Source organism: Elaeis guineensis, chromosome 2 (assembly GCF_000442705.2).
Source record: "Elaeis guineensis isolate ETL-2024a chromosome 2, EG11, whole genome shotgun sequence".
In the NCBI taxonomy this organism is placed as follows: domain Eukaryota; kingdom Viridiplantae; phylum Streptophyta; class Magnoliopsida; order Arecales; family Arecaceae; genus Elaeis; species Elaeis guineensis.
Window position 1 is genome coordinate 78,011,286 of NC_025994.2, and position 144,179 is coordinate 78,155,464.

The 144,179-nt window shown below is 37.6% G+C and overlaps 6 protein-coding genes, 2 long non-coding RNA genes and 1 other non-coding gene across 14 annotated transcripts; 5 read left to right on the forward strand and 4 right to left on the reverse strand.

Moving 5' to 3' along the window:
* The first annotated feature begins 6,336 nt into the window (after window positions 1-6,336).
* LOC105058009 (uncharacterized) lies at window positions 6,337-12,499 on the forward strand. The gene is made up of 3 exons (XM_073251887.1): window positions 6,337-6,560; window positions 6,758-6,853; window positions 8,928-12,499. The coding sequence occupies exon 3, from the start codon at window positions 9,015-9,017 to the stop codon at window positions 11,274-11,276; it is 2,262 nt and encodes a 753-aa protein (XP_073107988.1). The 5' UTR covers window positions 6,337-6,560; window positions 6,758-6,853; window positions 8,928-9,014; the 3' UTR covers window positions 11,277-12,499.
* On the reverse strand, window positions 10,616-36,550 carry LOC105058001 (uncharacterized). The gene is made up of 3 exons (XR_834063.3): window positions 36,258-36,550; window positions 18,643-18,764; window positions 10,616-10,752 (listed from the first exon to the last, which is right to left on the reverse strand). It is a non-coding gene; the product is annotated as an uncharacterized lncRNA (long non-coding RNA).
* A 1,368-nt stretch (window positions 36,551-37,918) lies between these two features.
* LOC105058023 (EID1-like F-box protein 2) lies at window positions 37,919-41,597 on the forward strand. The gene is given in 3 exon segments (XM_010940790.4): window positions 37,919-38,311; window positions 40,732-41,132; window positions 41,135-41,597. Coding segments are annotated over 2 exon segments (744 nt in total). The 5' UTR covers window positions 37,919-38,311; window positions 40,732-40,783; the 3' UTR covers window positions 41,530-41,597.
* A 694-nt stretch (window positions 41,598-42,291) lies between these two features.
* Window positions 42,292-49,220, forward strand: LOC140855646 (uncharacterized). Its single transcript, XR_012138599.1, has 2 exons — window positions 42,292-42,514; window positions 48,850-49,220. It is a non-coding gene; the product is annotated as an uncharacterized lncRNA (long non-coding RNA).
* On the reverse strand, window positions 42,766-48,912 carry LOC105058019 (uncharacterized). Of its 2 annotated transcripts, none has more exons than XM_073251890.1 (7): window positions 48,777-48,912; window positions 48,298-48,342; window positions 47,482-47,767; window positions 47,208-47,279; window positions 46,951-47,131; window positions 46,766-46,847; window positions 42,766-43,143 (listed from the first exon to the last, which is right to left on the reverse strand). In XM_073251890.1, the coding sequence occupies exons 3-7, from the start codon at window positions 47,720-47,722 to the stop codon at window positions 42,952-42,954; spliced, it is 768 nt and encodes a 255-aa protein (XP_073107991.1). In that variant the 5' UTR covers window positions 47,723-47,767; window positions 48,298-48,342; window positions 48,777-48,912; the 3' UTR covers window positions 42,766-42,951. The 2 variants fall into 2 exon arrangements, with proteins under 2 accessions (XP_073107991.1, XP_073107989.1); XM_073251888.1 differs by having other exon boundaries at window positions 47,190-47,279.
* A 2,740-nt stretch (window positions 49,221-51,960) lies between the features above and the next one.
* LOC105058034 (probable galacturonosyltransferase 13) lies at window positions 51,961-65,267 on the reverse strand. 3 transcript variants are annotated; one of them, XM_010940804.4, is made up of 6 exons: window positions 64,406-65,267; window positions 62,329-62,387; window positions 62,075-62,230; window positions 58,804-59,391; window positions 57,925-58,227; window positions 51,961-52,756 (listed from the first exon to the last, which is right to left on the reverse strand). In XM_010940804.4, exons 1-6 carry the CDS (start codon window positions 64,614-64,616, stop codon window positions 52,427-52,429), a joined length of 1,647 nt encoding a protein of 548 aa, XP_010939106.1. In that variant the 5' UTR covers window positions 64,617-65,267; the 3' UTR covers window positions 51,961-52,426. The 3 variants fall into 3 exon arrangements, with proteins under 3 accessions (XP_010939106.1, XP_029124316.1, XP_073107992.1); XM_029268483.2 differs by having other exon boundaries at window positions 62,329-62,464; window positions 64,406-64,590; XM_073251891.1 differs by lacking the exon at window positions 62,329-62,387 and having other exon boundaries at window positions 64,406-64,540.
* Window positions 65,268-73,840: 8,573 nt separating this feature from the next.
* On the forward strand, window positions 73,841-75,896 carry LOC105058045 (pentatricopeptide repeat-containing protein At5g66520). The gene has a single exon (XM_010940825.4). The coding sequence runs from the start codon at window positions 74,072-74,074 to the stop codon at window positions 75,632-75,634; it is 1,563 nt and encodes a 520-aa protein (XP_010939127.2). The 5' UTR covers window positions 73,841-74,071; the 3' UTR covers window positions 75,635-75,896.
* A 19,414-nt stretch (window positions 75,897-95,310) lies between these two features.
* LOC140855991 (small nucleolar RNA R71) lies at window positions 95,311-95,416 on the forward strand. Its single transcript, XR_012139430.1, has one exon. It is a non-coding gene; the product is annotated as a small nucleolar RNA R71 (small nucleolar RNA).
* A 29,475-nt stretch (window positions 95,417-124,891) lies between these two features.
* On the reverse strand, window positions 124,892-129,678 carry LOC105058060 (eukaryotic translation initiation factor 6-2). Of its 3 annotated transcripts, none has more exons than XM_010940857.4 (9): window positions 129,450-129,678; window positions 129,044-129,083; window positions 128,730-128,826; window positions 128,552-128,637; window positions 128,422-128,466; window positions 126,177-126,307; window positions 125,641-125,751; window positions 125,284-125,545; window positions 124,892-124,906 (listed from the first exon to the last, which is right to left on the reverse strand). In XM_010940857.4, exons 2-8 carry the CDS (start codon window positions 129,051-129,053, stop codon window positions 125,288-125,290), a joined length of 738 nt encoding a protein of 245 aa, XP_010939159.1. In that variant the 5' UTR covers window positions 129,054-129,083; window positions 129,450-129,678; the 3' UTR covers window positions 124,892-124,906; window positions 125,284-125,287. The 3 variants fall into 3 exon arrangements, with proteins under 3 accessions (XP_010939159.1, XP_010939151.1, XP_010939143.1); XM_010940849.3 differs by lacking the exon at window positions 124,892-124,906 and adding an exon at window positions 125,086-125,178; XM_010940841.4 differs by lacking the exon at window positions 124,892-124,906 and having other exon boundaries at window positions 125,193-125,545.
* Between the last annotated feature and the right edge of the window lie 14,501 nt (window positions 129,679-144,179).

Below are 144,179 nucleotides of genomic sequence, written 5' to 3' on the forward strand. Positions count from 1 at the left end.
AACACACCCTCATCTTTTCCTTGAAGCCACACATTAGCCCACATGACCTGCATATAAAGCAAGACATTGGATGATGTATATTAAATTAACAACAAAACCATCACAAGGGATTAATGTTTATGAAATAATTAAGTAGCCGACAATATCTTGATATCAAGTGGTACATTGGATCTTTGCCATCATCCTTAATTCTACTGCCACTGCCAATTAAAAATTAGCACCTCCTAAGTCCTAACTTAACCGTAAATTAAATTAAGATTATAAATTAATAAAAGGAAGTCCCCAGAAGAATCTGGGACTTTCCATGAGGAAAAGAAATATTAACCTGCCATTTGACCGGTCCTACTTTATCTGGCTTGCCAGCTCAGGACACAAACGACCATCTGGCACGTGTAAACCGTGGGGCAGGTGTGAGTGGGTCGAATTCTCGAGTATGATGAGTTGTGGACCGCGTGGACCAACTAATTAATGTGGCTACCTGAGATCACGCAAATCGCGCTCTGTTTTTTCTCTTGGTTTGTTTTCCCGGACCGATATATTCCCAACGATATTTTGGACGAGTTGGGATTCCCGGTAATTTCCGTTTTGAGTAAGCCGTTTCAGCGAGCAAATAAATAATATAAAAATTTTGAAATATCCAACGAGATTATACCATAGAGGATATCAACCGTTTGGACTATGGCTTGGTTTATTTATTTGAGCAATTCATTCTTCCACACATATTTTTTAACTTTGTGTTGACAAGTCTTAAGGTAATTTTGAAACAATTCACTTCCTTTACATTTGTTGGGGAATACCCACCGACCGACCGATCACTGGCCGGAGGGACCGACCGACCAACTTACGACCGGAGGGACCGACCGACCGATTGACAGTCGGACCGACCGACTGACGCAATCACCTGCCAATCATCGGCTCACGACCGACTGAGGATATATCGGGCGCACCTTTCCCGACCGACCGAACCCGAAGGTCTGATGGCCGACTCACGTAAAACTCGCCGACCAATGGAGGAGCCCAATGCCACTCAGCTGGCCACCGACCTAGGGTCGGTCGACTCCTCTGATCGCCGTACAGCCGCCAGACCTTGTCAGTTCTGACAGCAACATGCGGCATGGCCATCTAGGGGCATTGTCCCGCCGAGGGCATTGTCAGCCCTGGTGATTTGACAGCCCCACGGCGACATGACACTTTCACGGCGACTCTGACAATCTACAGTGAGTTGACAATTCCTCACTTGTCTGCGCCATTAATGACGGCGCCATACCGTGCTCCACTATATAAATCGGGGAAGGCAACAGTGCAAGGGATCCGCTCCCCCCACTTCTCGACTCCAAAACCACAGGCTCGCTCCTCTCTTCCTCTCTCCCTCGATTGAGCTCTCTGTCTTTATATCACTGTTGCCCAGTCACCTCTCTGACTTGACCGTCGGAGGGTCCCCGCCGGAGCCGCCTCCGGTCAGTGTGGACTTCTCATTTTTGCAGGTGCACGTTCCCCGACGATCGGACGACGAGGCGATTGGCCGCAACAGATTGGCGCGCCAGGAAGGGGGGCACGATGACAAAGACAAGAGCCCAACGATCGAGGATCACCGGATCGGCAAGGCACTCTTCCCGTCGGGAAGAGGCCTCCCCGCCACCGCCGGCGGCGGAGCCCAGCTCCCCACACCCCGCGGTGACCACGGAGGCACAGATCGCGACCATCGTACGGCAGATGACCGTACTGACGGACGCAGTCAAGAGCCTCCAGCAACAACCGGCGGCCCGTCCGATGCCCTCCAGGAGCAGCCGCCGATGACCGCGCCGATCCCCGTCGCCTCCGCGCGAGCGCCCTCAACAGCGCTCCCACGGAGAAGAGGAGAGGCGGCCCTGGCGTGATGACCGACGGTCCCGGCAGCCCTCTCCTTCCCCGCTGGAACGGGCAAGGAAGGAGAAACGACCGCACACGCCGTCGGCCTCCCTCTCAGAATCTTTCGGAGACTCCACTCCCGGGGTCTCCCAGCATCGACGAGCGGACGACTACGAGCGCCGGTTCGAGGAAATCGACCGCCGGCTCGCGCAGTTGCAGATGGACGGCCAGAAGTCTTCGAACGACATCGACTTCCAGACCGCCCAACCTCTCTCCCGACTAGTCCTCGACGAACCGATTCCCAGTCGATTCAAGATGCCACACGTGAAGCCATACGACGGCTCCACCGACCCAGTCGACCACCTCGAGAGCTATAAAGCTCTCATGACGATCCAAGGGGCAACCGACGCTCTTTTTTGCATCGGCTTCCCCGCCACACTCCGCAAGGCTGCCAGGGCCTGGTACTCCGATCTTCGATCGGGAAGTATCCACTCCTTCGGGCAGCTCGAGCACTCATTCGTGGCCTACTTCAGCACCAACCGAAAGCCGCCGCAAACGTCGGACAGCCTTTTCTCCCTCAAACAGGGGGAAAATGAGACGCTCCGACACTTCGTGGCACGATTCAACACGGCCACGCTTGAGGTCCGGGACCTCAACGAAGACATGGCTATCTCAGCCATGAAGCGGGGGCTGAGGGCGTCCCGATTCACCTACTCTCTGGACAAGACCCTCCCCCGGACATACGCCGAGCTACTGGAGCGCGCATACAAGTATTTGCGCGCGGATGAAGGAGTATCCGACCGACACTTGGCCGAACCTAGAGGCCCGAAGGAGAAGCGGAGGAAAGGTCGGGAACCCATCGAACCCAGCAGGCCCCCGACCGATAGTCGGGTCTCGCCGCCCCGACGAATCCAAAAGTCACCCCGGCAACAGACCCCGAGGCCGGCACGCCCCAGGTATGACTCCTACACTCCTCTTTCCGCTCCTCGTGCACAGATTCTAATGGAGATCGAGGGGGAAGAATACCTGCGACGGCCTCCGCCTCTGAAGGCAAAAGGCCTCGACCGTCGGAAGTACTGCCGATTTCATCGAGGCCACGGCCACAACACCGAGCAGTGCATCCAGACGGACGGAAGTTGACACTCCTTCGACGGTCGACGATACATCGGACCCTTACAAGGACCGATGCACCCAGATGGACGGGAGTTGACACTCCTTCGACGGTCGACGATACATCGGACCCTTACAAGGACCGATGCACCCATGTGGACGGGAGTTACACTCCTTCGACCTTTGACGACACATCGGACTCTTGCGAGGACCGATGCATCTACATTGACGGGAGTTGACACTCCTTCTACGGTCGAAATTTCGGGCCGAACCATCGGCTAACAGGCCAATCGGGCCCCGACCAAAGAGAGGCGAAATGCCTACGCGACCGACGTCGCGACTCCCGACCAGGCTACGGCCGGTCGAAGGATATTCGGCTTACCACCGTCTATCGCACAACGCGACCTTAGTCGCATCCACGACTTACCGACCGTGCCACGGCCGGCCGGACGATATTCGGCTTACAACCGTATATCAAAAGGCGCAGCATGAATAACCGACGCAAGGGCGTCGGGATCCGACTTGTCGTCGTTTCCCCGACTGAATGCGCCGGACGACATTCGACTGAACGCGTCAGCGGAGACCCGACTACCGAACCTTTGCCACCATTCGGCCGGCTCCCGACTCGACAGACGCGCCCGACTGACGACCTTGACTGTCAAAGGCCGATCCAAAGTCGGGACCTACTCTACCTTCGTGGCGGCTTCCGGGTGGCCTGAGGATTCGGCGCGCCCCATCCCAGGACGGCCGCACCGCCCATATTAAATGCGGGGGCGCCGGCCAACCACTTTCGACACGCGGCGAACGGGGTTGCGGTTCCACATTAATGCGCCCGCACTGATTCGCGTTCCTGATGGGACGCCTGACAGCACCCCGCGCTCCCAGAATCGGTGTCGGATATCCGGTCATCTGACACCGCATCGTCCGGCACCCGACCTCCTGACACCGACGTGACGTCTGACGACGACAAGACGCGACGTCTGACACCTGACGCCGACGTGACATCTGACACCGACTATACGTCTGACGCCAGCAAATCGCTTGGCATTTATGAGACGTCTGACATCGGATCAACCCGCGGTACGGTCGGAATCTGGCATGCGACGAATCCACTCCTGTTCGCCCAGGGTTGCTGCCCAAATAAAAGCATCGGCCAGCTCACCGTCCGACTCAGCAGTGGAGGGGGACAACTGTTGGGGAATACCCACCGACCGACCGACCACTGGCCGGAGGGACCGACCGACCGACTTACGACCGGAGGGACCGACCGACCGATTGACAGTCGGACCGACCGACTGACGCCATCACCTGCCAATCATCGACTCACGACCGACTGAAGATATGTCGGGCGCACCTTTTCCGACCGACCGAATCCGGAGGTCTGATGGCCGACTCACGTAAAACTCGCCGACCAATGGAGGAGCCCGACGCCACTCAGCTGGCCACCGACCTAGGGTCGGTCGACTCCTCTGATCGCCGTACAGCCGCCAGACCTTGTCAGTTCTGACAGCAACATGCGGCACGGCCATCTAGGGGCATTGTCCCGCCGAGGGCATTGTCAGCCCTGGTGATTTGACAGCCCCACGGCGACGTGACACTTTCACGGCGACTCTGACAATCTACAGTGAGTTGACAATTCCTCACTTGTCTGCGCCATTAATGACGGCGCCATACCGTGCTCCACTATATAAATCGGGGAAGGCAACAGTGCAAGGGATCCGCTCCCCCCACTTCTCGACTCCAAAACCACAGGCTCGCTCCTCTCTTCCTCTCTCCCTCGATTGAGCTCTCTGTCTTTATATCACTGTTGCCCAGTCACCTCTCTGACTTGACCGTCGGAGGGTCCCCGCCGGAGCCGCCTCCGGTCAGTGTGGACTTCTCGTTTTTGCAGGTGCACGTTCTCCGACGATCGGACGACGAGGCGATTGGCCGCAACAACATTATTAATTGATTATTATAAACTTACATCCATCTTTTTGCTCTTTAATTCTATTGTCATGGAAAAACTAGAATCTATATTGAAAATAGAATCAATTTAGATTATAGAGTTAATTTCTCTACGTAACTCTAATGTTCATTAGTGTTGAATTGACATGGCATCTAATAAGTGTTAATTGGTTGAAAAGTTTTTGTCCAAAAATACTTGCATGTCTAACATGCCTTACCCAATGTTTTGATATTTTCTTTTCCATTCCTCTATTATCTTAATGTAATCAAATTTTGAATATTAACTAGCCCTAATTAGTTTCTAAAGATTAGTTGTTAACTCTCTAGACAAAAATAAATGAACAAAACAGCTTTAATTTTTTGAACCGTTGAATATACATTTAAGATCTATGCACATGTTATGGAGTCAATTGTATACGATAAATAAATTTTATAAATATATTATTAATGGCATCAAAATATACCTACATAATACACTTAAATACCTCTAAAAGATAACAATAACTTTGTTATTATATTTTTAAAATAATAATAACTTATAAATTATTGTGAAAATAGAAATTTGATTTCAAATTGCTTGCGTTAATACTAGTTGACTGATCTACTCAATTGATTGGCATCCAATTTTTATCTCGATACTTTTATATTCTTTAAAATTTAAAAAAAATAGAAAAATCATTAAAAAAAATGAACATACTATGCTATGAATTTCAAATTAACCAAACTTTTCTTCTCTTTTATCTTACATTGAAAAATATATCTGTCATAGAATTATAGCAAAATAAAAAATTTCTAATTTACCTTTTTCTGACTATATTTTTTTATTAAAAACTCTTTTTTGTCGGAACTAAAATTTTATAATGAAAGAGACTTGTGAATTGAAAAACGTAAACTAATATATATTACTTTAAAATAAAATATTTTTATGTAAAAATGCACATTTTTCCACGTGTGTCATATATATATATATATATATATATATATATATATATATATATATATATATATATATATATATATATATATATATATATATATAAATGGATGACAGATTCACAGTCCTTAGAAAAAAAAAAAAAAGATGGCCCTCAGTGATGGGCCCACCGTTATGCACGCAAGGCTGGGGTTGTCACTGTTGCAACCATCACGCGAAAGAAGGACTCACCTTCCTTCGCACGAATCCACGTTAGATCGCCAACGCACGGATCTCTGAGCTCTCGAAAGAGCATGTGTCTTCAGCCTACACATATCTCAAAGCGATCATTGCGTAATCCTACGGTGTGCGAAGGAAGGAGAGGCGCGAAAGGCACGCGAATTGGTTTGATGTCTCAGGTAAATCTTTCCAGATTCTGGGAGACGAACGAGAAGTTCCACCGATATATCCGTTTCCTTCCCTTCCAATAATAGATGATCCCATTTCTATCTCCCGTCTCCGAGGGCGGTGTGCCTCCCTTTCTTCTCGCCTCCTTCCTCTCTCTCTCTCGCCATTCTCGCTATCGCTTTCGCTGTTCGATCACCTGCGGCAACAAACGCGGGGCACTCCCATAACACCCTCTTCGTCGCTCGTGCGATCTCTAGAAGGAGCGCTTGTTGTTCCCTCTCGATGGAGGAAGACTCCTTTCCTCGCCTACTAGCGAGTGGTATTTCCCCCAAAGGTACGATCTTGATGCGTACTTGGTACATTATTTTTAACGGCCTTCCCTCAGAAAGTCCATCTTTTTTTCCTTCCTTTATTTTCTTCTCCGGCGTTCTCTCTCTCTCTCTGTTTTTCCTTTTTTTTTTTTTTTTTTTTTCCGGGCGGGATTCTTCATCTGTTCTCAATTGTTTTCTGTTATCTTTCATGGTTTTATAGATGAAGGGACGGGTTTCGATCCATGACGGTCGAGAAAATGGACGAAAGTTTTGAACTTGACGGGCATATCTTGGGCTTAAACCGAACCAAATAGAGGTAACGTTTTGATTCTTGTATTTGAATGCTGATCATGTGATTCTTTTTGATCGTGGCGAGCAGAATTATAGAAAGTTCGGATCTTGATGGCTGTTCTTTTGAATAAAAATAGATGTAATTATTGTACCATAGAGAGGTGTTAATGATGTGTGATTGGTTGTGAAATTTATTGTTCCTTAAATTCAGCAGTTTGTTTGGATCAAGGAATTGATTAAATGTTTTGTTTAAAAGGATAAATTTATTTTCTGAGCATATTGAATTATCCTTCAATGGGTTCATTATAAGGAAGTCGTTGAAGGGAAATTGCCGTGGTTTATTTTTTCTATCTACATCATGTTATTCTCTCTCTCTCTCTCTCTCTCTCTCTCTCTCTCTCTCTCTGTTTTTTTTCCAATACAAAAGTCCCTTCACCCACAAGTTTCTAATGGAAGTACTTGCAGAATTATGTGAAGTAGCTCGCTAGCTATTTCCATTCAATTATTCTGTGTTTTTTTTTTTTAATCCATAATGCGGACAATACGGTAGTTTAAAAAGAAGAAGTGTATGAAGTGTTGCATTCTCATGTTAATATAGAGTAAACTAAATTTCATGATACTCTAGAATAAAAGGGCTAAATTTATGTCGAAGGAACATTTTCAGATTTTGCAATTGTTTTTAGATGCAGAAGATTGCAGAAAAAAAAAGTTCAATGCTAACTTTGATGTATTCTTCTTCTTCCAAGTAGCTTTTGTCTTTTTTTTCCTTCTAACTTCAGAGAAACTAAAGGAAGCAGAACCAGAAAAATGTAAAGACATGTATTAAGGTTTTAGATCCTTTTGCAGTAGTAGTACATATTTGAAAAACCTGAAGAACATTTTGGTGACTCTTTTTCCTGAAAAAGAGCTTGCACGGGTGGGGAGCCTGGCCAAGAATGGAGTGAGGGTGGGATTGGAATGTCAAGAACAAAGGCTTTACCAACTCAACCAAATGGCACCCTCCTCAGATGGTTTCTTCCATCATGAGGGTGTATGGTATTGCAGAAGCATTTCGTAGACATTTTTAATAGTTGGTATTATCCTCAATTTTTTTCTCACATGTCTAACGTGTTACTGGTCTTATTAGTTTTAGGGTTCCTCAGCACTGAATAAGGTCATCTTTCTGTTTCCTGATTTTACTGCAGAAACTGATTCTTTACCATGCAATAATTTGATTTTTTTTTTTTTAATAACTCGAGGACAATTGGCTTATGGACAGGTGCTCTATAAAAATTCTTATGCTTTTGGATTAAAATATTCTTTTAAACACATTTCAGATTCTGACAATTTATGTAATGGAGTCTAAATAGATCATTGGCATTTCCTGTTCTTGTTTCTGTTATATATGTTCTCTTAATTGTTCTTTCTATATGGTATAGTAGATTTGTAGGTCTTTCTGGGATTGTAAATAAGTTCTGAAATTTTGTGCTGATTTGTCTGGGGAAGAAATGCAGTCCAGGAGCTGGAGCATCCACTGTAGTCTCCAACTTATTCATAAGAACTCTTCAACTTTTCTTCACAGAGTTTGATTTCTCCATTAGAACTAGCTTTTATAAAATAAACTAAGTGGAATAAGAAACAAACAGGAGCCTTAATGTAATGAGATACAAACAGCAGCCTGATACATTATTAGTACCGTTGTCCCTTCTGCTTGCTCAAGAAGTTTTCTTTCTAAATTATTGATATCATATGCTAGTATGTTACACTGACTCCCATTAATTTAGATGATAATAGAGAGGGTATTCATTATTTCCATGCCAATTTTCATAAAAGCAGGTTCTATTGAATTTTCAATTATGACCTGGTGATCTGTGCTGCAAATGAAATTTTGGATTGTTGGGAGTCTATACCTGTTAGAAATCAATTGTGTCAGTTAGTATGCTTCAAGTTTAGCTTTTCCCAGAAATATTGATGAGTCAGTCCTAACTTGCAAAGAGATCTTTGAGCTTTAGTGAATGCTCTAAAAGTCATGTATTTGCATAAAGCAACATAAAGAACTTAGTGACTATGCTTGTTTCCCTATTTCTCTAACTTTCATGATTCTTTCTATTTGGTTGCAGTACTGGGAACTTGCTCTGTGCTTACCTAGGTGTCCTGCAGAAGTGAAGATATTAGTACTTGTTCATACTAGTCATCTTTTATATTCTATGAGTGGAGAAGTGATGGAGAGAGGTAACATTTCAGTAACCCCTGAGGTGATTAAGCCTAGGAGTGGAGTAAGGAGAAATTCAACAAGAAAAGCAAGCACTGCTGCTTCACCATCTCTTTCAAACAGTGTTGAAAAACCTGTTCCTAATTACCTCAGAGCTTCGACCAGCTCCTGTCATGATTTCTGTAAATATGGAATTAAGCATGGTTTTGAAGCAAAGAAAGGGCTTCCAATACGTACCAAACTTCTTGGCAATAACAGGAAACCAGATGATGAACAAAATCAAGCAAAGGTTTTGACACCACAAGAGAGAAGGAAGAGACTGGAGCTCAAAGCCAAGCAAGGTCAAACAATATATGGAAGTACAGACAAAATTGTCATGCAGAAGGATCTGCCACCTGAGAAGGTAATTCAAATTTCAGATACATCCACGAATCAAGCAGAAGTATCCGGTGAAGAATCCTTAGGCATAAAGATGAAGTGCTCATCGCCCAACCTGACAACAGTTGCATCTCTTGGGCATAAACCCACAAATCTAGCTGAAGAATCATCCGAGGATGGATCTATAACCATCAAACTGGTGACACTATCAGACATCCAGAAAAGCAACACAGCTGATGAACATGATTTTCCAGTCGAAGGATTATGTGAAGAATCTGCAAGGTTTATGCCCAATGCATCAGACAACCAGAAAGATATTGTGTCTGTTAAGAATATACCCGTCGCTTGGGTAGAAGAACCGTATGTGGAGGATGTTAGCACGAAGCGTGTGGTTTCATCACCAACTAAGACAGACATTGCATTCACTGAGCATGTGGCTAGCACTTTAGTAGAAGAATCATCAGAAGAGCCTGAAAGCATACAATCACCAGTCCAGGAAAACATTGTGTGTGCAGATCATGCACTAACCAATCAAGCAGAAGGATTATCCATCTGGAAAAGCATTTCATCTGCTCAGAATACATCAGCTGATCAAGCCGCAAGATTATCTGAAGAACAAAGCCAGCTGAAGATTTTGAATGTGGATCATAATAAAAAGAGAGAGATGAACAAGCTGAAGACTGCCCAAAAGAAGGCTGAGGTCTCTGTTAAAGCTAAGGTCATAAAGCAGAAACAAACTGATGCATCTGTCAAGCAGACTGCATCACCTGTCATGGAAAATGTTAAGGTAACAAGTACTGTGCAGAAGAGGCCATCGTTTGTTAAGAAAACCATTTCACCTTTGGCACACAGAATTATCAAGAAAAGTGCTCCATCAACTCCGCAGAGAGGTTCTGTATCTGCTGAATCTGCAACGTCGTCTTTGAAGCAAAAGGAAACTACTTCTCCATCAATTTCTCCAAGAGGCCTAATTGGCCGAAGGAACCTGGAGAAGAAGGGTATTAAGAGTCCAGGCCCGTCAAAAATTGGAGAGGAGAAAGTTCTAAAACCACTGAAAACTTCTGCCTTGACCACGTCTCCTGTTAATCGGGTTTCAATCATGAAGCTGAGGAAATACGGGAACATGAAGCCTTCTTCCCTGGTGAAGACTGAAGCAAAAGCTGGTGAGGTAGACAACAGTGCTGAGAAAATCAAGGAGAAAACTGTGTGCACTGTTGAGCTGAAGTCAGGGAAGTTGGATCAGAAGACCATAAACCGAAAACCCAGCAAACTTGGATCATATCCATCATTGCGGTCCTCATTATCAGCCTCATCATTAAGGTCTTCACCATCCGCATCTTCACATGACTCTGAGTCTACAGTAAGTGAAGTGAGTGTATCTACTTCGGTCAAAGAGGAAACTGAGAGGAGGAAAGCTGATGTTTCAAAGAGTAAAAATAAGAGGACGCCAAGTACAACTGGAAGTGTTCGCTCTGAAGTTAAATCTACTAGACCATACAAGTTAAAATTTCAGAGCGGCAAGATAGTTAATCTCCAGTCTGAGGATAATGCTCCTAGAAAACTCAGATTCAGACCAGCAAAAGTGGTGAGTGAGAATCCAAATGGTAAAGAATTAGAGAGGAGAAACTATAGGAAGCAGAAAGCAACTTGTGCAGCAACCTCAAAAAGTCCCACTTCAGATGCTCGGACTGTTGTATTGAGACATCAAGATGTGCAGGGCAAGAAAGATACACAAGGTTTGCTCAATCATGTGATTGAAGAAACTGCAAGTAAGCTTGTGGAGACTAGGAAGAGCAAGGTGAAGGCCTTGGTGGGTGCTTTTGAAACCGTGATCTCTCTCCAAGAAAACAAACTAGCTCCTGCTGTTGCAGTTCCATGATTATTTTGTGATGGTGGTTTTATGTGATACTTGTAGATTAGTGAGCTTGGATTTTACTGGTACGTGTGAATTTGGACGTGGACAGGCTTGTTTATGATTATAAATGGGTAAACCGGAGAAAGGTAGCTTTGGGTTGAAAAAGGTTCACAGGGTTTTGCATGTGTTGTTTGATGTTGCTCTTCTTGTCTGAGATTATCATTCTTTTTCTTCCCCCCATAAATATTAAATTGATTTTCTCATGTACACTGCAAACAAGTTAAGAAGCTTGCAGATATGAGGTTGAGATTATCTGAATAAAATGCTTTCCCCCATTTTGCTGTATTCTTTCTATTTCAGTAAGTTGTTTGGCACTTCAATGACCTTGACCTTTAATTGGAGGATGCAACTTCGGATCCATACTGAATTGGATATGTGCAAGGGCTTCTATATCTCCAAGACTTAAAGTTTTACAAGCTTTTATCTTCAGTTCCTTAAATCAGTAAACATGAGATATTTGAAGTATTGTTGATTTTTGCAAGTAATGTTGTCACACTTCAAATTGAAAATATGACATGGTCATGTTATTGAGGAATGTCATCCATGATAACATGAAGTCAATTGTGAGGATGAGCCTTATACTGAGGTAGCCCGGCCCATTGACAAGATTAAATTAACCTAGCCTGGCAACATGAGATTTTCGATAGGAGTCTCTTTCCTCGATGACTCAGATAGAAGCCGGACATCTAAAAGAGCATTGAAAGCTAAGAAACCCTAGCCACCACATCTATTTAAGAGCCTCCTTCTCCCTGCGAACCTCCATCATCAAAAACTATCTTCCTTTCTCCCTCTTTCTTTCCCTTCTCTCTTTCTTGTGTTGGTTACCTTTCACTATGGCCCCCGCAAAACGAAGCCAGAGACCGTCAGAGCTAAAGGTAAACCTCGGCCTTCCCTTTCTTTGCTTCCTCTTCTCTATACGGCCATAAACCACCCCTTGCTAGCCCAAACTTCGCCAGAAATCAATCAAGATCTGCATCTTCTGATTTTTCAGCCCTTCTCATCCTTTTTTTCTAGCCATCGTGCTGTCACCTCTTGATGCCGAACCCTTGTATGGACTCCTCAGTCTCCCTGTGAACCTCCATCATAGAAAAAGGCCCCAATTCCTCTATTTCTCGATTCTTTTTCTCATGATTTTCTCATCTATCGATCATTACCACCAACCGATCATCGCTACCACACCTCCTACCATGCCTCACCGCCTACAACCGAACATTCAATTGTGCCACCGCACCCCATCGGATCACTAATCACACCCCCACTCTTCCCCTGCTTTGCCAAGAGGAAATAAAGGGAAGCAAAAAAGAGAAGATGATAGAGAAAGAAGAAGAAATGTCTCTCTTGTTTCTCTCTCTACTATCTCTTTCTCTCCATTACATTAAATCATGGATCTAGTAAAAGGTCTCGGCCTCCTTTATAGACCTCCAGCTGACCCATGGAAAATGGGATCCTAAATCAACTTAGTGGTCATGTCGCATATCAGCTTCCAGTAATCCCTTCTTGTTCTAAGAGAGGCAAAGCATCCCTTTTCCTCTCTCTTCAAGATCCATGGACCCCAATATAGAGTCTGGTCTTTATTTTCCATGGATCCAAGTTGACCTCATAAAGAGGCCCTGAACTATCTTGATGCTCAAGCAACCTATTGAACTGACCACCCCAATCCTCATTGAAAACCCTAAAATCCACTATTGATGATTCTTGTTAAATGATCTTAGCCTTGATCGAGTTCGTGTTTCATGATTCATTGATCGAGTCGCTTAGATCTGACCCACCCAAAGCCACCGAATGCCATCACTCAGCCCACTATCTCCTTTTCTTATTATTTAATTTTATTAAATTCATCAAATAGAAATTAATTATGCTTTTAATATTTTAAGTAGGTTTAGCATGTTAGCCTAGTTAAGTTTGAAGGTCTAATGTGGACTTACACTCCAAATTAATTTTTAGATTATCATATTTTTCATATATATGATTTGCCAATAATGATATCATATTTTTCATAAAATAAAGAATTAGCATATGTAGCATAAAAATTATTCTTTATTGTAAAAAATTTTCATGAATGGTTTAATGAAAATAACATATTTATGAGGCATGAATCTTATTATACTTTTTAGTATTTTTCATCTACTTATATATATGTTTTAAAAAAAGATATTAATATTTTAAAGGTTCTTAAATAGCTATGTATAACTTCTCAGATTTGGAAAAGATCGACATCTAAGGCTAACATTCACATAAAACATGATCCTATCAGCAGATATAAAGTTGGCATATGAAATATAAAACTCTGTCGATTACAAAATATGACCTTATCACAAGTATAAAGTGACGATAATACGAATATCTATGAGTAATATTTTAAATTATAATATGAATATATGGTAAAGAATAACTTACAATTTTATTCACAATTATGCTTATAAAATTTTCATAATTTATGCATACATGAGTGGCTCTATGACTTATCTTTTTATATTGTACTATAAAATTCTTAGTTTTATAATATTTATTATTTTCTTAAATGATGCATTCTTCATGAAAAAAACTGATACTTGATCCAGTATGATAGTGTAAGTTTTACTTACTGAACTAAGTAGCTTAGCTCTCTTTATTTCTTTTTTTTTTCAATTTCTAGTTGAATAAAGTCACTAGAAATGAAGGATGGTCCAAGTTTGGAGTTGTGCTAGCAAGCTTGACAATTTTGTAGTAAAATTTTAGTTTATTAGTTGTTTATGACCTTGTAGTTGGTAATTTTATGAATTTTGAAGATTATAGGGTTTTGGTATATATTTATATTTGGTTTTGGATGCCTAAACTAGTATTTATTTAATATTTAATAAATGCTGGAATTGGATCCTTTTATTCTATTTTATTTGTGATGGATTTAACTAATTATGATTATTGGCTTCACGCTATCATGGGTTACATTCCTCAATTGCATGATCTTGTTATCCCAGATTTGGAATTTGACACCAACAATCATAATCTCAAATAAAATAAAAAATCTAAATCTATCATCTATTAAATAATTAACAAATATTGGTTCAAAGCATCTAAATTCAAATATAAATACCAAGATTTATAATCCTAAAGATTTATAAAATCACCAACTATAAAGTCATAAGCAACTTATAAACTAAAATTTTATTACAAAATTTTCAAGCTCACTAGTGTGAACTCCAAACGTGGATCATACTTCATTCCTAGTTAACTTATTCATCAAAAAAAGAAAAAAATAAAGAGATGTGAGCTACATAGCTCAATAAGTAAAACTTACACTATCTTATATGATCAAACATAAGCCTTTCTTATGAAGAATATATTATTTAAGAAAATAATAAATATTATAAAATTAAGCATTTTGTAATACAATATTAAAAAAAAAAGTCATAAAGCATACATACAAAAATCATAAATATTTCACAAACATGATTACTAATAAAATAATAGATCATGTGATTTATAAGATATTTATATCATAACTCAAAATATTACTCATAGATATTCATGCTACAGTCATTCTATACCCATTACAAGGTCATATTTTATAATCAACAAAATTTTATTTTTCATATGCCAATTTTATATCTGTTGGCAAGGCCGTGTTTCCTATGGATGATAGCTCTGAATGTCAATCTTCTCTAAATCCAAGGAATTATTCATAGTTATCTGATAGATTTTAAAACATTTATATCTTTTCTTAAAAGATATATATAAGTGGATGAAAAAATATTAAAAGGCATGATAAGATTTGTACTTAAAAATATACTATTTTTATTAAAATATTTATGAAACTAATTTTCATAATAAAGCATGATTTTTATATCATATATGCTAATCCTTTACTTTAAGAAAAATATAATATCATCATTAGCAAATTATATGTATGGAAACTATGATAGTTTAAAAATTAATCTAGAGTGTAAGTTCTACTTACCTCGTCGACCTTACACCTTCAAACTTCACTAAGGAACATGCTAAACTTATTTAAAATATTAAAAGCATGATTAATTTCTATTCAATGAATTCGATAAAATTAAATAATGAAAAAGAAATCTGGCAGGTGGTGATGGCTGGTGGCTTCAGGTGGGTCAGGTCTAAATGACTCGATTAATGAATCATGAGGTACGAACCGGATCAAGGCTAAGATTGTTTAACAAATATCATTGATAATGGATTTTAGGGTTATTCAACAAGTGCTGAGGTGATCAACCCAACAAGCTATCTGAGCACCAAGATATAGTTCAGGGCTTCTTTGCTTGATCAAATGGGGCCAATAGAAAATAGAGATGAAATTCTTTATCTCTCTTAAAATAGGAAGGGGTTGTTGGAAGCTGATATGCGGCACAACCATTAGACTAATTCAGAAAGACTAGGACCTTTTACAAGGTTCATGATTCAGATAGAGAGAAAGAGAGAGTTGAGAGAGAAATAAAAGAGACATCTCTTCTTCTATCTATCTCTAGTTTTTTCTTCTTTCTTTTTGCAAAGCAAGAGAAGACGGACATGGTCAATGGTCCGGTGGGCCGCATGGTGCATTCGGAGGTCCGAAAGTGGGCGGCAAGGCATAGATGGAGGTTGGGAGTAGTCCAAAAGTAGTCCGATTGGGAGTTATGGATAGAGGTTGAGCAGTGGTGGACGGCCAATGGCAGTGACCAATCGACTAGAAAATCATGGAGAAAAGGCTTGGAAAATAGAAGTGGGGCCTTTTTATGCTTTTGGCCATTGGCTGATTGCCGACCGCCATGGCTCTACCATGGAGGCTCATAGGGAGGCTAAAGAGTCGATCCAAGGGTCTAACATCAAGAGGTGGTAGCACTGGTGGCCAAAAAAGGAAGAGAAGGACTAGAAAAATAGAGGAGGTGGATCTTAGTCGATTTCTAGCAAAGTACAAGCCGAGAAGGGATGGTTTAGGGCCTTAGAGAAAAGAGGAAGAAAAATAAAGGAAAGCTGGGCCTTACCTTAGGCGCTAGCTTCATCTCTGATCTCATTTTCTAGTGGCCAAAATGGAAGGAAATCGATGCGAGAAAGAGTGAAGGGCAAAATAAAGGGAGAAAGGAAGGTGGTACTTAGCAGTGGAGATTTACAGAGGAAAGGAGGCTCTTAAATAGAGGTGGGGCTAAATTTTTCTAACCTCCGATGTCTTTTTAGATATCTGACTTCCATCCGGAGTCCTCAAGGAAAGGGACTCACATGGAGAGTCTCCTATTTTCAAGCTGGGTTAATTCTGCTAATGGACCAGGCCAGCTCAGCATGAGGCTAGATCTCACAAATATATTTTCTCTCATTTCATCCAAGCGAACCAAAGCCGCTAGGCCCATTATGGCAACTAGCTTTTTTTTTTTATGCAAAAGAACTACTATCTATAAATATCTTGTACAAAAACTTCTGTGGCCTAATTAAAGCAAGGGAGATTCTTTGTGCACCATGGGCGGTGTAGAAAATCCAACGTGGAGTGCACTGTCTTATCCGATTGGTCTACATAGTCACCACTTTTCAATGCGTATTTAATATATGTAGATCGACTTTTTCGTTTAAAAATTTTGTATAATGAAAATATATCTATTTTTGATAAAATTATGACATCTTATATCCATATTATGATATCCTGCATCCAAAAAGTCATAATTTTTACCCACAAGATGTCATAGTATAATGCAGGATGCCATAATATACACAAAATGTCATAATTTTTTCAAAGAATAGGAATATTTTCATCATTCAAAATTTTCAAACAAAAAAGTCGATCTACAAACATTAAATGCGTATTAGAAAGTGGTTGGACAAAAATGTCTCTTCTATGCTATGATATCCTGGACCATATTATGACATTCTGAGCTATAATACACCATAGGATGTCATAATTTTTTTCAAAAGATCAAGATATTTGCGTCATACAAAATTTTTTAACGAAAAAGCCGACCTGCAGACATTAAATATGCATCGAAAAATAGTGACTATATGGACTAATCAGACAAGGAGGTGCACTTCACGTCGGATTTTCTACATCGCCAGCAGTGCACAAAGAATTTCTCTGACGATGAAAGAAAAGTGATCACGCCACAGTAGCTACCAAAACAAAAACTATGGAAGATATGATAATACAAACAAAAAAAAATTTGCAAGCAGATCATTGTAAGTTTAAAGTCAGGAGATAGATGTACACCCTTGAGAAAGGAATATAAATATACCCGTAACTTTGGATATAATAGCTCATGCTTCTCAATTAAAAGTTGAATGGTAATCTTGAACTTGAGAATACAGTGTACCGTAGAACTGCCACGAGCTCCATGATATAGAAGATGAGCATTACATAGAGTACTAATGTGTATATAGGCAGCCAAAGGAACTCCCAAGAAAAGATGCGATAACACTATAGTCTGGCACCGAAACATTGAAACAACATATAAAACACAGTGATCATAGAACCATTACATTCGCAAGGTTGAAAATAGATCCTGAAGATTATACAAGATAACCTAGACAATAATTGTAGAGATAAACACTATGGAGTAGAATCTATTCTCATCAAATAGCTTTTAACCACAATCCCTAGCCATTCAATCTGGGAGTATAAAATCATGTCCCAACATTTTAACTCCTTCCCACTCATATCATACGCACTACCACACAGCAATAATTGGTGGTGAATTTAAAGTAATAACTTCAGGTTCCTCTGAAATTAATAACAGGTTGAATATTGAAGTAAAGGAATAGATCGAACTTTACCGAAGAAAATCACCATAGCATAATGATAGACTTAACCAACACAATCGAAGACCTATAACAGCAAGATTGGGATTTCTGAAAAATTTTGAATTCATTGTTACCGGCATTCCACCCACATGTACTCTTAGTTTCCACAGGCTGACCCATCTCCCATGTCATAATGAAAATGAAGATAATACATTTAATAATCATTTGGCAACATCCAGGAAAACCTTCAAAATGATCTATGATAAGGAACCCCATAAGCATCCACATCTAATAAAAAGCATAACCGAGTAGGCAATTCATCATCTTTGTTAAATTGGAAAGAGTGATTCAAAGCACAACTAGCAAGCCAATTAGCAATCTGATTAGCCTCTCTATATACATTTGTAATGGTCCATAAGTTAAAATGTTGTTTCCAATAGAGAATATCACGAAGTAAAGGTAATAAGTCAGGCTCAAAAGGATGGGTCCGAGAGATCCATTGAATTACGACTTGCGAATCCCCTTCAATTAATCTAGAGATTATGAAGATTAAGTTTGATAATAGCCACTTGAATACCCATCCAAGCCCCTATTAATTCTACAATGGGCACAGGGCAGTGCGCTAAAGTCTTACCTGCAGTCTGAATAACTTTACCATTGTGATCCCTAAGAATAAAAACTGCCGTTGCACCCTTGGAGTTACCGCTCCATTAAAATTCAGTTTGCAAACTCCAAGGGGTGAGGGCTGCCAACCAACTGTAATAGAGAAAAAACTCCTGAGAGGAGAAGGATAAAGACAACCTCAGTATCTTGAATAAGTTACATCTAAATTCTGATAGTTAGATAGGAAACCCCAAGCCATAACAAAAGACTGCCTATTTAAATCCAAAGGAGAGAAACCAGCATGTTGAAACACTCTTACATTTCTATTTGACCAAATATTAGAAGCCAAACAGGTAGTCAGTGATTTATACCATTCCTCAATACTAGCAATGGATAATATTTGTATAAAATCCTGCAAAGAGTGAGGGTAGTTAATCTGGTGACACATATCAGCCAAAATTCTCCAGCAAGATGCTGCAAAAGGGCAAGAGAATATTGCATGATTACAATCTTCTTGTTCATTCATACAAAGATCACAAAAAATCATATCCAAGGAAAGGATTACCTGATGACAAAGAAAGAATTTAATGGGAAGCTTTTGAAAAATAAGTTTCCAGAAGAAAAATTTAACTCTCAAAGGAACTTTTAGTTTTCATAGCCAATTATAAAGCATACTGCCTGGCTCCAAAAGCAGCGAAGTGACTAAAAGCAAAGCATCCTTAACTGATAGATGAGAAGATCAAGTAAAGAACCAAGTCAGCTGATCAGACCATCTGCCAACGCTTTTGATTATAGTTATCATCTCAGCAGAAAATAGAGACTGCAAACAAGCACTATTCTAGCTACCATTTGGCAAAATTAATTGATTAAGTTTAATTTGGATCCAATCCACAAACATGAAAATAAAAGTTGGCCACATGCTTAATGAAAGATTTGTGTGTTAGAATTTGACGCCCCGATATTCGATCTACATTGAGCCCACAGTGAGGTCCACAACGACAAACGGAGTCCAACGAGCCTAAGATCACTTCAAACGGAGTCTGGATGAACGAGATACGCTCGATTGAAGTTGGTACGAAGTTCGGAGCGACGGAGGCCAGCAATGGGCCTGCGGAGGCAGCGGTGGCACGGCCACGTGCGGCAGTGCGCGACCAAGCCATGAGCGCATGGCCCAGTGCGCGAACATGTGGGCATGCGTGTGTGCGAAGCGCGACCCAGGCCCAGGCGCACGTGCGCGGTGCGCGACCCAGGCCCAGGCGCGCAGGCACAGGCGCAGCCCAAGCCCACGCGGGCATAGCTCGCACGTTTCTCTTCACATGGTCCACACGTAGCGCGTGGCCCGCGAGGGCGTTTCCTCTTGGTTTCTCGCGGTCCACCGTGGATCGGATGGAGTTTCCTACTTGTTTCTCGCAGTCTACGGATTATTTTATGGATCACGTCGCGATCAGACAGCCTAGGGTGCTGCCGGTCAAGATCCGAGAGTTAGGGAAGTGTTTTGGGTGCTGAAAGGAGTCTGTATCCTATTCTTTCACGGATTTAAGGCTTTAAAAGCCCTATTCTGTGAACAGAGAGGCGTGGTGGTGCGTGCGGCTTTGTTTGGCAGAGAACCCAGAGAATAGAAGCGAGATGCTGATAGGAGCAGGAGCAGGAGCTTCAGGCAGACTGTTGGACAGCAGACAGCGACCGCTTCAGAGGTTCAAGGAGGTCTTCCTAGAGAGAGAGCTTTTGTCAAGGAGAATTTCCTATGAGGGAGAGATTGGGTGTACAGAGGTTGAGGATGTGATCTCTTTTTATAATTTTTTTCTTTTTTCTTATAGTGAAGCTTGCATGCCCCATGGAGGTGAGCCCTTTTTTGGCTGATCCAAATATTTGATTGTTTCTGTTTTATTTTTTTTTCTTTCTGCTATGATGTGCAGTATCGAAAAAGTTCTGAGAGATGGTGTCCTGACTAGACATCCATCAACAAGTAGTATCAGAGCGAGGTGGTACCAAGACGCAGATTGCAGCAGTGGTGAGCAAGATTGAAGATGGAGAAGACAAGATCAATCAGGATGGAGATCAACAAGTTTGATGGAAAGAGCAATTTTTTCTTGTGGCAGGCAAGGGTGAAGGACGTGCTCATCCACCAAAAGTTGATCGATTCTTTTTTATGCGAGAAGAAATCGACCACCATAGAGGTGCAAGATTGGAGACAGCTCTAGATATAGGTGGTAAGTACCATCCGCATGTACCTAATGGATGAGGTGATGATCCAGATCAATCAAGATGGAGATCAACAAGTTTGATGGAAAGAGCAATTTCTCCTTGTGGCAGGCAAGGGTAAAGGACGTGCTCATCCACCAAAAGTTGATCGATTCTTTTTTATGCGAGGAGAAGCCGACCACCATAAAAATATAAAATTGGAGGCCACTCCAGATATAGGCGGTGAGTACCATCCGCATGTACCTAACGGATGAGGTAGTGATCCATGTGCTTAGCGAGACTTCTCCGACGATGCTGTGGTCGAAGCTCGAGGAGTTGTACATGACGAAATCTCTCACCAACACTCTTTTCTTCTGGAGGCAGTTCTACCAACTACGGATGACTGAGGGACAGAACATGCAGGAGCATCTCAGTCACTTTCAGAAGATCCTCACTGACCTCTTCAGCATTAACAAGAAAGTTGAGAAGAAGACCAAGACGCTGGTCTTGCTAGCATCACTTCCCCCATCATATGAGTCTTTGGTGACTGCTCTTCTAGTGGAGAAGAGCACCATCAAGATGGACAAGGTCACCACGACGATTCTTCAGAACGAGGTTCTCAGGAGGGAGAACCTAGCTTCGAGCTCAGGAGGTGGCAGCTCAGCTTTGGTGATTTCTGAAGGAGCAGGAGGCGGTAGACGGAGCGACAGGAGATTGCGATGAGGGTGGTCCAAGTCCAGGACGAGGGACTTGAGCAAGACCAGATGTTATCGGTGTGACGAATTGGAGCATCTAACCAGAGATTACTCTCAACTCAGAGATCGGACGAGGACTACTACAGCGACGGTCAGTAGTGATTCAAAGGATGATGCCTTAGAGATATCTGACGAGGTATCTACTTCTTCCCAGCAGTAGATTTTAGATTATGCATGCATCTATCATGTATATTGCTGAGAGGAGCAATTTGACTCTTAGAGAACAGTGAGGGCACTGTTTATTTGCCAGATGGATCGAGCTATGCGATCAGAGGCATCAGGATGATCAGTTGGAGGATACATGATGGTACAGTGAGGAGATTGAGGAAGATCCGATACATATCCGATTTCAGACAGAATCTTATCTCACTGAGCAAACTAGATTCGAGAGGCTACAGGACAGTAGCTGATGGAGGAATCCTGAAGGTATTGCATGACGATAGGATTGTTCTGGAGGGGAAGAAGAAGATGAGAGGACATTACTATTTGATGGAGAGTCCAGTGCGATGTGGAGCTTCAGAAATCAGAAAGAGCCAAGAGTGAGGTAGAGCTCCAGGTGGAGGTGGATCAGGCATGAGATGCGAGACTCGGGAGGATGATAGACGATATCGCAAGGTAAGATTCCTATTACCATAGGATGATATCCCGAGTAGGTCTCAGGTCAGGAAAAGCACAGCATACGACGGAGATGGGATCAAACGGTCTGGCTCGACTTTCATGTCTGTCCATCCATGATCAGCAGACGATTGCCTCAGGACATGGGGGCGAGGAGATCCAGAAGCTCTTAGAATTAAAAGGAGGTCGAATGTCGAGTCGAGATGGAGATTGTTAGGATTTAATATTTCGAGATTCGATCCATATTAAGCCCATAGCGAGGTCTGCGATGATGAACGAAGTCCAACGAGCCTAAGATCGCCTCAAACGGAGTCCGGATGAACGAGATACACTCGATTGAAGTTGGCACAAAATTTGAAGCAGCGGAGGCCGGTGGCGGGTCGGCAGAGGCAGCGATGGCACAGCCACACGAGGCAGTATGCGATCAGGCTGCGAGCGCATGGCCCAGCGGACGAACACGTGGGCGCGCGCGTGCGGAGCGTGACCCAGGCCCAGGTGCACGCACGCGGTGTGCGGCCCAGGCCCAGGCCCAGGCCCAGGCACGCGGGTGCGGGCGTGGGGGTGGCCCAGGCCCACGCAGGCATGCGCGAGTGCGGCCCGTGCGTTTCTCTTCACGCGGTCCATGCGTAGCGTGTGGACCGATGCTCCACGAGGATCTGCATGGATCGTGAGGGCATTTCCCCTCAGTTTCTCGCGGTCCACTATGGATCGGATGGCGTTTCCTACTCATTTTTCACGTTCTACGGGTTATTTCGTGGACCACGTCGCGATCAGACGGCCTGGGGCACTGCCGGTCAAGATTCGAGGGTTCATGAAAGTGTTTTTGGTGCTGAAAGGAGTCTATATCCAATTCTTTCACGGATTTAAGGTTTTAAATATTGGATGTATGCCCTAGAAGCCAATCTTGACTAACGCATATTATATTACTAGAATATGATTTTGTACTTAAAAGGTATTTATATTACTATTCATGTTTTATGTGCCCATGAATCATCCAAGGGATTAACAAGACGATGACACATATTCTCAAAGAGTTGAGAATTTGAGACGTGTGTCGTTAATGGTTAATTTCTGAATTGCTCCTGATCATAGGATCATCATGGAGATGGTGATTGATCATGATAGACCAGTGCACGGATCGCTTCTTTTGAAAATAGATGAGTCTCGAATCTGCGGTGTAGTGACACTGGAGCGAGAGTGCAGGCAGGTGATTGTTAGAGAACAACTAGCATTGAGCGTGACCAACAAAAGAAGTCACATGGATGTCTGCTCACTCGTTAGTAACTTTCTTGATGCTGCAGTTGTATGACTGGTCTTTTGACCTGCGGTGCTACAGCTACTCGCAGTGAGGTTACTGAAGTTTGACTACACATAAACATTGACTCAATAAGTCCTTGTAGTAGATGTTGGCGATAGTTGATCCACTGTAGGAGTAGGGTGTGCACCTAGATGGGATCTATCGACCCTAAAGAAGGGAGTAGTCCTATGAGATTTAAGAAGCTAAGTTTTTAAGTCTATGACCACAGTGTGATTAATGAAAAAGAGTTTCTATAAAAATCATGCATTGACTCGAGCTGATTGATTCTATCATATGATCGATGATGAGGTTTGACGATTCATTTATGACCTGCCATCTGGTCGGAACTCACGATAGAGGAACTGTATCATATGTTAGCTGCACCTAAAGGCTCATCACCTTTTATTCTGCTGGATTGCCACTACATACTGCTAGATGTCACTGATAGATTGTGAGACCCACGAGCATCATCTTGATGATCGATAATCTTTGATGGGCAGAGTTGAAATGGTTCTGACCCATTAAAAGAAATTTTGATGACATTGTGATAGGAATCACAATATATCTCACTACCAGATAGAATAGAACCTATGGGGTCATACATAAAGAGACTTTTGACTGATCAGATGGTTGAATTACGATTATGAATCGTGATAGAATTTGATTATCAATTTGATTGATAATTAATCCAATGCAAAAATTATAATTAAGTAACTCGCAAAATAGTTAGTGAGTTATAGGAAGATTAATTAGCAATTAGATTGCTAATTGGCTCGATTTGATTGAGCAATGGGGTTTGCATCAAGTCTAATTAAATTAGATTTAATTTGACTTGACATGAATTTGATTTGATCAAGCCTAATTGGATTATGAGATAACCAAATTACATGAAAAAATAATTTCTTGTTGAATTATGATTTGAGTTTGACTTAATTCTTAATTAGACTAGGATCTAACTAAGAGTGTTTGAGTTCCTATTTGGACTAAGAATTCTCCTCTTCATGGGTGTACTAAATCCTAATTAGATTAGAATTAAATTGAGTTTGACTCAAGTACCAAGAGAGAATTCAAAAGAACTAAGACTCTTTCTCTAAATAGGTGACATCTAATCTAAATAGTTTGGACTCCTAATCAGATTTGAATTCCAATCTATTTGGGTTTAATCAATTTCTAATATGATTAAAATTTTTTAGAGTTTAAATTGATTTAAATCAGTCACTTAAAGAAGAGTCCTAAATGGATTAAACTCTCCTCTCCATGCACCACATAACAACCCCACGCCAACCAGATTTGGACGCCACAAATATCCCACGCCCTCTCCCCTTTTTAGCGTGTAAGGACTCTTAAAATCTTTCTTTCCGTGAGATAGGTGGACGCAGAAAAATCTGAGTTGTGGGACTCGCACGTAAACTCTATCTCTTCCCTATTTAAACCATGCATCTTATGGGATGTTAAAGGGGCTGATATGGATCAGATTTTGACGCCAAAATTAAAAAGAGGCATGCATGAAAATTCAAGGGAGAGAGAGGGACGACATGATGCTTCTTCACGTGAGGTAAGTTGGTGTATATCCTTTCTTTCTTACCAACAACCAAAGGTTGGTTGTTAGAATCATCTCTCTCCCATATTTTATCCTAGTTTGGACATGATTTTTCTCTCCTCTTTGTCCAAAAGTTGGACAAAAATTCTTATATCTCTAGCATAGAGATTTGGTGCATGAGTTTTAGGAAGAAAAGATTCTTCTCATGATCTCTAACGTAGAGATCATCATCCTTCTATTTTCTTCTTCTTCTCTAAAAGTATCTTGAGACAAAAGAAGATTTTTCAACTGTCAAGATATGATCTCTGCAAGAAAGCTAGCACCCCGATGAGATCAAAAAGCTTCTAATCAGATCGAAGTCTCGTGTGGATATCCGTAGAGGTCGAACGCTTGTACGGCTTCAAGGGACCTTCGGAAGACATCCACGATCATCAGTTAGCGGTGAAGATCAACTCACGTCAAGGTATGAAATTTATTTATTTTTTTCTATTTGATTTCTGTATCTGAATCCTATCTCACATATGCAGATCCTGTTTATGGTTTTAAGATTTGATCTTATGCATGCTTAGATTCAATTGGATTTAATCTGAAAGTTTTAAATTCCACTGCATACTCGTTTTGAAAAATTTTTGCATGTATGAAACCATGAAACTCCAACAGTGGTATCAGAGCCACGTCATATGCATAAGATTAGGATTTAGATTTGAAATCTGTAAAGAAAAATTTTAGATCTAAAAATTTTTGATGTCGTTCTGACATAAAGTTGTTCTGGCATAACTTGTTATGCTGAATGGTTGTCCTAGAACGTTATTAAAATTTTTGATTAAAATAAAATTTTAGATCTGATTTTTTTCATTATATATGTGATATATGTTTTATTATTTAGATTTGAAAAGAGTTTCAAGATCTATTTGATTCATATATATGATATATGAAAGTATGTTTAAAGCTGAAATTAGTTTCTATGACCTAAACTTTAATCATGTATATGATATATGATTGTATGTATGATCTGAAAATTATTTCAAGAGCATAACTTACTTTTCATGCAAAAAATTTAGATCTGAAAATTTAGATTTAAGATCTGAAATTAATGTTTGTGCATGAGAGATTGGTCATGGGTAGATCAAATTAGGTCATGTAATTGAAATATTATATCTAGGGTTTCTGATTTAATCATATTAGATCTAAATCGATTTAGCAGTTGATCAAACCGAATCAAGTGTTGATTAGGATGAGGCCAATAAAGCTTAAGATCATATAATTATTGTTGATCGAATCGATTGACACCCATATGTAGAATCAATTAACCTAAGGACCTAATTCGGCTTTATGGCTCGAATCTGATTCACCTAAGCTAACCTATTCAGATTAATTAACCAATTGGTGTCTAAGATAAGTGATTGAAAGGTGGTTATTTAATTAGTTTCGTTTGCTGTTCTGACCAATTTATTGATGTCTAAGAAAAGCAACAGGGGATCCTCACCAATCTCTACTTATCTGGCCAATTTAAAAGATTGAGTCTAAAATATGGTTGCTTGGTGGTTTGGTTTAGTCCATGCCAATTAGATCAGTTATGTGATGATTGATTAGATGAGACCTAAACTTAAATCTCTCCATAAATACTAAGTCCAATGGTCTTCTACCATTGTAGGTGTGCGGGCGTGCTATCGACGTTGATTGTTCTCGATTGGTCACAGTGGTTCAGTTACATCGAGAACACACAACCACTTTATTAGCAAAGAGTTGCTCCAGGGTAAAGATAGGGTTGGACCCAATAACTATTAGCTGAGAGACCCAATGACAGCTTTGCACCTGCTTGTGAATGATGGGTCTGACTTAACTAAGGAGTGTGAGCAATAACTGTTAGGTGATCCTACATGACTTAGAGATCAAGTACCTGCAACATGCTTAGAGAAGTATCTGGATAAAGAGTTATCCATGCATCGATGTTCGTGTTATCAATAACTGTTAGGTTAGGTGCACGGTATCGGTGGGACCGCGCACCCACTAGAAATCCAGTTGTCGTGTTAGGATTTTCATTTCTCCACCCGAAGAGCGTGGGAGATCTGATAAAATAGTAGATCTTTTTGCATCCAAAAGTTCTTAGAGTAAATTATAAAATAAGTACAACATCCAATTAGAATCTTTGCTCTCTGATGTTAATTGTGTCAGCTTCCAAGCCTCTAGCTTAAATTCTAGATATCAATCAATTAATCGAAATCAATTACATAGACTGGCTCACAAACATAAGAATTATTCATAATTATAGAAAAATTAAGCGATATTCTCTATCAAGTTATTCTAATGTTAACAACCTGTCCAACACAAAGTCAATAAGCTATACTTGATGAGTGAATGGACAATGATAATAAAGATAGGTGCTATATATTGAAGTACATGCTAGATGAACTCCAACGTATGCATGAGCACATGTTCACTGCCAACGATATATTGATTCATCTACAAGTGTTGTGAGGTGATCAGAGTCGTACAGCACATGAGATGTGTGATGTGCAGTCGGTCTGTGATCATTATTTGATGATGATCAAGGACATTAAGGAGCTTAAAAGGCTTGACATGACTATGCATAAGAAATTGCTTATGGATTTGATCCTACGATCCCTGTTTAATTTATATAGATAGTTTATGGTAAACTACTATATGAATGACTTTATTGGCATTTTATCTGAATTGATCAAAGTGTTGGTAACAAAAGAACCTTAAAAAGTTCAGAGGTATATACCTGAAGAGCCTAAAGAAATAAGGACACGTCTTGAGTAGGCATGTTAAAATTGTTCAATACTATCCTTACGAAATAAGGACACGCCTTGAGTCTATGGGAAGGTAGAGGGTTGAGGAAGTAACCCCTGAAATTGACAATAGGGCAAGAGTTTCTACTGTAGCCATAAGCATCTATTCTTTGTGATTATCATTTAGATTTAGTTCTTAGAGACAGTCTCTATCATTTACATGGTGATGCATCTGTAAACTTAATTGAGCAAGCAGTGAATGCCATTGGATCTGAAAGATCCAGAGTTGAGATAAATCTTAAGTATATGTGGAGCCTTAGGCTCAGTCATATAGGAGAAGAAATAATTAACAGATTGAAGAAATATGGGCTTTTGGGCTCATTGACTGTTGAGTCATATCTAGTTTGTGCATCATCTCTTTGAGAAAAAATGACCAAGCTACTCTTGTGGGACAAGAGAAAAAGAACCACTGAGATACTTATCCTAGTACATATTTGACGTGTGTTGCCCATTTGATGTGCTAACAAAGGAAGTTGTCTCTACTTCATTACCTTTACCAATGATCAGTCATGGTATGGGTAAGTATATGAGATACAAATCTAAAATTTTTGAAAGGTTCAAAGAATTCAGATGTAAGTAGAGAAGCAAATCGAAAAATTTTTAAAGATACTTCGATCGGATCGAGGTGCAATATCAAAGAAAAAAATTTTTTAATTATCTCATAAAATAGCATAAGTTTCATATTGGACCCCTCTTAGTACATCTGATCAGCTCAACGAGATAATTAAGAAGAGTCATGGGACTGTATAAGATATGGTCTGATTCATGATGGACTTCACTGATTTATTTTTGTTTCTTTAGGGACATGCTTTATTTCTATGAAATTGGATTCTCTCTAAATCTGTTCCTACGACATCATATGAGATATGGCATGGTGAGAACTGAATCTTGATTATTTCAAAATCCAAGCATATCCAGCCTGTGTCAAGGATAGTATGTGGATGTGTTAGAAGATAGGTATATAAAGTTTATCTTAAAAGAGTTTGGGATACTAATTTTCTTCTGAAAGGATTACAATGTGATTGTGACCCGACATGCTATCTTCTTGAAAAATTATTTAACCAAGATGAAGCAGTGAGAGGAAAGTTAAGCTCGAAGAGAGTGTCTCTGAAGAATGGTGAGCCATAGAATCTAAAGAACATATTCATTATGAGTCAGTATACATAAATTTCTCCACCTCGAACATATAGTAGGATCTTCCATCCTCTCGAAAGGTACTTGGATATGCTTAACAGAGGATATAGAGAAAATCATTTCTCATGAGAGATAAAAAATATAGAGATGATCCCAAAACCTACAACGAGGCGATGTTAGACATCGACTCTAAGAAAAGAATGTGAAATAGCTTTTCTGACTGGATATCTTTTAAAGATTTCTGTATGGAATAGCTTATAGATTTTACTTCTCGTGATATGAGATCACAAAGTCTGTAATAATCTTGGAGTTGGAACTTTTATTTCGATGATATGATCAAATTGTTTGATCAGAAATGAAGAATTACGTATTTTCAAAAGGATCAGTGAGAGTGCCCAATACTGACATCGATTAAAATATGGTTGTATATAGAATTCTCCATAAAAGACATAAAGCAAGCATTCTATATTCTGAGAATATAAAGATCTATAGAAATAGATGCAGTTGGATGCTTGTGTTTTCACAGATAAAGTACAGAGAGTAGACGCTGAAAGGATTTAGCATAAAAATCTCAGAGAGGAGTCTGCTACCCTCTTGGACATAAATGTATGCCATGTAATGTACTTGAACTGATATAGTTAATACTGTAAATGTTACGAGTAGATATCAGTTGTATCCAAGCTGAGAGCGCTAGATTGCTGTGAAAACATCTTTAAGCTCTTGAGAAGAACTAAGGATTTGTTCTTAATTTTGGAGAAGGATCAAAGCTAGGAGTGAGAGGATACACCAATTCAGATTTTATGTCTGTTGTTGATAGTAGAATGTCTACATCATAGGTGTAATCATGTCGATATCTTGGAAGGATTCCAAGCAATCAATCAATGGAAGCTGAGTATATTGTAGATGTGTAGGATGCATTCTGATTCTAATATTAGTTACAGAACTGGATATCATGCCATCAGATACCACGACATTATACTGCAAAGACAATGGCACCATAGTCCTTGCTAAGAAGCTTAAGTCTCACTAGATATCCAAGCACATAGAGCAACAGAACACACGACTACCTCAAGTAGAAATACATAGAGGTACAGAGAGCAAACTCCACATGAGATATAGTTAACCCACTGGTAAGTCACTTAGCTCGCCAAAGATTAAAGCCTGTCTTGAGAAGATGAGGTTTGGTATATGGCAGATTGACTTTAGTGCAAATGGAAGATTGTTGGATGTATGCCGTAGAAGCCAATCTTGACTGACGCATATTATATTACTAAGACATGATTTTATACTTAAAGGGCATTTATATTACCATTCATATTTTATATGTCCATGAATCATCCAAGAGATTAACAAGATGATGTCACATATTTTCAAAGAGTTAAGAATTTGAGACATGTGTCATTGATGGTTAATTTCTGAATTACTCCTGGTCCTAAGATCATCATGGAGATGGTGATTGATCCAGAAAGATCAGTGTACGGATCGCTTTCTTCAGACAGATGAGTCTCGAATGTACGGTATAGTGACACTGAAGGGAGAGTGCAGGTGGTTTTTAGAGAACAACTAGCACTGAGCGTGACCAACACGAGAAGTCACATAGATGTCTGCTCACTCGTTAGTAACTTTCTCGATGCTGCAGTTGTATGATTGATCCTTCGACCTGCGGTGCTACAGCTACTTACAGAGAAGCTGCTGGACTTTGACTACACATAAACATTGACTCAATGAGTCCTTGTAGTGGATGTTGGCGATAATTGGTCCACTGTAGGAGTAGGATGTGCACCTAGATGCTATCTATCGATTCTAGCAGAAAGGAGTAGTCCTATGGGATTTAAGAAGTTGAGTCTTTAAATCTATAGCCATAGCAGTGTGATTAATGGAAAGAAATTTTCATAAGAATCACGCATAGACTCGAGCTAATTGAATCTATCATATGACCGATGATGAGGTTTGACGATTCATTCATGACTTACCATCTGGTCGGGACTCACGATAGAGGGACTGTATCATACGTTAACTGCACCTAGAGGCTCATCACTTTTTATTCTGCTGGGTTGCCACTATATACTGCAAGGTATCACTGGTGGATTATGAGACCTACGAGCATCATCTTGATGATCGATGATCCTGAATGGGTAGAGTTGGAATGATTCTGACCCATTAAAAAAAATTTGATGATATTATGATAGGAATCATAATATATCTTACTACCAGATAGAATAGAACCTATGGGATCACACACAAAGAGACTTTTGATTGATCAGATGGTTGAATTACAATTATGAATCGTGATAGGATTTAATCATCAAATTGATTGATGATTAATCTAATACAAAAGTTGCAATTAAGTAACTCGCTAAAGAGTTAGTGAGTTATAGGAGGATTAATTAGCAATTAGATTGCTAATTGGCTCGATTTGATTGAGTAATGGGGCTTGCATCAAGTCTAATTAAATTAGATTTAATTTGATTTGACATGGGTTTGATTTGATCAAGCCTAATTGGGTTATGAGATAACCAAATTGTATGAGAGAATGATTTCTTGTTGAATTAAGATTTGGGTTTGACTTAATTCCTAATTAGACTAGGATCTAACCAAGAGTGTTTGAGTTTTTATTTGGACTAGAAATTCTCCTCTTTATGGGTGCACTAAATCCTAATTAGATTAGAATTAAATTGAGTTCGACTCAAGTATCAAGAGAGAGTCCAAAAGGACTAGGACTCCTTCTCTAATTAGGTGACATCTAATCTAAATAATTTGAGCTCCTAATCAGATTTGGATTTTAATCTATTTGGGTCTAATCAATTTCTAATATGATTAGAATTGGTTAGAGTTTAAATTGGTTTAAATCAGCCACCTAAAGAAGAATTCTAAATGGATTAAACTCTCTTCTTTATGCACCACATAACAACCCCACGCCAACCAGACTTGGATGCCACAAATATCCCATGCCCTCTCCCCATTTTAGCATGTAAGAAGGACTCTTAAAATTCTTCTTTTCGTGAGATAGGTGGGCGCAAAAAAATCAAAGTTGTGGGCGGCATCAAAATCCTAGAGTCCAAAGGAGTTTGGACTCTCACCTAAACTCTATCTCTTCCCTATTTAAACCATACATCTTATGGGGCATTAGAGGGGCTGATATGGATCAAGTTTTGATGCTAAAATTAAGAGGAAGCGCACGTGAAAATTCAAGGGAGAGAGAGGGACGGCGTGATGCTTTTGGCATGAGGTAAGTTGGTGTATATCCTTTCTTTCTTACCAACAACCAAAAGTTGGTTGTTAGGACCATCTCTCTCCCATATTTTGTCCTAGTTTGGATATGGTTTTTCTCTCCTCTTTGTCCAAAAGTTGGACAAAAATTTTTACATCTCTAGCGTAGAGATTTGGTGCATAGATTTTAGGAAGAAAAGAGAAGAAATGGTTCTTCTCATGATCGCTAGCAGATCATCATCCTCCTATTTTTTTCTTCTCTAAGAGTATTTTGAGAGAAAAGAAGATTTTTCAACCATCAAGATGTGATCTCTACAAGGGAGCTAGCATCCCGGTGAGATCAAAAAGCTTCTGATCAGATCGAAGTCTTGTGTTGATACCTGTAGAGGTCGGACGTTTGTGTGGCTTCAAGGGACCTTCGAAAGACATTCACGATCATTAGTTTGGGGTGAAGATCAACTCGCACCTAGGTATGAAGTTTATTTATTTTTTTTATTTGATTTCTGTATCTGAATCCTATCTTACATATGCAGATCCTGTTTATGGTTTTAAGATTTGATCTTATGCATGCTTAGATTAAATTAGATTTAATCTGAAAATTTTAAATTCTGCTGTATATTCATTTTGAAAAATTTTTACATGCATGAAACCATGAAACTCCAATATTAAAAGCCCTATTCTGCGAACAGAGAGGCATGGTGCTGCGTGCGGCTTTGTTCGGCAGAGAACCCAGAGAACAGAAGCGAGGCACCGATAGGAGCAGGAGCAGGGGCTTCAGGCAGACTGTTGGACAACGAATAGTGGTCGCTTCAGGGGTTCATGGGGGTCTTCCTAGAGAAAGAGCTTTTGTGAGGGAGAGTATTCTGTGAGGGAGAGATTGGGTGTATGAGGATTGAGGGTGTAATCTCCTCTTGTAATTTTTTTCTCATAGTGAAGCTTGCATGCCCCATGGAGGCGAGCCCTTTTTTGGTTGATCCACATATTTGATTGTTTCTATTTTATTTCTTCTTTCTTTCTGCTGCGATGTGCGGTATCGAAAAAGTCTTGAGAGGTGGTGTCCTGGCTAGACATCCATCAACATTGTGATCCATGGATTCCCCAACACATCAATAGACAATCCATTACCAATAGACCATAAAAATTGATAAATAATCAATGAGCCCATTTTTGCTGCCAATCGTCAAATAGAAGAACACCCTCTGGAACAATTGTAGGAGACCTATAAATGAGAGAAATGATACTTTGCTGATACCAACTTGGCCCACAAGAAATCAGAATAAATAACCACTTGGGCAGCAAGTTGTCCTTGCAAAGCTTGCCTCCTCTCAAACAAAGTTTGGAAGCCAAGCCCTCTAACACTTTTAGGACAACAAACTTGACTCCATGAAAATAAATGAAGCCCTCTTCTATTCACATCATGTCCCCACAGAAAGGCACGGAGGATTTTTTAAGCTTGTGAATAATGATTAAAGGCACAATACACATGAAAGAGCATATATAGGGATCGATGCAAGCACCGATTGGATTAGGGTTGCTCTGCCTATCAAGGACAGAGCCTTCCATTTCCAACTTGCAATCCGTGTTTGCACACGATCCAACAAGTAAATAAAAGCTGCAATGTTCAGTCTCATACGTGCCAATGGTACTCCCAACTAAGTACATTTGCCCACCTTCTCTTGAATATTAAAAAGGTACTTTATTTGACTTTTGATGGTAGCCGGAGTAAGTGGACTAAATATAATTTAAGATTTTTCACAATTGACCTGCTAATCAGAAAGAGAGCAATAGGTATCAATAAGAGTTTTGAGCCAAATAGCATCCCGCAATAGTAGCTCGAGCCACCAATAAGCAACCATCAACAAATAAAATATGAGACATATAACAATGAGATTGCCAAGGCAGATAAACATGAAGCATTTTTGAATGGACTGCTTGATGCAATAATATAGATAAGATTTCAAAATATAAGATACATAAATATGGAGACAATGGACAACCCTGTCAAATTCCAGGAGCAATTTGGAATCAAGAAGTTGGCCAACCATTGATCATTGTGGAAAAGTAACGCGTGACATGATCTATTTTATAAAAATAGGAGAGAACTAAAAAGTCTCTAATACTTTTAATAGAAAGTGCCATTTAATTCTATCATAGGTTTTATCCATATCTAACTTTTGGATTATTAGGGCTTTTGAAGGAGAGGCCTTAAAAAGAGAATGCATAATTTTTTGAGCTATAAGAATGTTTTCTACAATATTACACCTTTTAAGAAAAGCCCCTTGCTCTAAAGACACTAATCTCGGCAATATTGATTATAATCTGTTGGCTAGAATCTTTGCAATCAATTTATAGATAGTATCACACAAACTAATTGGCCGATAATCTTTCACCTTCTAAGGGTTAGAAAGTTTTGGAATCAAAACAATATACATCTTTTTTCAATCCTTGGGCATAAAGGAATACTGAAAAAAAAATATTGGACAGCTTGAATGATATCCCTACATACAATAGGCCAAAATTTTTTAAAAAACAAAGCTTGAAACCCATCAGGATCCAGGGCTTTATCAGAATTAATTGAACTGAGAGCCTTTTTGATCTCCTAATCAATGACCAACTGAATTATATCCAAATTCTGCACATAAGAAACCCTAGAATTTGCTTGAGGAAAATAGCCTTGTTCGGACAAAGATCGGTAAGTCCACTGTTGTTGAAAATGAGCAAGGATTAACTGCCGGATGTCCTCCTACTTTTCTATTAATTCATTCTGATCATTACGCAAATGTAGAATTTGATTTTGACGTCTTCTTAATATAGCAGATTTGTGAAAGAATGCAGTATTAGCATCACTCACTTTTAACCAAGTCACCCTTGATTTTTGACGCCAAAATATTTCTTGCTTGTGAAGATTATGATTATAAGCTCTAAGGAGAGCAAGAAAATGTAAATAATCAGCATGTAGTAGAAATATCTGACTAGATTCAAGGATTTGTAGATCATAAATTTGCTGATATAGCATCTCTCTTGGCAAAAAATATTTCCTACATTTGTCCTATTCCACCTTCCAAGGGCCTTCCTGGTCTGTGCGAAAAGTACTGTTAATCTGGAACAAGGATCCTGTGAATAAGAAAGAACCCAAGCTTTATGCACAACCTCATGAACACCGGAGCATGACAGCCAAAACTTCTCAAATTTGAAGGAAACAGGACCTACAGGGCATATTTTCTAAATTCATAAAGTAAAGAACAATGATCAGAAGCAAATCGAGTCAAGTATTTTACAGTAGACTCTAAATATCGAATTAACTAGTCTAAAGATACAAAAGCCCGATCTAATCATTTCCAAACCCTAGTAGCTCCTTGTTGATTATTACATCAAGTAAAAGAATGCCCTAGATAACCCAAATCAATCAATACTAAATTTTGAATAAATTCTCTAAATTTCTTGACATTCTAATCAAGAGTAAATCCTCTACCCCTCCCCCACCCCCCGTGCTGATAATATGCAATTAAAATCCTCAATTAAGACCAGATGGAGGCCCAAATTTAGAGTAGACATGACCTGTTCCCAAACTATACACCTTGCTATACCAGTTGTACTTGCATAATGAACTATTAAGATCCAAGGAGCAAAATCATGAGGAGATAAAAGACCAGAAGCAATCTGATAATTTGAATGAACAAAATCTACGGTCCCTAAATTAATACGCTAAGCAATGATTATGCCCCCAAACAAACCCACTACCGAAATCATATAAATCATTCAAGACTTTTCCATAACCTTAGAAACCCAAGGCGAAGAAACTTTCGATAGCTGAGTTTCCAGAAAGCAACAAACATCCGGTCTATAAGTACGAACTAATATCTTTGCATAGTTAATAAAAGAGGATTTTGAAGCCTCTCTACAATTCCATGATAAAACTGTCACTGAGAATTAGAAGTAGTGGAAGAGATGGAGGCGAACTCCTTTACCTCTAAGGTCCCACTAATGGCTTCCCCTTGTCTAGCCCCTTACTTAACTTCTCAAAGCTAACACACTCCAATGAGGTCTTTATAGATCGCTTAATTTTAGATAAACACAAAAAATATTTAGAGTTCATCTTACCCTTTGATTGATTGTCAGTAGATTCCTTTATAGGCTGTTGTATTTGATGTTCTTGAGAAACAAAGAGATCCGCCTTCTCATGCTGCATCAGCTCCTTTGTGTTTACAGCTCCCACCTCCGGCTTCTTTAAGTCGGATCCCCTGGCTGATCTTCTACCACCCACCAGCACCTTTTGTTGCGGCAACTCGAACCCAGCTTCTCTTTGATCGGGGACCTTTTACATTTCTCCTTATACTCTAGCCCTCCCGAAGTTGGTTTTGCTGTAAATGTAAATGTGACGTCCATAGGCTGCTTTTCCCCAACTCATATGTACCGTAGTGAAATGCGTACAACATTTGGTTTTGGATAAAATTGATGGCTGAAATAATAAAAGGGTAACAGTTGGTAAATAAGCCATTAGTGGTTTCATAGTTACCTGGTGTTTTAATAGTCTAACCACCAATGTCTTTGATGACCAAACATATGATAACCCCCTTTTTGTGACCTGTTTGGGGATTTAAGTGACCTGTAGGTTGGTTGGTCTCCTTCTTATTTCATTTATCAATGAATTATTCCCACCGTTTTGCTCAAAAACACTTAGAAAAACAATGATTACTGTGGCATAAATAAGATGCTTGATTGCCATTAGATTTTAAAAGAGATACTAAGACCGGGGTCCAGGGAAGATCCACCAACTCTTGTCTGCTTATTTATTATCTAGAACGAGAGAGACGCTCCATTTTATCTCATCCTTTTATTTGTCCAATGCCTAACACCTTCTTAAAGTGAGATTTTTGTATCTAGGATGAATGATGAGTATCTTCAATACTGCTGATAGAATAATGACTTCATGTTTGCTTGATATTTCAGCGTAATCGTTTCAGTCCTTCAAACTGTCACAACTGGCATATGATTAAAATTATAGTTGAAGATAACACAATTTCAAGAAGGCTTATTACTTGCATGGTTCTGAAATTCCTGGCAAGAAACATGATTAGGAGTGAAAATAGGCTAGATATGTATTGATGTACTATCTAATCTCAATACTTACGCTATGAACATGCCTTCTCTCTCTTCCCATTGAAGTGTTGTTTGTATATTAAATTAAGAAAAAAACATTCATAGAAGGTAATAAAAAGCATAGTCCCGTGTGCTATCCTTCAGTCATGCTTAGCCATCCAATAACAAATAGAATGTATCTGGTTAGCATTTGAAATTGAAATCGGAATCAAAATTAGAAAATAATAGATGAAAATAGTAATATGAATGATTATATCATCCAATGTGTCTGATTCGTGACTGAATTGAAATCATAATTGGAATGAATTTTAAATACTAGAAGAGAATAGAGATTAAATTTTAAAAAATTAAGATTTTTTTTTATTGGAATAAAAATGAAAATAAAAGTTTCTCCCCATCAAATACTTAAAATAGGAGTTATTTATTTCTATTTGTGCCAATCTTCTCCTAACCAAACTTGTGGAGTTTTATATTCTATCAAAAAACAAAAAGACATTTGGAGTTTTATATGGTTGGCTTTTTTTTTTTTTTTAATTGTTTCATTCATCAATAGAGATATTAGAGGATCACCAATATTTTTCTGTTGCCACATAACAAGGAACATAACCCCCAGGTACAAGAAAGAAAAAAAGGAAGACGGCCATTCATCAGATGGTCAGCGTCGTCTGATCACAGAAGCTGAAGGCCATGATTCAGCCAACAAGCCCAGATCCGTGTTCTGCCGGCACAACGGGAGGCATCAGATAGCCACAATCTAATTCTCTCCCCTGGTGGCGTCTGGAAATCTTGTCTTTCAGCGAAACAACCAATCAGAGACCATTGGCAGCTGACGCCTGGCAGGGTGGATTCGCCCTCCGTGCACGAAGATACCCCCGAGTTTGGGCAAATGTCGCTCGCATTCTGTCGGGGATGGAGGTCAATTGTGTCACTCTGAAGGTTTCTCTAGGCTACCCCTCGGTACTTTGCTAGGCTTACGCACGCTCACAGAGAGAGAGAAAGAGGGAGAGAGAGGGGAGAAGGAGGGGAAGGAAAAGGAAAGCTATCTTCTAGCTGAGGTGAGGACTTTTATGGGTTTTAGAAACAATTTTGTTCGTATTCTTCTTGGTTTAAGTTCTTAAAAATGTCGTTTTTCCCATAAATTTTTGATTTGTAGTGTTTTTTTTTTTTTCATGTGATTATCTTGTTTTATTCGATAGGCTTTGGATTTGGGTAATGGAAATTAGTTTCAGGGATGGAAGAGGGAAAAATTTGATGCACATCTTGCATGCACTGTGGATGTTGTTAGAAATTGCTAAATGTGGAAAAGTCTTGAGGATGTTAGGAATGTCGGAATTTCGACTTCTAGGTGCAAATCGAAAAGACTTTTTTCTCAGATTCTTTTTTTTCTTGTTGTTTGAGGTCACAAACAGATCTTTGGAAAGGAAAAGCTTATAAATCTTTAACTGATGTGTTTATGGAGCTTATTCATGGAACAGATTTGATATTATTGGACTGGATGTGTAGTGTGGACTTTGTTCCTGTTCATGTTGCTGCTTGACTATTTGGGAAAAGAAAATATTATGATACAAATTACAAAAGAATCTGAAGTGGAGGGGTTTAGGAAACATGTTGTTGATAAAGATAAAAGATCCACGACGTGCCGCACCATGCCTTAATAGAAAAAAAAAAAAGTAAAAGACCATATTTTCAGATGTAAATATTAACAAAAAAAAAAATATGATTTTAAATAAAGTATAACGGATTTGCTTCGGGGTACTGTATTGCTTAAGTGGGAGACTTAAGGCAGTTTTAATTTGAGAAAAATATGGAAACCTCATATTTCAAAAGGAGTAGAACGTGGTTTATAGCTTGACTAATTGGCACATGAGTAGATGATGGTGGTGTTGTAAATGGGAGGAGAATGCAATCCAAGGTTTGGATGGAAATGTAGTTGTCACAGCCATCTATGAAATGGAAGAACAATCTAATTTGGTTAGTTGGTGCTTCATTGCAGTTGCAAAACAGGTTGCAGCCATCTATGTTATCTCTTTAGTCCTTGGAAAATGATGGTAGTTATTCTAACATATGACCTTATGATCTGTGGACAAAGAGGTGTACTTGATGGTTGATGGATGGTGGGTCAAAGCTTTTTTTTTTTTTTTTTTTTTTTTTTTGTGAATTTCTGTACATTCTTTCAAAGCTTTGCTTTATTCAGACAATCCTGCCAAGTTATATTTCACATGTTTCAAATCATAGTTTCGGAATTTAGAATGTTATTGCCATGAACAGGAAATTTGTAGCAAGAATAATGGAAAAATGAACATGGTGGACTGAAGTACAAATATGTTGAAGCTTCTTTGCATAGTATTTACTGGTCTTTTGCAGCTGAATTTTCATTTATATACCAGCACTTAAGAGTCTATTCCTCTCTTGTCAGCATATTAGAAATCCCTACTGCTAGTTTGGCTAACTTCCACCATTAAATGGGACGCTAATGTTTAGTTATGTCCATTCTGCAGATATTGTTGGTTTAATTTGACTATCCTGGGTTCCTTGCATTTTTCCTGCAGTATAGGCATATTGGATTAACTACAACTTCAAATACTTATTCAGTTTGGCAGCACTGTAAACAGTGATTGAACTTCTGCAACAAATAATCTGCAACATAATGAAGAGTATTTAAGATCCCTTGTAATGAAATCTTCAAAAATATTTCTAGGGGTTTGCTGTTTATTGTCAATGATATGTGATTATGTTAAAGTCATGTTATTTGATTTGTTTTTATTAAAAAAATAGAAGCTGCTTTGTCAAGCAAAAGTTTATATTCTGTCCTTTTGGATGGAATTATCTTTGAGAGTAGCTTCTCTGCTCTCATCCAAGCGTGTGAACTTTTTGCTATTGACATTTCTATTTTAACCTATTCCTACTAAATCTGCCTAACTTTTGTTTGTCATCCGTAATAATCCACCTTCCAAGTGGATACTATGGTTTCCCTTACACTGGGCATATAGAAAGAAAGTATTCAACTACTAAAATTTCTGTTCATGGATTTGAAATATTTGATTTTTTTCTTGTAGAACCTCACTGCAACCGAACTCTTTCACTGCCTGAATTTATCTTGATTGAGATGACATGTTGTAAAAGAACTAGATGCTTTCTGGATGTAGTCAATATATTTAACTTGCACAAATTTTTCTATATAAGTTCCAGTTAGACCCAAAAATCAAAATAAGCATACTTAACAAAAGTATTTTTGGTTTAAGCAGTAGGAGCTTGTAGTTGTAACAATTACTTTTGGATTTAGCTAACCATGTTTTGGCACTTCTCATTTTCCCGTTTTTTCCTTGTTGAATGTCTTTAGTCCTCATAATGCATTAGCTTTTTATATGACTGAACTTATTTATATTCATAAAGATATAAGATTTTTAATTGCTATCAACACCATTAATGGAATAAGTCAATGGTTAATGATGACTTTTTGGGGAAATTTAAACAGAATCAAGCAATGAAAACGTGATTACAGCTGCTTGTTATAACAGTTTGTAACAATGCTGGTAGCGAAGCAGTATCGCTGTACACACTCAGCAACATGTGTATGCACAAAAGGTCATTTAAGTGAGGATGCAATATTCTTAGTATTCCGACACCTTAATTGGAACCCTAGGTTGATTGCAAAAATGTCTTGTGTCTGCAAATGGTTTGATGAAATTGCAAAGAGAGTGTTGTGGAAAGAGTTCTGCCGAACCCGAGCCCCTAAGATGATGCTAGACTTGCAGTCTAGTGGCAGTCATAATGTTGATGGGAACTGGAAAGCACTTGGGAAGCTTCTCATTTATTGTTCAGGGTGCAGCAAAGGTGGTCTGTCTAACAGCATTGATATCCCGGGTCATTTTGTCTACCGACACGATTCTCCAGGACATCAGGGAAAAGTTTTCTTCTTCCACAATGCAGGTCAGATGTGCTGTATGTATCAGACCCTTGTGAGCATCTTGATCAAGGAGAGGAGGGTGATGTTGGGTTTTTTCGTGGTGTCTTCAAATCATTTTCCATTTCAAGAGTTAGGAAGATGCTAATTGACAAGGATGCCAAGCTCCATGCCACTGAGGTTTGTCCATATTGTAAGGCAAAGTTGTGGAGCATGCTACAGGCAAAGATGATACCCCAAAGTGCATGTCACAGGTTGGGTGCTTATGATGATGGCATAGAGTATTATGTGTGTCTTAATGGGCATATGCTTGGGATCTGCACTCTCTTACCCCTATCTGATTCTGAGGAGGCATCTGAACTGGAGTGATTTCTTGTGTTTCATTTAGGTAATGCCTCTTAATTATGTTTTCTTCTACCACTATGTATTTAGTATGCTGAGACATGAATATGATGAAACCCATTATCTTGACCTTAATAATAAATAAATGGTATCATAAGGAACTTCATTCATTTTAAAATACAAAATAAATGATATTTGCCTTAGAAAAATCACCAAATTAAATTGTCGTTTTCATCAAAACTTGTTGTCTTTGGATCAAATGCCTATGCTGGTTATTTGGAAGCGGGGAAAAAAATCCAAGGGCAAGTTTGGTTTTGTCAAGCTTCTAAGTATGCACGTGCAGCATTTATTGTCTCTAGCTACCTCACTGCACCATGTTAACATTTACATGTGGTAACTGTTACATTGTTATTGAAATTATGGTTGCTTCGTTGACTATTGGAATGAAATCAAGGTTTAGATGTTATTGCAATCAACTGAAGGCTATTTTGTCCCTCTTGATGTTATTTTCTCATCAGAATGCATCTTTCTTAAGGCTTTAATATGATAAATCACTTTAAATGTTATTGAACGAGTTTTAGACTAATTCCACATTTCCAATTACGTAACAATTTATAACTTGCCATTCTTAATTTTGAAATTCTCAACACAACCAAGTCCCATGTCATTTAAGGATTGTCAGTTGATTTTCAGGTTGCGATGATCTAGGACTCTCATATAACCTTCTCTACATGTTTTAATACTACCAGGATGGAAGGACCCATCATTTTCTTTTCTGAACAGGTGATCAAGCATTTAGAGTCTGAATTTTTTGGCATTTTGCATTCATTAAGGATCTTATTGGACACTTTTTGACGAAAAATGATTAGAGTAAGTGTTATTGGCTTTGACCATCACTTGCTCATGTACTGGCTACATGTAAGGTTATATGGGAGTTCATCTTGGGTCTATAAGCATACAGAAAACTATTCTTTGGTCTCTCAATGTGTTTGCTACCTCAAATCAGATTGCGGTAGGTGCTGCTTCCAGCTCATTTTATTGCAACTTATTTTTTTCTGCTTTCTTGTGCATGTACCCTGTATATTTATATGAAGTTTCATATCCTTCAACATCTATAATGCATAAGAGTTGGAACTCAATGTTATTCTCATTTTCAAGAGAAATTGCCTGTTCAATTGGAGGCATTTGCAGAATCTGTCTTTCATTGAACTACTCAACTTTTTTTCCCTCCTTGGTCATGCTCAGAAATATTTAAAGGTGCACTTCTGATAAAAATCTTTCATAAATATAAATATATCTCTTGTAATATACAGCATTTATCACTAGCTTTATTGTTATCTCCCTTCTTATGCTCAGAATGATTGATGATTTGCAAGAAAAATTCCCTGCGACTGGCTAAGATGAAGTGACATCATCGAGGACACTGGGGTCTACCATCATCTTAGTGATTCAGAAGCAGAGACATGCATGAGAGATGCGCCCTGTTGTTCTCATCTGTTTTGCCATCTCCCTTATCTTGTGTCCTTCATTCCTTTCTCTCTCGTCTACAAGTGCTTTTTCTTCGGCAGAAATTTTATCAATTCTTGATATCTCATTATGATATTCTTGCAAGGCTTTTGCTCGTTTCTGTTCTGTTTCTCTCTGCAATCTCAACAAACAAACTATCACTGAATTGAAAATACAAATCTTCCCAGTTATCATGAACCTGCTATATTTTCAATATTTTGGAGTCAAAACATAAACCTGCAATCTCATTGGCCTCATCTTTGTGCACGAAGGACCAAATTCTTTTGATTATTATGGGGAGCTTGTCTGAAGTAATTTATGCATCCTTCTAATCCTTTTGAGGTTGTAGAGGAAAGAGGTAATGACTGATCACAAGAACTTTGAAAACATTGAGAAAAGGATGTACTGGAGGCTGTTAGGAGCTTATTCAAGGTAATAATAAATTCTTTTGGGAGAAGAATCTGTTAGTTTCTTTTCAAACACTGGACCAAGTCACAACATACAATATGATTCATAATATTATCGGAAGAAACTTCTAGCATATGCTGTTGAAAAATTGTTCAATGTATGTTGGCAGATGGCTGGCAGTTATTGGAATTTGAACTTAAAACTTTCTTCTGATTTAGAGGAGTTTAGGGTTACAAAGTCATAATTGAGTGTTTACTTTTTGTCAGCAATTAGAAGGCTGGTCTCTCATGAAGAAAAGCTTTGCAAAAAATCTGATATACAAGTAAAGCATCATTTCAGGCACTTGTTATGAATAGAAATACTATTATTGTGATGTTTGTGTTCAGAATGTGGAAGAATATTTGGTGTTGAGAATTTACTCGGCTTACAATTCAAACACATTTAATGTCAACATGATAGGAGGCATGTTGAACTACTGAAGTATATAATAGGACTAAAAAAAGGTGAGAAATAAGCATACAGATTAGCTAGGACAAGGGAGACACAAATTAGAGAAATATTAAGCTGAATGCATTAAGAATGAAGACAGTATGATTTGGGTAAAAGTGGTGGGGTCCATAGAATATTTTAGTTCCAAGAACTACTGAAGTATGAGTGGCCTTGGAAAGGATGTGAATGTTGAGGCAATAAAGTTACATGTTTATGAGAAGCATTACGTTAACTTGGTTTTATGATCTTCATTGGAAAAGTATTGTGGTGATATTATTCATGTGTGAGAACATATTGTACATAATTTGATCAGTGGTTGTTGATAAAAACTAAATTGCCATTCTATAGATTTAGTGCATTGAGTGATGGAACAACGCTCAAGAGATTGCATGAATTTTTGACAACTAGTTTGTGTTTATGCTTGGAAGTTATCGGATCTGGACCAGAGATTGACATGGCTAATGGAGTTGGCTTACTGGTTCAACCATGGGTCAACAGGATATACCATTAAAATATTAAAAATAAAATTTGTAGAAAACCAGAGAGTATGTTATAAAAATATAAAAACTCTGCACTATATGTAATGCAAACATGTGTCTAACCTGGATCATATAAGTACACTTTCCTTCCTTATTCACTATTGAATTAATTACTAGGAAAGAGAAGGAAGAGCGGTGCATAAACTAGAAGTCTATTATCTCTAAATAGTCTTGATTGATGGATCACAGCCATCTGTCAAATGTTCTCTATTCTTAAATAAATCACACACCTAGATAGAGAGTCTGAGGCAGTGAGGATAGAAGGAAGACAATAAGTGGCAAGGGGGTGAGGAGCTTTCCCAGATGAGGAGATGAATTCGATTTTGGTGTTTGCATATGGAACATTAGAATGAAACTTCCCAAACATGACCCCATCAATGACCTCACCCAGAGTGGCAATGCCTCCTTGCATTGTTTTTGCCACACCACTTGCCCCCTGTGCTCCACATTATTGGTCTTGGGACTTTCCCTTCCTTATCCTCCTTGGCTCTGGTGAGCACGTCTTTGTCAAGCTCTACACCATCTCAACTAATCAGCTCACCCATGTCAATTACCTTAAGGCACTCCTACTAGCCACAGTGGTTCTTGAGTCCTGACCATCATTTGCATTGGAGGTTATGAGCACCCCTCTTCTGCTCTTAAGATTGAGGCTCTTTGAGGAGATGATGATCCAGAGTTTTCTTTTTCTCCTTAATATCTAAATCCATCAAATTATGAAAATGCACTGAAAGATTTGAAAGAAATAAAAAAAGAATGCATATTGGTTCATGTGTATCAGTTTGTTATAACTCCTTTGTTGAAGCTGCAAAAGTCACAGTTCAATGAAATTCACACTTTTAGGGGTTCCAATCCAAATGAATAGAGCACCGTTTCACCAGCTTACTGGTTGAATTGGATGGTATATTCTAGATCTGTTAATGGTGCTTGCAAGTTTGATATCTGACTGAAATATTTAGATAGAATAGAAGAAATCTTCATGATGATTTGTTAATTTGGACATAGGAATTAATAAGGTATCATGAGTGCTGATTAAAAAGATGTTGGCATTTATGGTCAATTTACTATAGGATATTTATGAGAAAGGAAAAGGACAAAAAGTTCTTCCTTGGGAAGCAAAAGTCATTCCAGTTATTTAGTTTGCTCTAAAATTCTAGAGGAATTGAACTCTACAGTTTTTGGCCCTTTTTGGTGGAAAATGAAACTGCAGGTTCTCTGAATTGATAAACATTTTCCATATTGTCATATTTTCTTGTGAACCAAAGAACTAAAAGAACTGGTTTTCCGGTTTCTTTTCACGTCTTTGGCCTTTTACTCAGAGAAAGATAAAATGCAAGCTTTCATCTCTTTCCATTTCCATATCGTCATGTTTTGCTTGTGACTGACTGACTAAAGGAACTACCTTTTAGGTTCTTGTCTCACGTTTCAAAAAAACCTAAGGAAGAAAGATGTGCCTAAAGGTTGGATGAATATTTTGAACGATATGTATATTGGAGTAGCAATCACTAGTTGTCATGGTAAGACAACTGAACTTCAAATGAATTGGGTTCGAAAGAGGAGCTAGTACTAAACAAGATAACTCTTTACACTTGTTACAGATGAACTTACTAATGATATTCAAAAGGAGGAAACATGGGAGCTTTGCAAATGATATAATACTAATTTATGGGAGGAGGATAAGGTTGAGTGCTGAAGTGGAATTACAAGGAGCTTTGGAGGATAACAGACTAAAACTAGTAGAACCAAAACATAATATATGCAATGAAATTGTAAATGATGGATAAATATTATAAAATTTGAAAATTGTTGTTATCTTGGATTTAGAATAAATAGTTAATTATATCTTAAAAATTAGAGTTGGATGGATTAAGTATGCAGTGCTTTTGGGATGCAATGTGATTGATGCATTCCTCCTAGGCTTAAAAGGTGGTTTTATAAGGCAAAAATAATACCAATAGTGCCGTACAGTCTGAAGAATGATTATTAAGGAGGTACCAAAGACACAGGACAAGCATCTCTCAAAGCAAAGTGTTGGAGACCACAGTAAGATGGTACAGCCATGAGCAATAGAGATTTTAGAAGGCCTTGATAAAGGTAAGGGCCACGTTTGTCTCAAAAGGCCAAGAAGGAGGAGGGAGGACCTTTGGTACATGAATGAAAGTTGCAGGCAATGCAACTCTTGATAGGAAGAATGACCAAACAATTGATTCATAAAACTTACCTTGAATACATGGTCTGAGGCTTGATGGTTATGATTATCGATATACCTACAACAACAACTACCGCAACAAAACAAAACAAACAGAAAAAGAAGAAGAGTAGACCTCTTTTTGTTCCAACCGGCGCTTTGCTTTTGTCTTCTTCTCAGTCTCCCAACCAAAAATTTGGGCTTTCATCTTCTCATACCTGAAAGCAGTCATCATAATCACAAATCCGGACACTTAGGTATGGTGCCATAGCACTATTCAAGATAATGATAAATCTGCAGAACCTGCCAAACTGTTATTACCGTGTTTTCATCTTGGCCATCTCTGCCTTCTCCCAAGCATCTGCCTCTGTGTCCAATTTGTTGGACCTAGCTGAGTTCCCCTCCTTTTTCTTAATACTAGATGATGAAGTTGTAGGTTTTATGGTGGATTGAGCTTTTGGCCCTAGTCTCGCTTCATTTCCACTTCCAAATTTCTTGCTACCTGTGTCAGTTAGATACTTATCAGTGAAGGTTTTGGCATTTTTAATGTTGGATGGTACCTGTTGTCTTTTCTGTACTTTTGCGATTAAGAGTTGAATCATTCTGCATCCTTTGGTCTGAAATTGATGATTTCCTCGTAATGTTGTCACCTGAAGCACAAAGGAAACCAATGCTTGAGATGTGGAGAGAGTGGTTTTATATCAGATTGATTTTTCCCATTGATAGCGGACAGGTAAATGCAGGTTTCTTGTATATGTGTCATATTACTGCTTAAATTTTAGACTATAAATAATATCCAACTTAGCCTACTTCCAAGTTGCCAAACATTTATAAAAGATCTTCGAGATTTACCTGCTGATTTGCTGTCATCTTTTGCCTCCTTATTACTGAACCATCTAAGAGGCCCTCTGGAATATACTCGTGTGCTTGTGTTTCCTTCTCTTTTGCTTTTGGATATATCAGAAGTTTTCATTCCTTCAAGTGGACTTTTCTTGTTCATGAAACTTTCTTCATTCATTGAGGCAATGGCATATGCAGCTGCTGCAATCGCCATCTCAAATTCTCCATTGCTGGAAAGCTCTACCTGACTCATTATCTGGTTAACCAACTTTAGGATCAGTTATGTGCTTCCTTCTCTCTGCAGAAAATAATATGTTACTTTTTTTTTTGTGTGTTTGTGCAGTCCAAGACTGCAGTTTATTTTGAAAACCATAACATGCTGCAAATAATTTGCTTATATTGGAAAAAAGCATGAGTGATTTTTTTTCTTTCATATGAGCAGCAGACCTAAAGTGCCTAACTCATGTTTCAAGCAAGGGAGTAAGGAGCAAGCTTTTCTAACATAATGGTGTAGATAATCAAAAAGATTCATTGAAACGGTGAATAAATTTATTAGGATCAATGAAGGCTTGATACGGCCTAACAAATTTTGGGTGGGTATGGAAAGTTGAATGATTACAGAGGTGCAGATTCTAATTATGATTTTTATATTATATTATAGATGTTGACAGCTGTCCAGTTAAACAAAAAGTAAAGACTAATTAAGATGACATGGGAGGCAGAAGAAGCAGGTTTTTCATGTCTCGTGCTTTGCAAAATGAACCCCAAAACATTCTTGAACTACTCCCCTATTTAATGGAGATAATAAAAAATAACTCAGGCGAGTACCTATCTTAAAGGACACTGCTTATTGTGGTGGTATTCTTCCCTCTCCTACAAAAGAGACCAGAGCATTAGAAGGTAAAATAGAAAATGGTAAATAATTATCAATGATGTTAAAGTCACTACATAATTGTTCTCATGCTTGTTCACTACAGCAAGTGCATGAAGCACTCTTTGAAGTAATGACATATTTTTGCCTGTAAAAGAATCATCCCTGATACATATGATCTATTCATTTCCTACGTGTTTCTAGTGAATGGAGTATCTTTTATCACCAGCCACTTCTCGTGTATGCATTTTATTGGATGTTTTAGCTGTCCAAGATAAACATGAAAAAGAAAAGCTTAACAATTTCTAAGGATGTACACATATATGATAATGATCAAAAGTTGACATTTCCACTACCTAAAACACATGACCTATTTCTTTTTCTTTAAAAAAAAAAAATTATAGACTAGTTCCTGATGCATCCATAAATGAAGTACCTCAGATCTCTCAGCAAATTTTCTATTCTGATGATGCACCTCGGTTGATCTTCGGAGTTCTCTGGTGTTTCAGAGAGATGGATTCGAGCAGGAAGAGATACACTCCAGTGTTCAAGCTTGGAGACTTACGCTTGCTTGTGGTGGTTTATTTGGTGGCAGCTCTTCAAGACTTATAAAGAGGTGAGGGGCAAGCAGTTTGGGATGTGCTTTCCCATTCTAGTCCTGTTTGCACACAGGTAAGGATCTCCCTTTATTCACCTTTGTGTCCCAGCTCTAGGTTTGTTTCTGTATGCTGTTGGCTTTTGAGCTTGGCTAAAAGATTGTAATTGTGGAAATGAATGTGCTATTTCTTTTCTTTAGGCCTTCTCATGCTACTTTAAGAAGGTCATACTAGGAGGTTTGCCTGCTTAAAAGAAATGTGCCCCTTTTACTTTGCAGCTCTTAGTGCTGTGCATATATTCTCCTTGCTGAGCAAATACTTCCTCTGGGATTTGCCAGATAGAACAGATTCTGATCAGTTTGTTCCGACTTTCCGTCGTTGCTGTAAATCTGGTTAGAAACTTTAGAATATATTCCTCGGAAAAACTGCCAAAAAATAACAAGATCAAATCTTTCATTGGAGAAAATCTGCGGGCTCAAATGGACGGATGGCAGCCCTTTACAGCATTCAGATGATAAAATAGCGGGGGTGGGGGGGGGATGATAAGATGTGACAGGTTGGAATCATCTTTATAGTTCTTTCATTAATTGGTTGCCCTGCTTTTGTTCTGCACCAATAGGGCAGGAAATGAGACAGTTGTTCTAGAGCTCTCACGTTGGAAGGTGAAAGAAGCTTGATTATTGATTTATTTATCCTTTGGTTTGGTGCAACTGCGCTGCCAGCTGGTCTCATGTTTCCATGATCAGCTACGTTTAAAACTGGCTTCCAGCCTCAACTGTGCTTTTAACTGGATCATCATCTTGTCTGGTGCCGAGTGGTGCATTCACTGGTAAAATAAAAGTGAATTTGCCCCTGGCTCCAGTTTTAGAAGGCTTTTCAAATACTGTAACCTAAACTATGGCCAAGTGAACCATTTAAGCAGCTGAGGACAAAAGGTAGGGGCGTAACCAAGTTGAGCTTGTCAAGCTTGGGTCTGATCAAGCTTGATTTGAAATTAATTATGAGCTTCAAATCTGGAATCAAGCTTAGTTTGTTTACCATTATTTCAAGCTTAAGTAGAGAGGCTAGAGCTTTATTTCGAGTTGAGTCAAAGACAAGCCTAATTGATCGGCTTGATAAACCTAATTGGTCGGCTTTATTTATCACTCCTGTTTTAATATTCAACATAGAAGTTACCGCAACCAGATAATTATCAGAACCATCCAACTGGACCTTCAATCAGCAGTTTGTATATGGGGGAAACAAGCAACTAAACGGATTAGAATCTTTATTCTTAATTGGCATGCATTCAAACTTAAGGTTGCATTTTGTGCATCGTTGGATAATTTTAAAAGATAATTTGGATTGTCTGTAGGATAGATTGTCATCATTAATTATCAGTAATGTTGACTACTGTATTTGATACACGTAGGTAATGTTGCAGTAAAATTAATGAAAATCTTGATTGCATATTTGGTATGACAATCAGATTATTGATCATATAGTATCAAAATTTTAAAATATTTTTAAATTAAATTTATTAAAAATCACATTTCGTGTATAAAATTTTAATTTTTTAAAATAAAAAATAAAAAATATTATATATTATAATATTTTCATCATCATCTCTCTCATTGTTCTTTTTTCAGCCTCTTAGAATTTTTTTTTTTCCAATTTTAAACAATTGCTTGAGCTCCTCCTTCCAGTCCTCCCACGGTTCCACCCTTTCACCCAAAAAAAAAAAATCCCTCCCACCCGCATCCGAAAAATTCAAACAACAAAATCCCCTTTCGACTTCTCCTTCCCTTCTTTCACCTCCGCCGCACCCACAAAACCCCCACCTCCTCCCCCTCCTGACGCCGACTGCGTCTCCCTCAACCTCCCCTCCTCCCACCCTCATCTACCTCCCCCAACGTCCCCATCCTCCCGCCCGCATCGCCCCTCAACGTCGATAGACAGTGTCTGTCCTGACCTCGCCCTCCTCACGATACTCATCCATCTAGCTCGTAAGCTTGGCGGCCACATTTTTCCTCTTCTCTTGCCTCCATCTCTGCATCCCCTCAGATCTGATCACTTCAACTTGTCCTCATCAGAGTTTCATCCGCCACCCGCAAGAGCAGGGCATCTTCGGCTCACATCCCACCGCCATCTATCATCTAGCTCTGCCGTTCGTCATACGAGCACCCCTGGCACAGGGTGGTTCGTCAAGACGAGCACCATCGATCGGTGTTCACAAAGACAACCCATTCCTCACGAGAAGAAAAGGGTGAAAAAAATGATTTACATGATAATTTTTTGAGGATATTTTTGTCTAAAAAAATTATTATAACATTATCAAATATATGGTAATCTGAATAGCCACTTCTCTTCAAGGCAATCTAGATTGCTTCTTGAGAGACAATCTAGATTGCCATTTAAAAAATATACCAAATGCAATAATGTAGTTGCCCATGTTAAATTGCGGCAATCTAGATAGATTGCAACTACCAAACGCAACCTAAGATCAAGAAGCATTTACATTGCAACTATAATTAGAAGTGGCAAGGCCTGAAACTGAAATTTTGCAGCTTCTCACTTAAATGTACTAGTTGAGAGTTGGGAGAACAGGTTGCACAAAAGACAGCAATGCCATTAAAAGCCAGTATGTGGCAGCATCAACTTGCTAAAACGCAATAATGCATCTAACCCACCTGTTCAAACTAATCTTTTTGATGCTTTTTAAAACACGGCAGGGAATTCAGCTGAGCAAATCAAATTAATACAGGCTGAATGGTAAACAGTTTTTCAGAACCTACAAATTTGCAAAGGTTGATCATGGGATACCAGAACAACCCAGTGAATCCGACTCGATGCAGCCATGTTTGAGTTGTACCCAGTTACCTTAACTTTCCCTAATCGAGGTCATTCCTCTACTAGCTGTCGACAGCCATCTTCCTCCATGAGGTGGAATTTTTATATAAGATTACACAGGTCTGGTAAGAGGCTCGCTTACAGACTTGGAAACCTATGAAACAAATGATAGCCCAGGGCCAGAGGGAAGCAAGCTAAGCAAAAGACTTATCTACACATTTCTTATGAGTTATGAATAGTAAGAAATATCCTACAATCCCCAAATTGTGTGGGGTTTCTATCACAATCATCTCTATTTCCTCTACAAAAGATAAATACAGGACCAAAAAAGATGGTGATGTAATCCAATCCATGCTTCTGTAATGAGATCATGTAGACTGCTGCTCCACCCATCAATTCAAAAAGCACCATTTGTGCCCAAATTGTGGGGTTATATGCTCCTAGCAGGTACTTACAGTATGAGGAACGCTGATCATTTTGTTACAAAATGAAAACTTCCTGTGCCACCACTGATGCAGCCATTATTTTATTAAAGGGAAACAGCTGGAAGGTACAACTCCTGATCTTGACAGCATCGTTCATGGGACAAATTCCTTGACATGCTTAAATGAAGGGCAAGACTTAGAGATGCAAAAAGTTGATCGTGGCTACATCTCTCATACTACCCTCCTCTCTGCTTTATGCTCTCTGGCCTTCTGGTCTTTGACTGGGGCTCCAAGATATGACAGTTCCTTATGAAGTGATCGGAGTAGTTTACATGCTTTGTCCAGAATGGTTGGAGGTGCTTATAGCCAATCTCCAGCCATGGCTTACATTGTCCATTGTAATGGATCACAGCAGCTTTGCTGACACTGTCAATGTCAGGCTTTTCCTGATAACCCAAGCCTAGCATGTGCCAAGATGGGTCAATAGGATGGACGTTGCCTCTGAATGCTATCAGTGCAGGTGGCAACGTGCCAAGCTTCCATAATGCCAGATTTGATTTCAAATTCTGCATCCAAGAAGGGGTAGGGAAAATCAATGATGAAATAATAAATAGACTATGGTGGGATGAACCAAGGTTGATCTTGAAAGTAAAAAGGCAGCAATGGATTCTGCTTTGGTACAAAAAGGGGTCAACAAGTGTCAGCAGGAACAAGATTCCAAAGCATGTGCAACACAGTTGTTAAAACATTATGGTTAGTAAGATTCCCTTTCAACATTCTAGAACATTTATGGCGTGCATCAGCAGCTAAAAGCACACGTTCTAGCAAGATATATTCAAAAGATGACCAGAAAAGTTAACAAGGAATTCTACAGCATATTTAAAATGAAGGAAAGCATAACTAATGCACTGTTTTTGGGGAGGATAACACCCTTTGGTGAAAGATGGTGTAAGAAAAGGAAATATTATCAGCAGTATTTGTAAATGAGAACTATAATACAGGTACAGAATAACAGGAAAACCATATTTGGGGCTACAAGGGGACACCTGTTATTCTTAATTCTCGGTTCACATAAGAAAACATTATTGGAAATTTGGAATCTCAATCAACATAAACTTGATCTCTTATCAAAATTCTAGTATTATATGTAGCATTGTCTATGCATGTCCAAAATGAACTATATGATACAGTGGCTCATGAAGAAAGTAGACCACCAAATTAATGAAACCAGCGAAGACAAAAGCAAGAAATAAAATGTCAATCAAAATTACATACATGAATATTGTAAAATACATGACAACAGTGAAAGATATCAAAATTAATGTTTCTGTAGCATATATCATTTCTTGTTTCAGTTTCAGATGTTATTTATAAGTTCAATCAAAAAATGAATGCATAATGTAAATGGTTGTTAAAGGATGAGCTCAAAAAAAAAAAAGTGAAGGAAATTTACAAAATAGTTTATTATGATATTTGAAAAGAAAAGGACCAATTTCATTGAAGTACACTAAAGGAAAATTATAAGCAGAGCAATAATCATGAAGTATGTAAATGGACTACCAAACAACTCAGATAATTATACTTAAGGCAGCTCAAAATGCATATAAAAGATAAAGGGCTAGATAAGATGATATACCAACTGAACTTTGAAGAATTATGGAAGAAAACAGGTTAATTAGAGTAAGTTGTCAATTCAGTAAGGATAAAATATGGAAAACATTAATTCAGTAAGTTGTTAAGTCATATGGTACTAGCAAAAAATTAATTAGAAAGCTATCAGCCAAGATTGATGGATCAAAGATAAAGGGTCTCCCAATGGTAGCTTTGGCTTTATTCTAAAACAATCAACCATTGAGACTTGCTTCTTGGTCTCATTTGTTTCTTGCTTACCCCAAACTAGATTTAACCATGAAGTTGCAACTTTCAACCAAAACTCTTTACCTTCTTTTAAGTGATTGGGACCAAGGTGGAGATGTGGACTTCCAAATCCCTCCAAATTACCATCTTGTTTTTTCAAGCTTTAAAGACTGGGAGAAGATGAAAATACGGAGCCTATGGTGGTGCACTACTTGTGGATACTGACACAAGAATCAGATTCAGTTATGTCCTAAAAATCTGACTTGACAAGAGGAAAACAAAGGGAGATATGGGAACCATAGCCAAAAACAAATTTAGCTATATATATATATGCTTAAAGAAACCACTAAAAGATCATCCAAACTCCCCAATTAGCTTAAGGACGCAAGACAAATGACATTTTGCATGGTTACTTTAATACCTACATCCTTGACTAATTACTAACAATAGATAAAAACCTGTTTCTTTCATCATTATGGCATATCAAACTCATTGTTGAAAATATCTAACTCTCTACCGAAATTTTGACGTGATAACCAAAGAATTTGGTAGGTATGCAAGTGTCTAACACGTAGTTGTTTTGGATATGTAGTATCTAACACAAATTCTTGAAGCTGGATGCAATAGTGCATAAAATAGGAAGCCCCAATTATCCAGAATTGACAGAACTTACCGCACCTGACCTGATCATGAAACTTAACTGCATTGGAGCTCGCTTGCCCTAACATAACTTGGTCAAGTCATACCCAACTTCACCCAACCCAATCAAAGTAGGACCAAACCAAGCGAACCAAAGCACTTACCATGGTCAACAATATTTCACCTTCATTACCTTCAAGCAAACATTCATTGGAACTACAACTAGATTACATGAACATGTATTCGAAGAAACACTAGTACGAAACTCATCAAACGTAAGTTCTATTGCTTTGGGAGTTCTATCCAAACATAGTCCCTTGGATAATCAATGTGTTTAAGAGAGGATACTTTTCTAAAGTCTATACTTAAAGGTGTGTAAAGGAAAGCATGCCATAGGAGACCCCAAAAGAAATACTACCTTAAGCATAAGGAAGTCGATCGTAAGGTCTCATTAACAGCTTTAAACCTTTCTAGGGAGAAAGCATGGGAATATGTGGCCAAGAGAAAGTTCCAAGCATGGTGACCAAGGGACTGCTCTTATGCTCTATAGAGAAATGGACAACACACTAATAGAATTTGGCTTCATTGGATGAAATAGAAGGTTGCTGGAGGGTTTTATCTAAACACCGCATGCATTTGAGAATTAAGACAATCCATGTCTATAGCAAGAACTATGATTTTTATGGATTAACTTAAGTGGGAAATATAGGTAAAATATGTTTTATGTGCATTAAAGTAGTCAATTAGGATTTATAATTAAAAACTAAAGGAAGTCCACCAACTGAGACAAAAATAAATAAATGATATGGATTGCAAACTAAGATGGCACAGACATCAAAGTTCACACTTCACAATCTCAGCACCAAACCCCATGGGGGAACCATGTTGTATATCACCCCTACACCCAATAAGGGGTCGGTTCAACATCCTGAGTACCAGTACCAAGTATCGGCTGGTACAATGTGCCCAATATAAGATGGTAACTATCGGTATTGCATCCATTCCCACTTAGAGCACTAGTTTTGTACGAAAGTTCGTGAATGATTGACTAGTACCCAAGGCACGAACTGACACACATGTACCCCATGTATATCACACCAATCTATGATTGCTGCAAAGAATTGTTGCTCTAAGTGGGGAATGGACTGGTGCAGGGTAGCACTCTTCAACAACATTACATATTGACAAAGATAACGTTGCAGGAATTTAAAAATTAAAGAAGTTTTAGTTGAAAGAACAAGCATTTGTTGTAATTGATCAAAAATTACCCCAATACATTGAGATTGCTATTTCTACCTTAGTTGTATTATATAGAATAATAAACAGAAAGATCAACATGCAACAAGCAAAATTAAGGCAACAAGGATGAGGTGAATTTTTGGGATGTTATAAAATCTTGTCCTTAAGACATAACGAGAAGGTTTTATGACAATAAGGTTCATAATGTTTGGATTAGAATATTGAGTAATAGATGGGGCAAAGGCATAAGCATCATGCAGATGAGAATAAGAGGTGGTTAGATATAACATCAAGAAGTCTAGAAATGAATCAAATGATTGCATTAAAAGAAATGCATGTTTGTAGCAACTAATGATTAAGTTATGGAGAATTAAATGCGATGGTATAATTCAACAAATATTTGTAAGAGGGGACTCAGGTTAGTGTTAAAAAGTCATCGACTAGAAGGCGAAGGCTGCACTTACCTGGATGAGGTTGTGAGAATGGGTGAGGAAAATTATGAGCTTACAAGGACTCTTTACAGCTATAGTTTTGATAGGGATTTGCATGGAATAGTTCAGTCAAAAAGAAAAATATCCTGCTACATGTATTTGGATGAATGTTGATGCAAGTTATATGTTTGTGTAATACATGTATCCACCTGACTGCAACTGCGATTTATATCCTGCACCTCAAGTTCAGTAGACTATGCGCTACAATCTTGATATGCATGTTATGCAAATCAACAATAAAACTAAAATGCTTCTTATACAAAGCAATGCTCATTTATTTCACACTTGAGCCCTGATCATAGTCCAAACTCCAAAGTGAAACCCTTGTTATTTCACACTTGAGCCCTGATTATAATCCAACGTGAAACCCTTGCCTTCTAACTATCACTGATATTACCCCAAATGTTACCTAAACATGCGTAAAAGCCCCAAGGCAGGAGACTTTTGTCAAACAAGCAAAGAGAAACAGAGGACTCAGTTCTATTTTCCTACGAATACCCTTCCACTACTGAAATTAAATACTTGTACAGCCTTAGCCATCATTCAACCAACCTAGAACCCAGGATATTACTGATCAAATATGAAGCTTCAGATTATCTTCAGGGGTTTTCTCCAAAGAAATGTAAGCAAAAGTTTGAAGCCATAAAGGAATTTTATCCAAGTGACTTAAATCCTGGTGTGCCCAATGTGGCTGGGCAGGAAAGTCATTTATAAGGTAACAATTCCTCCAATAACGCCATTGTTTGAAAAAGGCAGCAAAAGAACATGGGCTAGAGAATGGGTGAATCCAAGACCAACTGACATTAATATCACCATGGTAGTGTCAATTTGTGCTGTGAAATAGTAAAGAAGATCTTTTTGTAGGTAAGGATAAGTTGAAGCATCATTTCAGAGAGCGAATGAAATGAAAGGATAAGTATAGACTATAGAGCCACTTACTAGTATTTAAAAAGCTAACTTTGTATTAAAAGGGTCGATGGAAGTATATGGTCATGGACTTGTGAAAGTTTGGGAGGAAAAAGATAATCACAAAATATTCTGCATGTTTTGAACCAAAGTTTGTATTCTGGGTGAGAAAGAACACAAAATAAATGCAGCAAGTAAATTACCATTAATACAAAACATGTTTAAGCTTGTCCAGCTATCTCTTTTTCAAACAACAAGTCTTTAAAGTCTCCACTTAATTCCATCAGATTTTGTTTAAAATTGTGGCATAGATTGTAAAAGAGAATATTTAACCAAAACAAGCATCTGATGCACCAACTGGAGTTAGCCAAAGTTTCTATGCATGCGCTACTGAAGATGAAAATGATTGCAGATATCAGTTAAATTTACATTGGTTTAGTCTACTGGAACGTGAGAGTACATAACGTCATTATGAAAAGCCAACTTCAGAAGGAAAAGAAAAAGGCAAGACGAAGAAAAAGAAGATGCAACATCTTCCCCACTGAAAATTGGGAATGCAGATAGAAAAAATGAATGAGATGGCAAATGAATTAAGAAACTACCTCTTTCATCCAGTAATGGTATGTATCTCTTATGCTTGTCTTCCTCCATGCACTTAAGTCAAATATATTCATCCCATATGCCCACGCACACTCATCAGGGTCCAAATTATTGGCAATGAGAGGATGGGAGAAATTAAAGTATGTCCTGAAACGCGTAGACATCACCCAATCATCTTTGTCTTTGCAAGTTTCTACAGCCCCATTTACCTTTCCAGAAAGATCAATCTCCCACAATGGTGATAAGTCGCGCTGAATAACGACATCATCATCAAGAAACAGCACCTTGTTGAGGTTTGGGAAAAGCTGTTAACACATTACAAAATGCATGTTATCACCATCTGTCAGCAAAAAGACAAAGTTTAAGAAACAAGAGTCTTCTGGGCCAGATATAGCATTTGTGATTTAGAGTAAAAAACTCAGATGTCATAAAATATTTGGTATTCTTCAACTTTAAATCCATAAGGCTCATTAATCTGGTCAGATTGCATGGTAAGTAAGAAAAATAATTTCTCTAAATTTTGTTTCCTGAGAAACATTTTGTCGTGTTAACCCAAATTTAGAGAATGCCTAAGTAAATGAAAGATTCGACTACATATTCTAGATCTGTTTAGCATTTCCCATAATAATTCTTCCTCTTTCTTCTCTCAACTGGTTATCCCACTTATTCTTTACATATTCCTATTCTTCTCTTCTAGTTACCATTCAGATTAAAAATGTCCCTGGTCTAAGCATCTTTATTGCAGTTGCTTATAGTTCAATTGCTATTCCTTTATATTAAATGCATACTTCAACATCTTTTGAACTCAAATTTCAAATTGCTATCCAAAGTTGAACATGGTTAACACGGTAGAAGAGGTATCACAGCAAAAAGACATTTACCTCAGGCAGGTATATGCAGAGATGACTGAGCAGGGAAATATAATTTGGACTCCTGGCTTGCAGTTTTGAAATGAGAACCCTTGGGTTTTCATTTACATTGCTACCCATTATGTGATTTCCATGATAGTGATTCCTGACACCATAGTGATTTTCTATAGTTCCAAAAACAGGGACATTTTCTCTTGTCAACCAATCAAATTGATGAACACCTTTCACCTCAACAGTGGCAGGGGATGTTGAGTGCAAAGCAAACCATGAATGCATACCTGGGTAAGTCTTCTTGTCAGTGATAACATGGAAGACTACCTTTTCAGGTTTTAATGAAGATCTCACAGCTGAGGTGACCACAACAGAGGCTGCAAGGATGTTATCAGTGGCTATAATGAAATGGTAGTAAGAGTCATCTGATAGAAAAGGTAGCAACTCAGGTGGTGGCAATTGTTTCCGGGCATGAGCATTTGACAAATACTCATCAGTCAAACGCAAGGAGAGACAATGAAGGCCCTTGGGAATAGTAGTTGCTGCCACATGTTTGTGCAACTGTTCTGCCTGCCTTGATGTTTTTACCTCACTATCCATATTTTCCATCTGCACGAGACAAACAGTCAGCCAGAAAAAGAAAGTTCTTTGAAGATTCACTAAAGTAAACTGAGCACAAAAGGATACACCAAACACAAAATAATTGAATGCAACAGTTTTATTAACTAATTTCGGATAAAAATGGATTATCATGGAGAGAATGTGATGCAGCTCTCAGAACTAGGGCTGCAAATAAAATAGCTATATGCTGAAATAAAATTCAGATCTGGACAGATTTGAAAATTCTTTTCTTATGACCCTAAAACATGTTTCCTAATCATAGACGATCTCTCAACTTGATTGTAATAAACCTGGGATTCTAACTTACATCATTTGACTCAAAAAGGGATTCCTTTTTTTTAAAAAAAAAAAATCACTTTCCTTTAAAAAAAAAAAAAAAAACCTAAAGACTTGATGAATATAGTAAATTCATATAGAATATCGCATAAAAGGCCATCAAAATCTTATCAAGTCACAAGTCCAATGAAGTTAAATTTTCTCTAATCCAACCTAAACCCAGACTAGGACCTGCAGATGATAATCCTCTTACATAGGACTTCAAAACCTGCTAGAAAACTAGATCTAAGAACCAGTATGAAAATTGCTACGAAACAAGTAACATGCCATCAAATCCCTATAAAAAATTAAATAAAAGAAACCTAAGACTCAATATAAATAGAAATCAACTGAAAATAAATATAAAAAGACTAAATAACTAAAGCAAACCTAATTTTGACCCAAACTAAATTAAAAGTTGATTCATCACAGACACTGATCAGATTACAGTGGTTATATGCTAACTGTGGTCATCTACTAACTACTATTCCCTGTTTTCAAGAAAAAAAGAGAACTTGTGTAAAGAGTAAATGTCGCCAAAAATAGTAGCTCATTGGATCTCTTCCCTGTTTAGCATCCAAAAGGAATTTATAAACATATTTTTAGAAGTGCGACACTGCATGTAGCTCAGAAATTATAAATTTATTAATCACACAGGTCAATACATGCCAACTTGAATTTTGCAGCATGACCAACTATTATATTTGAACATCTGACATAGATCTTCGCAGGAGCCCATGATCTCCCATCCAATATTCCAAACAAATTCCACTAAGCCTCTGTATCACATTCACATTTCTCCTGCATGTAATGTAGAGAGCATGAAACACACAGGCAGCAGTTTTAGATAAAAACAGGACAGCGAATCCTTGAATCCTACAGATAAATGTGAGTCTTTATCAGATAGGTTATTTAATTTAGCATTTTTTTCTATTAATATTTTCTTTAGCATTTAAGTATTACAATCCTATGTTGGAAGGTCGTGTGCTTAGGTACATAGATGAAAAATGGATGGCCCAGTGCACAAGGCCCCCACCATTGCAGGACCTAGGGATGATCAAATGTACACATGCTTATCCTTGCATGTGAAGAGACTGTTTCCATGTTTCAACCCTATGGCCTTATGCGCATAGATCGTAGGTGAACAAAGGCTGTTCATGTATCCTAGTGTTCTGATCAGCAGAACATAACATGCAATTGTATGAGATTTAATTATCCAGTTGACAATTGTTAGGTCCAAGAATCTACATGCAAACACATATACATATACACCAATACGCATATAAGGAAACGTTTACTTTCTTTGAAGGTGGCTTTTATGGTTATGGTTGTTCTTATAGCATAAAGTTTACAGAATGACTAGAAGCATACAGGAGGCATGCAATGTATTGTTGCATGGTCATCGACCAAGGCACTATAGCCCAGAGTGGTAGTTTTATATACAGGTTGGTAGTTTTATATATTAGCATAAGGTGATATATAAATGAAGATTTAAAATAACAGCCGTCATAAAAATACAGTGGCTATTATAATGGTTTCGGGCACCCACTGTTACATTATACATATAGAATAACAGGGGAAAAGATAAGAGCCATTTTAACACATTATTTAGCATTATCATGGTCCATTATAATGCAGTTAAAGGCTGTAATTTTCCCTCGAACCTTTCACTAATAAAATACTATTTCCTTCCAAAATTCAATTTTTTGCATCAAATTTCCCTCCAAAAGAGATTGTACAGTCTGGAAAAAAAAAAAGAAATTAATCCAGTGACCAGTTAATAGAAAAATAATGTCACTATTTTCCCATTATTTCCTATTATTTACATTATACAAATGTTATCACGGCCAAAAAGTGATTGATTTAATACTAAAAATTAGAAATGCCACTTTTGAGGCAAATAAGGGCCATTATAACTGTCATAACAGCCAACAACAGTTTCATGAGGGTCCACTAATAACAGAATATCACCATCATTGAAACCTTGATATAATCATTTCATTACCCATCTATATCCTCTCTAAAAAAACCTCTGGGAAATCTGAGAAAACTAAAGTAAGATCAGGCCTCCTTCCATCCTTTAAAAAATAAAAACAAAAGAAGATGCTATTTTTTTCTGAAAAATGCAATAGTTTCTGCTGAAGCTGCTCCACAAAGTGTAAACAAAGTAACAATATTTCCACCAAATACTTGCAACTTGCAGCACTTCATGCAACATGAAGAATCTAAGAAATGCAAGTAAGATAATACAGTGTTGAGCCAAAAGCGAATTAACCTATGTAGAGTGTTTGCTCATAGAAGTCATAGGGGAAAAAACACCAGTGAAAAACAAAAATGAATACAATAAATTGCATACCGTTGCTTTCAACCTTATAGCAAATGATTTGGCATTATACTGATTATTCTTCATTTCAGAAAGAAACTCCCTGAATGATTCTGGCAACTTCAAGCCAATTGGAACCTCCTCAGAATATACTTGATCAAGAATCTTGTATAAATCTCTCACAAGCCTCTGCACAAGTACAATCAGGTGATCCAAAATAAGGTACAACTTTTAATAGTACACCCATCTATTTACCATAGACCTGAACACTGAAAACAGATAATTACCACTGAATCGTCACCACCCCTAACAAGAAATTTTGGACCCAATCGTCTTCCCAAACAATCTGGAGGGGAAAAATCGAGCATATTTATAAGAAATGGATATGACTCACCCAGCTAGTATATTGCACAAAAGCAAACCCTGCAGTTTGACAAAAAAGCAACCAGATCCATTCATATAAACAGCATAAACACTCATCAAGATGATCGTGCATTGACACCTGAACCATCCCACTGAAGCAAATCAGCAAAGAGGCCCTTAATGCCAGCTGAAAGAGTCTCTACTGCTTAATTGAATTGACATATGCATGTACATATACATACAAAGACATATATACATACTCATTAACAAATGTGATCAGATTTTGCAGATGGAAGAACCAATAATTTTTCCACATAAAACTTGATGAGACTACTCTGTATGCAAAAGATCAGTTCAGCATTTTCTGAAATATGGTAAATATGACTGGTATATAATGTGAATATCCAAGAATTAGAAAGTGAGGCTCAAACAACTAGCTAAAGATTGGGTGCCAACCAAAAAATGTTTAATGCCTTAAAATGCAGAAAAAATTGACTTAAAAAAAATATTAGAAGTACTAAACGAAATGGAAAAGCACAAAGTGAAACATGACACCATGGTGAGGGTGGCAAAATGACAATGAAGGAAACCATGCACGTAAGTTGGACTAGTAACCAAGCTAGCATAGTCTCTTGCATATATTGCTTATAATTTGGCAGCAAAAGAGATGGTCCAGACCCAACATAGCAATTCAACCAAGCGGTAGAACTCCACAAAATTATTTAGAATAAATCCATCTCATCCAATTGCAAAAAAGCTACAGTAACAAACTAAGGAAGATAAGGCGATGATCGGTAGTGTCAATGAAAGTCTTCGGAGCACAAACTGCAACTCAACAACTAACAAACAAACAGGTCAACAATAACCAAACAAAGAATCCCTAAGAAAACAAAAATGAAAATTGAATTGTACATTCAGAATTTGTATCTAGTTCCAAGGAAAAGCTATCCATATCAGAATCAATATAAAGAAAAAGGGGGAAAACATAAATAAAGATGAAAAATATGGAGGAAAAAAAAAGAATGATACTAAAATATTAACACAGAATTCTTGTTGCGCCATCATGGTATGGAGGTTCACAAATCAATGCTCCAGATTCAAATGAAAAAATGAGATAAAAGGGATATGTGTGTGTGTGTGTGTGTGTGTGTCCAAATAGGAAAGGAAATTAAAGATCCCAAGGAAATAGGAGAAGTGTAGGAATACATATCCGGACCAGACAGCTAGACATCAAATCAAAATCCATACCAATTAGGCATCTACCAGAAACAGGAAAAGTATCCAATCAACCCTAAAAGTTCAGGGTTAACTAATACTAATGATATAGTTCCAAAGGAGGACGGGAAAAAGGTTGAAGGTAAGAGAAAGAAACAAAGTACCAGCTCAATTACTGCAGCTGGGAAGGGATGTGGGATACACAACAAACATCATCAAACACCACAATCCAAAATCCCACTGCGCTAAAAAAGTTTATTCATCCCAATCCAGAAGCATCTAGACACAACAAATAGTACCACAAAGTAAATAAAGATGGAGAATTTGAGATATTGACACTACTTAAGACACTAAGAATGGAAGAACAAAAATAAATCATGGGCCAAACTAAACTAGACAATTCAAATTCTGAATTCATTCAACAGAACTTAGAAAAAAACAAAAGAAAAGAAAAGAAACAAACACACCCCATAAATCTAAACCCAACCAAGATTAAATTGCGAAAACAGATCAACCCAACGCTAGATACAAGAAGCAAGCGCAACTAACACCAGAAAATTATCAAAACCTAGATCAAGAGGCAAAAATTTGACAAAGGAAAAAAAAAATGATACGTTGATATCAAACGTAGCAATTCAGATTTAAAAACCAATCAAATTCAGCCATTCAAAATTGAGAGTGATGATCCTTGACACTCCAAAACCTAAACAATTCAATGCCAAATCTATACAAATCATTCCGAGACTTCGGTCGAGCAATTAAAGAAGAACTCGATGGGAGGCTTACTGAAGGTGGAGCATTTGTTGACGCCTTCGAGGGTGATGACGGCGGTGAGGATGAAGACGAAAGGCAGGAGGAAGGCAAGGATGAGGATGGTGTGCGAGAGGGTCCGGTAGGAGATCCGGCGAGCTGCGGCCTTGACCTTCATCAAGTCGAGAAGCCCATTTCTGCTCGATAACGTGATGCTTCTCATGCTCGGCGAGAACCGAATCCGCATCGTAGCAGGCGACGCCGCCACGCTCTCCGCCGCCTCTCTTCGCCGGCCCGTCGTCGTCGTCGCCGGCGTTTCTAGGCGCGGCCCATGCAAGAAAATCAACGAGGCCTGTAGCCGTGGGACCGAGGGGAGGAGGGGAAGATCGAGCGGCGGAGGGAGCCAAGATGGGATTTTTCCGGCTTCTCCGGATCCGGCATTGGATTCTTTGATGGGAAATATAGGAATAATTGGGAAGGAACGGATCGAGGGGGATACCAATTGGTCTCTCTCTTTGTTTTCGTTTCTACTTATGAATTGTTTCTGAGGATTTTTCCGTCACTTTCTTCGCGTCCGGAGATCTTCTTGAGTTTAAGAAAGAGTTAAGGGAGATTCGGCGACATATAACTGTAAGATTCTTACTGCTTTGGGATTTTAGTTTTGTTTTTCTTGTAGAAGTCAAAAGATTCAAAAACACGTATCAAGAAGCAGCGCAGAGGGGTAGAGAGAGAAAGAGAGGGGAAGGAGAACAGGGGAGGGGGAAGCGGGGAGAGAAGGAGCCTGAAATTAGGGGAGGTGATGTGGAGTAATTAGAGGGAATGGAAGGATTGACCTGAGGATCATAGGGCCTCTGGGACGAGAAACGCAGTGAAGGAACGACGGAGGGATAAATTTATAGCGGTCCAAGGTATTTGGGAGAGGGAGGGAAGAGTTTGAAGCAATTATATATTTTAGCTTCAAGTTCCAATGGGAGCGTGGTTTGCGGTGTTCCTGTTTTTTTTACTGCATGCAGTTTCGGCTCCGTACAAAACTCGTTATGTTTAGATACAAATATGCAAATAACACCTCATTTTTCTAATTTATACCCCAATAACTTTTGATTAAAAATATTATAATTAATATCTCTTGACTCGTAATACATGATCTACGAAAGCTTTTCCATCAACTCTACTGGTTAGTTTATTGAGGTAATTTTATTTTAATTTCTGAAATTATCCAAAAATAATATTTTAATATATTTTAATATTTTTTTAATCATTCGCTGGATTGAGGGACTAAGGATAAAATGGTGCTCAGTCCACTTTTTAATCCCATTTTTTACCTATGTTATCCTTTCATGCTCAGCAAATCTTTCGATCAACGCCTTTCTGTGAGATTCCGACGAAGTCCAAAGAAAATTCGACGACCGAAGGAGGGGTCATAAAACTAAGATTTTTCATTATTTGCTGTACTTCTTTAGACCGTCTTTTTTCAGAGTGAACCCTAATTTCTCCCATAGCTCCGATTTTTTTTTACCCCAGCGATCTTTTGGAAGATTTACTCCTGCAAAGAATGGCATTGTCAGAGGATTTGGATTACAAGCCCACAATAATTTATGATTGCAGTTTGAAAACTATTAGGATCATGTCATGGAGCGAGAAGAATCCTGGGCGAAGATTCCATCAGTACGTCAATCGCATGGTTAGATGCTAAAGTCTCTGTCATTTTTAATTATTTTAAAATTTTTATTGATTTAATTTTTTCATGATTTGAATGTTCAGTTAGCTGATGGCGGTTGCAATTTCTGGAGATAGCATGATCCTCCTATCAGAGATGATCGTATGAAGGATTTGATTCTGGAGCTCCATCAGATGAACATTGATCTTAGTTCAAGGTTACAGACGATAAGAAGGGCTTCACCTAGGATGACACATAGGGTTTCAACAATTCAGTCCAATCAGAGTTGCATTGATAATGAGTTTGAATTTCATAAAGAAGCTTGGAGGCATGTAGAATAGAATTGGCAAGTTGCCAGATGCAGAAGAAGAAGTATCAGTGGTGTTTATACTTGCTTGTAGTTATTATTCTGTTATGGATGGTCCTAGATGTTGAAGACAAAGCATAGAGCAGTCTCTCTCTGCCGTAGTAAAACTGATGTTAGGGTGTAACACTGATTCTGTTCAGTTATGTAGTACTGTGTTGGGTTGTAATAGTATTTTTGTCAATGTTAATATATATTTCAAACATTACAACAATATAGACTATTTTGGTTCATTGAGATATGTATTTTGATAATTATTTATTACAAACATTGAACTTGTAATATACTGATAACATGATAAAACATTAATCTACACATTGAACCTGTAAGATTCTGAACAATAAACTGTTCTGAAAATATATCATTCACAGTATTAAAATATCATGTTTGAAACAAAAAATCCTGTACAACAAACAATGCTGAAATAAAATTTCCTATCAAAATAGTCTATTTGATATCTGAAACAATAAAAGATTTTCAGATTGGATATATCGGCATGAAATAAAATATCCTGTTTGAATACCAAAACAAACAGTAATCCTAGTAGGTTGGATTTTGAACAGTGCTAAGATTTTGAGTAGTGCTTTCCAAAATAAAATAACTTGTTTATTTAAATACCAAAGCAACAAAACATTCACGCAACTCTAGTCTTTTTGCCACTACTTGAATTTTGAACAATTTTTTCCTGTGTTGATATCCCTATGGATGCACGTGAATCTATCATTTTTTTTTCTCTTAGATTTACTAATAAATCTTTGTTCAGACCTTTCTGACTGTCTGGATTAATAAATAAGAGTATCAGTCTTTGTCACCTGTTTATTCATCCAAAACATATACAGTTACACTTACATTTAGTATTCTCAGACTGGTTGACTCGTTTTTGGTAAAGTCCCATCCTTGTGAATGCAAATGCAGATGGGCCTTGTCCACTATTAACCTATCATGAGAAACACTCAAAAAGTAAGAATACTAACATATATAAATTACATATACATAATGTCAATTAAATGATTTACTACTTGGCTCCATTGCATTGGATTTTTAAGACATCCTTCTTGTTACAAAGTAAGTCATCCTCCTTCCTTTTCTGGATAGCTTTGTCTTTTTATAACCCTTAAAGACTTATCTCTTCCTACTCTTTTTAGATCTCCCAGGCATTGTTTGCTTTAGTGGTGGCTCAATGGGTTCAAAAGCATCCCTTTCCGAATACTCTCTTCCAGGAATTGGGTTAATAATATTGTCACAAGTTTTGATGTAAGTTTCTTTTGAATACCAATAAGACAGAAAGTGTTGAGGGTCATCATCTGCATGGAGTATGGGTTAATAACAAGCAGAGAAAAGTTTTGATATAAGTTTCTTTCAAATACCAATTAGATAAAGTGTTGAGGGTCATCACCTGCATCGAGTATGGCAGCCATTGCATGATCACATGGAATACTATTAAGATCCCATCTCCTACATGTATATGATTTCTCTGATACATTGACAACATGAGCCACATATCCATCCTTAACCTCATAAAGATGGTACCATTCCAGTCCACATCCCATGCAGTGCATCTTTGCTTGATTTGCTCAAGCTTCTTTAATACTCTTGCAGTATAATTATATGACTACTTCAGTCCCTCATCCCTTTAATGATGCATTCTCATCATGACATAGTTCCTTATAGCCTCAAGTATTGTAATGATAGGTTTACCCCTAGGCTCCACTAATACAGAATTGAATACCTCACACATGTTATTATCTATCATCTCACATTTAGGGTCAGTTTTAAAGAATGCTTGGCACCAGTGAATTGGATCATATAGCTGCATCAATTTTTATTGTCCTTCTTCACTCATTACCTTTAGAAGTTCCATGTTCTTCTCATATTCTGGACCATTAGGAGATTTTGCACATGTCCAAAATTGCATCTTCAAATCAAAGCTCCTAAGTCCATTCTCTATCTTGCATAAATGTGTCTTGAACACATTCTATATTGGACCTATGGAAGTACTTCCCCTGCTTCGCTAATGAGGCCCTGTAATAAAATACTACAACATAAATTAGTCATACAAAAAAGCATAGTAGACATTAAGGTCTCATAGTGAAATTAATCAATCATACCTTTTGCATGTCATTTATAATAGTTCAACCTGCACCATCATTAAGCCCAAAGTCATCTCTTAGAAATTAGAAGAACCATAACCAATTGTCAGTGTTTTCAACCCTTATAATAGCCCAAGCAATGGGAACATTTGATTGTTTCCATCCCTACCAACTACAGTTAACAACTCACTCTTACACATCTCTTTCAAAAAAGCTCCATCAATACTAATAAGTGGTCTACAATCTTTCAAGAAGCCAGCCTTACATCCCTTTTGAATTTTGGTTTGTCAGCTTCAGTCACTCTTAGAGTGTCTAGTACAGCAGTGCTTCCCTAATTTCTTCTAAGAAATTCCTCAGCATAAAATCTTAACAACACAAACTCTTCTATACCTTTTATAAAGTTCCTTTTGTATTATTAGTTTTTCCTCCTATAGGGTCAAATTGACTTTTGCATTCAATTGCACCCTAATAAGTTTTGAAAGTAGCCTTGACTTAATTATGGGCATCTCTAATATGAGCATTCTACACCTATCTGCTATGACTTTTGATGTCACCCATCTATTCTTATTAGTAATCCCATATGTATGCTCATTATGGTATGTCTTCCCATGAAGGTATTGTTGTTTCTCTCATATGATGCATATATCAACTATGTACACTTCTCATTCTTACAAACAACCCTCACTCTCAGTGGTTCATTCTTCTTGTTCCGCAGAGCATACCTCCTAGTAATGGAATAATAATGAAGTGCCTCTCTGAAATCATGCACATTTCTAAATGTTTGCCAAAGAAAAAAGTTAGTTCATCTAGTATCAATTGAATATTGTGCAGACCTCCTCCTTTTTCATGGTCTCCATCAGAGTCTGTGTCATCATAACTTTTAGGATCTTAAGATGCAATGTAATCACTATGACATTTTGATGCTCTTCAGTAAGCTTGTCTCTAATATCTCTTATCTCTAGGTTTGAGAAATTACCCAGCTCTTGCATCAACTGTTCAAGTGTTTGGGCATTTGAACCTCTCCTACTATGGCTATATGTGCATGGTCTCCCACCAGTTATACACTTATCTCTTACTTCATCAATGTTTTCTTCTTGACAAGCTTATCCACCTTTTTTTTGGACTCCCTCACACCCAACATCAGTCTTGTGTCAATATCACAACTACCATCATCACTCTGATTATCCTCAACATGGTAATCACTGTCAATAGATGAATCATCCTCAGATGCACCTTCCTTCAATTTTCTCTACCTTTCCATATGTACTTTGAGCTTCTTCCCAGTGAAAACAAGCTCTTCATTGTCATCATCTGTATGACCCTCTATAGGCTTCAAATCATTTTCACTATCTTCCTCTTCATTTTCATCTTCTGTATGATCCTCCACACCATGTTCTACATATACATCCACACTCTCTGATCTCTCTAAAATTGTGGAATGCTCATTTATAGTTATATCATTGTATACCATTCGTAATACATTTTTCAATGCCCGTCCAGGTATGAGATAGAACACCTTATTAACTATGGCCTTTGTAACTTCATTTAGCATATCTAACAGTTCAAAATATGATAGTTGCTCCGGATCAACATCCCATATTGAGCTTCAGCCACCCACATACTTTAGAAAACTTGAGTCTTCATGGATAAAATTTCTCTCATAGAAAAACCGTAGTGTTGGTGACAACCCTTCTCTGAAGCCAAGTGCAATAGAGCTCAACTAATTAAAAAAAAAATTTCTTAGCCACCCACGTTCCCAATCTTACTATAATCATATACTAATCATAATTAATTAAAAAATATTTTCAAACAATACTTTAATAAGCTCATACTAAATATATTTATACTGACCTATTACCCGAGGACCACATTTTATAGTGTTCATCGAATTGATCATCGGAATATTTTATTCAATCGCTGAAATATTCTGAAACGACAGTGAAATTTTTACTCGTTGGCCGATTTTGAAAAGAACAACGACAATAAAACAAAAATGCTTACCTTTGAGACCTCCTCTTTGATTGTCGAGGTCGAAAAATCTTTTCTGATCGCTGGATTCTCCTTGGGATGGTGGTCGAGGGTTTTGCCAGCGGAGGATATGAAAGGATAAAAAATTATGGTTAAAGGGCTTGTATAGTATGATTTACCCTCAATCTTACCAGTCCAACGATCGGTTAAAAAGTATTTAAAAAATATTAAAATATTATTTTTTAATAATTTTAGGGATTAAAATAAAGTCACGTCAGTAAACTAATAGGCAAAGTTGATGGAAGGTCTTCGTAGGCCACATATTACGAGTCAAGAGACCTCAACTATAAGATTTTTAGTTGAGGGGCATCGAAGCATAATTGAAAAAGTTGAGGGGTTATATGCATACTTTTCCTTATATTTATAGGTGATCAGTAGAAAATAGAATTATATATATATAATTTTAGTTTTTTTTTTTTGATGAGACGGCTAAGTTATACCAGCATCTTTCTTTAAATTTAGAAGATATTTGGTTGGCAGAGTTAGAGTTTGGAATGAGAATGGATGACTTTCGTTCTAACGGTTTGGTTGGGAGGAGTCCCATTCTAATTCCAATTTCGGAGTAAAAAATAGTATGATTTATCTAAAATTCAATCTCTATTCTTCCTTAATGATTTAAATTTCATTCTGATTTTAATTTTTATTATGAAATAAATACTTCGAAAGAATTTATCATTCCGATTTTGATTTCAACCTATATCAATTTTTATTCCGATTGCGAACCATATACCCCCTTACGGTCCAATGCATCATACTACGGCACATTCCGGGACCAGCGTGGTAGTGTTCCAAAAAAACAAATCCTGTATGGTTGGCTATATACGTAACAATCCAATCTACAGTATTGCTAGCCTCCCTGTAAACATGAACTACTGTAAAGGACTGTAAGACGGATATTAATCTCCTTAGATCTGTCAAAATTGGATACTGATCAATCTGAGTAGCAGTATCCTCCCACAACGAGCTGATCATCATCTTCGAGGACTCCTCCAACACTCTATCAGCAATACAATTCTAGTTTGAAAAGGTGTCTAAACAGTGCATTGTCTCTAACTTTGAGCTGCGATATTTAAGAGGGCAAAACATGAGTCATTGCAGTGAGAGTTGCCGTGACCGAGCATCTAAGGTTGTTGATAGGAATTGTTTGTGGCTCTAGACTTTTCTATCATCCTAGGATGATCTTGAGATTGTATGACCCATTAGGCCCCTTTGTGCTTGTAAGGTAATAGCAATTTTATGTTGATTGTTTATAAGGAAAACCAAGCAAATCTCTTGCTCTATCTCATCATAACCAACTCGAACACATTTGACAATTCAAGCAAGGAACTTGCAACTTTAAATAATCGTGGTAGATCATTCAAGAAATATTGATGAGAATTTGAAGGCAATGATTAGACTAAAATAGATACCGTAAATGATCATAATTCCGACATGCTTACATGATAATGGTTAATCGAGGACTCCAGGACTAACAAAGAACATCTTCCAAGATGATCGATCAATAACTTTTTCTCTCCTCTCTAGGGGACTAAACACCACTGCAATTGTGTACATGATGGATGGTATGGAAGAATTCATGGGTTCTTTTATTTATCCTTTGCTACCTACCTACTCCATATGTAGAGAAGCTTGGCTGATATGTGCATGTGCATGGCTGGTTTAGATCCACTTTTATAGGTCCTTACTTTATGGCCTGGGCTTGTGATTGACGTGGCCTGCTAATTGAGTGCCACTCATGTCACTCACAGCAAAATCATGTTTGTCCCTCTTCAGGCAGAGAAACCATCATAGCTTTGACCAACCGCTTGTCATCTACAAGGCGCCTTTAAAATGCCAAACAAATCTTAGGTGTCTAGATCTCCGTGGAAGCTTGTGCAGTACATTGCATTTGGCATTCAATTGATGATTTAAAACAATATATAATTTCATCATCGGCTTGTTTGATCTCATTATATGAAGGGTATTAAAGATCATGGAGAATAAACTAGAAAGAGGGTTACAAATCAATCTATTATCCCCATATATGCTTTTAATAGGTCAATCGAGATCCAAATTACCAAAAAGGTAGGCATTCTAGGATGCCACTAAAGAGGTGTTTCGTTGGGATATATCAGGTTAAGGATAATCTAATAATTATAAAAATTATTTATTTAAAAAATAATTACGAAAAAAATAATTTTTAGGACATTGGGATGGCGAAAAATTACTCCAGAAAATAATACTGAAAAATAATTACTACATTTGATTAGAGGTAAATCTATATAGAAATATGGTTAAATTTACAATATATCATTTAACATAAAATAATTTTTTAATTTTAAGATAGTATTACCATCTTCAATAAGTTTTTATATAATAATTATAATTACATAGTCCTTTACAAAATATCATCTTCAACTTATTTTTTTTTCAAAAACTCTTTATTGAATAAATTTAGAAATACATTAGAACAAATCTAATGATTAATATGCAGTTTTATTAGAAGTATTTTATCAAGTATAAATTATCACCACTCAAAAATTTACCACATACCAACTTCCATGGTATGTGTTTTTCATCTTCTCTCTCTGAAAAATAAATATAAAGCCCACTAATTTTTTTACCTTATCTCTTTTTCACTTTTCATATAAACATGGTAATTGACATGGAATTATTTTTTTATACGGATTATCCCTATCCAAATAGATCCTAAGAATTTGCTTTTAGAGAGGTTCAATTGGTAGATATTGTTCCTTGCTTTAGTCCCCTTGACTCTCTGCTTTAGTGTCACAAAGTAATGGCTTAGCTTGTTTGGAGGCCTCACTCTCATCTAAATAATAGGGTTGGATATAAGGTAATGGATAGGGTTAGAGCCCCTCCTCATCTCAAAAATAATAATGGCAATAACATATTAAAATAAACAACTAAATACATAAAAATTATAAAAATCTTTTTGAGATTAAAGGTAAATTATACTTATACTAAATAATTTAAAAAACCAACACTTATCCCTCTAAGATTTATTTTTATGAAACATTTTAATCCATAAATTAACAGAACATTAGTTGAACCATTTAATCTTAAATAGGATCCAAATATCATGTTAGAGAAAATTTTGGAAATAACTAAAATAGTCTTAAGTGACATAATAACCACCTAAGGACATAAGAAAATTTCACTAACACCATAAATGTAACTGGGTGAAAATATAGATTTAACAAATTATTAGATGTAAGGATAATAAATATAAATTTATTTAATTCAATAAATAAAAAATAATAATATCAATCATTTTTCAGGCATAAGGATCTAGTGGTTTCAGAATATTCACCATGAATCATACAAAAACAGTGGAAAAACAACCAAAATGCATTAAGAACATCACTTAGATCCCAAGGAAAGGAATTTGGATCTTAGATTTACCCTAGGATGCCCACCTAGGCTCTAAGCAATGGACATTAACCAGATGCAATAATAAAGTAATACAAGCAAAATTTCTCAATGCCCACCTGAAGACACTGTTTTATGTCAATTGAAGGAACATGGAAGCAGTGGCAAGCCACAAATGAGTGAGCTACCACCTCATGTCAAGCAGTAGAAGATGCCTTCTACTCCTAGAGCAATGCAAGACCATGAAACAACTGAAGCAAACCCATGCGCAAATCATCGCAGGTGGTCTTGGCCAAGATAGCTTTGCACTCAGCCGGCTTATGGCCTTCTGCTCCCACCCAATCAGTGGAAACCTGGCCTATGCTCAACATCTCTTCCAACACATCCAAAACCCAACTCTCTGCATCCGAAACACCATGATCAAAGCCTTCTTACTCAAAGAAAATTGCACCAAACCCTTGGATATTTATCACAGTTTATTGCATGATGGCCTTTGTCCGGACGATTATACTCTTCCTTATGTGCTTAAAGCCTGCGCCAATCTTCTGGACATTAGAACTGGATCGGTGGTCCACACTCATGTCGTAAAGCTGGGATTTTTAGCCGATATATATGTTAGCAATACACTGATATCAATGTACATGGCCTGCGGCAACTCAAGAGCGGCGAGGGAAGTGTTCGATGGAAGTCCCCAACGAAATGCCGCAACATGGACTGTAATGATTTCAGGGTATTCCAAGCTGGGGGAAGTTGCGGCAGCTCGTGAGATCTTTGATGATGCACCCGGGAAGGATAGGGGGATATGGGGCTCCATGATTTCTGGTTATGTTCAGAATAACTGCTTTAAGGAGGGGCTGGTGATGTTTCGGCTAATGCAAGCTGAAGGACTAAAGCCAGATGAAGTTGTGATAGTGAGTGCTCTCTGTGCTTGTGCGCAGCTTGGTGCAATGGATCTAGGATCATGGATTCATCGTTATTTGAATTTGGTTGGTTTGCAATTGAGTGTTCGGTTGGGGACTGCTCTTATCGACATGTACATGAAATGCGGGAACTTGGTGTTGGCTAAGAAGCTCTTTGATGGGATGCAGAAAAGAGACACTATATGCTGGAATGTGATGATTTTAGGCTTGGCAATGCATGGGGATGGAGAGGGAGCGATGGAGTTTTTCCATAGGATGCAGAAGGAAGGGTTGAGACCTGATGACGCCACCTTTATTGCGGTATTGGCTGCTTGTAGTCATGCAGGCTTGGTGGAAGAAGGTTTAAAACTGTTTAATAGCATGAAGACTTGGTACCACATTGAGCCTAGAAGTGACCATTATGGGTGTGTGGTAGACTTTCTTGGTCGAGCTGGGCGCTTTGAAGAGGCTAAGGAAATTATTGAAAGGATACCCAGTTCAAGCAGTCCGACAGAGAGAGCGGTTCATTGGAGGGCACTGTTGAGTGCTTGCTGGAACCATGGGGAAACCAAATTGGCTGAAATGGCAGCTGAACATCTTTTACAGTTGGAAGTCCACAGTGGAGTCTATGTTCTGCTCTCAAATATTTACGAGAATTATGGAAAACATGATTATGCCAGAAGATTAAGAAAAACTATGAAGCATGGAGGAGTGCATAAATTGCCAGGCTGCAGCTCTATAGAACTCGGTGGATGTGTTCATGAGTTTGTTGCAGGTAAGCAGATACACCCACAAATGGAAGAAGTACACAGGGTATTGGGGAGACTGAATGACCAGCTGACATGTCCAGAATGCTGAAAGCTGAATGGCAATGTTCACGAAACCTATTGACTAAACGAGTATTCTGTAATCATACAGAGACTAGGTGAATTTGCAGGTTCAGTTAAATTTAGATGCTAGACTGCATGAAGTATGACATCTTCTCTGTTAATACAATACATTTGATCACAAAAAATGACTTTCTAGTTTCTGTAAAGTTCAAATCTTTGAAATGGTAGCTTTGAATAACCTTTCCAGGATAGGCTACTGGATATTAACCTATACAACTTTATTCCTTGGACATCTTGTTGCAATTTTGTCATTTTTTCTATTATCTTTTAGGGTCTTATAAATGACTTTTCTGCTTTGAAGGCATCTTGCTGTAATACAATATTAAGTGGAAGTTTATAAATTGTAGCCGAATGAAAATCTTTCTGTGACATAAAATTATCAGGTTCTTTTGCTTTTTTTTTTTCTTTGGATAGAAAATTTGATGATGACAAAGATCCTTTGTCGATTCTATTTGTTTCAGTCCATCACACCATCCGTCCAGTGACAATGGTTTGAATGCTCTAAATTTTCATGGAAAAGATTCGTTGAGCATGTTTTGCTATTTTCCTGTGGTTGTAGGAAGATACTCTGCATTCTTGATATATTCAAAGACAAGCAAATTTCAGGTACATTTGTGGCGAGCAGCATTCTCTTTAAGCTGACTCTTTTCCCATGTGACCTATGATTCCCTTGAAGTTTGAAGTGAGTCGTTTCTGCAAAGGTGTTTGAAGCTTTATTTAAAGATATTTATATTTAAGGTATTAAAGAGCACATTTTGAAATCATGCATGGAAATTTAGGATGTTAGCTCTGATGATGTATACGAAGTACTGCACTTTCTGTATATTGTTCTCTATAATTTATTATAACCCTCTTGTCAAATGCCTTAGCAGCCTACAGCTTCATTTTGTAGAGACTATAGTTGAAAAGCTATGTCGACATTCGAAAAGAATCAGCAATTTATATCCAAAGCCTCCATTCCAGTCTCATGAGTCTTACACTGTTCCCATGTGGAAACACAGCATATCTGACAACTTCTTTCCTTGTCTCGTCGCACAAGGAAAATGCATACCATGTCGGCAATGTGAGTTGCCTACAATTATCAATCATATTGTCTGATTTAAACCGGGCTGATGTTTCAAGATTTGCGGAGTTCATCAATAATCTTTTGCCGACAAGCAGCTCTGGAAGATCTTTTCTCAAGAAAAGAAAAGAGAGAAAAAAAAAAGATGCTTTGGAAGATTGCGACTTGGATGGACCTCTTTTGATGGGCGGCCGATGTCTACCAGAGATGATGGTGATCCTCAGAAATTTTGGTCCCAGCTGATGACTTAAAGCACATGCATAAAGCAAGCCATCCACGAATATCATATCAATTAGTCTCCAATCATGGTGACAAACTTGATAACCAAATCTTTTTGCTTTTGTGAAAGGGGATATTGGTTGCATACCTCTGAGAACCACATAAGCTATATGTGAACAAGAAGTTGGTTTTTGATTATTATTTTTTTTTTAAATTGCTGTGCAGGATTTATGGATGCACATGCTCTTTTTGAACTTTGTCTGCTGACCATACAATGTTAAAACATGATATAGCCAAAAAGGAGAGCTGGGCACATGCCTTGCACCCCTTAAAATGAGCAGCTCCATTTGCTGCCTGTTGCGAATATTTATTTTATTTATTTAATCATCTTCCTGGGTGTTTAATTTGTCTCCTACCAAGGCTTTCTGTTTTCATGCTGAAGTGCTTCTACCCAAGCAGGGCCCCTGTATCTTTTGTTAAGCCAGATCTGTTGTTTACATTGTTGGCCAATTATATGGGGAAGATGGATCTGTTGGTGGATATAAGATCTCACATTATTACAGAACCATGTCCAACTAGTAAAACTAATATGGTATTTCATTGAAGATATAGCTTACGTGGAGAAAAAGGGTGAGCAAAAAATTATGTATGGTAGCATAATGGATCATAATCTTTTTCTAAAAAAAAAAAAAAAGGGTTATACTCTCACCTACTAGCATAATAGCATTTGCCTTTTTGCCAGAATTTCATAACATGCGCTTTATTTTGGATCATTTATTTAAATACAAGCCCTTTGAAGCTTCCCTCGTTAATTCCACTTAAGCATTCATCTTGGTTCTCGTCTCATCAATGAAGATCATATCAATTAAACACTTAGCACAGCAACTTTTTTTTCTTCTTTTCTTTCTTTATTTTTAGAGAGAGAGAGAGAACCAAGACACTTTGTTAGTAAGCTTACCAATGATTACAGATTTAGCTTAGAGATGACCTTGGTGAAAGCAGAACCTTGATGGAAAGAGGAATGGGGCAAATTGTGTATGGCACTAATACCAAGGGACAAGGTCCACTCATGTTCTTGCCATCTGAATCATAGAATGTGGCTCAGTACCACAACATCCAACTGATTCCAAAGATGCACCTCAATACCACTGGATGGATTTGTGGAGGGACCCTTTCTTGCCTGCTTCATGGCCCTGCACCTCATATAGAGACTAGAGGATCAGGTATTCACGCTTCTTGGAGATGGTGTCAAAACTTCAGGCATGTTTGCTTCATAACCTGAATCGAAATTGGAATCAGAATAGATTGCAATATGAATCGGAATTAGCCATATCCTCCAACATATTTGGTTCATGGTCTAAATTAGAATCGAAATCAGAATAAAATTTGAACACTGGAGAGAACACTAGAGATTGGGTTTTGAGAATTAGGGCATTCTCATCCCTTGTTGGAATTATAATGGAATGGGACTTTCCCAAACTAAACGGTTGGAATATGAGTCACTCGTTCTCATTCTCATTCCACGGTCCAACCCTGCCCCCTCCCTCCCCTCCCAATTAAACTAGCCCTTCTTTTCTTAATGAGAACAAAATGCTTAGTTGCAATTATCGCCTTATTGTAAAACCTTCCAGGTTTTAGCGGTTGATATTATTACTACTGCCTTCAGCTAGCCTATGCGGGGATGGTGATGGAAAGAGGATCAAGGATAGGAGGAAAGTGGAGGCAAAGCTCTGTCATACATAGAGGGAAGTAGAGGTCATACACATAGGGTAAGTAAATACTAACAGCTGAAAAGACTTTTGCTTTAACTAGCTAGTCATAATATTGCATAGTTTAAGCCTTCGCAATCCATGAGTGGAAGCCCAGCAGATGCCAATAAATAGCCTCTTTGATCAAGAAGACTATTGCTTCATGCTGTCCCTGGGTCGTGACTAGCGCTCACATAGGCCAGCCATTCCTTTCACAATCTAGAAAGAGACTGGAGACACTTTTAGTGCCTTGATTAGCTTTCGGAATAATAATATCCTTTCCTTGACAGAGAGTAATCGAGCCATGTCAAATATGGCAGCTATTGGAAGTATGAAAAGCATGACAACAAACTGTGGAGTGACACCAGGGCAGACAAGGCTAGTTTGTCCAACTAAAAGTGAAAAGGAAATCAATATTTCCTCATATATTCATCACAATGTCAAATTTTATCTCTGATAAGTAAAATGCTAAATTCCCTGACTTAATTAAAATGTATGGCATTTCTTTCCATATGGAAACTCAAATAGCCACTCAGATACATATGAAATCAAGTAGAAACCACTAAGCATTATATATATATATATATATATATATATATATATATATATATAAGCAAAGAATAAATGTTTCTTATGTGTTTGGAAAGAATAGCTATGTTGCACATGCAGACTTGTTCCTCAAGCTGTTCAATTATCTCAAAAAATTTCAAGCTTCTCGAGTACAAAAATCGTAAACATGGCTGATACGTAAAAATGATTCCCAAGTAATCAAACATATTGCTAACTTGAATGGCAACAGCAGATCAACGATGTCATGTTCCTTTTTGGCTTGCTCTAGACTTGAATTGGGTTTCTCCAGGGTTAAGTACATAAATTGGTATATAATTAGCATATAATGATCATATATATGAACTGTGCTTCTAAGAAAAGCAAATACATCAAAATGACTGAATGAAATGCTCAAGCATTTCAGACTAGTTCATTACTGAACAAACAAGAGTAAATTACATTGCCTCTGCATCTATTAGATTAATGTCATCATACTAGATTGATCAGCCAATGCTACATTCATACAAGCATACAAACCAAAACATCTCGGTGTCAAGGAAAAATTATTTGCAGGTAGTTGTGTGTATTATAAATTTTTTGCATGTCTTGAACTTCAAATTTCATGGTGACTACAAAATTGTTTGGATGTCACTAATAGAAAATGTTAATAGAAGTTTCTTGCATACCTATCAATGGAACTTTAGATTTTGTAAATCTCTACATTTCAAGGTTCATTAAAACATATTGAGAGGGCTTCCACTACTCATTTTTGAAACTTGTCACAGCTATGATTGGGGGCATCAGTATTATCTTACAACCTTTACTTCATATCTTTGTTGCAGGAGAAGGGTTGCTTCTATTCCACTTGACCTACATGCTTATTTTTATGGCATTACTTCTCTGTGCTTCAAATTTTTCCTCTCTATTTCAAAATATTTCTATCATTTCTTCAATTATTACTATGTCTTGTGCCAACTCTGTTTTAATTTAACATTCAAACTTGTCTACTTGAAAATGATGCTAACATTTATTGAAGTCAAGGATCCATATGGTTTTTTTCTCCCAGATGATGTTTCTACTGGTGGGCCTAACATTTCATTTGACTCTCCTCACTTGTCAAGGATATTCATTGCTACTTCATCTACCTCCCAAATGATATCTTCCAACTATTGGATGATGATGGGATTTGGCCCTTAGTTCATGCATTCTATAACCCTCAATATGTGGGCCATCTTTTTTTGTCCTTTCGCTGGATGCTAATTGGTGGGCATACGCTACATTGCTGACACATCTGCCATGGTTTTCCTACTTGATGTCTCTGAGCTGTGGGTATTATGAGGTCTCAACTGATATCTCATCGATCCAACTCACTGATGGGAATGGTTGGCACAAGTTATATAAGGGGCACATCTGGCATGGATTAACTTATTTGCTTACTCGATACTGCTGGTCCTATCGATTCCCAAATGATGCCATAATGAATAATATTAGTGATAAAAATTTGTGTATACCTAATACATCTAGCACATTACTGGCTATAATTCATCTTAACAGGCCATACTTCTTCTACTGAAACTCATGATCTATCAGCTGCTTTATAAAGGGAGCCAATGCTTGTTTTACAATGTACCTGTGCCAATGATTATATCTTATTTAAATCTATTCTTACACTCATGCTTTATCTACTACTTTATCAAGTTTAATACTATTTTCAGGCTACATAGTTTTATATGTTTTCATCATCATGGGACTTCATTGGGGGAAGTAATTATCTATTATCTACTTTCCACTCCCATCTGGTTCCATCATTTCTGCTTGGTTGCCTACTTGGTTTTCTCAAGTTTCAAAAATATACAGCAGGATTTCAAAAATATAGAGCAGGGTTTCCTGCAATTTGCTACTTTGCTCAGGATCTCCACAAAATCTTGCGGCTGCTGCCATTCTCATTACATACAATTTCATTTGGGTTTTCACTTTCTATGCTCTTTATCATGATTGTGGCTGCTTCTCTGTCGGATGGTTAACAAATTTCAATAGCTGCATTGGAACTCTTTTGGTCTACAGTCTTTTGCTCTCTTTGGTTGTTTATTTTTCTTTTTATATTTTGTGTTACCTTATGGTTGTTTACATTTTCTTGGCCTATATCTTTTGGTTGTATTTCACACTTGTACTTGATTTCATCTTAGCTTAATATATTTTGACCTTTTATCAAAAAAAAAAAAAAAAAGGTCCATAACTGACTATTTGCTGATTTACAACATAATCTGAAATAGAGACTGACAATCCACTGTTAAGAAAGTGACCTTTGTTCTAACAAAAAGAAAGTCAAAGAATTTATACTCCACTCCTCCAACTCATGCTAAACATCAGTATTTGATAGCTAACCAAATTCCTTTGCTTCCATCCAAAAAAAAAAAAGAAAATAAATTCCTTTGCACAAATCTAGTCCCTGCCCCAAGGTTATTGCATTGAAATATAGTGTCAAAGAACCAAAAATAGCACATCATCACCATGAACAAGAATCCAAAATCAATAAGGAACTTCCCTACTATTTTCAGGAATGAGTCAAAATTTGAAAAACTCCATTTTCATTACAAAGAATCACAAGTTTTCTGTTATCATTGAGAAAAATCAAAAATTTAAGGCACACATGGGATTCTATCAACTTTAGTTGATCCATTTAAGTGTTTGAGAGTACTAATCATGATCTAAACTTTCTACTTCTTGGTCTATAAATTGCCCTGTGAAGAGAGATTCAGTGATAGTTTTGTCTCCTAAAAAGGAGATTAAGGGGGTGCTTAATTGGAGAGAATGGGGTCTGACATCGAAATCGAAATGGGTGACTCCCATTCAACCGTTTGGTTGGGAGGAGTCCCATTCTGATTCCGAATTCAGGGTGGAATATGAATGACTCAATCTATATAGAACTTAGAGGGTGTTTGGTTCACAACCAGAATCAAAATGGGAATGTGAATCAGAATGGCTTGGAATCAGACTCGGAATGGTCAAATCTTCCAAAGCATTTAGTTCGTGATCGGAATAGGAATCGAAATTGAAATGAAAAATTGAATCCATAGAGGAGAGTAAGAATTGAGTTCTATATAGATTGAGCCATTCCCATTCCAACCTGGAATCGGAATCGGAATGGGACTCCTTCCAACCAAACGGTTGGAATGAGAGTCACCGTTCCGATTCCGATTCTAGGCCCTCACTCCTCCTAACCAAACACCACCTTAATCTCTACTCTTCTCTATGGATTCAAATTTTCATTTCAATTTCGATTTCGATTTCGATTCTGGTCATGAATCAAGCACTTCAGAGGATTTGGCCATTCCGATTTCGATTCCAAGCCATTTCGATTTCTATTCCGATTTTAATTCCGGTCACAAACCAAAAACCCACTAAGTATTTTTTTAGGAGAGCTGTCTATCCTAGAATAAGTTGGTTCTCTAATGTTTATTAAAAATAGAATTGGATTATCACTTGCTTCGAGTAGATGTGAGGTTTTACCGCTTGGTTATAGGCTTGGAGTTGGGAAGAGTGGCAGTAGCCATGGATTTGAGGAGAAGCCAAAGGTGACAAGTTCAATAGTCTCTTGCTCGAGCCCAAGGGGATTGGAGCAAGCAGAAAATTGTAAACAATTCCTTGATGAAAATTTTAATTAATTAAGGGATATAAGGTCCATGTAGTTAAAGGCTCCACGTTACTTGTAGTTTTCTTCGGAAGAGCTTTAGACTCAAAGTAAAAGGCAAACTACTTAAATTTCCTTAAAAAAACTTTAATTACTTAGGAGTCACTAAGATACTAAATCGCAATGGAGACTGCAATGATCCACATTCTCTATGCAGATTTATAATATTGAATATTTTTCTAGATTTCAATGTTGCTATATTATTATTTACTGGTTTATAAGGTGCAAGTTCGACCATTAGCATCTGCCTATGTTATGGAAATCATAGAGAAAAATACTTTTAGTTCCACTAATTATAATTATTCATTGATTCTAAGCATATATGGCCATCGGTACCTAACACTTTATATAATATTAAGGTGATCATGCCTAGTCCTCTAACGTGTAGTGTTTTTGTTTTATTTAGCTATGTCTAAGATGCAAGTCCATATTATTTTTTTTAATTTTTTTTTATTTTTTAAGTAAAATTGTTTCTAGGTGCCTACCTGACTGCATATTTACTTATCAAACTAATGGTGCAAACATGTGAAATCATCAGGATCTATTGAGTTTGTCAAATAATAAACTATAGGATTAGGGGCCCTATCAAGTCGGGTTGGATCTAGGTTTCATGTACACGATGAAGTTTTGGGTGTAATTTCCATTCGAAACCAAATTTATTGAATGATGGGTCAGGTTGGTTCAGGTAATGAATATGGGATTAAAGTCAGGTGAAGTTCGGATTCAAGTAGCAATCAAGTATCAAATATTATATCTAGAAGGGTTAATCAAGCTAAACAATTCATGCTTTAAGAAGTTTATAAATATCCAGTAAAAATAATTCATGAATGACAAGCAGTTCATGGATAACTATATAGCAACAATGAACTAATAATTGAATCTTACCAAAAAAAAAACTAATAATTGAGAAGATATATCTTGTTTAAATTAAAGGATAAATACTCAAACACGTTACTACATGTCATTACTTTTTTCTTTTTAACTTAAGGATATATAAATAAAACCAATATTGCATACGGATGTATGTATTTACAAACTTATATGAGTATATGGAATATATATACATATATATACACATACATACAGGCATATATTATATGTATGTATACAATAAACCGAGTAATTTATATGGGTTCAGGTCCGGTATAAAAACCTCAAACTAGACCCAACTCGAAAGTTTTGACAGATTTGATTTTGATTCCATAACTGACCTATTCATTATGTAGTTCTGATTGGGTCTCGATCAAGTCTAGGTGGAATATCAGATTTATAGGTTAAAGATGTTAGATGTACGTCCTAAAAGTCAGATTCACTGACACATGTATATTTTTTGGGACAAAATTTTGTAATTAAATTTTTAAAATTAATAAAATTAGATTATTTTTTCATTCATGTTATGTGTATTTCTGTGTCTATGAATCATCCAAGGAGTTGATTTGATGATGACACATATTCTTAAAAGTTGAGAATTTGAGACACATATCATTTGGGATCAATTCTTAAATACTTTCGATCGATGGATCATCATGATAATGATGAATGATCCAGATAGATTGGTGCATAGATCATTTTTCTTCTCGGATAGATGAGTCTTAAGTCTACAGTGTGAAGATATTAGAGTGAGAATGTAAGTGCTTGATAGAGATCAAAGGTACTAAGCATGATCAATACAAGAAGTCACTTGAATGGTGTTAGATATATGTCTTAGAAGTCAATATGGCTGACACATGGTAATGAATCTAGGATACAATTTTGTACTTAATATATTGATATGATCAATAAAAGGACAAGTTTATTTTTTATTCAAGTGTGATGTATCCTTGAATCGTCCATGAAATTAATTTTCGATACATATTCTCAAGATATTGAGAATTAGAGACATGTATTTGATTCCTAAATGCTCCCAATCATAGGATCATCATGAGGACGTGATCGATCCAGATAGACTGGCACACAGATCACTTCTTTCAGGATAGATGGATCTCTAGTCTACAGTGTAGAGATACTAGACGATGAGTGCGGATAGTTGTTAGAAAAAAACTAGTACTGAGCGTGACCATATGAGCGATCACTTAGATTTCTACTCAATCGTCAGTGATTATCCCGATGCTGTAGTGGTGTGACTGATCTTTCAATCTGAGATGGCACTGCTACTCGCAATAAGGCTGCTGGAGTTTGATTGACACATAAACATGGATCTCAATGAGCCCTTATAGTGGATATTATAATAATTTGTCCACTGTAGGAGTAAAATGTGCATCAAGATAAGATCTATCGATTTTGGTAGAAAGAAGTAGTCCTATAAAATTAGAGAGGCTAAATCTGAGAATCTGTGACCACAGTAGTGTGATTGATGGAAAAGAGTTTCTATAGAAGTCACAACTGGACTTGAGCTAATCGAATCTATCATATAACTGATGTTGAGATTTGACGATTTATCTATGACTTGCCATCTAGTCGGGACTCACGATAGAAAAACTGAATCACACGTTAACTACACCTAGAGATTCATTTCAGTTCTATTGGGTTGCCACTACATACTGCTAGGTGTCACTAGTGGATTGTGAGAGCTCACTAGGGTTGTTCTGGATCGACAATTCTTAATGAGTTAGAGTGAAATTGTTTCGACCCATTGAAAAGAGTTTCAATGATACTTTGATAGAGATTATTGTATATCTCACTACCAGATAGAATTGAATCTATGGGGTCACACAATAAAGGGATTAGATCTGAAATTAGTAATTGAACTTATGAAGTGTCAATTGGATTTAGAGAAATTCGATTGGATTCAAGGAAACCTTGCTAACACATGGTTGAACCCAATTCCTCTTTCTGTTTGAATTTTTTATTTGATAAGATAATTCAAACTTAATTACCTGCTAATAATCTAAATGAATAAGATTCATTGGACTCCAATTATTGAGTGTCAAAGATTTTGGATCATATGAATTAAGGGTGCAAGTCCTTTATTGATTTTTTTGATAGTTATTATGGGGTGCCACCTTGATTGGATCAAGTTGGGCATATCCTATGATTAGAGAGCCTTTTGATTTTATATAGGACATCTTTTGGGTGCAAAAAAAAGATGTAAAAAATTAGTTGCAAGGGCTCCAAGAGTTTGTGCCTACTAGGATTCCTAATGTAAGTTAAATAACTTAAGTTATTAAGAAATCTAATGCAAGTAGAACTTATATTATGAGATTGAATAGGATTCAATTTTCATGCCTATTTAAAGGGACCTCTCCTAAGATCCCTTGAGCATCCAAACTAGCAGCCCTCCACACCTCATAGATCCCCCCACGCCCTCTCTTCCTCTCCCTTTCTCTCCTCTCTTTTGGGCGTCCCATACGCCCCTCCTTGGGCGTCCTCTCTCTTCCACGCCCAAGATCACTTGGGCATCCACCTTGTGCTGGTTACCACCTACTGGTAGCAGCATAATATAAGGAAGAAAAGCAAGAGAAGAAGAGAAGAAGAAGATTAAAGAAAGAGATCAAGTGTAGATCGTGATCCAGGCTTCGTTCAAATTCAGCAGGCTGAATTTTCTTTAAGAAGAAAATTCAATTTGAAGAAGACTGTTCTAGACTGATCTTGAGTGGATATCCATAGAGATCGGATACTTGTGTGGCTAGAAAAATTTTTTCTCTTTCAAATTTAGATTTGAAGAAAAAGATTACGAAATAGATATGTAATTTGATCATAATCTGAATTTCAGCATATGTCAATTTCAGCACATGAACTAGATCCTTGTGGTTTTATATTTTTATGCATGCATAATTTAAATTAAAAATATTTTAATCTTATATTCTACTATAGTGTTTAGAAAATAAAATTTTGAAATACACATGCATACCCCAAACCTCGAATTTCAACAGTGGTATTAGAGCCATGGGTTTCATATTGCTAAAATTATCATACATATTTTGAAAAAGATTTTAAAATCTGATTTTTTTTTATATGAGATGTATGGATGAATCTTTAAATCTGATATTTTATTTTAGATTTGATTTTAGAACATATAGTTGATACGTGAAAGTATGTATAAATCTGAATTTTGATCTAAAATGGTTTCTAGTTCATGTTCGTATGATATGTAGATGCATACATAAATCTAAAATTTTATATGATCTGATTCATGATTCATGTATGAGATATGTAATTGCATATTTAAGTCATAAGATTACTTTTAATATGATCCATGATTAGTATATGAGATGTATGATATCATGTAGTAGATCTGAATTTTATTTAGATCTGAATTTTATATGCATATATGTAATATATATTTGTATGTTAAATCTGAAAATTATTTCATGATTTAAAACTTACTTTCATGTAATAAATTTAGATCTGAAATTTGATTTTAAAATCTAAAATTTATATTTGTACATGAGAGTTTTGATTATGGAAAAATCAAAAGTTAGATCATGTAATAAGATTGCATCTAACATTTTTGATTTGAATCATATGGGTCTAATTCGATTAAGTAATTGATCAAACTGAGTTAAGTATTGATTAAAATTAGATCAATTAAGTTAAATGATCATGCAATTACTATTGATCGAATCGATTAATCCCATATATAGAATAGATTAATCTAAAGACCTAATTTGGCTCGATGATTTGAGTCCGATTCGCTTGAGTTAACCTGTTTGGACCAATTGACCTATTGGTGTCTAAGGTAAGTAATTGAGATGTGGTTATTTAATTGATTCCATTCGCTTATCTGATCAATTTATTAGTATTTAAGAAAAATAACCGGAGGACCCCCACCGATCTTCACTTACCTGATCAATTTGGAAGATTGAGTTTTGAATTGGGTTGCTTAGCATTTTGATTTAGCTCATATCAATTAGATCGATCATATGATGACTGATTAGATGAGATCTAAACCTAAATCTCTCCATAAATATTTAGTCCATAGGTCTTTCACTATTGTAGATATGCGGACGTGCTATCGGTATTGATTGTTCTCAACTGGTCACAGTGGTTTAGTTGCATCGAAAATATGCAATCACTCTATTAGCAAAGAGTTGCTTCAGGGTAAGGATGGGGTTGGACCCAATACTATTAGGTGAGGGATCCAATAACGGTCTTGCATCTGCTTGTGAACGATGGGTCGGATTTAACTAAGGAGTGTGGGTAATAACTATTAGGTGAGTCCACAAGACTTAAAGACCAAGTCGCTGTAATATACTTAGAGAAGTATCTGGGTAAAGAGTTGCCTACCCATCGGTGTGCATGTTACCAATAACTGTTAAGTGAGGTGCATGGCATTGGTGGGTGATGCGTAGTCGTTGATAGTACCAAAAATAACTCTACTCACTATGTAGGTAGGATGAGTCGAGATCGTATCCTCAGGGACCTTGGGCTAAGTTGAGATTACAAAATAAAAAAAAAAAGAAGCGTTGTTTTGATTTAAAAAATAAATTATCATAAAATTGATGTAATTAGAAAATAAAGAGCTCGGAAGTTTTGAATTAATTTTGCACTAGCAGAGTTGTATCTCTTTTTTAATTAAATAGATGCGATTAATCTTAGAAAAATATCTATCTTTCCTCGGCACACCCCGGACCTATAGATCACGGCGTGTCTCCGAAAAGTACTAGGTAAATAACTCTTCTTTCTTCGGCACGCCCCGTACCCATAGATCACGACGCGTCTCCAAAAAGTAAAAGTTGTTCCTAATATTAATCTAACAGGAAAGCATAAATAAAAGTATATGAAAGAGGCAAATAGAGAACTCATGACGATTTAAATAAAAAGCATAATATTTATTGTATATAAAAAAATACAAAAAATTTAGAACAATAAACCCACTCTGTGTCGTTACAAAATTTCTTCTCTACTCCCGAGACTGCTAGCCTAGCTGTTCATAGAATAGTCCCTTTCTCTTCCTCTATGCAAGGCTCTAGAAGAATTTCTGGGCTCTCCCTCTAATGGGAGTACAAAAGCTTTTTATAGGTATTAGGAGGGAGGAGTTTTACATGATTTTTCGATGTGAGACTAAAGAAAATACTAAGAACTAAAAGATGGATGGATGAGATGGAAAGATCACAAGCAGATAAAGAAAATATAAATTCTTCCTCTTGAAATATTTTCAAGTATATATTTTTTTCTTTAATTTTCAGATCCATCGCCCGTCTGTTCAGCACTGTATCCGTGCGCACAACTCCTTGCGAATCCGCCATGCCGTGCGAACCCACTGTGCCGTGCGAACCCACCGTGCCGCGCCCACCGCCCGCCCGTGCGTCCGCTTCCGCGCGAACCTTCCGCGCAAACCTTCCGCGCACCCGCTTAGCTGTTTACGCTCCAAATTACAAAAAAAAACTTTTATTTCTTTAAAATAACGTCTATATCCTTTTTGAGTTCTTGCATAGTATCTTCATTTTTTATAATACCGTATGCATCCTTCTTTTATTTAAATTTTATTTTAAGTCTAATTTTTTTCAAACTTGAGACTTTTTGATCTACGAATCGGACTCTTTGTATCGGCGATCACCTTTCCTGTGAAACATAAAAAAAAGCATCAAATTTTTAATAAATAAAATAAATTAAATATAATTTTTTGCTTTAATTGACTTAAATTAAGTGTTTATCACACCCTCCAATTTGAATTTTGCTCGTCCTCGAGTAAAATAGATATATCAGCATTGTGTACCGACTCGGTCTTGAATAAAAAGTTAGGTTAGGCATCCCAAAAGGTAGATGATACCTGGTCAGACCATTAAAGAGATACTTCATTGGATTATCAATTTGATCCAATTAGTGGCTAAGTATTAACTAAAAAAATTTCAAGAGCTTTTCTTTCACCAACTTCCCACTTTACTCTTTAAATCCTCTAACTTAATGTGAGAGAGATTTATTATCTTCTTACAGTTTAGTCTCCTTATATTTTTTTTTATATATAACATTGCCCACCTTTTTACACGAACCACAATACTTACTTAGGCGAAGAGGCCCGATTACTCAGTAGAAATCAATATTTTTTTTAAAAATAAATTTTAAGAAAAATTTTTGCATACCTCGATCTTTCCACCCAATTCTCATGAAGTAGATTCTTTATTGAGATCAGTAAGAAGAAGGTTGTAGAATCACTCCTAAAATTTGGTCTAGTCTAAACCCTACCCTTCATTGGGTTTTCTTAATAATTTATTCCTCAATATCTCTAAAATTATCTTGACCGTTAATCATTCATTTATTAGGATGTCTAATTGACTCTTAATCAAAATAAAATTTAGATACACAAAACTAATTATTTCTGACCATACTCGAGGATTTGATTAATTTTCTTTCCCCCCAACTTAATCTACATTGTCCTCAATGGAGTAAGAAAGCAAAGAAAATAAAAGGAGAGAGGCACCTGGGATAATTTTGCTTCAAAAGTTGAAGATAGCTTCATTGATTACTAGATTCTTGTTCTAAATTTCTGCAGCTACAGTAAAGTAAAAAAAATATGAAATCGTTGGGTTGCCTCCTAACAAGTGCTAAGTTTTACGTCTTCAGCTAGACGTCAAGTTTATTATTCATTATAAAGTAGATCACATAGATAGATGGTGTCGATTCATTCTTTATGTGCAATTTCATCTACATATGGCTTCAGATGTTGGCCGTTTACCTTAAATATATTGCCATTCCGGGGGTCATGAATTTCAATTGCTCCATGTGGGAATATTTGTATGACAATAAAAGGTCCATCCCATGGGATCGAAGTTTACCGAAAAAAAGGCGTAACCTGAAATTGAAAAGCCATACTTTTTGATTTAGCTCAAACGATTTTCTAGAGCTATATTTGTTATGAAATACTTTGGTTCGAGCCTTGTAAATTCGTGAACTCTCGTATGCATCGTTGCGAAGTTCTTCCAGTTCATTGATTTGCAACCTTCGATTAGAACCTGCATTCTTCATATTAAAATTAAACATTCGTATGGCCCAGAGTGCACGATGTTCTAATTCAACCGACAGATGGCAAGCTTTGCCATAAACTAATCGGTAGGGTGACATACCGATAGGGATTTTAAAAGCTGTACGGTAAGCCCATAATGCATCATCTAAGCGAAGAGACCAATCCTTTCTATCAGGCCTAACCGTCTTTTCTAAGATATGTTTAATCTCCCTATTTGACACCTCTACCTGACCATTAGTTTGGGGGTGATATGGTGTGGCCACTTTGTGTGTAATATTATATTTTTTCATAAGTGCTTCAAAATATTTATTCGTAAAATGAGTCCCCCCATCACTAATGATCATCCTTGGGAAGTCAAATCGACTAATGATGTTTCGTTGGATAAAACTAGTTATAACTTTATTATCGTTAGTCTGTGTAGCTATTGCCTCCACCCATTTTGACATGTAATCAACTGCCACCAGAATATATTCGAATCCAAACGAGGCTGGAAAAGGTCCCATGAAATCAATCCCCCAAACATCGAAGATTTCTACTACTAAAATGGGGGTCAGCGGCATCATATCCTTCTTGGATAAATTTTCTGTTTGCTGACATTGCAGACAATTTCGGCCAAATTCATGTGCGTCCTTGAAAAGCGTTGGCCAATAAAACCCACTCTGCAACACTTTTGCTGTAGTTTTTCTTCCACTAAAATGTCCCCCACATGCCGAAGAATGGCAAAAAGTGAGAATGCTTTGGAATTCACTTTCGGGGACACAACGGTGAATAATTTGGTCAGGACAGTATTTGAATAGTTCAGGTTCCTCCCAGAAATAATGTTTAATTTACTAGAAAAATCGATCCTTTTCTTGTTTTGTCCAGTGAGAAGGTACTTGTCCTATTGACAAGTAATTGACAATATGGGCAAACCATGGAGGACTGCTAGAGAAGATTGCAAAAAGTTGTTCGTCAGAAAATTTTTCTTTGACCTCATCTATGCCTATCGTGTGTTCAACTAAGATCCTGGAGATGTGATCAGCTACCACATTCTCGGAACCCTTCTTATCTCGAATTTTTAGATCAAATTCTTGTAAAAGAAGGATCCATCTGATCAAACGCGATTTAGTATCTTTCTTTGAGAGGAGATGTTTCAGAGCTGCATGATCAGAGTAAACTAGAACCTTAGACCCTAACGGATATGAGCGAAATTTTTCAAGGGCGAACACTACTGCTAGTAGCTCTTTTTCTATTGTGGTGTAGTTTAATTGGGCATCGAAAAGAGTCTTACTAGCATAATAAATTACGTGTGGCTCCTTATTGATTTTTTGGCCTAAGACGGCACCTATTGCAAAGTCAGAGGCATCACACATAATCTCAAATGAACTGGACCAGTCAGGGGGTTTTATTATGGGTGCTGTTGTCAGGGTTGTTCGTAATGTATTGAATGCTTTCAAACAGTCTTCATCAAAGACAAATAGTGTGTCTTTGGCCAACAGATTGCACAAGGATCTTAAAATCTTGCTAAAGTCTTTGATGAAGTGTCTATAAAATCCGGCATGACCTAAGAAGGATCGTATTTGTCGGACCGAAGTAGGGGGTGGTAGTTTTGAAATGACCTCAACTTTGGCTTTATCTACCTCGATCCCTCTTTCAGAAATAATATGTCCTAATACAATTCTTTTTGCACCATGAAATGGCTCTTTTCCCAACTTAGGACCAGATTTGTCTCCATACACCGTTTAAGAACTTTGAAAAGATTATGGAGACAATCCTCAAAGGTGATTCCAAACATAAAAAAATAATCCATAAAAACTTCAAGATATTTGTCCACCATATCCGAAAAAATGGTCAGTATGCACCGTTGAAATATAACGGGTACATTGTAGAGCCCGAATGGCATACGCCGAAAAGCGAAGGTGCCATAGGGGCATGTGAAGGTAGTCTTTTCTTGGTCATCCGAAAATACAGGTACTTGATTGTACCCTGAATAACCATCAAGAAAATAGAAGAAACTTTGTCCTGCTAACCGTTCTAAGATTTGGTCGATGAAGGGCAATGAAAAATGGTCCTTCCTAGTAATGGCATTTAGTTTTCTATAATCTATGCATACTCACCATCCAGATAATATGCGAGTGGGGAGCAGTTCACCTTCTTCGTTCTCAACCACAGTAATACCTGATTTCTTAGGTACTACTTGAGTGGGACTGACCCATTTACTATTGGATATGGGGTAGATGATTCCAGCATCTAACCATTTTACCACTTCTTTCTTTACTACTTCACGTATGTTTGGATTCAATCTCCTCTGCATATCTCGATGGGGTTTGGCATTTGCCTCAAAATGAATATGGTGCATGCAAATGGAGGGGTCAATTCTTTTTAAATCGGCAATGGACCAACCGATAGCCTCTTTGTGTTCCTTCAGAATACCAACCAATTGTGTTTTCTGATTAGAGATCAAGTCTGATGCAATAATTACCGGGAGGGTGTCATTGGGTCCTAGAAATACATACTTGAGCATAGCAGGAAGGGGTTTCAATTCTAACGTAGGTGGTGATTCTAAAGATGGGACTATTGGTGTACTGGCTAATGTGGGCAATGGCTCATACTTGATTGTCCATAGAGGAGTGATTTTATTGTGTGGTGTATCCAACAAGGTGTTAACTTCTTTCATATATCCCTCAAAGTCATACACTCCAAAGTGAGCCAAGCAAGTATCTAAGGGGTCTGGTGCTAGAATTATGGGTGTTGCATCTTCTATAATGTCTTCTAGTGTATCTACTCCGAAGCAACTATCCATTGATGGTCCTTAGGAAGCACCAAACACATTCAGTCTCAGTTTCTTATTCCCAAATGATACGTCCATGACTCCTGTCCTACAATTAATGCATGCATTTGTCGTAGCTAGGAAGGGTCGTCCTAAGATGATGAAAATTTATCTTGGGTTGCCACTTAGTTTCATGTCGAGAATCAGAAAATCAACTGAAAAGTAAAACTCATCTATCTTGACCAAGACATCCTCAAGCATTCCACGTGGTTCCTTAATTGATCTGTCGGCTAACTGCAGTGTGACTGATGTGGGTTTCAGTTCTCCGAATCCAAAAAATTCATACACTGAACTAGGTAAAAGATTCACATTTGCCCCTAAGTCTAGAAGAGCTTTTTCAATGTGATAATCTCCTATAACACAGAAAATGATGGGGGCTCCTGGGTCCTTAAGCTTTGGAGGAGTGGCATGCTGGAAGACAGAACTAGCCTGTTCAGTGATGCATACTTTCTTTGAAATTTGTGATCTAGATTTACGTTTTTGGATGCACAAATCTTTCAAAAATTTAGCATAAGCAGGGACCTGTTTGATTGCGTCTAGAAGGGGAAGATTAATTTGGACTTACTTAAACAATTCCAACATCTCGTCGAGTCTTCCTCCCTTCTTATCTGCAGGAATAGGGGCTTTTAGGGTATCCGAAAATGAAACTTTAGGCAAATAAGATGATTCTGATGCAGTTGGTTCATTCTTTATTTTAAGGTCCTCCTTGTTCTTGGGTGATTTGGCTTCGGTTAGAGGTTTAGGATCGGTCTCATTGGTTTTACGAGTGTGTTCAATGACCTTCCCACTTCTCAGAGTCACGATTGATTTGGCGTGTTCAGAAAAAGCTTCTGGGGTATTAGAGCTCTCAATCACAAATTGCCCTCTTGGGTTGCTCTCGGATTGGCTAGGTAATTTTTTTTTCTCCTACTGAATGCGGTCGCTAGTTGACCTATTTAGGTCTCTAGCTTAGCAATGGATTGTGTGTGGGAGTTAAGGGTCTGAATGTTGACTTCTAATCGTTCTAGCGCTTTCAGAACTTTTTTCTCAAAAGCTGAGCTATGACCAGTAGTAGACGGTTGAGGAGCATTTTGAAATTGATGGTATGGTCCATGCCTATATGTTGGGTCTTGATATTGAGGTCGAGGTGCGGCAGGGCCAACCACTGGTTGTGGTCTCCAGAAAAAATTTAGATGGTTTCTCCAACCGGGGTTATAAGTGTTAGAATATGGATCGTTTCCTGGTCTACGAGCTTGTTGGACTTGATCTTGCTGAACCTGCTCGTGCACAAACTCAAAAAATTGAGGTGAGGCTGGGCATTCACTAACAAAATAGTTCGGACTTGCACACAATGCATAAACTTCTTGGATTGGGTTAGGTGGAATCGGAGATTGTCCAGTATTTAGAAGATGGTCTAATTTTTGGAACAGTTCATCTACCTTACTGTGGATATCTATGACATCTCCAATCTGATAAATTCTACTTCTTTTTTGTTGAAGCATGGGTTGTTCTCTAGAAGTAGCAGACATATGATGTAGAAAATTCTCACTCAGTGTTTCAAAGAGCTGCCAGACTTCATCCTCACTCTTTAGCGTGAATGTTCCACCACATGATGCATCAACCATTTGTCGGTGTTTCTCCGATAGACCATCATAAAAATACTGACAAAGTTGCTATTTAGGGACAGCATGGTGTGGACATTTACGAATGAGGTCCCTTAACCTTTCCCATGTCTCATGAAAAAGTTCACCCTCCAATTGAGAAAAACTAGTGATAGCTTTTCTAATTTGATTTATTTTTCTAATTGAAAAGTATTTCTTGAGAAATTCTCTCTGAAGATGTTCTCAAGTTGAAATGGTTATAGAGTCTAAAGAGTTTAACCAATACTTGGCTTTGTCCTTAAGTGAGAAAGGGAGCAGTTTCAACCTAAGAACATCATCGGAGAAGTTTTAAATTTTTACTGTGGAACAAATTTCAAGAAATTCATCCAAATATTTGTATGGGTCCTCGTTACTAAGTCCATAGAATGATGACAACATTTGAATAATGCTAGACTTAATCTCATATTGGGTAGCTTCTACTAGAGGTGCTTGAATGCATGAAGAGTAGGTATATGAGGATGGAGTGAAATATTCTCTCAATGAGCGTGGAGGATTAGCCTCACCAGATGCAGCCATGTTTCTAACTCGGATAGTCCTAAGAGTTTTTTCTAATTCTTCGTCTAATGGTTGCAAGTCGGATTTTAGTGATCATCGACCTAACATGCAACTAAAAGGTCTATGTAGGACTTTCCTAGTCTATTAAAGATTTTTTTTTTATTATTAAGAGAAGAAGAGAAGAGAGAAAAGAGTTCTAAAGAAGAGATCCTAAGAAGTCCTAAAACTAATAGAAGAATTAGTTGTGATTAGATTTTAATTACAATCAAGTTAACACGTAGTGGACTCTCTATCCTAAAGTTATCCTAGTTCTAGACAGCTCTTAACTGTAGTTAGCCTTCAAGCCCTCCAAGTTGGAGCTTGACTAACCAACTGACCAGATAAGTGTAAGGTCGATGGGAGTCCCCCGTTGCTTTTCTTAGACACCAATTAAATTGGCCAGATCAGCGAACGGAACCAATTAAAAACCACCTTCCTTCGAGCCCAGTCGTCCCGCAAACCACTTACCTAGGCACCAGCTAGCTGACCAAGTCTAACCTGGTTTAACTCTCAGGGTCACTTGTCCTTATGAGCTCGAAATCCTTAGGGGTCAACGTCTAATTAATTTTAGATTAAGGTCTAGGTTATGCAAATGCAAGGGAGTGATTTGTGGGCCAAGGAAGGGTGATCAAATTCTCACCTTATCTTAGTTAATGGGTTGCGTCCTTAAAGTTAATTATGGAGATGCAATGCAAAGAAACAGGGTGTCCAATCAAGTTAGAAATTTTTATATTTGAGGTTACGCTATTTTAGTTAAGTGTTATGAAATGTCAGTGGTTTTTTTTTTTTAATTCAACTGTGCCAAGATCTCCGGCAACGGCGCCAAAATTTGATGCGTAGTCATTGATAGCATCAAAAATAACTCTACTCACTATGTAGGTAGGATGAGTCGAGATCATATCCTCAGGGATCTTGGGCTAAGTTGAGATTATAAAATAAAAGAAAGAAGCGTTGTTTTGATTTAGAAAATAAATTATCTTAAAATTGATGTAATTAAAAAATAAAGAGCTCGAGAGTTTTGAATTAATTTTGCACTAGCAGAGTTGTATCTCTTTTTTAATTAAATAGATGCGATTAATCTTAAGAAAAATACCTATCTTTTCTCGACGCACCCCGTACCCATAGATCACGGTGTGTCTCCGAAAAGTACTAGGTAAACAACTCTTCTTTCCTCGGCACGCCCCGTACCCATAGATCACGGCACGTCTTCAGAAAGTAAAAGTAATTCCTAATATTAATCTAATAGGAAAGTATAAATAAAAGTATATGAAAGAGGGCAAATAAAGAACTCATGATGATTTAAATAAAAAGCATAATCTTTATTGCATATAAAGAAATATAAGAAAGTTTAGAATAATAAACCCACTCTGTGTCGTTACAAAATTTCTTCTCTACTCCCGAGATTGCTAGCCTAGCTGCTCATGGAGTAGTCCCTTTCTCTTCCTCTATGCAAGGCTCTAGAAGAATTTTTGGGCTCTCTCTCCAATGAGAGTACAAAAGCCTTTTTATAGGTGTTAGGAGGGAGGAGTTTTACATGATTTTTTGATATGAGACTAAAAAAAATACTAAGGACTAAAAGATGGATGGATGAGATGGAAAGATCACAAGCAGATAAAGAAAATACAAATTCTTCCTCTTGAAATATTTTCAAGTATATATTTTTTTTCTTTAATTTTCAGATCCATCGCCCGTCTGTTCGGCACTGTGTCCGCGCGCACAACTCCTCGCGAATCCGCCATGCCGCGCGAACCCGCTGTGTCGTGCGAACCCGCCGTGCCGCGCCCGCCCGTGCGTCCGCCCGCATGTCCGCTTCCGCGTGAAACTTCCGCGCGAACCTTCCACGCAAACCTTCCGCGCGCCCGACTTAGCTGTTTACGCTCCAAATTACAAAAAGAAACTTTTGTTTCTTTACAATAACATCTATATCCTTTTTGGATTCCTTGCATAGTATCTTCATTTTGTATAATACCGTATGCATCCTTCTTTTATTTAAATTTTATTTAAATTTTATTTTGATCTACGAATCAGACTCTTTATATCGACGATCACCTTTCCTGTAAAACATAAAAAGAAGCATCAAATTCTTAATAAATAAAATAAATTAAATATAATTTTCTACTTTAATTGACTTAAATTAAGTGTTTATCAGTGGGATCACAGCACCCACTAGGAATCCTTTGTCGCGTTAAAGTTTTCATTTCCTTTTCGGAGAGTGGAGGGATCCGATAAATTAGTGAGAGCCATTGTTTATATCTTAAACTCCCTAGAAGCAAATATAACAATTAAGTACAAAAGTCTAATTTGAATCTCTACTCTTGCAATTAAATAATGTCAGCCTCAAACCCTCTAGCCCGTATCTTTGAAACCAATCATTCGACCGATACAAATTATAAAGACTGGCTCAGAAATCTCAGAATTATCCTGATCTCAGAAAAATCAGGTCATGTACTCAATCAGAAATCCATAGTGTTATCAAACCATCCTACTACTGCGCAAAGGATTGCTTTTAAGAAGTGAACGGATGAAGACAGTCAGATAAAATGCTATATACTGGCTTCTATGTCAAACAACTTACAAAGCCAGCATGAGCATATGCCCACTGCTAGGGCTATGATAACTCACCTGCAAGAGTTGCCAGGACTATGATAACTCACCTGCAAGAGTTGTATAGTGAGCAGAGTCATACTGCGTACTTTGAGGTATCCAAAAGACTCTTAAATCTGAAGATGCGCGAAGGACAGTCTGTCCATGAGCACTGTATGACAGTGATCAAGGATATTGAGGAGCTTGAGAAGTTTGGGCTTGAAATGCAAAAAGAATTACAGATAAATTTGATCCTTCAATCTCTTATTAGTTCATATAGTTAATTTATTATAAATTTTCATATGAACAAACTTGACTGCATTATACCTGAACTGGTCAACATGTTGGTCACTACGAAAGAAACTTTGAAGAGTTCAAGGGACACTGTTTTCACTGTGGAGCGGATTTCTTCTAAGAGAAAGTCTACTGAAAAGAAGAAGGCAAAATCCGTTAAGCAGAAAAAGGAGAGCATGTCAGAGAAAGAAGTTTCTAGTAAGGCCGAAGCAAAGAAAAAATATTTTCACTGTCATACTGAAGGCCATTGGAGAAAGAACTATCTAAAATATCTGAAGAGCCTAAAGACCAAAAAGGATGATAAACCTTCTGAAGGTATGCTCATAATTGAATCTAACCTTATGTTTCTTATACTTCTAGTTGGGTATTAGACTCTAGCTCGAGTGCTCATATATGTATCTCAATACAGGATCTGATAGAAAGTAGGAGGTTGAGGAAAGATGACATGATCCTTCAGGTCGGTAATGGAGTAAAAATTATTATAGAAATCGTTGGCACTTATCCTCTTCGATTACTGTCTAGTGTTAGATTAGATTTGAAAGACTGTTATTATGTTTCCGTAGCTAGTCGGAATTTGATTTCCGTATCTGTGCTAGCACAGAAAGATTTTGAAATTACTTTCAATAAAGATTTTTATTTCATTTATTTATAAAATAAATTAATTACATGAGGCTTTTAATTGACAGTCTTTATCACTTGCATGTTGATGCGAATGTGAATTTAAATGAGTAAATAGTGAATGCTGTAGGTCAAAAGAGATCCAAAGATGAAATTAACCAAAAGTACTTGTAGCACCATAGACTAAGCCATACTAGAGAGGACAGGATAAACAAGCTAGAAAAAGATGGGATCCTTGGCTTTCTTAACCTAGAGTCGTATCCAGCCGCGAATCTTGCCTTCGAGGAAAAATAGCCAAGTTACCCTTTGTAGGATATGGAAAAAGGGCCACTGAGTTATTTACCTGTACACACCGACATGTATGGGTCATTTGATGTACAGGTCAGAGGTGGTTATGCCTACTTCATTATCTTTATCGATGATCTGTCTAGGTACGGATATGTGTATCTGATGAAACACAAGTCTAAAGTCTTTGAAAAGTTTTAGAAATTCAAGCATGAAGTAGAAAAGCAAACAGGCAAGTCCGTTAAGATTCTTCAATCTGATCAAGGAGGTGAATATCTTAATCGAAAATTTTTAAGATATCTTAAGGACAACGGTATAGTCTCTCAATGGACATCTCGTGGAACACCTCAGCTCAACGGAGTATCCGAAAGGAGGAACAGGATCCTATTGAATATGGTCAGGTCTATGATGAGCTTTACTGATTTACCCTTATATCTTTGGAGACATGCCTTGTTAACCGCCATTTACTTGTTGATTAGGGTTCCATCAAAGTCCGTTCCTACCACACCATATGAGATATAGTTCAGTAAGAAGTTGAGTCTAAGTTACCTTAAGACTTGAGAATGTCCGGCCTATGTCAAGAGACAGATGATAGATAAGTTAGAGGATAGATCTATTATAGCTCGTTTCATAGGGTATCCAAAAGAATCCATGGGATATTACTTCTACTTTCTACAAGATCATAATGTGATTGTGAGTCGAAATATCATATTTCTAGAAAAATAGTTTATCCAGGATGGTGGCAGTGGGAGGATGTTGAGCTCGAAGAGAAGATCTCTGAAGAGCAAAGAGTTATATACCCTTAGGAACCTATTATTCATGAGCCAGTAGTAGATGTTCCTCAACCACCTCGTAAATCTAACAGGATATTCCGACCTCCTAAAAGGTACATGAGTATGCTTACGGAGAAAGTAAAGGAAATATTGCTTATGGGAGATAAGGATCATAGTAATGATCCTAACACCTTTAACGAGGTAATATCTGACATCGATTTCGAGAAATGGTTAGATGCTATGAAGTCAGAAATTGACTCAATGCACTTGAACCAAGTATGATCTTTAGTGGATCCACCTGAGGGTATTGTACCCATTGGGTGTAAATAGATCTATAAAAAAAAAATAAATATCGATGGTAAGGTAGAGATCTATAAAACTAGGCTTATGGCGAAGGTTATAGTCAGTGCGAGGGCATTGACTATCAGAAAATCTTCTCATCCGTAGCTATGCTGAAATCTATCCGCACTCTGTTTGCTGTTATAGCTTACTATGATTATGAAATCTGACAGATGGATGTGAAAACTGCTTTCCTGAATAGATATCTTGAAGAAGATATCTATATGGAGCAGCCTATAAATTTCACATCTGGTGATGGTGATCACAGAGTCTGCAAGCTGCAAATTAAAGTAAGCTTCTCGGAGTTGGAATTATCATTTTGATGAGATAATCAAATCATTTGATTTTATCAAAAATGAAGAGGAACCATGTGTATATAAAAGGATCAGTGGGAGCATGATAACATTCTCATATTGTACGTGAATGATATTCTCCTCATTGGGAATGATATTCCCATGCTGACCATGGTCAAAAGATGGTTGTCTAAGGAATTCTTCATGAAAGACCTAGGGAAGCATCCTATATTCTTGAAATAAAGATCTATAGGGATAGACTTAAATGGATACCAAGTCTGTCACAAAAGCTGTACATAGAGAAAGTGCTGAAGAGGTTCAGTATGAAAAATTTCAAAAGAGATCTTTTACCTCTTAGGCATGGTATTAATCTCTCCAAGATGATATGTCGACCACATCTGAGGAAGTGCAATGCATGAGTAGGATTCGTTATGCCTCGACTATAAGAAGCCTCATATATGCCATGCTATGTACTCGATCTGATATTGCCCTTGCTGTGAGTGTCACGAGCAGGTATCAGTCGAATTCAGACGAAGAGTACTGGATAGCTGTGAAGAACATCCTTAAGTACTTAAGAAGGACTAAAGATTTATTTTTGATCTCTGGAAGAGATTCAGAGTTGCGAGTCGAGAGGTATACTGACTCGGACTCATATCTGATCCTGATGATAGAATGCTTACATCAGAGTATATTCTTGTTTGATATACTAAAAAGATTCTGAGTAATCAATCAATAGAAGCTGACTATACTGTAGATGTATAGAATGAATTCTGATTCTAATATTAGTTGTAGAACTAGATGTCACATCATAAGATGTCATAACACAGTACTACAAAGACAATGACACCATAGCCTTTGCTAAAGAGCCAAGGTCTCACCAGAAGTCCAAATACATAGAGTAGTAGTATATGCGACTACCTCGAAAAGAAACATACCGAGGTGTGAAGAGTAGACTCCACGAACAACGTGGCAGACCCACTGACAAAGCAGTTGGCCAACCGAAAATGAAAGTCCACCTTGAGAAGATGAGACTTAGATTTGTGGCCAATTGATTTTAGTCCAAATGGGAGATTGTTAGATGTATGTCCTAGAAGCTAATATGGCTGACACATTGTAATAAATCTAAGACATAATTTTGTACTTAATACATTGATATGATCAATAAAAAGACAAGTTTATTTTTTATTCAAGTGTGATGTGTCCTTGAATCATCCATGGAATTAGTTTTCAATACATATTCTCAAAGTATTGAGAATTAGAGATATGTATTTGATTCCTAAATGCTCCCGATCATAGGATCATCATGAGAATGATGATCGATCCAGATAGACTGACGTACAGATCGCTTCTTTCAGGATAAATGGATCTCTAGTCTACAGTGTAAAGTTACTGGACGATGAGTGTGGATAGTTGTTAGAGAATAACTCATACTGAGCGTGACCATACGAAAGATCACTTAGATTTCTACTCGATCATCAGTGATCATCCTGATGCTATAGTGGTGTGACTGATCTTTTGATCTGAGATGACACTGCTGCTCGTAGTAAGACTGCTGGAGTTTGATTGACACATAACATGGATCTCAATGAGTCTTTGTAGTGGATATTGGTGACAGTTGATTTACTGTAGGTGTAGAGTGTGCATCAAGATGAGATCTATCGATCTTGGTAGAAAGAAGTAGTCCTATGAGATTTGAGAGGCTAAGTTCAAGAATCTGTAGTCACAGTAGTGTGATTGATGGAAAAGAGTTTTCATAGAAGTCGCAACTGGACTTGAGCTAATCAAATCTATCACATGACTGATGTTGAGGTTTGATGATTTATCCATGACCTACCATCTAGTCGGAACTCATGATAGAGGGACTGAATCATACGTTAACTACACCTAAAGATTCATTTCAGTTCTACTGGATTGCCACTACATACTGTTAGATGTCACGATGGATTGTGAGAGCTCACTAGGATTATTCTGGATCGACAATACTTGATAAGTTAGAGTGAAATTATTCTGATCCATTAAAAATAGTTTCAATAATATTTTGATAGAAATCATTGTATATCTCACTACCAGATAGAAAATAACCTATGGAGTCACACAACAAAGGGATTAGGTTTGGAATTAGCAATTGAACTTATGAAGTATTAATTGGATTTAGAGAAATCTGATTGAGTTCGAGATAATCTTGCTAGCACATGATTAGACCCAATTTCTCTTTCCGTTTAAATTTCTTATTTGATAAGATAATTCAAACTTAATTACTTACTAATAATCTAAATGAATAAGATTTATTGGACTCCAATTATTGGGTGTCTAAGATTTTGGATCATATGAATTAAGGATGCAAGTTCCTTATTAAGTTTTTTGATAGTTATTATGGGGTGCCACCTTGATTGGATCAAGTTGGGCATGTCCTATGATTAGAGGGCCTTTTGATTTTATATGGGCATCCTTTAGGTACAAAAGAGGATGTAAAAAATTGGGTGCAAGGGCTCCAAAAGTTGACGCCTAATAGGATTCCTAATGTAAGTTAAATAATTTAAGTCATTAAAAAATCTAATGTAAGTAGGACTTGTATTTTGAGATTGAATATGATTCAATCCTCATACCTATTTAAAGAGACCTTCTCTAAGGTCCCTTGAGCATCCAAACCAGCAGCCCTCCACGCCTTATAGATCTTCCCATGCCCTCTCTTCCTCTCCCTTTCTCTCCTCTCCTTTGGGCATCCCACATGCCCCTCCTTGGGCGTCCTCCCTCTTCCACGCCCAAGGGCACTTGGGTGTCCATTTTGTGCTGGTTACCACCTGCAGGTAGCAATGTAATACAAGGAAGAAAAGCAAGAGAAGAAGAGAAAAAGAAGATAAAAAAAAAAGATCAAGTGTTGACCACGATCCAGACTTCATTCAGATTCAGCAGGCTGAATTTAAAAAAAAAAAATTAATTTGAAGAAGACTGTTTCAGATTGATCCTGAGTAGATATCTATAAAGATCGGATACTTGTGTAGCTACAAAAAAATCTCTTCTCTTTTAGATCCAGATTTGAAGAAAATGATTGCGAAACAGATATACGATTTGATGACAATCTAAATTTCAGCATATGTCAATTTCAGCATATGAACTAGATTCTTATGATTTTATATTTTTATACATACATGATTCAGATTAAAAATATTTTAATCTTATATTTTACTATGATATTTAGAAAATAAATTTTGAAACACACATGCATACCCTAAACCTTGAATTCCAACAGATGGCTGCCCACTCATTAGTGACTTACTCGATATTGCAGTTATGTAGATAGTTTTTTGACCTATGGTGTCTCGATTATTTATAGTGGAATTGCTGCAGTTTGATTATACAATCACTTGGTTATCTAGTCATTCAGAATCTTATAGTGTATGTTGGCTACAGTAGATCCATTGTAAGAATAGGGTGTGCACCAAGATGAAATCTATCGATCCTGATAGACAAGTAGAAGTCCTATGCAGTTTATAAGACTGAGTCTTAAAATTCATGATCATGATAGGTGAATGATGAAAAAAATTTTCATAAGGTTTCACATGGGCTCAAATCGATTGAATCTGGCATATGATGGATGAACGAATTTGATGAGTTATCCTTGACCTACATCTTGTCAGGACTCACGATAGAAGAATCGAACTATATGGTAACTACACCTAGATGTTCAATATTCCATTATGCTGGGTTGTCACTATATACTACTAGGTATCACTGATAGATTGTGAGACTCGTCGAGCATCATCTTGATGATCAATGATGCTTGACGAATAGAGTTGGAATCGTTCTAATCTGTCGAAAAAAGTTTTGATGATATTATGATAGGAATAATAGTATATCTCACTATCAGATATAATAGAACCTATAAGGTCACACACAAAAAAGATCTTCATCCGATCAGATGGTTGATCTGTGATTATGAATCATAGAAGGATCTAATTATCAATATGATTGTGATTGATCCCATGCAATTATTGCAATTGTCAAACTTGCTAAGAGTTAATAAGTTGTGAAGGATTAATTAGCAATTAGATTACTAATTGACTCAATTTGATTGAGCAATGGGGTTCAATTCAAATCTAATTAAATTGGATTCAATTTGACTTAGTTTGGATTTGATTAGATCAAACCTGATTGAGTTATGAGATAATCCAATTGAAAGGAAGATCAATTCCTTATTTGATTTGGACTTAGTTCAACTAATTTTTAATTAGATTAGGATTTGATTGGATTTCTAGTTAGACTAGGATTATTTTCTTTTTTGGGTGTAACCAATTCTTAAATTGGTTAGAAATTTATTAAGCACCAAAAGAAGATCGGGACTCTCTCTCCCTAGCACCCCATCATGAAACTGCGCCCCACATCTTCATGCACCTTTTATTTTTTGCATGAGATATCTCACACCAAAGGCAGATAATGCCTCCTTTTCTTAATGTTAAAGGAAGATAAGGAAAATTTAAATTTGTTTTGAACTTGAGTCCTTATCAGGATGAGGTTTGACCTCATCCAAACCTCTTAGATGCCACCTACAAAAGGGCTTCCCTCTTGTGCGTAAAAGGTGATGAAAAACTAATTTTCATGGTAAAAAAATAAGAAGAAAGGAGTGCATTTTTCTTTTGGGGGGTGAGGTATCTTGGTGTCATCCCTTCTTAGCGTTAGGGTTTTGGAAAGAGAGAAAAAAAAAAGAAAAGGATTTTCTCAAAAGTTTTCTTCTTCCTCCACATTTTTTTCCTTCAAGTTCTTCTTTATCTCTAAGAGAATCAGAGAGCTCAGAAGGAGGTGTTTGATCAACCATCAGGAGGCAGCTTCTATAAGGGCACTAGCACCCCGATGAAGTCGCAGGCCTCTGATCGAATTTGAAGACCTCATATAGATACCCATAGAGATCGGATATGTGTGCGGCTGATCGAGAACCTTGAAGTATACCACGATTATCAACTGCGATGTTCATCGATCTATGCAAGGTGAAATCTCTAATATGATTTTTTAAATTTTAGAATCTTAATTTTAGCATATGAATGCTCCTAACTATGTATAAATTAGATCTGTATTTTGTATGCATGCTTGATTTAAAAAGATTTTAAATCTAGATCAGTATAGTTTTCATTGTAATCTGATTTCTGCATGTATATCCTAAAAATCGAACTTCCTTCAAATGGTATCAGAGTCATGGATTAGTTTCACATGCATGTTATTAAGATCTGAAAATCAGATTTAGTAATTAGATTAGATCTAATTTAAATACATATAATGTATTAGATCTTGTTTATACATAAGATCTATGAAATCTGTGTTAGTTTATGTATATGTGATATGTGTAGATGTAGATTAAATTCTTAGTAGTCTAGTACTCTTCGAGATTCATAGTAAAGACCGTCCTGTCATAGAAGACTATAGTGGAAGGGGTATCTGTATAAGTCAAGAAGAAGAATCGCAAAAAGAAAGAATTTACTTTTGTACAAAAATCTAGATCCAAAACTGTTTAGGATCTAAATATAAATCTAAAATTTATATGGTTATGCATGAGATACATGATTAAATGTTTAGATATGAAAGTAGTTTTGACATTTAAATAAAATTTTATATTCATAATACACTTAATTAAGTTTTGAAATTGAGAATTAAAGATTTGAGATTAAGATAATTAGGTTTGTATGGTTCGTTGATACAGGCGGTGATCGCAATGAATCACTGCTACCCTTGGTGTAGGGTTGTATCACGAACACATAATCAATAGTTGTGATTGAAATTCGTAGTGGAGAACCGAAGCGAAGCGAACCCAATCTCAAATTAGTGGATCAATTTGGTGTCTAGGGCAAGTATTTAGATGGTGGTTGTTTAATTAGGACTGTTGCCACCAGCGGCGGGGAGCCTCCCATCCATCTTCTCTTATCTGGCCATTTTAGAGATCAATTTAGATTTTGTGGTGCTTAAGGTTGAGTCCACTACATTTGCATTGCACCATGGGTCTAATCTTAGTCAGACCAAGCTAGGATCTCACTTGTAGATCCATTATAATTATGGATTTACATAAGATGTAAATTAACAATTAGGATTAAAGAGATCTAATTTAAAAAATCTCCTCATTAATATTAAGTCGTAGGGTCTTCCACTATTATAGAGTGCTATGTCCTCTCCAATATTGACTATTCTCGACTAGACACAGTAGTTCAGTTGCATCAAAGGAGAAGCAACCATTCTATTGGCATGAGATGCTGCGGGGTTGAGATGGGGTTGACCCAATAACTGTCAGATGAGGATCCCAATGATGGCTTCACTCGTGCTCAAGGGTGGGCCTGACTTAACTAGAGAATGAGATCAATAACTATTAGATGAGATTTCAAGACCTAAAAACTAGGTCTACTATAATTTACTTGAGAAGTATTGGACACATTTATCAATAACTGTCAGATGAGGTAGCATGTCAATCGATGGAACCACAGTACCTGTTAGAAATCCTAACTCATGAAAGAATTCTTATTTCTCCACCCGAGGAGTGTAGGGATTCGCAAAAATAATGGAAGATAGTTTGTTTTTAAAATAAAATTTTAAAATAAACTAATTATCAATTATAAAAGTCTAAATAGAATCTTCTTTTCTCTGTAGAAAAATAGTCTGCCTCTAAGTGACTTGCCTGCTTCTTTGAGTACAACCGATTGTTCGGTTTCAATTTTAAGGATTGGCTTGGGAATTTGAAAAATATTTTGAGTTCTGAGTAATTAGGTTGTGTCTTAGATCAAAAAATTACATAAGGGATCTTGAAGAGTTTAAGAGACACCTTTAGTAGGTATGTCAGATCTGCTCGTGATGGAGACTAACCTTACGGTTTCTTCTACAATCAATTGGGTTATAGACTTTAGTTTTAGTGTATATTTGTGTACTTCAATACAAGATCTTAAGGAATGTAAAAGGTTGAGGCTAGGAGAGATGATCCTACGAGTAGGTAACGGAGCAAAAATTATTGCTGTGACCATAGGGACCTATCCTCTTCAACTACCATCTGATTTTTATCTAGAATTAAGAGACTGTTATTGTATACCTGCTGCTAGCAAAAATTAGATTTCTATTTCAAGCTTAGTACAGGATGACTATAAAATCAGTTTCAATAAGGACTATTATACCATTTATTTTGAAAATAAAATAGTTGGATGTGGTCACTTAATTAATAGTTTCTATCATTTGTATGTCAATGCAGATAAATCAGTTAACATATCTGAGCAAATAGTGAGTACCGTTGGATCTAAGATATCCAGAAATGAGATTAACCTAAAGTACATATGACACCTTAGGCTAGATCACATTGGAGATGAAAGGATTAACAGACTGGTGAAAGAAGATCTTTTAGACTCGTTCTCGGATAAGTCATATCCAGTCTGTGAGTCTTGTCTTCAAAAAAAAATACTAAGCTATCCTTTATAGGACATGGAGAAAGGACCACTAAGATACTTGCTCTGGTATATATAGATGTGTGCAGTCCATTTGATGTACCAGCTAGAGAAGGTTACTCTACTTCATCATCTTTATCGATGATTTTTTATGATATGGGTATGTATTTCTTATAAGACACAAATTTGAATCTTTTGAAATATTCAAGAAATTCAGATCTGAGGTAGAAAAGCAAACTAAAAATTATTTAAAATACTTCGATTAGATCGAGGAGAAGAATATCTGAGTGAAAATTTTTTGATTATCTCAGAGAAAATGGTACAGTCTTTCAATAGACTCCACTTGAAACGTCTCAGCTCAACGAGATTTCAGAATGAAGAAATCGGATCCTATTGGATATGGTTCGATCCATGATGAGCTTCACTGACCCCTCCTTTATTTCTTTGGGATATACCTTGTTAACAGCCAATTACTTAACTAATCAGGTTTCCTCTAAGTCTGTTCTTATCACATCATATGAGATATGACATAATAAGAAGCCAAATTTTGATCACCTCAGAATTTAGAGATGTCCGACCTTTGTCAAACGACAACAAGTGGACAAGTTGGAGAGTAAGTCTATGAGAGCTCGTTTCATAGGGTACCTAATTTTTGAGATACTATTTTTACTTTTTAGAGGATCACAATATAATTATGAGCCGGCATACCATATTCTTGGAAAAAGAATTTATCCAAGATAGAGGTAGCAGGAGAAAAATTGAGCTTGAAGAGAATGTCTCTGAAGAGCAGCAAGTTATAGAATCTAAAAAATCCATTCTACCTCGTAGATTCACTAGGATCTCACATCTTCCTGAAAGGTACATCGATATGCTGACAGAGGATGTAGAGAAAATATTCTTCATGGGTGATATGGATCATATTGATGATCCTAAAATCTGTAACGAGGCAATGTCAGATATCGACTCCGAGAAATAGTGGAAAGCGATGAGATCAAAGATTGACTCGATACACACCAATCAAGTCTGGACCTTAGTAGATCCACTAGAAGGAATAGTTCTTATTAGATGTAAATGGATCTTTAAGAAAAAGATCAGTTCAAATGGAAGGATCAGACCTTTAAAACTGGACTTATGGCTAAAGATTATAGTTAGTGCGAAGGCATTGACTATCAGGAGATCTTTTCGTTAGTTGCTATGCTAAAGTCCATTCGAACATTGTTTGCTGTTGCAGTGGCTCATGACTATGAGATTTAGCAAATGGATGTAAAAACTGCCTTTCTGAATGAATATCTTGAGGAAGATATCAATATGGAGCAGTCTTTGAATTTTATATCTAGTGATGGAGATTAAAAGGTCTGTAAGCTGCAAAAGTCTATTTATGAACTAAAGCAAGCGTCTCAGAGTTAGAATACTCATTTTAATGATACGATCAAATTGTTTGGTTTCATTAAGAATAAGAAGGAACCGTGTATTTTCAAGAATGTCAGTAGGAGGGCTGTCACATTTTTTGTATTCTACGTGGACAACATTCTCTTAATTGAGAATGACATTCCCATGATAACTTCTGTTAAGTTATGATTGTTTAAAGAATTCTCCATGAAAGACCTCAGAGAAGCATTCTATATTTTGAGAATAAAGGTCTATAGAGATTGATCTAAAAGGATCCTTGGTCTTTTACAGTAGCTGTACATAGAGAAAGTACTGAAGTAGTTTGGCATGAAAAACTCTAAAAGAGATCTATTGCCTTTCAGGCATAGAGTTCATCTCTCCAAAAAAATATGGCCTATCATACCTGAGAAGATTCAGCATATGAACAAGATCCCTTATGCTTCTGCTATAGGGAGTCTAATGTACACTATGCTATGTACTCAATATGATATTTCTCTTGCTGTGAGTGTCACAAATAGATATCAGTCGAATTCAGGGGAGGAATACTGGATTGCTGGGAAGAATATTCTTAAGTACTTGAGAAGAACTAAGGATCTATTATTGATCTTTGAAGAAGAAGACTTGCAGGTGCAGGGATACACTAACTCAGACTTCATGTCTGACATTAATGATAGAAAGTCTACATCAGATTTTATGTTTCTGTATAATGATGGTGCGGTTAGCTGGAAGAGTTTTAAATAATCGATCATTATAAAATCTACCATGGAGACAGAGTATATCACTACGTTGGAGGCTGCTAAGAAAGAATTTTGGTTCAAAAAGTTTGTTGCAAAGCTGAGTGTGATGCCATTAGATACCATTCTGCTCTTCTGCAACAACAATGGTCCATAGTACTTGCTAAAGAACCGAAGTCTCATCAGAAATCCAAACACATCGAGCGATGATTCTATTTGATTCGTAAATACTCGAGAAGAAGTTCATCGAGGTACAAAGAGTCGACTCCACAGACAATGTGACTCATCCATAGATCAAGCTACAGAGCCAACAGAAGACTAAAGCTCACCTTAAGAAGATGGACCTTAGGTTTATAGTCAATTAGCTTTAAGTCAAGTGGGAGACTGTTAGATGTATATCCTATAAGCCAGATTAGCTGACACATATACACTTTTCGGGATACAATTTTGTAATTAATTTTTTAAAATTAATAAAATTAAATTATTTTTTTATTCATGTTATGTGTATTTTTGTGTCCATGAATCGTTCGAAGAGTTGATCTGACAATGACACGTATTCTCAAAACTTAAGAATTTAAGGCATGTGTTGTTTGGGATCAATTTCTAAATGCTCTCGATCGTTGGATCATTACGAGGAGATGAATGATCTGGATAGATTGGTGTATGAATCGCTTTTCTTTGCAGATAGACGAGTCTCAAGTCTATAGTGTGAAGACACTGAAATGAGAGTACAGGTGCTTGATAGAGATCAAAAGTACGGAACATGACCAGCATAAGAAGTCATTTAGATGGCTGCCTACTCGTCAGTGACATACTCGATGTTGTAATTATGTAGATAGTTCTTTGACCTGTGGTGCCTCGATTATTCATAGTGGGGTTGTGGTAGTTTGATTGCACAATCACTTAGTTATCTAGCCATTCTAAATCTTGCAGTGTATGTTGGCTACAGTAGATCCATTGTAAGGATAGGGTGTGCACCAAGATGAGATATGTCAACCTTAATAGATAGAGAGAGGTCCTATGCAGTTCATGAGATCAAGTGATAAAATCCATAGTCAGAGTAGGTGAATGATGAAAAATAATTTCTATAAGATTTCACATAGACTGAATTGATTAAATCTACATGTGACGGACGAACGGATTTGACGAGTTATCCTTGATCTGTGTTTTATCGGGACTCACAATAGAAAAATCAAACTATATGGTAACTGCACCTAGATGTTCAGTATTTCATTCTACTGGGTTACCACTATATATTGCTAGATGTTATTGATAGATTGTGAGACTCATCGAACGTCATCTTGATGATCGATGATCCTTGATGGGTAGAGTTGGAATCGTTCGAACCTGACGAAAGAAGTTTCGATGATATTGTGATAGGGATCAGTATATCTCACTACTAGACAGAATAGAACCTATGTGATCATACACAAAAGATATCTTTATCCGATCAGATGGTTGATCTATGGTTATGAATCATAGAGATATCTAATTGTCAATATGTTTGATAATTGATCTAATGCAATTTTTGTAATTGTCAAACTTGCTGAGAGTTTGTAAGTTGTAGAAGGATTAATTAGCAATTAGATTGTTAATTGACTCAATTTGATTGAGCAATGGGATTTAATTCAAGTCTAATTGAATTGGATTCAATTTGACTTGGTTTGGATTTGATTAGATCAAGTCTAATTGAGTTATGAGATAATTCAATTGAAAGGGAGATCAATTCCTTATTTGATTTGGACTTAGTTCAACTAATTTTCTAATTGGATTAGAATTTGATTAGATTTCTAGTTAGACTAGGATTATTTTCTTTTTTCGGTGTAACCAATTCCTAAACTGGTTAGGAATTAATTAAGCACCAAAAGGAGACTAAGACTCTCTCTTCCTAGCACCCCATCATGAAGCCGCACCCCACATCTTCACACGTCTCTTATTTTTTGCACGAGATATCTCACACCAAAGGTAGATAACACCTCCTTTTCTCAATGCCGAAGGAAGATAAGAAAAGTTTAAATTTGATTTGAACTTGAGTCTTTATCAGAATGAGGTTTGATTTCATCCAAACCTCTTAGACGCCACCTATAAAAGGGCTTCTCTCTTGTGCGTAAAAGGTGATGAGAAACCTGATTTCCATGATAAAAAAATTAGAAGAAAGGTGTGCATTTTTCTTTTGGGGCGTGAGGTATCTTGGCGTCATCCCTTCTTGGCGTTAGGGTTTTGGGAAGAGAGAAAAAAAAAAGAGAGAAAAAGATTTTTTCAAAAGTTTTCTTCTTCCTCCAAGTTCTTTTTCATCTCTGAGAGGGTCTGAGAGTTCAGAAAGAGGTGTTCGATCAATTATCAGGAGACGGCTATTACAAGGACGCTAGCACCCTAGTGAAGTCGTAGGCCTCCGATCAGATTCGAGGGCCTCGTATGGATATCTATAGAAGCTAGATATGTATACGGCTGATTGATGATCTCGAAGTATACCATGATCATCAGCTGCAGTGTTCATCGACCCGCACAAGGTGAAATCTCTAATCTGATGTTTTAAACTTCAGAATCTTAATTTCAGCATGTAAACACTTCTGGCTGTGTAGATTGGACCCATATTTTGTATGCATACTTAATTTAAAAAGATTTTAAATCTAAATCAATTTTATTTTTCCTGTAATCTAATTTCTGCAAGCATATCTCGAAGTTGGACTTCAAAAAAGCCAGCATATGTAGGATCTAGGGCAAATATAACAATTGCTATTATTTAGGAAGTTAACCTTTAGTTTTTCTAGATCCAAAAGAGGTGTAGCAATTCTAATACTATTACAACTTAGAAAATCATTTAGTCTTATTTCAAGTATACTTCAGATCTAAAGACCAGCGTAACTAAATTAATCATGAATTCACAACATTGAAAGTTAATGAAAATAAATAATTCTACTAATTACTTAGCGAAAAGAAATTCTACTAATTGAAGAGAGGCACCTATGCTTGCCGTCGGATCAGGCTACCGACACGAATCAAGCAAAATCTGCATCCGCGAGCGCAGCAACCTGCGAGATAAGTCGCGCCACTGTGTGAAGTCACCAGAACTTTCCCAACGGCGGCCGGCTTCGTGAAGCTCCGATCTCTCTCCAATGGCGAGCGCGGCATCGGCTCCTTCGAGAGGCGAAGTGCTTTCCTTGTTCCGCTCTCTCCTCCGAACGGCCGCCAAGTTCACCGACTACAACGTGAGGGAATACGCCAAGAGGAGAGCGATCGATGGATTCCGGGAGAGCCGGACGCTTTCGGAACCCTCTTCGATTTCTTCGGCCTTCGCCGACGGGAGGAACCAGCTCGAGGTCGCAAACAGGCAGGCCATGACGTACTCTCTCTACGCTCCAAAGGTTAAGAACGCGATGGAGATCAGGAGCGGATGAGGTATCTGATCGAAAGGTATAAACTTTTTGCGTGGGGTTTTGTAGGTCTTTAGTGTCGATGTTAAAAATGTTAAATTTTGGTTTTTTTGGTTGCCGTTGATGCTAATCTTTGGGTGGATTTCTCTATCTTTGTTTTGAAAAACCGATTTTGGTGATATTGAATTGGTAGAAATGTTCTTGGTATTTATATTGTGATAATGTGTTGAGCTATGTCTAGTTGATGGAATCATTTATCTGAATTAATTTTATGTATCATATCTGGTAATGGTGTGTATGAAATTAGCTAACATAACTTTTGTGTATCATATCTTATATAGATTTCAATCCTCCCAATTTTATGAATTCCATTTCTTTGTGTTAAGTTTTGCTCTTGCTGTTCCAAAATCTTTTGGGCCTTCTTTTTTAGCTGAAAAACAAGGTGGTAAGATGACACAAAGAAAGTTTCTTGCTCATGTAATCGCAGCTTTTATGCTTTTCCCAAATATCCAGCATCAGAACCTAATATGTGCCAAAAGGGTTACAAAATTATGTTGGTGCGTTCCTGGATATATTAACATGAATCCCACTCCCCCTTTTTTTTTTTGAAACAAATGAATAAATTGTCATGCCCCGATCCTAAGGCCCAAGCCGGGGGGCACGACAGACGGCCACATGTCCTTAGGGTTTGATCCCATGGGACATGCAAGGCCTGTCCTTTTCCTTCAAATATTTACATCATTTTAAACTCAGTGGTAGAAATATCCTAATGCATTAATTCAAAGAATAATCCATAATTATTTAATAATGATGATAAAATCTAATCAATTTGTTCATAGAAATATTAATCACAAGTCTTCTAATCCTTAAGCTCCTCACTGCTTGAACCCAAATCCCGTCTATTTTGTAGTATCTGAAAAAAAAAAAGAAAAATGATGTAATGAGCTTTATGAGCCCAGTAAGTCACTAATTCAATTAAATATTTTATACGAAAAAATAAATTTTCAAATTGCATGATTTTTCATAAAAATATTTCAATGAGTATAAAAGCATGCCATATCTTTGAAATATGTATTTGCTCGAAATAAATTTTTCAAACAATCAAAGGTCGACCTTCCACTCTCACTCTCTTAGTCCTTTTGACTATAGCCACAATTGGCCCATGGCTAGCTCCGAAAGAGATTAGATCCTGACTATAAAATATCGTCCGTCGGTCATGCACTAGTGATCACCTTGCTGGAGGTTCGAAGGAAAACTAGCTCTAATATCACATGAAGAAACGTGCTTCCATCAGCACGTTCCAGTGATCAGCTTCATTTGATTAGGTCCGAAAGAAAAATTGGCTCCTGACTACAGCATACTATCAGCCGGCATGCGTTAGTGATTGCCCACTGGAGATCCGAAAGGATACTAGATCCTAAATCTGTGTGATTATAGTCGGACTAGAGAACAGTGGAACCGACACATAACGCATCTTAATGCAACGAAATACAATTCATATCCACTAAATCATGCATATTCGATCGAATATTTCATGAATCATTTTCATACAAAGCATATAAGATAATTTAAACAGAATACTATAACATTAGATAAATTTTCAAATCAAACCATGTGCATAATAAAATATACTAGGGGTAGAGGTAACTTACTAATTTATCTTAGAATTTTGTGAAACTCACTAACCATGAAAGATCGACCAAAATCTAAAATAATTAAACACCTAATTAGGCTTCTATAAAGCATCAGATAGCTTGATTTATTTTATAGTAAATTCTAGTCTAGACCACTAGATTTAGCCTACCATCTAGAGGTCTTAACCAACTCTTGGATCTAAGTGGAGTTCATGGTTATCTGTACATAAAAGATTTGGTTGCGATCATGCCTCCCTGTTATCTGGATCCTAGTTTCCACCTAATCAAACCAAACCTTCGATTAGATCTAATTCATCAATTAAACGAAAAATTAGATTAACTAGGTTTGGCCTTGGTCGATTAATAGAGATAAAAGGGAAGAGAAACTCAATCTAGGTTCAATCAAGGCCTGATATATTTGATCCGTTATGATCAACGTGGGTCTCGGTTTGAGCTTAGTCGAATTGTGGGCCTGATTTGAGGAGATGAGCTACATCATGGGATGAATTTTTTTTCTCTCTCACACTCTATTTTTTACCTCTTTTTCTCTCTCCCCACTCTCTCCCCCATGGCCACAGGGGCTTTCCATGGTATTAAAAGGAAGAACAGAGAGCAAGAGGGGAATGAGGGTGGTCCATGGTGGCATGGCTGGGGTGGCCATGGCCTATGCAAGATGGCTATAGCTTGGGTGCGACGTCTGGCCATGCACACGAGAAAGGGAAGAGGGAAGGGGCATCACCCCTTGCTACCTTGGTGGCGGCTCCTTGGCTAGGGAAGAAGCAAGGGAAGGGAGATCACCAGAGGTGGCAGCGACAATGGGGTTTGGCCGAATGGGGTGGATTTTAACATGATTTGTGGTGGCGATAGGTGTCAAAACAAGGGAAACAAAAATCAGAGCAAACTGGGGGGAAGCAGTGGGTTTTGGGCAGCGTCACTTGGCCGCAGTGGCACGATAGATATCGGAGATAAGGAAGAGAGTGAGGGAAGACGGGGAAAGGATCTCGGTGGTGATCAATCGCAAGAAAGAAGAGGGTTACAAAGATTTTTTTTTTTTGGGGGGGGGGGATGAGATAAGGCCGGCGTCAGCTGCGGCAGTCCCAAATGGCCACATTTGTACCAGCCCATGATGCCCGCAACAGCCATGGTTGCACGGCCTTATCCCACAGCAAAGGCACTTGGCATGGGATCGTATATCCCCTGTTTCCATCACGATTGCCCTTTTCTTCTATAATCGGGTTGAAGTCGGCTGGGGCTGCCAACTTTGGTTCAAAACTGGCCCAATTGGACCGTTGGACTGGTTCTCACATAAGTTCTACATTAATAATCCATCCCCACCCACTCCAAATGATTTGGTATTCAGTTCTATTAGCCGGAAGATATTTTAGACTCTAGGTTATAACCTAGTGCTAGGTATAGCCAGCTACTTCATGCTCATTGTAGTTTTCATTTAAAGTTCGTCCAATGTTGAACCTAGTGGATGTTTCTGCACTGCATGTCAGACCATGTTGCAAAAATTACAGTCTTTTCATCTCATATAATTGGCATATGGAAAGCAGGTGGTCCTAAGAAACATTTTTATTAACATGGGCCGTTAGAAGTGTGGACCAGTAAGTGGAGGTTTCTCTAATTGAATTGAAGTGCGAGATGTTAAGTGAAGATGTGCTTGTGGGGGATGTTATCTGATAATTGCATGCCTTTGAGACTTAAGTAAAGTTTTTTGAACAGCTAAAATGTTTGTTCTACTATTAAAAGAGGTGTAACTGATAACTGTTACATAGATGAGAATGTTGGCATCGATGAGTTACAATTCTCGGAATCACAGGGTCAAAAATTTCAAGATTTAAGGAGGTTCCAAAGTTGTCCCAATCAGTGGAAATTCCTATAGATGTATGGAATGCAAGACATGTAGCAAAAGTTGGGGCTTAAATTGTATTTAAAGAGTTTGGAAAGAGGTGAAATCACTTCTGGAATCAGAAAATATGGTTTGAAAAAACTTGTTCTGACAGGATGCAAAACTTGATGGGGATGTTTGAAGAAGGCTTGTGAAATTGCTCTGGATGAAGTGCTACAGCCAAAGGAGCTGCCGATTATACCCATCTTGTTGGTTCTTACTGGTCAAACCAAAAATCTTTTAGATACTCTTGCTTGGGTTCTTCTATGGATATTGGTTAGTTTATTTTGTTGTAATATTTTCTGATTGCGGTATGACTTTTTTCCCTTTTCTGGTACTGTTTTAGCAGTTTTTCCCTGCATCAATAGGTGATCAGTAGGTGTCCATTCGTTCCTTATGGAGAGGTTAGATATAATCGAATTGTGGGGTATTATTATAGGTGATAAATCCACTTAAAATAACAGGTTTCAGCTGATTCATTTCTGTTTTATGAGTCCCAACAAGGTTCCAGGATACCTGTTCAAACAGGATTTTTTGGGGGTGAGTTTAGACTTTAGTGATTGTTTGTACTTCTATATATTGCTTAGGATTCCTATTGGAAGAAGGTTGGGTGGTCAAAACATTTATAAAGGGAGGCAGGTGCCATTTGGCATTATTTTCAAAAGTAAAGAATAGAAATTTTATTTCTATTCCTTTCTAAATTTTTTAAAAAATATAAACAAAATATAAACATAGTAATGGTGGCAAAGATGATGGTGGTAGCAATAAGGGTAATGGAAGTAGTGGTGGTTTTGGTGGTGGGGTTGGTGGTGAAGGTGGCAGCAACGATGATAGCATTGTGGTGGAGGCAGTGACAGTAGTGGTGGCGGCGGCAGCAATGGCAGCAGAAATGTTGGCATTGGCATTGACAACAATGGATATTGTAGTGGCTGCAGTGGTGCTGATGGGGATGTTAGTGATGTGGTCGATGTGGTGATGGTGGCAGTGGCGTTGGCGGTGACAATAGTATGACGAGGTGATAGGGGTAGGGGAGGATAGAGACGGTAGCAATAGTGATGATAACTATGGTGGTAAAGGCGGTGTCATTGATGCTAGTAAAAATATGATTTTTTTGTTTTTGAAAATATTTAAAATAAGAATTTTTTTGGAAATAATGAAAAATAGTTTTAAAAATAGAATAAAATAATAGCATCAAATATATATTTTGTCTCAATTTCTGTCATTTTATTTTAAAAATAGAAAACAAGAAAAAGGCGATGCCAAACAAGCCCTTGGCTGTTTTTGGGGCAGAAGTTTGTATATGAGAAATATTTGAGAATAAAACAGGCCAACCTTTCTTTCTTCCTTCACTTCCTCTCTATTTCCCTCTCTGCTACTTATCAATCTCCTCAAAACTTTGCTATTTATTCCACTTTTCTACTGCTGCCCTAGCAGTTATCTACAAACAATGAGTTCAGATTTGAAATTGTTTTGTGCCAACTGCTGAAGAAACCTGCCAGGTTCACAGATGTTCAGATCTAAAATCTGATTTGAATCAATTTTCCTTGTTGATAAATTTGTATATTCCCTGGGGGTTACATCAGTTTGGTATGAGAGCCATCCATTCTCATAGGTTTTGACTTATAGAGTTGAGAAGCTGATGAATTTATCAACAAATGAAGGTGCACTTCAAGAAAATCTAGCAGAAGTTATAAGACCATAATTCTAGGTTTGATCAACTCGGAAAAAAAGAAAAAAAAAAAAAAAAACTAGATGACTGCATGAGAAATTACATCTATTGTGCATGAGAAAATTACATACGTGAGATGCAGAAGTGAAAGGCCATTTCTTGCACAATTACCAGAAAGGAGATTGCATGATGCTCAAGTGTAAAGTGCTGCATTGCCAGATCCTAAATTTTAAATTAATCATACAAATCTTGGTATGAATTTTATCTATTGAAGTCCTTGTGGTGGCAGTTTGTTCTTATATTTGTATTTGTACTGTATTCTTACTTTTAGTCAATGTTCAGTATAACAGTATTAATTTTGCTTGATAGGAACAATCATCTTATGCATCACTTTATGGTGAATATATCATGTATGTGAATGCTGTGTCATTGGTAGGTGTACATGCAATTTAGATCTGAGGACACCCTTCCAGGAAGAGATATTTGTTTTGAAGGGTGAAAAAGGAGATCAAGAGTTGATGAAGCTATGATAAACAAGTTGGAAAAAACTAGTAGCGATAATGTAGCCTTTAATAGGAAGGAATGTGAAGGAAGTACTAAGCCCACACCATGCAGTTGAGAGAAAGTTTGTTACTTTTTTGATATTTGTTGAGTGCAATGATGCCTTCTTTTTCTTGTTTGAGAATCTTGTGGTTGCAGTCATCTTTGTTGTATTTTTGACCTGGGCATGATGCATAAAAGGAATGCTGGAATCTTAACAAAAAGGCAGTTCTGTTGAGCTACTGTACAGTAGATACTTATACAATTTATCATGAGCTTTTATTTTGCTATTGGTTGGACGAATTCGGCACAAAAGCATGAAATGTAGACTGTGTTATGTCTGAAGCTAAATGCTGAGGGCGGTTCATATTTCAAAATGAGGACTGAATCTGGGCTGACTAAGTTTGCAGCTATATATTGAAGGGAAGGGTGGGGGGTTTGCATGTTGAATGAGGATTGAATCTGGCCATTTTGTCATATTAAGTGACAAAACATTTGTAGGAAGGTTAGAAGCACCTTGAATGTTGAAAATGGAACATGTGATTTCAGGAGGTAAAATGGCGAACCAGATGATTGCTGGTTTCTCTCAAGGCCTCAAATCTCACATGTTCTGCTTGAAGGTTGCCTCTTCAGCAGGATCTCTTACTATTTTTAGGGTATCTGGGTGCTAAACTTAATAAGCAGTAAACACTATTTCCTTCAGCGTAGATCCAATCATGGACCAAGTCAAGTACCTGGGGAAAATTAAAAAAATAGAAGAGAAAAAGCAACGTGCCTTGTTCTTTAATTGCAGAATCATTTCTCTCCAAGTGACGAACCTACAAGGAAAAAGTAGCGCATATCTGAAGCCCCTGTAGTATCTTGACCTAGAATGCAGTGACAGATACAGCTTCCTTTTCCAGTTTCTAATTCCTTTTCATGTTATTTGATTGATTAGTTATGCGATCTAGTTACATATTCTTTTTGATATGCCATTTGGATGTTAGAGCAGCACGGAGCGGTCTTACAGCAAATAATTGGTTTTGGCAGGTTTTTCCATCAGAAAGCATATTGCTCCTGTTCCGATTCCTCATTTTTGTTCGAAAGGATGCTTCAAACCAGCATAAATAAGGGATGCAGCTGCCTCAACTGATGAAGCATATGTCATATATGCTAGCTATGTTGCAAGTATGCTATTGCTGTTAAACATTTATCTTTGACCCAGAGATAAAGACCTCAACTGAAAGCTGCAACTTTAAGGTGTCGAAAATAACTAGGATATTGTGATCATGAATTTAAACATTCAGACTTGTATCAGTTTCTCTTAATTTACATGAAACCAATGATCAGAGAATTGAGAGAAGCAGTCATCTGCTTGGTTTTGCTTGGACTGAATTAAAATTACCTAAGGGCCATGGTATAACCAATCTGCCACCTGATTCGCCTTGCTGTTATGACTTACTATACAGTGGAAGATGATGAAGGAGAACTTTGTACATCCTGCATGATAGGTCCAATTGTTTTCCCAACTTTTGTTAAGAATATGTAGTGAAGTCAAGGAATCAATCCCGACTTTTGTTAAGATTTTCCTGAAGCATGGGCGTTCCATGGAAGCACTCAGGATCCTGCATACAAAAGGTTAGAATTATGCGCTTCAGCAAACAGGGGGCTATTCGAGGGAAGCACTCGGGATCCTGCATTCAAAAGGTTAGAATTATGATCTTTTAAAGACAAACCTCCCACCAGAAGGTTGGTATGGAATAAAATGGCTCAGTAGGTGCAGTCATTGCAGTCGTACAGTATTTAATGGCAGCAATGATGCTCATATGATCCTGAAACACTATCATTTCTGTTGTTCCAGATCTTCCAAATGGTTCTGGCAAACAAAATGCGTTGGTACGCATTGATAAGCGCTCGACATTAACTTCTAATAGTTAAGGCCTCCTGGTTGCCCAATATATGCCAGTTCGTGGGCTCTGTTTGGGGGGGGGGAGATGAAGCCGAGGCTGTAGTATTATTCCTCCCCATGTTTGTTTTTACTCTTTCCTATTTTCCCTTACTCTATGACAATTCTAAGAAGTCAAATACGACATCAATCAATGTTTAATGATATTTAAACCATGGATAATCACTAGATGTAACAAATTGCTGGCTAAGATAATATGTTAATTTTGTTTGGTTTATAGCAGATCTTTTACCTGGATTATGCTGTACATTGCATCTCTTAAATTAGAGGGAAAAGTAGATAAGGCCCACTGAAGCATTGAATTGGTGCAGCAGCAATAAAATTAGGATGCACAATAACCATTTTAATTTTAGCTGTTACCCATATGCGGCAAGCATATACATACGTACAATAATATTCATATGGTGCTCTGGTGCTGTTAAATTCCAGTTCTGTTGGTCGCTGGTTGCTAGAGCTTTTTCTGGCCCGGGTGAGGACATGCATACTCTAGAGGCCAGGCATTTATAGTGCCATAGTTATTTAACATCAATTGGTGTTTTCCCTGCCCCTCTCATCTCCTTTCCTGGAGTTCAGTTTTCAAAATATATCCATATATCAATGATACCTTTTTATATTTTGCATATGAGCTGATGATAATTACAGAGGCAAACAAATCTATGATTTGTTTGAATCATCCAGCTTTCCCTTCCCAATCTACAGCCAAAAACTTGGACTAAATAGAAGGAAGCAAGGAGAAGAAACATAGAAAGCGAAGAGAGCTGTATCCCACAAATGAGTGCCAAGAGTAGTAGACCGTATCGCATCTCACAAGAACACCACATGAATGCATTTGCTAACACGGTTAGGGAGGTGGCATCGTCGGCCGGACAAGGCTACCCCACCAAAAAAGGTGATGCATTTAGTTCTCTGCCACCCTCCTATTTAATGAACCCATGAGCTTCTCTTGAGCCCAAAAAAAAGAAAGATTAGGAAGTAAATCAAAGAAAACTCGAGAATTAAAAACAAGACTAAAATAAAGAAGGAAAAAAGTTTTAAACTGAAGTAAAATGTATCCTCCATTGTAAATCCGTTCCAGTAATGGAAACACAGTTGCATCATTCGAATCTCTTGAGGCTTGGATGAAGGAGAAAACAAGAAGTTGGATGTTATCCAAGAAGCACAAATCAAGAGACGGAAAGAAAGAACAAGAGAGGATGAGATCATATGCCAAGCTAACTACGTATGAAACCATTAGAACATGGACGGACCTCCTCAGTTGTGAAGAGGGTTGGGTCCGGTGGGGACGAGCCGCTTCTCGACGCCGTATCTTGGATCGATCTCCTCTTCCATCGGCGGCGGCGGTGGCAGTGGCTGAAGCCGGCCTCGTGGGAATGGAAGGCACCAAGAAGGTGGCGGATGCCATGTGGAGAGAGAATTCTCTACGTAGTGATGGCAGCTGCAGCGGTGGTGGAGCCGGCGGCGGTCGCAGAGCGGGGCCGACGAGCCTTCATGGGACGACGATGCCTCGGAAAGCAAGATGCATGATGCTGCGGAGAGGAAGACGGCGATCAAGACGACAGCCGGAAGAATGGTGTTGGTGGTGGCAGAAAAGGAGGGAGAAGAGCTCTTCTTCATGGCTAGGAATAGGAGTAAAAAGAGCTCTACGAAAGAGAAGTGGGAAACGGAGGGAAGAAGAGGGAAGAGAGGTGGTGGGTTTTAAACCCTGAGGCAAGAAATCCATGAAGGGAGAGGTTCCTAGTAAATGGCAAGAGGCCAAAGTCACAAACTGGATGGGTATGTGTCCCTCCAAGAAATAATAGATTATAGCAAACTACACGATGGTTTTGGTTGGCCATGATGATGTGAGTCTTACATAGAATGTAACGTTGTGGGGTGCTCATGCCTTTGATCATACGGCTGATACTATGTGTGATGTTGTCATGGGACACAAAAGGTCTAGGTGGGTAAGCAATGCCAGTCCTGATTCAGCTCTTACTTGAATTGGCTTTGGGTCTAATATTTTATATCTAACCATGTGTAACTACGGTAGGTCCTTTTTTTTTTTTTTTTCGGTCAGGTCCAAGGCTACGTTCGAAGAGGTATATCCTCTCTTATGAACTAATTCTATTACGTAGAAACAGCTGTATTCATATCCAATTAAATGAATGGAGCATTTACAATTATGCTTGGGTACATGGTCACAAGTGGATGGGTGAGTTATATAGTGAACAACAGAATTATCTCCCATGGTAACATGTAAGCCACTGGATTAGGTTGGAAGAAGGTTATAAAGCCAGCCAAAGATTCTGAGTTGAGGGACTATCTAGTGCAAGGATAGCTAATAAGCTGATCATGCCTCTACTTAGTTTGTCAGGTAGGTCTAAAGGGTTGTCATCTCATGGAACTAGTATCATCTTTTGCCCTTCTGAATCTCAATCCTTGGGAAGAACCGGCCAGGCTTGTGTTTCCACTTTCACTGATAAAATACTAATGGCAGAACGATGATGATGATACAACCTTGCCCAGTAATAGACTTTCCAGTGCAAATCATGGTTTTAAGTAATGGTGTTATAATCATTGTTACCGACCCCCATTATGTTATAGATCAGAAAGTATATATATATATATATATATATATATATATATATATAACGCCCTCTATTTACATTATTTCCCATTGTGAGGAATGGATCATTATAACATAAATATTGTTTTCATTTATACTTTATTTTAAATAAAATATTTTTTACAAACTTCAAAAAATTTTCCCTCAAGATTTCCTTCACAAGCAATTGGCATGGTCCAAAAGTTAATATTTAATATCTAATAAAAAGTAAAGGGAAAGGTAAAACTTATTTTTCTATGATAACCTATTATTTCTCATTGTAATAGATATAATAACTGTTATTTCCACTTAATACTAATTTTAAAACTCTTGAGATGAATAAGTCATTATAACCGTGACGATGGTCAATATAAGTTTTGGTGAAGTATAATAAGCTAACACATTATTGAAAACGTTAAGCTCAACTCTGCATAAAAATGATAACTTGCACATAAGACCTTCAAAAGGTTTTTAAGTAACATAAACCTTCAGCTCTTAGAATTACAGTGACTTTAAAGAGTGAAATGTTGGTAAAGAATTCATGGTCACGTAATTATCTCTTCAAGAATCTAAAGAGACTAAATAGGACACAGTTTAACTGCCAGCCTCCTGCTAAGCTGCAAAGTCAACGAGATTGCTGGATGAGGGACCCAATAGCTCATGTTAAGCATATCCATCTCAACTCAAATGCAGTCACATCACCAATGCGTACCGGCTCAATTCAGTGATTGTTTGCCTAGAAGAAACCCACAAACTAATAAACAGTTACTGAATTATTCGTTGAAATTGGAACATTAACAATTTTCATAACTGTGATGCTACACTGCTGTGACATTTCTCTACAGAACTATAATTCACTATGCTCCGTTACCATTTGATAAGTTGAAAATGTTCAGACAAGAAGAAAAAGAAATGTGAGGCACCAATGTTATCCATATATATATATATATATATATTGGTGGGGTTGGTGTGGCAAAACTAGCATAGACAACATCAGCGCATGCATAGCTGCACACATGACATGAAACATAACATCAAACACTAAACGAAAACAATGTTAGTATGGCCAGAAGACAAATTAAGTTGGATCAAAAAAATCACTTATAATCTTACAATCCTAAACATAGCTGTCGATAAGTGATTTCCGCATCTCATCAACAATTGAGCTTGGCTGGGCTTCTCTCAGTTTGAAAACACTTTCGACGACAGAGAGCTCAGTCGCAGTGGTGTCTGAGCCACAGAATGCAGTCCAGTCATTCACAGTCATACCAGCAGCAATGACCTCGCTGCCTCTGTTCACAGTCCCTGCAACAAGGGGGACTTGAAGAAGCGTAGACAGTTCATCAAGATCCTCAATGGATGTGTGTGGATGAACCTGTTTCAATATTTAGCATCGTGAGAAGCAATTGATACCTGTAAGAAAATTTTTCCCCTCATACTTGGGATAAAGGAAAAGCTGTGGCAACTCACCAAGCCGCCTCTATTTGAAAAAGCACAATAACTACCAACAAGAATGTTTCCAGCAATTGTCTGCCTAAATACTTCAACTCCAAGAACATCTGCAATGAGCTCTTCCGTTTCCTGAAAGTTCAGGAACAGAAAGGGATAGATTATATATCATGGACTTGGTGATGAAACCAAAATGCAGCAAATCTACAAGCAAGCAAAATCAGCAATGCAATTTGATGCTAGTTTCTAGGTCACATAAGATAAATTGCACCATCATCATGAAACATATCTATCAAGTCATTCAGTAAAACTCTCTGGGCTCCATTATTACAAAATGGAACTCTTGAAAATATGAAAATAACACTTTGGCACACCATCAACTAATCATATGGGTCTCACATGGAGTGATTGCGGCCAGTCACAGTACAACAGACGCCTGATGGCACTTCATTTATCATGTTTTAGGCCCCAACTAGTTTTGTGGTAGTCATATTTTCTTTTTAGTATCTTTGAACAGAAGCTCTCTTCACCTATTAAGATGAACAAGGAGAACTTACCCTGTCGAGATCAGGATGTGTAAGAGCAACATGGTCATTGCAGGCTATGCAATTGCCTAAAGCAGACAGTCTTTCCTCGATACGCTGAACCACCACTTGGTCAGGTAGGCTGTTCCTCAGATGTTGAAGTTCTAGAAGGCGGAAACAAACAACAAAAAAACAAATAATATCAATAGCTTTATTATGCTAAAGCAGCAAATGGCAACTCTTAGGAAACTAATTCATCAGTGACTGAACTCGAGACTCAAAAACAGTGCTCTGCATCCTGCCATTTCAACAAAGAATGTGACTGGTGTTTCTTCCAATAAATTTCACAGAAACTACTTTTGAGGGGGGGAATACTAAAATCCATCAGATACAACATAAGCACAAATAAAAAATAGAAAATGCATCTTCATGTCACAGTCTGAACTCTGAACAAACAAAATAATGTATAAGGTTGCCACATTTCAACGATGCAGTAACTCATGTGTCCCATGCTCATTAAGAGTAAGAGTGAATTTTCCAGTCTTTTTGTCTCTTATATGTATGAATAGCATGTGCACACATGCCATGACCATTGTAAAGCAAGTTTTTTGAATTCAGAGGAAAGCTTTCATGTTTACAGTATAGATAGGCAATCTCTAATACTTCAATCATGCTTGGTGTTGAAACAGACAAATCAATCTTTCACCATAATTCATAATAAATAAGGAGTTTGAAGGAGAAGGAAGGTTCAACGTTAATGAGTAACAGCTTGAAAGAAAAATGAAGCTGATCACTTAAAGAGACAAAAATATCAGGATATGTAGCAAAAGAATAGTGCAGAACATAGGGCTGTTAAATGAGTATAACTTGACATTAGTTGCGGTATAAGACTAAAGCAAGGAAGACAGAAATTTCATTAACAATGAAGAAGCAAAAATTCAATAATAATCAAAAAGAAATAATGTTGCAATTTTTTCAGTGATGTTCCATAAATTCTACATCTAATGCTAAAGGAATTACCTTAAAAAAATCAACCAAAGTCCAAACTATAACTAACGGGCACTTAGCAGACTTTATAGAAACCAAAATCTTTGAATGTTGATTGGCATGCTTAATTAAGTGAAAACCTTTATCCAATAAGCCCACACAATGAGTGTGATTCCCACTCTTACCAACTAAACCTCTAGCCTGTTGGACCAAAATTTTGGTTATATATTCCAGCAAAATAACAAACCCAAACCAGACCTGGAATGTTTCAAAAGTCACCGCCAAATTTTTTGTTGTTGATTCAGCATGCAAGATTGGATTTCGGTAATTTCAGCTATCTGTGCAAGATATTGCCAATCTAACATTATGATGTAAGGAATGATTAGCACCACTGTTTGCCCAAAAGTTGATAAGACCTAGCACAGCAGGCCTATCAAATGGCTGAACCCTATCGTTATGTTTCAGTTCAAAGAACATGATCGAGCACGCTGAACAGGTGAAGGTATAATATAGGAATGAGCAAACATGATCTAGGTGAATGTCAATGTGGTTCCTTGGATGGTGCTTTGGATGGTTGTATAGATAATAACAACAAATCAATCTATGGCCTGACTTTACAAAAAGTAAAATTAATCGACATTTACACTATATTAATCCCGGTATTTATGTTTTTGATTCCACAAAGCACTCCTCTTTCATATTCCAGCATTATATTGCATAGTAGTTCCAGGATACTGGACACATTATTGTAGTGCTTCACATGCATAATCAATAAATGAAGATATTAACATCTTTAATGAATAGTAAATTTGCATTTGTAATCTCACTAACTCCACTAAAGCCATAAAGCAGGTTTTTAAGTACCAGTACTGGAACCCATTTCAGCATCTAGCTGGTCCAGCATAATGAGTGTCAGCATCATACACCCATCCAGTCAGTGCTGGGGGCATACCAAGGACCAGACCCTTATTGGTCTAGTATGGTATGCCCACCAGTAAAGTCCAGTACCGAAAATCTTGGATCCCATTTATCACTTTTATCGATAGACATAGGAACAAGGCTAGGTATTGCTCAGAGTATATCAACCTGCCAGATAATAATTGACTCATGACAGAACTTCAGAACTGATGCCTTATAGGATGAAAGTATTCTTCATGGATGAGATGCTGTAAACTCTATTGTAGGGTCCCAATGTGATTAGCAAATTAAAACAAAATGGTAAGATAATAGAAGTTAAAGTTATCTGACAGTAATAAATGACACTGCAAAGCATTTGCGTGTAAAATTTTACCTTGGTCAGTGGTTGTGTGTGGCAGTAGAAGCCCATTCTTATTTCCTAAATAAAAATTAAGACAATACTGTCAGACATTTATTGGAGACAGCCTCATAAGTTTTCCATAAAATGGCCTAATGATACTGACCAGCACACAGCCGCCCAATTATTCTTGTGCCTGCTATAGAGGTCTTGACAACAGGTATAACATCAGCAAGCTCAGCTTCAAATGCACTGTGCTTTGTTCCATCAAAATTCATCAGCAACTTATAGGAGCACCACAACATAAGAACTCACTAGTAATTAAATGCGTTCAACAAATTAACCTGTAAAAATTTTCTGATCCTCCAATTGCAACCAAACAGTATGCATTTGTCAGCTTCGAGAAAACCCCAACTTCACACGAGTTCTCAAATTGAATTCCTGCAAATATTTATGCAGCAATTCTATTTAATTAAAAAGCATTTCAAATGCCATGATTCTCTAGCAAAACTAGTAGACAAATCATAAGTTCTCAAAGCCCATAAGTCGCAACTATCCCAAAACCGAGCATTAACCATCATGTTGCTGTTAAATAAACCTGTTATCATAATACAGATTTCAAAATTAATTATTTGTAGCAGCATCGACGGAAGCTTACGAGTTGCCATGATGGAATTGGATCGGCAAGATTTAAACACCTGTAACAACAACATGAGAAAAAAGGTTCAAATTCTGTAATTTTTTTTAAATGCTAAAAATCAAATTTAAGGATTCATGCCACAAAAAAAAGAGGGGAGGGGGAATTAGCCATCAGCCAACGATCAATAACTTGCTTCAATTTTGGGTTCGCAGAAGAATCATAAATTTACTAAGAAACCGAACTAACCGAGAAAATTATTATTGGTAAAAAAATAACCAATTTGTGCAAAATTTAACTGACCAAAACTGCCGCGACCATTCAATCACAACCAAAATAAACAGGAGATTTATGGCTACAACCCCCAATCCTAATTTACCAGAAGAAAAACTATTCTTTTCCGAAGAACCCTAGAAAAACCTCTTACTAGGATCGAAGGCGCAAGGGGCGAGCTTCGGTGGAGCAACGAAGATCAAAATACCAGAAGGGGTCGCGAGAGAAGCCTGCGAAGAGCGGAAAATAGCCGGATCGACTTCTTGGGCACCAGTATTTTGGAGGACTTCTTCTAGGATTTGGTTGGAGATTAGGTTTTGCCCTCCGGACATCAGGGCCTTAAATTGGTCGAGCTCCCGATCCCACTCTGAATCGGACCCAAGAAACTTAGGTCCGTAAATAACTGAAAGCCAGCCCAATTCGTACTACGAGCCTATGTCTGGTAATATGGATCGGAAAATAATAATATATATATATATATATATATATATATATATATATATATATATATATATAATATATATATATATATATATATATATATATATATATGAGAAATTTTTGTGACTGCGGATGGTGTAAAAATCTGATGTGGAGCACACCGGCTTGTCCGATTGATCCACATGCCCCAACACGCATTTAATGCTTGAGTCATTTTTTCATTTAAAAATTTGTATGACGAAAATATCCTTATACTTTTAAAAAAATTATGACATTTTGTAGCATATTATGTGCACGATGTCATAATATGACCCAGGATATCATAATATAGAAGGAGCATTTTTGTCTAATCACTTTCAATGCGTATTTAATGCCTACACTTTATTTTTTCGTTTGAAATTTTTAAATGACGAAAATGCTTCTATTCTTTGGAAAAAAATTATGACATCTTATGCATATTATGACATTTGCATTATATTATAACATCCTGTAGATAAAAATTATGATTGTGAATACAAGATATTATAATATGGATATAGAATTCATAATTTTACCAAAGAACATGAGTATTTTCATTATATAAAATTTTTAAATAAAAAAATCAATCTGTAGGCATTAAATGTGCGTTGAAAATCGGTGACTATATGGATCAATCGGATAAGATGATGCATTCCACGTCGGATTTTCTATATCGCCCACGGTGCACAAAGAATTTGCGAATATTTATATATATAACGACTCCTCTAATGTTCTGTTTTTATATAATACTAGCTTATAAACCCATATAATGCATATGATATAATTTATCTTAATTAGATTCATCAGACCCATCCTGTTCGACTCGAACATCCGATAATAGTGCTTTGCAAACACCTTCGCTATGGCATTCAGATCCATCTCGCTATCTGCTTTCCCCATCGGTCGAGATTAGATATCCTTATTCTACTCTACTACCACGAGTCTCTTTCTTTGATCTCCTAATCTTCCGTCAACCAACTCTTTGATCTCCTCAGCTAGTGGCTCTCCCAAAATCTTCTCTCTCAATGCCGCATCATAATTGGGCCCGCAAAAGATCATGGAAATCTTGTTGAAGTGGCATACATTATTTTTGCTAAAATATATTATTTATTAATACATCTCTGGCCATTGAAGATGAAAACTTCTTCCTCGCTCTATTCGTCACTTATACTAAGATTAAGCTATCAAAATGTCAAGGACCAACTCACACTGCCACAACTCGCACAAATATCATATGCTTGAGAAAAAAGCCAACCGAAACCTGAGAAACCCCTCCAATCTCCCTCAGGTGCTCTCTTTCCCACAGATCTCTGAAGAAGAGAATGAAATGAAATGGGAAAAAAAATCAATGAAAAGGTCTTACCTTTCACCTTTTTCTTTATTTTTTCCCTCATAAGTCTCAATCGGGTGGAGGCGCCAGTCGGTTCTCAGAGAAAACCCTAATCGAACCTAAGAAGCCCTCTGATCTCCCGCAGGTACTTTTCTCTCAAAAAGAAAACCTCTAATCTCCTCAGGTGCTCTTCTTCCCCACAATCTTCAAGAGGCGTCCAGTCGGAGACGAGACGATGGCAACCTTTCTTCTCCAATCTCCCTCCGATGATTTTCTTCCCACAAATCTCTCCTCGCTGCCACCTCCTGCTGGTCTCCATTGTCGCCTTCCTCCCTATTGTCACCGACATCCTTCCCACAGACTTCCACAGATCCCTCAGCCTTCCCATCGTCCGCCTCTCCTCTGCCACCAGCCCTGACCCCTCCTCCACTTCATCCGAGTTCTATTGGATGATTCCATCAACACTTGGATACCGATCAGCCGATCTACCTGCATTGGTCAGCCTTCTAGGTCCGACATCCATAGTCGAGGAAAGACGAGAGTGCGAATCCAGATGAATTCATCGATTGAGGTGCCCTTCCGATAAGTGGCCACAATGTTGCTAGTATAGGGCTTTGATCTCCTAGCCGGCAGTGTTTGAGAGGAGGCCAAGCATGTTGTAGAGCATGGCAAAGGAGTGGAAAGCCAAGGATAGGGTGGCGGGTGGAAGCTAGCACTCTGCCATAGCCGTGTACGCCGCGAAGATGCTCGACGAGTGGAGGGAGGTAGCAGAGCGAGGGGAGGAAGGAGTGGGGGAGAAGGGATGATCTACAAATCGAAGAACTGATGAACGGGCTTGGAGCGACTGATAGGGAAGCTTAAACGATAACTGGGTTGTTGTGATCGTGCTTCAGAATATGGAAGCATTGCTTTTTCCATGTGGCTCTCTCTTATTTCTAGAGCACCCCAGGTGTCTAATGGAAGCTTCTCCATTGAGAAGCCTTTACTTTATATATATATATATATATATATATATATATATATATATAGAGAGAGAGAGAGAGAGAGAGAGAGGTTTTTAAGATAAGTATATCCTCTGGAATCCAAGACATGAGAAATTGATAATATTTTAAATTTATTTGAAAGATTTTGGTAGGCCAAGAAGAAATAAATAAGAAATTCTCTCCATTACGAATTGATTTTGTAGCTGAATTGGAATGTTAGCCTATCTATCTTATATTTTCTAAAAGCCTATCAAAACCCAACCTAGATTCTAGCCTTTAGATTGCAGGAAGATAAAATATACCAAGATTTTTTTCCCATAAAATTGGGCCTAGATGGTATTTGGTTGATAAAGGCAATGATGAAATGGATGGTCCAATTTATGAACCTTGAAAGATTTTAAATCTAAATCCTACAAGGATGCCAAACAAGTCTAACATTATACAATTAATCATATAATATTGTTGCATCAATCCCTATTGCACCCATTGCCGATGAAGAGCACCTGCAAAATAAAGTCCACACTGATCGAAATTATATCAGTGGGAATCCTCTTAAGTCAATGGGGAGTGGTAAATTAAGATGAATATTTAGATAAGCAGAGTTTCAGCTCCAAAAAGTCCTTACTAAATGCTATTCATTTACCTCTTTTTATAGACAAGTTGTTGGTAACCATTTGTAATGGTTAGAGACATGGATCCCGCTTATCTCAGCATTATGTGATCGTGGGATGGGTGGTTATATCCGTCACTGATCATATTCTAGCCATTATGCGCTTTCTGCACTAGCAGTTTCTGGTTTGCCCACTATATATGTAGTCTGAAGATGTCGACTGTATGTCGGTAATTGAGAAATTCGAATGACCATCGATCGGCAACTCTGATATGCCGAGGTCATCGGTCTGAAATCAGTCGAGTTGACATAGTTGGAGTTTGCCAAGGATGGTTGAGGATAGCTGACTGTCAATCGGCCAACTGGTTGTAATTGGCATAGTCAGTAATTCGTGCTTATTAGACCGATTGAAACTCGAAATCGAAAAGTTAGCTGAATTGCCCCAACAGTTGCCCCCCACTCTCAAGTCTAAGATATCTAACATGCGAATTGGCAATGGTTTGATACGTTGGATGAAGGGAGTTGCCACATGTTGTCTCGAGCTCCGATTTGACTACAGACATTAATGATTTCTTCGAAAAATGAAGGATCTCCAGCCGTTTTATCGTTTCGATAACCGTGAGATCATCATTGGGGTGTCACTTCGACAAGATAGTCTGGCATTCGGTGAATCCGAACAATTTGATTCTGATTAGTCGATTTCGGTCGCGTGTCCAGATATTATTAGCTCTGCATTGTTCACACGGATAGTGGTGAGGTGGTATGATCTGAAGGTAGGTGCATTGAATTGTCCGATCAATAGTCGATTTTGATGTAGCCACATGTTAAAATTTGGATAACCTTATTTGAATAACTTCATCCAGACCGTTGAAGGGTCCTATATATATAATATTACTTTCATTTGGATCTTTTGCTTTGGCATTCGTCACTTTCTTCTACAACAAAGGGTTCTGCCCCATATGCTGAGAGCTTTCTCCGTTCACGTCATTTTCTAGTTTCAGATCAGTTCTCGTTTCTTCCTCTTAGGTTTTTCTTCTTTTCTTCTTCTAGGTTCTATCATTTTCAATGCAAGTAGGAGTAAGAAAGTGAAGGCTTCATCTTCTCGAGATAGTCAGTCGGAGAATCTGATTGATGATTCTCCTTTAGGTTTGCAGATGAAAGTTTTTTCCTTATTTGGATCCAATGTTGAACGGCTCTGGGAACAGTACTGTATCCCAGAGTAATTTTAGCTCTTTGCTCCAAGTCCAGATGGTCAGATGAACTCTCCTCCTCTGGGTCAGGTCCATTTTATGTAAAGGACCTTCAGATCAGTCTTCGATTTTTGATTTTGGAGTTCATCTAGAATCTTCTTGATTATTACCCCTTTGCCCTACTCAATTAGCTCCGAACTCCATTTGGCTAATTATCAGTTTTGCTCTGTTGTATCATCTAATTCCGACCAACTCTCGTCCTTCTCTTTTTCGAGCTTTCTTTTTTTTTCGTCCTCATCCAAAAGTCAAAGGTTGGTATGTTTCAATCTGAGGAAGGATCTGTCTTTTATTTCTGATTTTTCATCATCTATTCATGGATGGAAGAATCAATTTTTCTTCGTTTCTTCTTCATCTCCTTGGGCTTTCTTTCATCCAGGCAATCCAAGAACCGACCCCAATGAACTTGTCAGGTCGACATCATCGATCGAGAAGATTTTTTCCGACTTAAAGATAGGAAGTCCCATGTAGTTAGAGCTGATGATAGAGTAAGCTCTCCATGATGCCAGACTTAGTTCGATAACTTTTTAGGTATAGCTAATCGATCACTTTATTTTTCATTTGCTTCTGAACTTTGTACTGAACTTCTATCTTTTGATTGTAGCTATGCGTCGACAGCATGAGTTTCAGCTATCAATATTTTCTATATGCTGCTAAAAAAAATGAGCACCACACAAGATCATCCCGAATGATGAAGAAGAGTCGGCTGATTCTGGATTGGTACTAACGAGGGAGTTCAACATTCTGTCGGTGATAGCTCCCAGCACTGAGCCGGTTATAGTGTTGTCAACTCCGACAATGCTTTCTTTTACTGAAGTGCCGTCAGCTAGAGTTGAGACGATGAGAGATGAAGATGCTACACCAGAACCGTCAGCGGCTCCATTAGTGGGGTTCGGGCCGAATCTGCAATCGCGATCAAATCAGAGCTATCTGCTGTCGCGCAGGTCATTTCTTAGGTGGTGCGATCTCGAGCACAGTCGAGCATCGACTTTATGGTATTTCGAGCGAACAATCGTCAACTGAAAAGTAGAGAAAGGTGCCGGCTACTTCTATCGATAATGGATCATCAGTGGGTCTCCCTACCTCTTCGACATCCGAATCTCCATCGATGAGTCGGCCTTGGCCAATCCGTCATTGGCCAAATGACTCATCAAGACTGCTTTTCACCCGACTGATAGGAAGAACAAAAAGATCAGACTGTATTTGAGATATTTTCCTCCTCTACCGACAATCTTTGGGGTAAGTTGACGATACTTCTTCTTTCCTTTTTTTTTATTTGACTTGTTCTTTCTTTTCAGTTGGCACACGATATGAATGCTCTGGAGTGTGGGAATCAAAAATTTATCGAGCTTCGTTAGGCATGGATGGACAAGGTCACTGTTGCCAACATCGAGAAAGGTGCTGTCGTGGAATAGCTTCAAGCGATAATTGAATGGGAAAAGAAGCTCCAAGAAGAGATCTCCCATGCGACGGTCGAGCTGCAGTCCACTAGAGCCGGATTAGGGTCGGCTTAACAGAGCATCGCATCCCTAGAGTCCTAGATCAAAAGCAAAAAGTATTCAATCAATCGGCTCTGAAGAGAAAGGGACAGATGCATAGAAGAACTCGAGGTGGAGCGCAAGAGGCATCGGACCACCAAAGAGAGATTGGCATTGGCCAATGCAGAGTCGGCCTCCACCAAAGAAGAGGCAGAATCGGCGAAAGGTGCTCTGAATTTGGCCATCTTGAATTTCAGAGAATCACAAGAATACAAGGATGAAATTTTCAAGGGCAGATTCATTTTCTGCTGTGTCAGATACGAAGACGGCAGAGATGTAGTCGAAAAACTGTATCCAGACTTGGATCTGAGTAGTATCGTTTCATCTTGTTTGGGAGAAGAGGCTGCTGAGGGAACCACGTGTCAAACGAAGGAGATGCACCGGCTACACCAGAATCTGCTCCAACCACCGAAGCTGTACCAAAGCAAGGTGAAGAAGAAGCATACTGGTGATCGATGTAATATTTTTTTTTGTAATCGGACAATAAGTCTAATTTTGTGATCAGACCCTGGGTCTAATTTTGTAATCTCTTTTTCAATGAATGAAAAAAAAAATTAAGTGCTGAACCTTTCAAGTGTATTGTCAATTTATTGAATAACAGTTGAATTACCGATTATCTATTGATGAGTTGCATGTTGATCAATAATCGTAGTAAAATTTATCTGCTAGTCGGGTGTCAACTAACTTAGCTTGTAGACTTTTTAGGTATTAAATAGACAGGAATAAACGAATATTCTTTACTGACCATAGTCAAGTCGGTATATTTTTTACTTGACCGAAGTTGAGTCGGCATAATATTCCGCTTAGCTAAAGTTAGGTCAGTATGAGTAGTCATTCAACTTAAGTCGATTTTTGCAATGAAAAATCAGAAATAGTCTGTACAAGCTGACCGATTATTTATCGATTTGATGGTGTCGTTCGACTTAGTCAGTTTTTACAGTAAAAAATTGAAATACAGTTGGTATAAGTTGATCGATTATTTGTTGGTCTGATACTATTTTTATAGATAACTTGTAGTTGACTGAAGATTTCAAGATTCAAAATTCCAATATTTTATTCGAATATCATATATATGAACAACATTATTAATGATACATCTTCAAATTATCGGCATTTCAAGTTCGAAGAATAATCATTCCATCGAGAGTTTCTAATCGATATGCATCCGGATGAAGTATCTCGATTACTTTATAAGGTCATTTTCAGTTTGAAGATATTTTTTTTTGATCCAGAAGCTTTGAAACTTCTACTTTTCTTAGAACCAAGTCTCCTAGATGAAAGATCTTCGGCTTGACTTTTGCATTGTAATACCGGACTACTCTCTACCGATATATTGCCATCCAAACTTGAGCTTATTGTCGAACTTTCGAAAGTAAGTCTAAATCGGCTCTCCGACATTCAGAATTGCTCAACTCATTATATTGTTCAACTCTTACCGATGACAATCCGATCTTAAGTGGAATCATCGCCTCAATTCCATAGGCTAAGTTGAATGACGATTCTCCTATCGGTATACGAGGAGTTGTTCGATATGTCCATAAGAACAGATATAATTCTTCCACCCAGAGGTCTTTAGCTTTATTTAGTCTGATCTTGAGATCATGTAGAATTATTCGGTTTGTCACCTTCACTTCATCGTTGGATTATGGATGGTCGATTGAGGTGAGCTTTTGTGTAATATAAAATTTTGCATAAAACTCTTTGAAATTCTGATTGTCAATTGTCGGTCATTATCGGTGATGATAGTATGTGGTAGATCGAATCTACATATGATTGATGTCTGAATGAAGTCTTCCATCTTACTTTCAATAATTTGTGCTAAAGGTTCAGCTTTTATCCATTTGGTGAATCTGTTGCCCAGCTAAGCAACCCGAGAGGGGGGGTGAATTGGGTTTCTAAAAATTTTAAGCTTAACTTATGTCTTATGAAAAATGTTTGACAATAGCTCAATAAATAGGGAGAGTAAAGTTAATTCAAGGCTAATGGCTAAATGCAAGAATGCAAGAGAGTAATGAAGAGTTAAAGCAGAGCAATTAGGCACAACACAAATAAAAAAATTTATAGTGGTTCGATGCCAACCTTGCACCTACATCCACTTCCCAAGCTCCTACTTGAGAATTTCAATCCACTAACTTGTATTCAACCTGAATACAAACGTCGAAAACTCCGACTCTAGCTATCCCAAGCTAGTCCACTTATTTTTTTGGTACAAGTCAGCCCAATACACTCCGATTCAAGGTTCGGATCAACCTTCCCTTGTTTTGGAACCCTTCCAAAATAAAAACAATAACTCAAACAGAGTATAACAATGAATAGCATAAAAAGTACAAAGAAAGCTCCTTTAATGAGCGAATGAGACTTTAAATACACTTTACTCAAGGAGAAGAAGATCCTTTTTGATTTTCTCAAGGTGGTTAGAGACTTGAATGTACACTTGAGGAGTTGGTGAGCTTGGATTAAAGGCTTCTTGAATGCTTTGAGTGAGCTCTTGCTTAGGGCTGAAAAGTTAGCTTGAAATCCTCTTTTCAAAATCTCTCTTCTTAATGATTTCCACCTATTTGTCCCTTTTATAGCTTTAAGAAATGGTGAAAAATATTCTGGACTGAAATAGAACCGTTAGACCACATTAAATGAGCATTAAAAATACTTAAAATGGGTTAAAAACTAACCATTGCGGAACAATCCCATCATAGAGGTCGACTCATGGGTCGACTCATGCTTGGGGGTCGACTCATGGGTCGACCTTTGTGGAAGAACACCAGAAAACCACCAGAAATCCAAGGTTCTATAAATTTGGCCTCAAAACAGCAGAGGTCGACTCATGCCTTGGGGTTCGACTCATGGGTCGACTCACAGGGTGTGTCAAGTCTGTGCCGGCCAAAAATTCTGCGTGTCAATCATCTCATATGTCATGAGTCGACTCATGGGTCGACTCATATTTTTCAAACATGAATATCTTTCAAAATACAAGTCCAAAAATAATAAAATTTTCACCAATGGATCACAAATCTTTTGTTCTATCACTTGTTGCTTTCAAATCAGGGTTTGATAAAAATTACGATTTTGCCTCTGAAGAGCAATAAGTCTTTTTCAAGCGAAAATCATTAGTACCCCTTCAAATGCTTTGTAATCATCAAAATCAATCCAAAGAGCAACAATCTCCTCCTTTTTGATGATGACAAAATACTTGAATAAAAGCATATATAAGAAATAATGAGCATGAATTTCAAAGAAATGAAATGCATTATAGGTAGTTTGAAGATAAATAGGAAATTTACTACCAACTTGAAAATTACTTATAAGTGCATTTGCTTGAAAAGAAGATTGATTCTTTTGGCATGTGATACATGTGCCCATTTGCTTGTGTTGCTCATTTGCATAAACAATTTGCCTATTGCTTAATGATTTGAAAATTTGCTCATTTAATTATGTGATTTTGGTATCATAGCAAAATTTATTTTTGTTATCAGAGCAAAGCAGAATTTGCCTAAGAATTTTGAAAATTGTTCATTTGAAAATATCTCATTTGCTCATTTGCTTGTTTTTCAAATTGCTTAGCATCTTGAAAATTTGCTCATTCTCATTTGATTATTTAATTTTGGTACCAGAGCATGTCTAAGAATTAATTTTAAAGTTTGCTCATTTGCTTTTGCTTTACAATTTTTAATTTTCTCATTTTGCTTTTAATTCTTTTATTAATCTGCTTTTGATTCTTTAATTTCTCTCCCTTTTTGACAGCATCAACAAAAAAAAATATTGTTTACTCCCCCTTTTGCTTTGAATACATTTTCTCTTTTTCTTTCTTTTGATGGAATTAATTTTACCAATATTACTTCTTTAGCTTCTTTTACTAACAGTAATTTTACTAGCATTAATGTTTACTCCCCCTGAATACAGCAATCATAAAAGAAAATATACCATTGGATATCATAGATATGAAATAGCAATTCATAGTATTTTGCACATGAAAGTAACTCAATTTGAAGGTCGTTCATTGAAAGTCAAAGAGTAGATATATATATAATCAAAAAGTGACTGATACCACATAGTTGTTCCAATACATATACCAAAATATAAAAGTCAATCAGTCAACATCATTACATGGCCCAAAAGATAGATCCTAGAAAGAAACAAAAGTCAAGACTAACTACAAGGATCTAGTAGAGCTCATGACTGGATGGATCAGAATCAGATGTATCGAAAATAGTGTGGGGAGATGAAGGATCACGACCAAGAACTCGTCCTCTACCCCGTCTGCCTCTGCCACGAGTGGAGGTGCTGGCACGAGTAGGTGGGCGAGATGATCCTGATGGCTGAGAAGCAACAGACTGAACTGCAAGAGAGAGCCTGATGGTGTCTAGAAGGTTCAGAGCTCTCGAAACAGACTGTAGCAGTGCAGTGAACTGGATGGATGCATGCTCACTAGAGCCTCTGATCTCTCTCCTCAGGAAATCAAATCTACTCTCCAATACTCCTCTAAGTCTGGCTGCCTCCATAGATAGGTCTGAGACCTCAGTGGTGCACTCCTGTGGCTGTGGATGTACCAGAGCTAACACTTGCCCCTGCAAGTCAAGTACCCTCCCAGTCAGTCTCAATATGTAACCCTCAAGCTGCTGAATGTGAACTGACTGATCTGAGATCATCTAAAATATAGTGGAGATGTGGAGGATCAAAGTCTGATCAGATGCATCAAATGATGTGAATCCCGGTGCAAAAGCTGAAGTGCCCCACTGTCGAGAAAGCAAGGAAGCCACACGCTGAGAAATCATCTCAATCTGGTCATCAGCCAATCTGATCTCTGAGAAAAGTGCTCTATTGTCTGGCTACTGAACTGGAGTGTGCCTCTTGGTAGACTCTGAAGGATCAGCCTCGGGATCTGAAACGAACTGAATATCTGGAGATGCTGTCCTGAAATCATGGAGAGGTGATGGAGGACCTTCTTCCTCAGCTCTGTCCTCAACTCTCTCTTCTGTATCCTTAATTCAACCACCATCAGTCCTAATAAATCACATGCGGTGTAAAGTATGTTGGTTGATGGTGTTAGAGTGAGAAAGTCTAGCTGATGCCTTCCCCTCAAAACTAACTCCAAACCTCCTGAATACTAATGTGAGGGCCATACCGAAAGGCAGATGTGCCTTGGATCTATTCAGGGTTTCCCTCATGGCTTCTATCATTAATGCAGGGAGGTTTAGGGGGGTTTGGGTAATCACATGAAACATGATGCAGATGTCTCGGCCTGAAAGGAGGTCATGTCTATCACTTCTTGGGAAGAAAAGCTTTGTTACCAATTGATGTAGAATCCTCATTTCAATGGACAGGATCTTGGCTTCTAGTTTATTTAGGCTTCCCGAGTAGGTTCCTCCTAAAATCACATTAATTCCTTCTTTCTTCACTGAGAGTTCCATGTTTGAGTATCCCTCACAGGACAAATGAAGAATCTCTTCCAAAATAACAGGATCTAAACAGATGTCAATACCCTTAACAGTGGATGTTACTGTTCCATTGCCATAGCACAAGTTCAGATAAAACTCTCTAACCAGATCCACATATGTAACTTCTTTAAGTGAACAGTAAAATCTCCAACTTTGATTTTTGATTTTTGAACCAATGGAGAACCCCTCTTTTTCAAAAAATCTGAAGTCAACATTTTTCTCGGGTTCTACCTTTCTAACAGATAAAGGAATTTTACTGGGGCTTAGTGGAGACTGAGAGAAATCTGGAGTAGATGCCGAAACAGGAATAGAAGCAGAAGAGGTCTGAGAAGCTTGTCTTTTCCTGCGCACGCCCTCTTCCAACTCACGGACTGATTTTTTTTTTTGAGGAAGTTTCATTTTTGGAGCCATTCTCACCACCAGAACAAGCAAGGAGACTTGGAAGATCAAATGTGTGAGGAGGTAGAGGGTTATTAGGGGATGAATAGAGATTTTTGGAGGAGAGAAACTCCATTTTGGAGGAGAATGGTGGAAGCTAGGGCACGCTCCAACCGCTCCAATCAAGGGAGAAAAATGAGAATAGCTCCTTTCTCAAGGGACGATTTGAGGTGGAGGGGTGATGGGAGAAAGATCTTGGGCTTAGACCTTGGATTTGGAGAGGAAGAAGAAGAGGACTATGGATTTTAGAGGGAGGAAGATGAAAATGGAGTGGGTCGGCTCATGAATGGATTTTTAATCAAAAAGAGAGGAACCCGTGGGATGTTGGCCGAAAATTGCAAGTATGCCATTGGGTCGACCCTAGGGGGTCGACTCATGGTTCACAAAATTTAAAGAAAATGATGAATAAATTTCGAGAAATTCAAAAACTCTGGGAGAAGGATTTTTGCTCTATGAACAGTTATGAGAATGATAATTTTAAGCTTTTAGTTCCAAGAAAAATGATGGAAATTTAGTTCAAAGAATTTTTGACATTGATTCCTTGGAATTAAAGAGATATTCAAGCAGATGGATCAAGAATTCCTATCTCTCTCCTAATTTCACAGAATCTATCTTCACTTAGGGCCTTTGTAAAGATATCGACTAATTATTTTTCAGTACAAACATAGTCAAGAATTATATCTTTGTTTTGAACATGTTCTCTTATAAAATGATGTCTGATTTCAATATATTTAGACCTAGAATGCTGAATTGGATTTTCAGTAAGATTTATGGCACTAGTGTTATCACATCTTATGGGTGTTTCATTAAGTTTGATATCAAAATCTTTGAGTTGTTGCTTAATCCACAAGATTTGAGCACAACAACTTCCGGTTGCAATGTATTCAGCCTCGACCGTAGATAGTGCTACCGAATTTTATTTCTTGCTAAACCAGGAGATTAGATTAACTCCAAGAAATTGACAAGTTCCACTAGTGCTTTTTTTTTCTAATCTACATCCAGCAAAATCAGCATCTGAATATCCTATTAAATCAATTAATGAGTCATTAGAGTATCATAATCCTAGAGTTTGAGTACTATTTAAATATCTAAGGATTCTTTTAACAGCATTCAAGTGAGATTCTTTAGGATTAGATTGAAATCTAGCATACAGATAAACACTAAATATGATATCAGGTCTACTTGCAGTTAAATATAATAGAGAGCCAATCATACCTCTATAATATTTTAAGTCTACACTTTTACCTTCTTCATCCTTGTCAAGCTTACATGAAGGGCTCATGGGTGTGCCAATTGCTTTGGAGTTCTCCATTCCAAATCTTTTGAGTAATTTCCTTGTGTACTTACTTTGGGTGATGGAGATTCCTTCCTTTGTTTGTTTGATTTGGAGTCCGAGGAAGAATGTAAGTTCTCCCATCATGCTCATCTCGAACTCCCCCTGCATGAGCTTAGCAAAGTCTTGACAAAGAGATTCATTAGTAGACCCAAAAATAATGTCATCAACATATATTTGTATAAAATATATCATCTTGATTTCTTTTAATGAAAAGGGTTGTGTCTACATTACCTCTTGAAAAATCATTATTTAGTAAAAATTTGCTTAGCCTATCATACCAAGCCCTGGGTGCTTGTTTCAAACCATATAAAGCTTTATTTAATTTAAAAATATGATTAGAAAAAGCATGATTTTCAAAATCTGGGAGTTGTTCTACATAGACTTCTTCAGCAATATATCCATTCAAAAATGCACTTTTGACATCCATTTGAAATAATTTAAATTTCATAAAGCAAGCATATGCAAGTAGAAGTCTAATGCTTCTAATCTAGCAACAGGTGCAAAGGTCTCATCAAAATCAATTCCTTCTTCTTGATTATAACCTTTAGCAACCAATCTTGCTTTATTTCTTATTACATTTTTATGTTCATCTAATTTATTCCTAAAGACCCATTTTGTGCCAATTATTGAATAATTTTTAGGTCTTGATTCAAATCATACGTTATTTCTTTCAAATTGATTAAGTTCCTCTTGCATTGCATTAATCCAATTATAATCATTTTCAGCTTCTTCAATAGTTTTTGGTTAAGATGAGAGACAAAAGCATAATGATTAAATACATCTTTAAGTAAAAATGAGTTCTTACCTCATGCTTAGGATCACCAATAATTAGCTCCTTAGGGTGATTGTGAACATACCTCCATTCTTTGGTAGGTCGTTTGTACCTTGAGGTTATTCTTGATATTCTTCACCTTCCTCATCCTGTTTGTCTTCATGTTCTTATATCTTGAATTGTTGAATCCTTCAGAGTGATCTCCTTCATTTTTCTATAAGAGGATCTGCATCATCAACACCTTCATTTTCCTTGAAGGAAGATCGTTAGATTCATCAAAGACAACATGTATTGACTCCTCTACTACTAAGGTTCTTTTGTTAAAAACCCTAAAGGCTTTACTAGTGGAGGAATAACCAAGAAAATTGCTTCATCTGATTTTGCATCAAATTTTCTAAGTCTTTCTTTACCATTATTTAATACAAAACATCGGCAACCAAAATATGAAAATATGCAATATTAGGTTTTCTTCCTTTCCAAAGCTCATAGGGGGTTTTCTTTAAAATTTATCTAATCAAAGCACGATTTAAATGTAACATACTGTGTTAATTGCTTCCGCCCAAAAATATCTTGGAAGGTTGCTTTCACATAGCATGGTACGGGCCATTTCTTCTAAGGTTCTATTTTTCTTTCTACTACCCCATTTTGTTGAGGTGTCCTAGGTGCAGAAAAATTATGGCCTATTCCTTTTTCATCACAAAATTTTTTAAAGTCTTGATTTTCAAATTCAGTTTCATGA

Coding starts and splice junctions, on each gene's coding strand:
- LOC105058009 (XM_073251887.1), top strand. CDS start 9,015: ATGAGTGGAGAAGTGATGGAGAGAGGTAACATTTCAGTAACCCCTGAG.
- LOC105058019 (XM_073251888.1), bottom strand. CDS start 47,722: ATGAGTCAGGTAGAGCTTTCCAGCAATGGAGAATTTGAGATGGCGATT. Junction 47,280..47,481: donor AGATGACAGCAAATCAGCAG/GTAAATCTCGAA, acceptor TTTGTGCTTCAG/GTGACAACATTACGAGGAAA. Junction 46,848..46,950: donor ATGGCCAAGATGAAAACACG/GTAATAACAGTT, acceptor GACTGCTTTCAG/GTATGAGAAGATGAAAGCCC.
- LOC105058034 (XM_010940804.4), bottom strand. CDS start 64,616: ATGCGGATTCGGTTCTCGCCGAGCATGAGAAGCATCACGTTATCGAGC. Junction 62,388..64,405: donor CAACAAATGCTCCACCTTCA/GTAAGCCTCCCA, acceptor TTTCCCCTCCAG/ATTGTTTGGGAAGACGATTG. Junction 59,392..62,074: donor CTATAAGGTTGAAAGCAACG/GTATGCAATTTA, acceptor TGTCTCGTGCAG/ATGGAAAATATGGATAGTGA.
- LOC105058060 (XM_010940857.4), bottom strand. Junction 128,638..128,729: donor GGATCAGAAAATTTTTACAG/GTTAATTTGTTG, acceptor AACAAAGCACAG/TGCATTTGAAGCTGAGCTTG. Junction 126,308..128,421: donor ACACACAACCACTGACCAAG/GTAAAATTTTAC, acceptor TCCGCCTTCTAG/AACTTCAACATCTGAGGAAC.
- LOC105058045 (XM_010940825.4), top strand. CDS start 74,072: ATGTCAAGCAGTAGAAGATGCCTTCTACTCCTAGAGCAATGCAAGACC.